A 144,179-nucleotide genomic window follows, 5' to 3' on the forward strand; every position below is an offset into this window, starting at 1 on the left:
CAGCCGAAACCAATAGTATACTGTATGTTAACTAGCTTGAATTTGAATAAGTAATTTTTTAAAAAAAGAAACAGACTTATAAATACAGAGACAAATTGGTGATTGCCAGAGACAAATTGGTGATAGTCAGAAGGGGGAGAGGTGGGCAAAATATGTGAAAAGGATTAGGAGGTACAAAATTCCAGTTATAAAATAAATAAAACATGGAGATGAAAAGTACCGCATAGAGAATATGGTCAATAATATCATAATCATGTTGTATAATGACTACACTTACTGTGGTGAGCACTGAGTAATTGTCAAATCACTACAGGTACACCCCAAAATAATATAACACTGTCAACTATACTTTAATAATAATAACAATAATAATAATACACCTGGCTGAAATGTGGGTGATTCTTAGACAAAATGGAAAAAAGAATACGTAGCATATAATTCCATTTATGCAAAGTTATGTAAGCAGCCAAACTAACCTATAGTGTTTAGAAGTCAGATCATTGGTTGCCTGGAGCACAGAGGGGACATGAGGAACTTGATGGGATGATGGAAATGTTCTATGTCTTGACTGAGATGAGGATGACATGGGTGTATACATCAGTCAAAATTCATTGACCTCTACATTTTATATGGGTAAATTTTACTGTATATATATAAAATGTAACAAATTTGATTTAAAAAAAAAACCAGTAGGATGACACCCACCCACCTCTAGGCTTCACTCCATTAAGCATATATGAGCCTGGGTTGAAGTTAGTTCTTTATAAGCTTGTTTCCTCTGCAAGACTTCAAGATTCTTATAATTAACACCTTTTGGAGTACTAGGAACCATTCTCTAGGAACTGGTGGCCCTCCAGCCATGTTTGGTTTATTTCTTTTTAATTTATTTAAAAATTTTTTTAAGAGAGATATAGCATGAGCTGGGAGGGTCAGAGAGAGAGGGAGACACAGAATCGGAAACAGGCTCTAGGCTCTGAGCTGTCAGCACAGAGCCCGACGCTTGGTTTGAACCCACAAACCGTGAGATCATGACCTGAGCCAAAGTCGGACACTTAACCGACTGAGCCACCCAGGCGCCTCCCTCCAGCCATGTTTGTACCCCATGTGCCATCTGTCCCCCAATCCCCAATCAGATGTCAGCAAAGGTAGACACAGGATGATTCTTTAAGCTTTGGACTTCTGAACTGAAGTTCATACCTTACGGCCCCAAGGATGGAGCATCATGAAAGAGGCCAGACCGGGACACAGAAAATGACAGAGAATGGTCTTGGACACCGCAAGGCAATGAGGTCCATGACATTTATTCAAGACTGCACTGATTCAAGTCAATCCACCTTCATCATTTGTCTTGCAGCTCAGTGGGAACCATATACTGCAGAGCCTAGGCTTTGAAAGCCCAAAAAAACTGGAATGACATATTGGCAAATTAGATCTTAAAAGCATTATTTATTTACAGAACTTAGAATGCATCTCAGCCAGCATCCTTTTCACCCTGTGTTAAGCCTTCAATCTCCCTCTGGAAGGCCCATCTTCAAAAGAGAGACCGGCAATTTTCGACCAAGCCAAGCAGCCAAATGACCAATCCATCAAGTGGCCAATCTGCAGACTAATGGATTTTCTGAATGAACACTTTTATTAACATTACCAATGTCTAAGATTTACAGCAATTTCTATTAGATGGAATAGTTTCACAAGCTTTTAAAGATTTATGTGACGCAGTAGTTGACTGGTTTTCACGTGATCTTAAGAAAATCATTTGAAGGAATTTCTACTTATCAAAAGCTAAGGATGGTTTATTTTTCCTTTGAATATATTTAACTTATGAATACATTAATGAAGAATGTTTTTGAATGTAGATTTTTCTTGAGTGCATGAATATTATGCCATTTGGTTTATGCTCCTTCTGTCCCCCACTTTCTACTTCTCCTTTTCTGTCTTCCCACCTTCCTCAGCTTCTTTCTGTGCCTCAGTTTGCCTCGTTGTAAAAACACAGAAGTCTCCCCCCTGAGATCCGAATAAAGGTTAAATTAGATAATGGTGGTAACGCATGGGGCCTGGCATATGGTATGCACAGTATGTTTTAAAACTACATACGAGTCCCCATCAGGTACCCGACACTCTGCATGCACCATAAACCCTGTAAAGCATGGGCCTCAAAATGGGGGCTCTGACAATTTATATGGACCATCTCTTGTTCTTATCAGCCTCAGATCCAGGTCTCTTTGACCCAAAGTCAGAGCTCATAACCACTTCTCTTCACTAGTTGCCTCAACCATTCAACAACATGAATAACGGGCACTTAGCCATTTGTCTGTGTGAGGTGATCTTTTTCATGCTCCTTCATCATGAGGGATCTTGGGGAGCAAGTCTTCCCTAGGTCTTCTGGGAAATGCTTTTTGACCTAGAAATGGACCAGCTGCAGCTTTTAAAACCAGGAGAAAATGTCTTGTTAGCTCTCCCAGTTTTGACCAAGAAGCGCTTTGGGGGATGCCAAGCAGAGAGTGAAGCTTCTTACAAGAAGTAAGTTCTTTTTTAAAGAAATTCACACGTGTGACCAGAAACCAAAGAGAAATCCTATATCAGATCTGGTAATACTCGACAGTACATTTTGATACATCTGCTCAGCCCAAGGGACTCAGAAAGGTAGAGGAAATAAACCGCACTCTAACAATATAGGTTCAAATATCATATTTTAGATAGGTAAAAATCTGTCATTTTTAACAGATCATGCGAAGAGGAACACAGAACACAAACTACCAGTTTTCCACGCACTCCATTTTGCTACATACATTACAGTTTAGCATTTAGTACAATATAAATCACTACCAGACTGCAACGTAAACACCAAGGAAAACTGTATGTTCCCATATGCTAGTTTTCACTGAAGAGGTGTGAGTATAAAAGAACATGATGACTCTTTTTCAACAAATACAGCAGAACTCACAAATAAAAATGCACACAGTCCCTTCAAAGGATCCCCTTCTGCAGCCTCAGGAATATTTTGTGTCAGCTTTTCCTTCTCTCAACATATCCTCTTGAGAATTGCCACCACTCTCAGGAATGGGGTGTGTGTGTCTGTGCGTGTGTGTGTGTGTGTGTCTGTGTGTGTGCACACACTTAACAGGACACATTTTTGCCTTTCAGAGAAAACATGTTACAACGAGCCGGAACCCCACCGGATTCTCATTTGAGCTCTCTCACCTACTAGCTGTGTGATGTTGGGTACTTTATGTCACCTTGCTACGCCACAATGTGCTCTCGTATTAACACTATCCCTCTGCTGTGTGTCATGGAGCTAAAGGAGATAAACCTGGCCCAGCCCTCAAGAGATAGGGTTTTCTCCTCCCCATTCCCTTTTTTTATGCTTTTGTTGTGCAATCATTAAAAACACCCCTTTTCTCTTTCTTTTGAGGGCAGCCCTTTATCATTATTTTGTTAATAGCCAAAAGGAATTTGGAGTTGAAAACAATGAAATGTACAAGCTGCAAAATTCCCTATCAGCTCTAAGATGTGCATGAGTGAGAAATAATAAGGCAGAATTTCCAAGGTGGTTCAGACATCGGTTCTGGAGAAAGCTGTAGGAGAGGCTCAGAGGAGAGGTGTTCTGAGAAGTGACAGTCACAATGGAATAGCTATCACGCCTATCAAGGTGATCCCTGGAAGGGGACAGCATCTATCTGCATATGTGAGGTCTCTGCACAGTCATGTGACTCCATTCCAGGAAGGCTTGAGAGTTCGAATTCTCCAGTAAGACTCTATCTACATGTCCCTTCAGTTTCCAATTAATTCAAGTCGGAAAGCTTGAATTGCAGTGAGAGTCTGAGGCTCCCACATTTCCTGAGGAGTGGGAGAACTCATCCAGATATGATTCTCTTGGAAATATCCTGCTCTCTACTCAGAGTACAATCCCTCTGCTGACCGCCGCCATCTGCTATTCTGCCAATGGTGCCTAAGACCCTTCTGAGCTACCTAGTCATTAAGACTATTCTTTTGACTCCGGAAAGCCCAGGTGCCTGAACTCACAGGCCTTGTCCTCCATTTCCTTCAGAGGCATCCTCAGTGTCACTTTGGTTGCAACCCCTCGTGGCCTTCCCTTAGGAGCGAATGTGGAGAATTTTCTTGAATGTCTTCTTGAAGTTTTCATTGCACAAGGGGTAAATGAGGGGGTTGAGCGTGGAGTTGATATAGCCAAGCCAGATGGTGAACATGTGCACATGCTCATTGCAACAGCTCTTGCAGAAGGCAATGACCATGAAGAAGATGAAGTAGGGAATCCAGCAAAGGATGAAGGCCGCCATGATAAAACCCAATTGTTTGGCAGCCTTCCGTTCTCGGTTCATGTGCAACCCAGACACATACTGCCTCGAATGGGAGCGGAGCCTCTTCCAAGTGTACTTGATGTAATCCAGCCCTGTGCTAGACCCGCTTCTAGGTTTGCTTTTCCCTGAGGCCGACTCTGGGGGCGTGTCTGAGTCTGTCCGAGAAAAGGACTGGCTGTCACCTGGGATCTGGTCCTCTGATATCTCATTGGCCACATGGATGCTCAGGCTCTGTTCATCCATCTCCGGCTGGTCGTGGCTCTGGTTGATAGCGACGTAACTCCCGCCGCTCCCCTCTGCCTCCGTCTGCATCTGCGCGATGTTAAGTGGAAAGCAGGGGAGTCTGTCCATTTCTCTGTCCTCCTCCCGGCTGAAGACACCTGGGCACTTCATCTCCTCTGAGTCTTGGGATGGTGGCTTCACGACAGGCTCACCACTGGCGTCTTTTGGCTTCCTTTTGAGAACCTCGCAGGGAGACTCCTTCCCTAGTTTCTTGGCCCCCGCCTTGGGGTTCTCTGGCTTCAGTTTAATTTCAGAGAAGGAAGGGAGGGATCCATTGATGAGCTCTCGGTGCTGACAGTGCTGCCGAACAGCCTTGTAGATCTTGGCATAGAACCAGAGCATGAGCAAGGTGGGCAGGTAGAAGTTGATGATGGCGGTCATGATCTTGAACCAGGTGACATCATAGAAGTCTGTCTCGCACTTGTCTTCCCGGTGTCCCGAGGCCGGTGACATAAAGTGATGCCATCCCAGAATTGGAATAACCCACAGAAAGGAGAGAAACCAGGCCCCCAAGATGGTGGCCGACGCTCGGGTCTTGGTACGATACTTCAGGTATCTGAGGGGCTGCTGGACAGAGCGATAGCGATCGATGCACAAGATGAAGACACTGAAAATTGATGCTGTGCTGGCCACGTAGTCCATGGAAAGCCAAAAGAGGCAGAGAGGGTGGCCCAGGGACCACCTGGACATGAGGAGGTAGAGGATGTTCATGGGCATGACGACAGCCCCCACGATCAGGTCTGCCACGGAGAGGCTGACGATGTACAGGTTCCCCACCGTGTGGAGCTTCCGCTCACTCCGCACGGCATACAGGACTAGCAGATTGAGTCCCACTGTGACCAAAGAGATGGCGCTCAGGAACACCACCAGGGGCATCAGTTGGGGGCTGGCTATGGTGGTCTTGTTCCCCTCGCACATCTTGTCTTCTAAGATGCAGGAGGAATTGGGAAGGGTCATTGGCATGAAAGCAGCCTCCAGCTGTGGCTCCCACCCTAGGAAGAAAGACACAAGGGTTAAGGTCAGAGCCTTGGAGATCACTAGTCACTTGGTACCATTAAGTGGATCTATACTGAGGTTGTACGCTGTTGGGGGCAGTGGATACCGCCTACAATCCAAATCCCCTTCTTCCTTAGTCATTCATTTCTTCACTCATTCAATCACTATTTAGTGAACTCCTGGCATTGTTCTGGGTGTTGGGAATATAGCAGTGAACAAAACAAAAACCTCTGCCTCCGAAGGGTTTACATTCTAGTGAGGGAGTTGGCCAAAAGCAAGGCAAGGCTTGTGTGAGTCCCATGTGATATGTGTTCTGGGAAGGTGGGCGGCAGTATGACTGGTCTGAGCTGGGCACGGCACTTTAGTTCCTCTTTGCCAGTGGCTGGTCTAGGAGTGGCACAAGACACAACTGTGGCCAAGGAAGTAGATGGGAAGTCTCATGGCAGAGCCAGGGTTCTGGAAATTTCTTTCTCTCTGACCAATGATCAAAACGATGAAAAGTGTTGCTTCTCCTTGCCCCCTTCTTGACAGGAGGTGATGCTTGGGGCTATGGAAGCCACTTTGGGGCTATGAGGGAAACACCAAGAAAACCACTGTGATGCCAACCCAGAGTCCTATTATCACTGAGCTGCTGGACTAACCCTGGAATCTTCTTCCTCCATACTGGCTATTAGTGGGAAATAACAAAGTGTCTTCTTTGCTTAAGTTACCGTTGTGGGAGTCTTTACTTCCAGCTCAAAGCATCTCTAACTGAGACGGGGGAGGTTACAAGGGTACACAAAGCATGAAATAAATCTAGCACATCTCTTTAGACTAACAGTTCTCAAATGGAAAGGGAGTCATATTGTTTGAGGAAGCTTATTTATATTTGAAAAACATTTCATTGTATAAACTATGCAAAGTAATATGTAACAAAACTTCCTGTGCTAGTGAGGCTATACTGAAAACACATTGTATCCTGTTATTGGTGATCCTCAGTCTACCTATTGGGAGGTAGAAGTAGGTATTAAATCTTCTGGAAGAGGTTGTGAGATTTTGGTATTCATCAAAAAGTAGTATGATTTTGAAGAAAACTTAGAAACCCTAACAGAGTGTAAATCTCTCTCAATAACTTAGCAAGACAAACTAACATTAAGACAAAGCCAGATAAATTCTTGAGAAGAAAGCTAAGTTTGTATGATTTTTTAAAAATAAAAAGCAAGACCCTAAGGCATTTGATCCTTGTGGAAGGAACCCTTGAGTTATTCCATTGGAAAAGCACTGATTTTGCCCCAGCTCTGCCACTAATATTCAAATTGGTATCTCAGCCTGGATTTTCTCACGGGTCAAATGTGAAAGGTGGTGTGGCTGATTGCTAACGGCTTTTCCAAGTATCCTGTTTAGAGGCTTTTGGGTATTTTTCTATATTCTCTGAACCACCCATCAGAGCAACCCTCCACCGTCTCCGAACGTGCCTCCTCTGAACAGCATCACTTTCTCCGATTGTGCCTCAGTCCTGTTCTCTGCTCCTGTCGCTGTCAGCCTGAGAGCCTTCGCCACTCAACCCCGTCCACCCCAGCCACCAGCTCTGTGAGGATGGTGACTCCCAGATCTACAGCGTCAGCCTGTATCTCTCTCCCCTTGTACATCCCAGGCCCAGGGCCTTGCAGCTTCACCCTCAGCCCTGACCACGTTCACACCCCCGGAGTAGCCCGCAGCCACCTCAGGAAGGAGGAAGGAGGCTCAGGAAGTTCCTCTCAGATTTTCAGTTTTGATTTTGGTTGGGAGGAAGCAGGAAGCAGTTCCCTAAAGCATTCCCACAGCGGGGTATTCTCAAGGTAGCTCCAAACCCCTCTCTTACAGGGGGTCTTGTCTCTCTCTTCTCCTCGTTACCTGGAGGAAAGTTCTCTCTTATTTCTCCCTTTGACTCATTGCACACAGAGGAGGACCAAGAATTCCCTTTCACTATGCGTACACTATTTGGCATTCAATTATTGTATCTGACAGAAAATGATTTGTTTTTATATAAAATCATTACTTTTTTAACTTTTTGACTAAAAAAGGAAAGTGGTTTTTCTTTTTCTTTTCTTTTCTTTCTTTTTTTTTTTTTTTTTTTTTGAGAGAGAGAGAGAGAGCACGCACAGGGGAGGAGTTGAGGAAGAGGGAGAGAGAATCCCAAGAAGGCTCCATGTTCAGCATGGAGCCTAATGCGGGGCTCGGTCCCACAACCCTGGGAACATGACCTAAGCCAAAATCAAAAGTCGGCCACTTAACTGACTGAGCCACCCAGGCGCCCCAAAAAGAAATTCATGTTGCATATTAAGTGTTCAGGGGTGAAATCTCCTGAGGTCTGCAGCTTACTTTGAAATGAATCAGAAAAACAACTGGGATGGATAGTTGGTTAGAAGGGACAAATAACAGACATGTAATAAAGCAAAAAGAGCATAATGTTAATTTATAACCTGGGTGGTAGATATATAGGTGTTCACTGTACAGCAAGCACTTCCAACATCTTTATTCTATCAATATTTTGCATAGGAAAATGCTGGGGAAAATTAATATCACATATATATATTTATACTCCTATCTCAGTGTGTGCAATTATTTACCACATGTTCCCCTTTGTGGCTTGGACATGTTATTTTGCTTAGACATAAAAGCCAAAGACAAATGCATATTTGTTAAAGGGATGAGTAAGTGATTGAGGGGCAGGGTGCTACGAAGCATTCAACAGACACTGACTGGCGAAAAGTTCCTTTCCGCTCAGGCATCTGTTTCAGAAGCAAGAAAATCCACTTTGTCCTCTGAAACCACGGAATTGAGCAGGATTCCCGGAAAGGCGAACAGAGCGCCCACCTGCTGCATACATGCACCTCCCCAGAGGAATGCGGCGTGGGGGTGGGGGTGTCAGGGAAAGAGGAGGAAGCCTGAGGCGACCCTGAGAGAGGGGTCCCACAGGGTGGGCACCCAGAGGGCAGAAGGAGCAGCCACATCAACGCTGACCTCCTGTCTCACTCAGGACCGGCTATATATCTTGCGGGGCTCAGTGCAAGATTACAAATTAAACAATTGTTAAGGATTTCAAGACGGTAATGGCAGAACATGGAACCGAGAGGGGGGCCCTCCTGAGCACAAGGCCTGGGTGGGTGCCCGGGTCACGGGCCCATATGCCGTTCTTGGTCTCCATTCGTCTTACCCAATCCCTGGACGTGCCCTACTAGGTGAGATAACTAATGTAAGGCGCTTTCCCCTCCCTCGGAGACCTGCATTTTGAAAGACAGATCGTTGAATGGTTTTCTGTCTATAAATGCCAAAGGGGCATCAGGCTGATTGTGGGAAGCGTGTGGGGACAGGGGTCCTCATGGCATCTAATGCTACACAGGAGGCCACCCATGCTCCGTCCAGACTGCCCAGACCCCATCGGGTTCTGTGGTGCCCCTCTCTGGGATCGAGGCCAAGCCTACAGAGATGGCACAGGTGAGACGGTGCACCCTGGGGAGACGGAATGGACGCTGGAGGAGGGACTGCGCGCAGGGCAACTGGGGACGAAAGGTGGGCTCCTGTAGCTTCCTAAGAGCACTATGTCCCCTGAGAGGCAGGCGATAGAAGGAGGAAGTTCTCACCCAGGCTCAGCCACTTGACAGGCTGTTGGAGCTTGGGTAAACTGCCAAGTCTCCGATGTCCTTACCTGTAAAGGAGGGGGAACATCATTACCTCCCTGGGCTGTGGGGAGGCTCCCTGAGACAGTGCGGTGGGAAAGCTCTGCTAATCCCCAGCTGATGAGGACCTGGTGACGAGCAGAAATGAGTCTCTTTTCTCTAAGAGGCTCGTGTGCACGAGCAAGGCATCAATTTTAAATGAAGGGAATGGCTCCGTTCCAAAACCATTAGCTGCACTGGGACTTTTTCCAGAGTGATTACAAACACTCTAATCTAATCAGGCCCATGTGCCAGCAAATAAACAAAGGTAGTCGACGTTCCTTCCACATCCTGGGAATGCGGACCAGAGCCGCTACACCAGTAAGGAGCCGAGCTCTAGGCTTTTCAGATATCACTTATCAAATGCCTGCCATAGCACATAGGGAGGTCTTGTGATGATTGCCAAGGCAGACACGACAAAACAGCTCAGTTCAGAGACGTCAAGCAACCAACTCAGGGTCACATAGCTAGGAAGAGACTGCCGATGTCAAGACTCAAACCTTAGTCTGTTTCTCAACATTCATCCTGTTGACATTTTGAGCTGGATAAGTCTTTGTTGTGAAGGGCTGTCCTGTGCTGTGTTGGACGTTTAGCAGCATCCCTGGGCTCTACTCGCTAGAGGCCAGTAGTGCCCTCTCACCCACTCCCAGTCATGACAACCCAAAATATCCCTAGACACTGCCAGATACCCACTGGGAGGCAAAACGATCCTTAGTTGAGAACTACTAGTCTAACTGAAGAATAAGCACCTTGAACTGCCAACGAATTGCCTTGATAAATAGTAAGCTCCCCATCATAGGAGGTGTGCAAGAAGAGATGGCCTGGACCTGACTCCAAATTAGAAATGCTCCTTTCTCAGTGGCAGTTATTTACCTAAGTAGAACTTGGAGATGTTGGTTTTAGATCAAAGAAACCAATAGGTAGGGATCTCTGCTAATCATTGGGAGGGGAAGGCAAAGAGGAATTGGTGGGTTTGGAGGGATGCTACACATTAAATGAGGCTCCCAGTGACCTCACCTTCCCACTTGCCTTCCCATTTCAGCAATGCTGTTCCACAGAAGGCTTGGGGCTCACTTGGATGGAAGAATTGGGCGCTGGTTAAGAACCCAAGCTTTGTAAATCAGCTAATCTCTGCTCTAATTCCATTTCTGCCCTAATTAGTTGGGCAAGGTATTTCGCTCCGGCAAGTCTTGGAGTGAAAAAGCGGGGGGTGGAAGCACCTAGTACAGTGCCTGGTATATAGGACGTATTCAACTAACAGCAGCTGTTGTGTTTTCTTCCATTTGTGGGTAAGGCAGTGATCCCAGACCTGGCCCAGTCTGACTCAGAGGAATCATCTTATACCTCGTTCTTCACTCTGGCAAAAACTGCTAATAGTCTTCCACAATTAGTTGTCCTCTATTTACGAACAGACTTTTTTTTTAGCTGAATACACAGTTGCCTGGAGTACATTTTCCAGAGTCCTTTGTAGCTAGGTACGGTCCTGTGACTAAGTTCCAGTGAAATGGACACAAAAGTGTAGGTTGCAACCTACAGAAGGCAGCTCTAAAGGGAGGATGTATTCTTTTCTTTGGCCCCTTTGGCTAGAATGTTGACAGGATGAATGGGGCTTCAGCAGCCTTCCTGGGACCACGAGGAGGCGGCACAGAACGAGAACACTGAAGCAGCCTTGTGGACGGAGCTGAGATCTCTGATGAGTACAGGGCCGCCAAGCCAGTCAGGGCTCTCCGCCTCTGGGTCAGCATAGGTTTTCTATCACACACAGGCAAACCGAATCCTAACTGACACACTGCCCCTGACTTCAAGGAGTTTGTCAATTACCATGAGAACAAAGACGAAGGATAAATGAGCAGTATCAAAACATTTTTTTAAATTTTAAAACATTAAAAATTCTAGAACGTAACTGGGACAAAAATGATGACTGAGGTAAGATCAAAGCAGGTGACAGGAGAGAGGAAGGAGAAACAGCCACTCTCGAGGTGGAGTATGGACGCCAAGAAGAGCACTGGAGAAGGAGTGATGTGTGAGCTGGGCTTTGAAGGATGAGTAGAAGTTCACCAGGAGGAAGGAGGAAGAATTTAAGGATAAAGAAAAGAAAGAATAAAAGTACAGAGCTGAATTCGAGGAATTGGGAGGGAATCGTAGGAAGGGTGCGTCTTTATCTCCCTATGCCTTTGCTTGTGCTGTTTCCCCCCTCTGGGGCACCATTTGCCTTGAAGCTCTCGGTTACGCCCCCTTCTGTGTCCCCACAATGCTTCTAACTCTTCCCATTACATCACCTAACTTACTAGTCTTCCCGTAGCTGTTTCTCCCTCACTAAACAGAGGGCACCTCTACAACATGGCAAGTGTCCACTATTGCTGTTTCTTTTTTCTTTTTTTGTTTTGGTAGATTACACTTATTTATTTTATTTATTTTTTTTTTTACAAATAGTTTATTGTGAAGTTGGTTTCCATATAACACCCAGTGCTCATCCCCACAAGTGCCCTCCTCCATGCCCATCTCCCCTCTCCCCCCCACACCCATCAGCCCTCAGTTTGTTCTCAGCATTCAAGAGTCTCTCATGGTTTGCCTCTCTCCCTCTCCCCCACGATGTCCCCCCTTCTTCTCCCCCACGGTCCTCCGTTAAGTTCCTCCTAATCCTCCTATACGTGCAAACATATGGTATTTGTCCTTCTCTGCCTGACTTATTTCGCTCAGCATAACACCCTCAAGGTCCATCCATGATGCTACACATGGACAGAATACATTATTTCTCATTGCCATGTAGTATTCCATAGTATAGATAAACCACATCTTCTTGATCCATTCATCTGTTGATGGACACTTAGGCTCTTTCCACGTTTTAGCTATTGTGGAGAGTGCTGCTATGAACATTGGGGTCCATGTGCCCCTATGCATCAGCACTCCTGGATCCCTTGGGTACATTCCTAGCAGTGCTATTGCTGGGTCCTAGGGGAGTTCTATTGTTAATTTTTTTGAGGAACCTCCACACTGTTTTCCAGAGGGGCTGCTTCTAAAGTGAGATGCCCATGACCATCAAGGGCACACCCCTCCTCCGTGGCAGGGGCCACACTTTTTCCTTCACTGCCATTCTCCCGTGCCAGCACCAGGCTGGCACACAACAGAACTCAGCGGAAGTTTACTGGATGGGCTCTGGGAAAGCACACGGATGAAGAGCATCAGGAGACATGGGAAGAAGGATCTAACCACAGAAGGGCGTATTTTTCACGAGGATGTCTAGATCAACAAAAACTTGAGATCAGATGTATGCTAACTGGTGAGTATCGATGCCTTTCATTTAACTCTTCTACTTCTTCCTGGAAACTTTACTGTTAAGAAACTTCTCTCGCAGTAATCCAAACCATGAGTACAGACTTACGCACAAGGATGCTTACTGTGTCATTTAGGATAGCCAACATGGGGCTATCTAACATGATAACAAATCTAACATCTAATAAACCTAACATTTGGAAATGAAATCTAACATGGGATAGCTACAGAATAGAATATCATGCAGTCATTGATAATCACATTTATGGAGCACCATTAGTTACGCAGAAAAATGCTTAAAATGAAATTAAATCTATAACAGATGTTATTTGTGCAGGATGATTCTATTATCAGGTTTAGCATGAGGGTGAGTCTCTATTACGTTATGTTAACGATTGTTTCCTCCAGGTGGTAGGTGATGTTTATTACCCTGGGCAGGTCCCCAGATATCAACGAGAGCATCTTAGTTTTATAACAGGGAACAAGTAAGAAACAATTGCTTTTTTTTTTCAAAACAAAATAAAATAGATGGATTCCATTGGGAAAAAACATTTGCAAAGAAAAGTCTTCCACATTCCTCATGCAGATTTTTTTTTTTTTTTTTTTTTTTTTTTTTTTTTTTTTTTTTTTTTTATTTTTTTTTTTTTTTTTTTTTTTTTTTTTTTTTTTTTGCGAAAAGGGGGAGTTTGGGATTCCTTTCTTGACGCATTCTAAACTGCCTCACCTACCACTCCCAACTCCCGACTGCTCTACCCACTGGGAATCCTTTGTGCTGGATGCTTATTTTAGTCAAGTAAGTCTGAACATTAATTTCTTTCTCTAATTCCACCAGAGAGGGGCCATGCATGAAGTACCCCAAGGGCTGCAGATTCTCAGTGAGTCTGGCCAAGGCGAAATTTCCAACACTAGAGGTACAAACCATGCAGAGAAAAATTGCTAAGTTAGACTTTGTCAAAATTTAAAACTCTTACGTTTCAAAAGGCACCACTAAGAAAGGAAAAACCTACAGAAGGGGAGAAAATATTACATCATATATCTGATGGATTGTACGTCTGATGTATCCAGAATGTTTAAAGAATCTTTCCAACTCAATAGTAGTAAGACAACCCAATTTAAAAATGGGCAAAGGATCTGAATCGACAGTTCACCAAGGAAGGTATAGGAGTGGCTCAGAAGCTCATGAAAAGGTGCTCCACATCCCTGGTCATCAGGGAAATGCAAATCAAAACCACAATGAAACACCACTTCATGTCCACTGGATGACTATACTTCTAAAAGAAACACAATAATGATAAGAAATGTGGAGAAATGAGGAGCCTCATATACCACTGGTGGGAATGTAAAATGGCGCAGCCACTGTGGAAAAGTCTGGTAGTTTCTCACACAGTTAAACATAGTTACCATAATATAACCAGAGACCCACACAGATTTGGATGTGACTATTTCTAGCATTATTAATAATAGCCAAATAGTGAAAACAACCCAGATATTCATCAACTGGTGAAGGGATAGTCCAAAGACAGTATATCCGTGCAATAGAATGTTAGTTGTCAATTAAAAAAAAAACCCAAGTACTGATGCATGCTATCACGTGGGCGGACTGCAAAAACAAAATGCTAAGTCTTAAGCCAGACATGAAAGGCAACACATTGTATGATTCCGCTCACGTAAAAAGCCCACAATAGGATATCCATAGAGACAGAAAATAGATTAGTGATTGCCTGAGACTGGAGGTGGAAACAGGAAGGAATCTTTGAGAGTCATGGCAATACCCTAAAATTGAATTCGGATGATGATAATATAACTCTGGACATTTACTAACAATAATTGAATTGTACGATTTACTTAGAAAGGGTGAATTTCATGGTATGTAAATTATATCTCAAAAAAGATGATTAAAAAAAATTCAGTAGTTCAAGCAAGAGGCTGTCTAGGTTTCCAAATCTCTGTCTGTCTTAAAAACCTATCTTAGAGGAGCCTGGGTGGCTCAGTCGGGTAAGCGTCCGACTTCGGCTCAGGTCATCATCTCACAGTACGTGAGTTCAAGCCCCACGTTGGGCTCCATGCTGACAGCTCAGAGTCTGGAGCCTGCTTCGGATTCTGTGTCTCCCTCTCTCTCTGACCCTCCCCACCCAAGCTGTCTCTCTCTGTCTCAAAAATAAATAAAAACGTTAAAAAAAATTTTAAACCTATCTTAGTACACTAGTACTGCTCCCTAAAATACCTATGAGGCACTAGGATTTTTTTTTAAGGGAACTAAAGATGGGTTAGGTAAATATGGATGAAACTAAGCGTGGACCCTAACGACCACTACTGAATTGGGCCACAGTTTTGACCCTGAGCTTCTGAGGAGCCAAAACAAATAAGAAAACAGAATCGATCACAAGATTCTAGTGTCATTTGAACGAAAGCAAACTAGTTGCTTAACAGGAAGACAACGTTAGCTGGAACTGAGTTTTAGGTTAGGTTTATCTCGTGGTTTCTTGTGGAAGGGGCACAATGAGATGTCACACATAACTTCTAATCCTCAGAAGTGGAAGTATGGACACGACTTAGCGACATCACCCCTTTCCTCTTGTGCCTCTGTGAGCTTCTCTCATTTTACAGTTTAGCTTAAGAGCTTGGGGGTGGAACTGGTCTGTCTCCGCTTCCCATGCCCTACCCCTGGTGGGACAGGCTGGGATTTTGAAATGAGGCCAGAGATGGGATGCTGAAGGATAATTATCACTAAATGGCAAACAGAAGGAGTATAAAAACCTCAGCTCCATTCTCTCTTACCCTCTGGCCTTGAAAAGCAATGAATGAAAAGAAAAGGAAGATTTCAAAGGCTTCCTAGGAGGGTTTCCATGTTGCTTCACTGAATCCTCACACTGCTGGTGACTTTATGATAAAGGAATCTTTTTTTTTTTTTTTTTGGCCCCTATTTTAATAGTGTGGAAGCAGAGGTTTCTGGAGTTTATGGAGCTTGGTGCCCTGAACTAAGATCCAAAAATAACTGAAAAACAAGCTCCCTAAAAGCCCAAGCGACACCCACCTTCTAGGATATTTGACTGGGCTTCAGATCTCCTACCCTAGCTCAGCCACCTTTTCACTCTAGTAAGAAAGAGAGAAGTGAATAGACACTTTAAATAAAGAGTTCATGGATCAGAACTACGAACATCTGTGCTAATATTAGGCAAGGACACTGCACACAACACCGGGCCCAGTATACACACACCTATCATTTCAGGACACGATGAATACTGTTTCATTTTTGTTCCAAATCCCTGGAGATTAAGCCTTGAAAAGGCAGTTTCAAAGACCAAAGTTATCCGGTCTGTTCTCTTCTTGAGAGAGAGAAGAAAAGAATTATGATATTGAGGTAAATAAAAGAGCTGTCAGAAGAGAAAGGAAAGGCAGATGATATGTTTATAAGAGAGTGCTCCTAGGTAACTGGGAATTCTTTAACGTCAGTCTCCTTCAGTCTAGTGACTGGTGCCGGACCACAGCATCCAACCCAGGACCGAACATGGGGCTCCTCAGCGCCACCTGCTGGCCAAGCCCCCTATTGGCCCTGGGCCCAGGCTTGTCTCTAGACTCCAGGTATGTGTGTATGCGGGCACAAGTGAGACTGAATCATTCTGGCTGCTGGTTCCATTCTCCTATGCATTCATTTATCCATCCATCCATCCTCCCTTCCTCCCACTGATCCATCCATCCAAAAAATCCTTATTGAGGCATCAGGTGCAGAAGCTATTATAGGTCCAGAATAGACACAACTCCAACCCTCATGAAGCTTCTGACCTATATCAGTGGTTCTCAACCGCGGGTACCTGGAGACCTCTTAACACATACTGACATCTGTTTCAGGGAAGATTGAGTACAGGTACTTTCCCCTGTTTTTCTGCTACGTACAGCTAAAAACCATGAACAATATATTTAAAACAAACACAAGGCAACTCTAAAAGGTGGAGAGGAAAAGGCAGACCAGCTGGGAACCCCAGGGCCCAAGAACGACACAGTGATGAGTTCCCTGGGCTCTCGTTTGGCCCTACACAGACGAGACTTTGCGCTAAGAAGACTGGCAGCTCAGAAACACCAATGGGGACAGACCGAAAGATCCCCCAACAAAAGCCTTCTGTGAGTAGCCAAAGGACCAGGAATGGGGCAACCTAGCAAAACAGAAAACTTCTAGACAAAAACTGCTCTACTTGAAGCCAAACGGCACAGAAAATACCGGAGCCACGTTCCTGTCCTGGCTAGCAGAGGCTGGATGGAGCCAAGGTTCCCGCCCTTGGCAGGCGACAAGGTGACCTGACCGCCCTGCCAGAGTGGTGGTCCTACAGTCCCTCAGGGACCTTCACCCGCAGCAGGTGGCGACAAGCCCTGCACCCCACCCCTAGAGTCAGTAAGGAGGCACCTCTACCCACCCCAGCCGGGGAGTCATTCCTGGAGGCCTGGCAGAGAGCCAGAACTCCAGCCACCTCATAAGTAATGAAGACCCCTCCCCCTTCAGGTGTCACAGAAGCTGAGCAGGGAACCTGGACTTCTACCCCCAGCTGGAAGGAATGAGGCAGCGCACCCTCCTCCCACTGCCCCCTGCTTCTCCTGCCAGAGACGTGTCTCATAAAACCAGATAAAACCAAAGACTTAAATATGATCCAGAGTCTCAAATGCTGCCCCCCCCAAAATGCCTACATTTTAGTTGAAAATCACTTCTCATATGAAAACCTGGCAAGAGCTCGTATGGAATTTTTTGAAGCAATCAATAGATTCCACTGCCAAGATGATAGGGATGCTCGGATGAGCCGACCAACATTTTAAAGTAACCATCATATACATACTTCAGCGTGCAAGTGGGACCATGCTGGAAGCAAATGAAAAAAATAGAAAATCTGGGCAAAGACTCAGAAGAAGAAAAGAAGAACCAAATGGAAATTTTAGAACTGAAAAATCTGGTAACTGACATAAAAACTCAATGGTTGGGCTCTATATCAAGATGGAGGAAACAGAGAAAAGAATCAGTAGCTAGAAGACATGGCGATAGAAATTACCCAATCTGAACATCAGAAGGAAAAGAGTCTAGAAGAAAAAAAAATGATGAATCTATGGGACTGTATAACAAAAGACCTAACATTCATGTTGGCATAGGCCAGGAGGTTGACAAGGAAAGGGATGGGGAAGAAAAGGTACCTGAAGAAACGATGGCTGAAAACTCTCTACTTTTGGTAAGAGACATAATAAACCTACGGAATCAAAAAGCTGGGTTAGCCTCAAAGAGGATAACCCCCTCTCAAAACCCACATGAGGACACGTAATAATTAAACTTTGTAAAACTAAAAAGTCTTAAAAGCAGCCAGAGAAAAACAACTTACCATAATGAGAAAGACAGTAGATTTCTCATCAGAAAATATGGAGCTGCAAAGGAAGTGACGCAATATTTCCAAAGGAATAGAAATGTCAACTCAGAATCTCACACTCGGCGACAATATCCTTACGGAACGAAGGGAAATCAATACATTCTCAGAAGAAGAACTTGTATAAGACATGCAGGATGAAAACTACAGAATGCTGACCGAAGAAATAAAGGATCTAAATAAATGGGGAAATACGCAGTGTTCACGGATTAGACGATTCAGCAGAGTAAATGTGTCAACTCTCCCCAAATCAATGTACAGGTTTAGTGGCATTCCTATCCAAATCTCAGCAAGATGTCTTATTGATACAGAGAAGATCATTCTAAAATTCATAGGGAAAGACAAAGGAACTGGAATAGTTAAACTATTTTTTAAAAGAGGAATAAAATGGGAGCAATCAGGCTACCTGATTGTACGATGTATTATATAGCTACAGTAATGGAAGACGATAGCCTTGGCAGAGGGCTGGACACGGACCAATGGAACAGAATCGAGGACCAAGAAAACAGACCTGCACAGATATGCCCAGGAGATTTTTGACACAGGTGCAAAATCAATTTAACTGGAGAAAGGGCATTTTTGACAGATGGAGCAGGGCCAGTTGGATATCTATGGCAAAAAATGGACCCTCACTCGGAACCCCATACTTCATAAGAAAATTAACTCAAAGTGGTTCACAGACTTAAATGTAAAACAAGGAACCATAAAACTTTTAGAAAAATTGATTAGAGGAAATCTTCAGGGTCCAGGGCGAAGCAATGAGTTCTTAGACTAGACCCCAAAAGCATGACCCATAAAAAGCAAAACTGATGAACTGGATCCCTCCCACAGTGAATCACCTACTCCCATTACTATCTTTGCTGCATCTCTGTGTTTCTTGGACCATCATTTACTTGATGTATATTTTTAACAGATCCACTTTTTTTAAGCTCAAGTTTATTTTACTTCCACATATGAAAAGCCAGTCTTTTTTTTTTTTTTGTCATTTACTAGAAGCTTTCTATAAAAATAAATAGGATGACAACAAAACAATGTGGTTCAGTTCTACCCAGATATTTTGAGGAAGGCTCTTCATTAAAAAAAAAGAAAGAAAAGATGAGCACTTAAAATATAGGTATTATCAGCACTAAATTGAGACCCTCCTGCAGGGAATCAGAAGAAATGAAAGCCAACGTGAGTCAATATTAACCAATGCCATGACTGTATGTAATTTATAGTCACTTCAGGTACCATCTAAAATGTGGTGAACACTGTTTTAAAGCTCATCACACCATCATTAGGCTCCTAAATCCCTTTAAGGAAAAGTCCAAATCCCTGAGGCTGCTGGCAAGGTATTGTATTTCCTTCATGTCTGATCCACAGTACTCTAGGAATAATGAAATCACTGTCCCCAGGTACCTTAGGCTCTTTCAGCCTTTGAGCTCTACATATGTTATTCCCTCCTCATGGGATGTGCCTTCAGAGTGGGGACCTCATTTTTGTACACTAGTCTCTCCTTCTGGGCCTACTTCAGAGCGTGCCTATAACAACCAGGTGAGGAGGATGAGGAGACAGAGAGGGATAGAAAGATTGATAAAGAAAATGGGAAGAAAAGAAAAGGGAGGAAGACAAGAAGGAAGAAAAGGATGGAGGAAGCAAAGAAGATGATGAACTCTTTTTAAAGTCTGTTTGTTTGTTTATGTAATCTCTACATCCAATGTGGGGCTCGAGCTCATGACCCTGAGATCGAGAGTCATACTCTCTTCTGACTGAACCAACCCGGCACCACTGAACTTCCATTTATCACACAAAACTCAACTTAAAAGTTCCTTCCTCTCGGGGCGCCTGGGTGGCTTAGTCGGTTGAGCGTCCGACTTTCGCTCAGGTCATGATCTCGCGGTTCGTGGGTTCGAGCCCTGCGTCGGGCTCTGTGCTGACTGCCAGCTCAGAGCCTGGAGCCTGTTTCAGTCTGTGACTCCCTCTCTCTCTGACCCTCCCCTGCTCACGCTGTCTCTCTCTCTCTCTCCTAGAAATAAATAAAACATTTAAAAAAAAAAAAAAAAGTTCCTTCCTCTCTGAAGCTTTCCTATATCCTTCACCACATCTAAGCATTTCTTCCTGTGGATTCCCACAGTATTGTTTCCTTATCTTTATTAAGGCATTTAATGTTCTGTATGCTAATGGATGGATGGAAGGATGGATGGATGGATGGATGGATGGATGGATGGGTGGGTGGTTGGATGGGTGGGTGGGTGGATGGATGGATGGGTGGGTGGATGGATGGATGGGTGTGTGGATGGGTGGGTGGGTGGTTGGATGGATGGATGGGTGGGTGGATGGTTGGTTGGTTGGATGGATGGGTGGGTGGATGGTTGGTTGGTTGGATAGATGGGTAAGTGAGTAAGTGAGTGAATGAGTGAGTGGATGAATGAATGAATGAATGAATTCAGGTATCCTTCACTTAGACTTTGATCCTTATAAGGGCAGAGGCAATATGATACTACCTAGTATTCCAGTACCTAGTCCATTGGTTCTTAACTGTGGCTTCACACTGGAACCCACAGGAAGCTATGACAATCCAAAACTCACTAATGTCTGCTTCCCAGCCTCACCCGATTCTGATTTTGTTTGGCATGTGGTCCGAGCATCAGGATTTTTGAAAACTCTGGATGCAGCCAAGACTGTGAGTCATTGCCTAACCCAAAGCTGAACGGCAAGAAGAGTTCACTGAACGGTGAATGAGTGAGTGGGTGAATTCCTGTTTAACACATCACAATCCTGACCTAACGTGACCATTTTCGGAGCTTCATATTATGCTAATTCATTAATATATTCAGGAACTATTAATTAAGCAATGATGCCGTCCCAGGTGTCATGCTAGGCGAGCTGCCGGAGATGAGTAAGACTCCCCCTTCTCCCCCTGTTCCCATGCACCTTTGGGAAGCCTGGGGCTGTGTCCTTGTTCCTCCAAGAACTTTCTGTCCTGCTGGTTAATTGGCCAGTACCAACAGCAGTCATCTCCCCAGTGACTGACAGCAAACCTTACTTGTGGCCGCTTCCTTCTGCAAATGTAAGGACAGACCCTATAAGTCCCCAGAGAGAAAGTTCCTGGAGGGGATGTGTGAGTCAGCAGACCAGAAGGAAAGTGGTCCTGTCTAGAAGTCTCCAGGCACTGCAGAGGTGACAGGTGAGCCCTGTGTCACTCAAGTGAACTTCCTTCTGGGCGTGTATTGACACAAAGAAAACCCAAGGCCCTGGGGTAGGGTATTACAAATCTGAACTGCCCCATAGCTATAGGGAATTTTCTTCCCAACTGCCGGGCCTCTCATACTTAGAGCTGCTTTAAGATTTGCACCGCAGATTGCTGAAAAGCAGAGATAATGGCCATTGGGGCCAGTGCTGGTCTGGTTCAGCCTTGGATAGTGTCTCTGCTCAACTGTTGAACAGCTTCCTAAATAGTCATCGTGATTCCAGTCTCAGCCCCCTCAGCCCATCCTGCACGCAGAAGCCAGATAATCTTTCTGAAAGCCACACATCTAATCACCTCTTCCTACTAATGAAACTCTAATGGCTTGTGATGGCCATGAGGCCACAACAGGACACGCAGGAATAACCACCCCCCCCCATGTCTCAACCAAGGGTAACCCAAATGAAACTGGCTGCCTTGTGTGCAGTCCAACCCTGGTACCACACTCGGAAGAAATTCAAGTCCAACATCCAGGAAGAAAACAACTCGAAAATAACTTAAACATTTACCAAAGACTCTCAGAGAGGCAAAAAACAAAAACCCAGCAAAACAACAAACTCCCAAAGCACCGCTTCTCCCATCCACTGCCCTACTATGCAACTTCCTGTGTCAGCTGCCTGCCATCAGACCTCGCTTTCTCCCCTCAAAAACTGTAGCTTGCATTTGTTTCCTCTTTGCGTTTTTCCTATCACCCACACACCGAGCTTCTGACCACTCAAGGGCACCTTGCACTTCTAATATAAATCCACTTCGCTTTCTTGGTGCCTCCTCTTCTTTGCCTATCACCCCAGTCAGCACCAGAGAAGCCCAAAACATAAGCATTCAAAAACATGTTCTTCTCTGGAAACGGAGGGGGAGGGCCAGGCAGCGTGGCTCGTTGCAGGTGAAAACCTTTGACCTCACGCAAGAGCCTTTTCCCCCTGGACCCAATCTCCCGCTTCTGATACTCCACTTCGCCTCCATGGGCCTGGCTCTCGCACACCCCCATACCTTTGCAAATGCTGTTCTCTCTGCCTGGGCTGCCTGTTCCTTTCCTCTCCGCCTGACAATATGCTCAATTAATTCTTTACAACCAGCTCTGATGTCACTTCCTTGAAGGCTGAGTTCCACCAGACGGGGCTCATTGGCTTCCTTCTCTAGGTTTTTCCTGAACTTTGTACAGACCTCTGTTACAGCCCTTGTCAAGCCAGGCTGTAATTCCTTAATTACTGACCCAGACTTTTTCATTAAACCGTAGGTGCCAAATTTAAGTCTGAGTCATCTCTGTGCCCTCAGCCCCAAGAACCAGGGAGCTGCTCAAGAAACAGCTGCTGAATGTTCTAGAAATATGCTCCAGCCAGCAGTGCTGCAGAAAAGCATTTCCCTGTTCTCCCCTCTGCTCATTAGCCTGCGAACACTTGTCACAGGGAGGATTGAGAGACCTCCCCTGGCACTCCCGTGGCGACGCCTGCGTACCCTCCCTGGTCCGGCCGGCCCTCCAAAGGGTAGTCCGTCCCTCTCTCTGACCCCGCCAGGCCTGGTTCTCGCCAAGTCAAAAATAAGAGGAGGAGCTAAAGGCGGTCCAGCAATTAGGCATGAGAATGAAATAAAGGCATCCAGACCTGAAAGGAAGAAATAAAACCTCTATTTGCAGACGACAGGATCTTATATATATTCAAAATCCTAAGGACTCTATAAGAAAACAATCAAAGCTAAGAAATGGTTCCTGGGGGCCTAGGTCCTCAGTCTGGGATGGGAAGGGACCTGATGCCACTGGACCCACCTTCCCGTGTCATTTGCCACCGCGCCTTCCTTTCCACTGCTCTGAGCACCAGCACATGGAGTGTCCCGTTCATGGCCACCTGCTTTCCCTCAGGGCACTGTGTCTGGGCAGTGCCCCGCCTGCAGTGTTTCTCTCCCACCGTTGCCGTATCTGTAAACCCTAGAAATAAGAGCTACATCTATGGAGGTTAAGTGTTCCCCACGCATAATCTCATAGCAACGCCATCAGGAAGGAACTGTTATTATCCCCCTCATTTTTCATAGGAGGCTCTGTGCCTGTCCCTTGCCCAAACTCCACAGCTGCGTGGCCCCGCTGGGCTTTGAAGCAAGGGCTCCCAGACTCCAACATCAAGTTTGGAACTAAAGATCCGGGAAGATAAGAGCGGCCGCGCTCCAGCGCCCCTTCCCCTGGACAGATGTGTCTCTTCCCTCCCTAATGCCGAGGCCGCCGTTTAGTGCTGACTCTGTAGCATAGCCATTTGTCCAGAGTTTTTCTTTTTCCTGTGAGGCAGGAGGTTCCTTGGCAACAGGAGCCATGTCCTCGTCAGCTTTACAGCCTCCTCTGCCAGCACTGCTCAGCACACAGTAGGTACGCATATTGCCAGGCATCAGCACGGATGGAACGATACAGTGGGGGAACAATACGCTAAAGAGAACACATGTCTGTTTCTTTCTGCACGTACAGGAGAGATGACATCACTCATACGTGGGCCATGAGGATCATCTGGCAGGCACACACTGTTGGGGGGGGAAGGTGTCCCCTTCCCTGCTGACAGCCCCTTACGCATCCAGTCCCCTCCCCTGCAAATCTGCAGAGGACCCTCCCGAAAGAGAAGATCCCATTCTTCGTGGCATGGATTTGTCCATTATCTCTGTTTACTGTACATCTGGTTCAGAGTAAGTGCTTCGTTCATCTGTTGAACGAATTTGCTGTGTGACCTTGAACTCTTCTCTCAACTTCTCTGGAACTCCGCTGTCAAACAAGGGGGCTGCACTAGCTCAGAAGCTTTCAAACCCCCCCCCTCCACTTTTCTTGGTAGTTCGTACTGGTTCTTATATAAGTTTACAAGCAGATAAAAGCAGGTTGCTCTGATTGGAGGGGGAAGGGTGGGGAGCCCAGAGCTCCATCTGCTTGACTTCTCCTCCCTCTTGGTCCCAGGATGCCCAGAAAGTCCTCAGAGTGCAGTTCGATAACGGCTGAACGAGATGGACCCTAAAAGTCCTCTGGCTATAAAATTCAGAGCATCTGGATTTTGAGAGAATGGCTCTGAAAATGGAAACCCCTTTCTGACACATTTGGACAACGATTATTGCATGTCTAATGGACTTGAATGATGGAATGGGAGGTGACTGGAAGGGAGAGGTAGAGCTGTCTCAGGCTGGAGGATGGAGATGCTTCCCAGTGCCTCAACACCACAGCAGTAGAGAGGACCACTTGCTCTGCCTGGACATGTATGTAATTTGGCCCTGGCCACATAGTGTGTCAGCAGTCAGCAACCTGAACCACTGTACTTTCCTGTCAGCCTGCCATTTTTTCGTAAATGGGAATCTGCTTCCACCTTACTGTTCTCCGCCAATGTTTCCCGCTCTTTCTGTTTGCCAGAATCCACTAAAAGCTCCGCTGATTATAACAATTTAAATAGAGCAGTAAACTCAGAGGAAGTTGAACAAATGGATGACTGACAGGCAAATAGCCTTAGATTCTGGTATTTCACTTAAAATTCCACACAACGCTTGGGTTTTATAATAACATAGGAACCACTTAGCCTCTTCTGAAAACAATCACAGAGACTAGGACATAATCACAGTCTTCAGAGACGGTTGCCGGGAAAACCTTCCCGATCCAGGGAAGTTACAGCTGTGAATATACAGCATGTTTTGGTTCCTTGTCCTGGCCCAACCCCGGCTGCCCCTCGCCCCCACCCTGACTTCTGTCTCCTGCTGCTTTTCTATGTCCTCGGTTCCTGAGCCCAGGGTGTAGGTGTTTAAAAGAGGTGTCAGCTGTCATAAGAACAACCGCACAATAATTAGAATAAAGGATTAACGGACAATTTGAAGGAGAAACTGATATAACAGTGGTCACAGTGGCTTCACTCAAAGAGTGGAAGCGATCCATCAACAGATGCACAAGTAAACACAATGTGGTCTGTGCACATAATGGAATATCATTCAGCCTCAAAAAGGAATGAAATTCTGACACACATACTACAACCTAGACGAGCCTAGAGGACACTGTACTAAGTGAACCAGCCAGTCACAAAAGACCAGTGTTGCACGATTCCATCCTTAGAGCAACTCTGTGGAGACAGAAAGTCCAGTGATGGTCACCGAGGGCTAGGGAAAGGGGGAGGGGAAGGGAGTGTTTGATGGGCACAGAGGTTTAGTTCTGTAAGACGAGAAAGGTTCTAGAGACGGATGGTGGTGAGGGCTGCACGGAAATGGGAATGCACTTAACGTTGCTGAACTATGCACGTAAAAGTGGTGAAAATGTAAGTTCGATGTTATGTACATTTTTCCACAATAAGAAAGAAAGAGAGAAAGAGAGAAAGAGAGAGAGAGAGAGAGAGAGAGAAAAAGAAAGAAAGAAAGAAAGAAAGAAAGAAAGAAAGAAAGAAAGAAAGAAAGAAAGAAAGAAAGAAGGAAGGAAGGAAAAGAGGAGGGGGAAGGGAAGGGAATTGAAGTGAAGGGAAGGGAATTGAAGGGAATTGAAGGGAAGGGAAGGGGAGGGGAGGGGAGGGGAGGGGAGGGGAGGGAGAGAAACAGGTCTAACTACTCCTTACAGCATTCTCACATTCTCGCATTTCTGGGAGGGGAGGTGCCTAACATTAAAGGATTTGCCAGTTGAAGGGGATCCTTAGAAAGAATCTTCCTGGGACTTCAAGGTAGACTGAATGTGAATGTGTCGTAGATGCCAGTGCATTGACTGAATCCTTCTACTTGACATTTACTCACAAACTCCCTTTCCCACGTCCAGATACTTCAGGGAGCAGCCACCCCGGGGACTCCCCCATCTGACCTGGTCTCTCCGCTCAGTACAGTCAGAGACTCAAGGGTAGGCTGTCGCTTTCCCGCTCCTGCGAGGACGCTGGCGAGGAAGAGTGACTCTCTGAGAGGAAGGGACCCCTTCCCAGGTAACTACCGTCCGCCCGTCTGTCCCTTAAGCTCACACCAGCCGGCAAAGGCGGGAGAAAGGCGGCAGAGGCAAACAAGGCTTCCCGGAGGCAGCCCACACCCAGAAGGGTAAAAAGCAGCACTGTGTTCCCGACATATGACAGCAGAAAGCAATTTACTGTCTCCGGCGCATTTTCACCTGCCAGGGGTGCGCACGGGAGGCACGGGGGACCCCACGCCCCTCACTGCCTGCGGCGTCCTGGGGCCGCGGGAGTCTCTGCTCCTAGTGGAGGGAACACAAGCATGAGCAGGTGCAGCCCCGAGCACACGGGTCCCAGGCAGCAGCCCACCCCCCTCAGTGGCAGTTCCTATAGAGGCCACTTTCCGGAGATTCAGGAGGGACCGGACCTCAGAGAAGCGACTTTGCCAAGATCACACGGCAAGTCAGGGGTAGAGGTGAAGACGGCACTCGGGGCTCCTTCCACCCAGAGCTGCTTCCTCCCAGGACCACCAACTCCCACTTACAGCTCTTACTAGAATGCGGGTGTGGTGCTAGGGGATTACATGCACGGTCTTATTAAATGGCCAGTGCAATGCTACTTACAATTAAAGTTTCTTTGCCAGATAAGGAAACCAAGGCTTAGAGGGGTTAAGTCACAGTCACAGGTCACAGAGCTGACAGGAGGCAGAACCTGCATTTTTATCTGATTGTATCCAATACCTCCTCCCTTTTTACTTTAAAAGTGTTGGGGGTTTTTTTTTGCACACAAAAAAAGCGAGCCTGACCAGCCCTTGAACTCTCTGCCTCCTGCCTCTTTGCTCACGTGGTTTCTTTTCTGGCACCACCAATTCTATAAAACGGACTGACCTCCCGACCAGCTGAGATCCTGCCCAACCCAGAGGCCAGCTCAAGTGCTACCCCTACTGAGATGCTTTCCGGATTCCTACCACCCGACCCGGTCAGAACCTCTGTCATCTCTCAGCATGACAGCCTTTTGCACACTTCTTCCCTTTCCTTTAGAACATTCTATCTTAATTTGTTGGTCTAGGTAATCAAAGTCTAAGGTCGGTCATCACCAGTGACAACCCGTATTGTGCTGGTCACCATGTAAAGGACTTACATGCCGTGTCTCATTTAACACATAAGCCTCTGGAACCATGTCCATTTTATAGACTTGGAAACTGCTAAGAAGCTCAAGGTCACACGGTTAGCAAGAAACAAAGCTAGGCATCCATTCAATCAATTCATCAATCAATATTAAGGGTCTATAATACACTAGACATATACTAGGTGTTGGGAAAATAGCGGTAGTAAGTCAGGCAAAGTTCCCATCCATTCTAGTGGGGAGAGCCAGTTTATATATATATATTTAAAAAGTAAATAAATACTACATTAGGCAGTGATAAATGCTTTGAGAAAACAGGGAGTTATTACAGCTGGGGCCAGTGTGCTAATATTGTAGGAAGGATGGTCAGGGTGATGTGGTGGCATTTGAGCAGAGGCCTAAAGGAAGTGAGGGAATGAGTTATGCAAAGATCTGGAAGAAAGAGCATCACAGGAGGCAGGAGTAGCCTGTGCAAAGGCCCTGGGGTGGACACGTCCTTGACATGTTTGATAAACAGCAAGGATATCAGTATGGCTGGAGCTGAGTGACGGAGGGAGGCAGAGGAATGGCAGAGATTCGTTCACATGGGGCCTTGCAGACGTGGTAGGTACTTTGGTTTTGACTTTGAGTGAGATGAGAAGCTGCTGGAAGACAGTTCCCAGAGCCCATGCTCTTCATTACTATGCCGTACAGTCTGACTGTTATTTGAGTGAATGCCAGAAAGTACTTGGGGACACTTTCTCATGAAAACCAGCGGGATGGCAGCCAGACAGTCTGAAAACAACCCTGAGCTAATAGGGATGGCATGACTGTCCCTTTGGTTGTCAGGAGACTCTATGGCCCCCACAGCACAGGACTGGCTGGGGTCCTGTGATGGCCTCAGCGGGTCCTCTAACTGGACTCGGCCAAGTGTCAACTCCCCAGGCCCATCCCCGGGGTGGCTTCAGCCCCTCCGTGAAATGTGTCCTTTGCTTGAAAGAAGCAGAGAGAAAAAGGCAACTCCTGTGATGATTCACCAGAGAGAAATGAAAATTGTGTCCAGGCTGGAAAACAATCCATTGGAAAGTCACACGTTTGCCTCCAGAATATATATATATATATATAAAGCCTTTCCTGTCTCCTCCTTAGAAGTATGGCAGAGGCTTCTCGCACAGCCTGCCTCCCTGACACCATGACAGAAACCAACTCCTGAAATTCCTGCCTTTATTCTCAGGCTAAATTCGGGTCCTGGGGGTGTGGCCAGGCCCCTCCCCCTGAGCCTGATGGGGAATTGCCCTCTAACAGCAGCAGATGCGCACTCTGGTGGTCCGAGGACTGTTCCGGTTGCAAATGTTCCCCTGAAGGGCACCCCTTTCCTGACCAACCTCTCCCCAACTTTGGAGGCCACAGGAACCACTCAGGGGCCCGTTAAAAGGCAGGTTCCAGGGAAATGGACCCAGGAGGTCTGGCGTGAGGCCGAGAAGCTGCACTTTTAATAAGGAGTCCCGGATGATTCTGATCCGAAACACTGCCCCAAACCATCGGACCCGTGCCAAGAGCTGCATGCATCCAAGCTCACAGGAAGTGGCCTCAGATCTTTTCTCAAGAAGCATGTTTTGGCTCCCGGCAGGGGTGGGGACTCTCCTGGGCAAATCCCAGCAGCGCAGAATCCTGAAATCCCATTCCCTGCGGACGCTCACCCCAGCGCTCTGCATTTATTATCCTGACCTGAGCTGCCAACCGTACCAGGCTCTGCTCTCTGGGTCCGGACCCAGGAAGGCCAGCTCTGGTGTGAAAGGTGAAACAGGGTCTGATCCTCATTATGAAACAGTGTTTTCGTTTCTCAACTGTGCTGAAGTGACATATCGGCAATGCTACTCCCCTAGCAGCTGGAAACAAAAGAGCTCAATGGGCAGCGTCTATTACTTTTACTATCCCTGGAAGAGGGGGCCAGGAGTCTAGCGCCCGGCTGGCACCCCCTTCCTCAGCATTTACAATGCTGGTCCGAGAGTTCTGTTAGCTGCTTGCTTTAGGCACCAAATTTGCTAATTAAGAGTTTCCCATGGTGCATTCATTTTTATCTCTGCCCGGATATCACCTTCCTTGTCCATGTGGTCTAAGGAATTCTCCTCCCCAAGCCTTCTCTTTTGTTATTTCTAATCTCTTTGCTTGCTTGCTTGATTTTTTTCTCTTATCCTGCTTTCTTTTTCTCCTCATAGCATCCAGCACTGCTGGAATAGATTCATTTGCTTGCTACTTTATCTTCCTCTCAATCCCTCTAGCAGGTAAGCTCTTTGGGAGCTGACCTTTTATCATGTTCATCGCTGGATTTTGATGCCTGGCACATAGCAGGTACTGCATCAGTATTTGCTGAGTGAGTGAATGATATTATTATACTCTGAGAGTTCACGGAACCATCTCTAACTCTATGGTGCTCCCCTCATTGGATCCAGGTCTTTGGGGGTACTAAATGACTATACCAAAAATAGTAAGTTTATTCAGTGGTTACTATGTGTCAGATGCATACGTTATTTGGTTTTATCCTCAGAGCAGTGTTGCAAAGTAGACATGATGAACCCCATTTAAGAGATGTAAAGCCAAAGCCAAAGCCCCAGGGCTGGTAAGGGACAGAGGGGGGATTCAAACCCAAGTCATCTAATGCTAAGGTCTTCACTCCACCTACGAAGAGCTGGACTTGATTCTAAATACCTTGTGTTGGCATTGGGGCAGGATCCAGAGGCAAGCAAGACACACCCCTACCCGCCACGAGTTGTGTCCACAGTCTACCTGGACAGGTAGCAGAGAGACGATGAGGGTCAGGGCATTGGCGTTACCCTCCCAATCAGAGCTCCATCTCTTCCTAGCTGAGACTCAGGATCCTCCTCGGTAAAATGGAATTAATAACTATTTCCTTGCAGGGATGCTCCCTGAGACAGTACATAAAGAGAGTGTACTGAACAGAGCGGGGCATGTAATAAAGACTCAATAGACCACTGGGCTGATTGGCCACCACTGGAGAGAGAAAACTCACATGAAAAGTGCTCACCTAGCCCACTGGTTCCCAAGCTTGTCTTCAGGGAAGACGCCGCAGACTGAATGCTTGCGTCCCCTCCATTTGTATGTTGAAGCCCTAACTCCAATGTGCTGATATTTGGAGGTGGAGCTTTTAGGAGGTAATTAGGGTTAGGGGAGGTTGTGACAGTAGAGTCCCCATGATGGGATTAGAGCCTTTAGAAGGTAAGGAAAAGACACTGGAGGGCCCTCTCTTCGCCCCGAGAGGACACAGTGAGAAGCTTGCTGTCTGCAAGCCAGGAAAAGAGCCCTTGCCAAGAGCCTAGCCATCCCGACGCTCTGGTCCTGGGCTTCCCATTCTCCAGAACTGTGAGAAATCAACGTCTGTTGTCTACGCACCCCCGGTCGAGGGTACTTTGTTGCGGCAGCCTGAGCTAAGGCAGAAGTGCTTCTGGAAGTCACAGGGCTACTAGGCAAGCACTGTAAATTACTGATAGATTTCATTCTGCCATACAGACCAGAAGCAGTTTTATTATCAGATCGGATGTGCCAAGAAAAGAACAAAGCCTCTACACAAAAATTACCATCATGGGGCACCTCTGTGATCAGTTGGTTGAGCGTCCAACTCGGTTTTGGCTCAGGTCATGATCCCAGGGTCGTGGGATCAAGCTCCGCATTGGGCTCTACACTGAGTGTGGAGCCTGTTTAAGATTCTCTCTCTCTCTCTCTCTCTCTCTCTCTCTCTCTCTCCCCGCCTCTGCCTCTCTCCCTTGCTCGTGCTCTCTGTCAAAAAAAATTACCATCACCAATAAATAATTTCCAAATTTCTTTGTTAAGTACAGTTGACCCTTGAACAACATGGGGGTCAGGGGGACCAAACTTTGACTCACCCCAAACTTAACTATTACTAGCCTACTATTAGCCAAAGCCTTACTGATAACATAGCCTTGGTCCATCAACACACATTTTATGTACGTATTATATACTGCATTCTTACAGTAAGCTGGAGAAAAGAAAACATTAAGAAAACCATATGGAAGAGAAAATACATTTACAGTCCTGTACTGTAAAAAAAATCCATATGTGGGTGGACCGTGCAGTCCAAACCTGTGCTGTTCAAGGGTCAAATGTATTTCCTAATTGGGGCTTTTTATTTTTGTATCGACATGAACAATACAAGGCAGATGAGTGTGCAGGAAGCCGGCATCCCACAGCTGGGGGGGCGTAAATTAGGGCTCTCTTCCAGGAGTACAGTCTGGTAATTTTTTTTTTTTTGTATTCAAAGTCTTTAAAAATATACATCCTTTTCCTCAGCAATCCTACTTCTGAGAATCTGTCATCTCACAGCACACAAAGAAGGGTTCCCCATAGTTGTTCTATTATTGGAAAACCAGAAACTATATAACAACAATCATTACGGGATTGGTTAAACATTGGCTCGTACGAACACTAACAATGTATGCCTCTGTTAATAACGATGTGGGGCTTTCTCTGTTGATGTGGGAATATGTTCATGGCTGTTGAATTAAGAAAAGGGCACAAAATAATGTGTAATGGTATTATGCAAAATTGGATGAATGTGTATCTTGGAGAAAGCTTCCTGAAAATCCACCGTTAGTTTTACTTTGGTAGAAAGATTTTACGTGACTCTTTTAAAGCTTTTGATTTATTAGAGAGTATTGTGTCCGGACAAAGTTAAACAAAGAAAAAAAATGCCTATATAAAATTCATTTAAGGAAAAGTGTTAAGGGAAGAACAGGTACAGCAAGAAACAGAGATGCAAAAAGATTGTGAACGTTCGTAGTATACAGTTTTGTGTTATTTTGTTCTTTTTAATATTTTAAAGTATATTTATTTATTTTGAGAGAGAGAGAGAGAGAGCCTGCAAGCACACAGGGAAGGGGCAGAGAGAGAGAGAGGGAGAGAGAGAGAATCTCAGGCAGGCTCCGCTCCATCAGCACGGAGCCCAGCAGTCCCGACCCATGGTGAGTGGGTTGGCTTGAGCCCACTCACCGTGAGATCGTGACCTGAGCCGAAGTTGGACGCTTAATCCCCCGAGCCACCCAGGCGCCCCTGAAACACACAGTTTTCAGTTCTTCTTTGCCTCGTACACACTGCACAATGTGGAAAGACTGTTCTCACCTTAAACAATAAACTTCTGAATGAGGAACCCTCCCTTTTTCTTTACCCACTGACCTAGTTTTGCTGGTACACGGCACCCATCCCTCGTGAGAGCTGTCAGGGCGCAGGCTAGACAGGCCCACTGGACATGCGGATGGCCGTGCCTCTCCACTGTCTCTTGCAGCCTCTCCCTGTTTGCCAGGCCCCAAACGAGGGGAACAGTGTGTGTGCATATGGAAGGTTCCCTTTGCAAAGACTGTGCTAATCTTTTGTGCATCTTCCTACAAGCACTCTGGAAGGGAGGCCTTTTGCTTACCACCCCCTCCATTCTAGAGACCAAGAAACCAAGGCTCAGAGAGGTGAAGAGTCTTGTCTAAGGTCACAGAGCCAGTGAGCAGAAAAGCTCAGACTCAAGCCAGGTCTGTCTGAGTCTTTTTTTTTTTTTTTTTATGTTTTTTATTTATTTCTGAGAAAGACAGAGACAGCATGAGCAGGGGAGGGTCAGAGAGAGAGGGAGACACAGAATCCAAAGACAGGCTCCAGGCTCTGAGCTGGCTGTCAGCACAGAGGCCGACACGGGGCTCGAACCCACGAACTGTGAGATCATGACCTGAGCCGAAGTCAGATATTTAACCAACTGAGCCACCCAGGTGCCCCCAGGTCTGTCTGAGTCTTGACCACACCACTCTAAACCTCTGCTAAGTTCTGACTTGGCCTGGCCTTTGAGGGTCAGCATGATCTGCCTTCTACCTGCCGTTCCTGGTTCCCCCTCCCTGACCACCATCAACCCCCAGCCCCCAAACTTCAAGACACCCAAGTATCTCACACCTCCATGCCACTGCTCCTGCCGGTGCCCACCTCCAGCAATGCCCCTTCCACTGCACATCTCCAGAGACTTCCACCCGTCCTTCAATTGCCAGCCAAATGCTCCCCACTCAGTGCTCCCCGGGTTCCCTCTGCCACAACACTTCCACCCTGCTGTCACTGTCTGCCCTCCTGTCCGTTCTTTCCTACAAGTCTGAGCACCTCTCAAGGTTACAGTGTTTTCTGCCCCAGGCGCCAGGCACAGGGTCTCGCACACGCAGGCACCTGGGAATTGTAGAGTAGCTTGACAAAGGGCCTAAAAAAAATCAGGTCAAGAGCCAGACAGACAGAGTTTGAGCTCCATTCCACACCATACCTGTGTGTCTGGCTGTGTGACCCTGGACAAGTCACTCTACCTCTCTGAGCCTCAGCTTCTGCATCTGTAAGTCGCTATGAGGACAAAATAACCTAATTGTAGGCAAAGAGCTTGACACAGTGAACATTCCGCAAATATCAGCCATAATCACGACGATTTCCCTGGAGCAGTGTATTTATAAACGTATCTGGCCACAGGGCCAGGGGAGCCAGGCGGTAGGAGGAAGTGGGATCAGGTCCTGAAAGAAGGTCCGGGTCAGCAGGCCAGTTCTGGTATCCAAGGATACCAGAGGCGCCGACAAGTGGCAATCCATGTCAAAGGTCAGTGGCTGGGTGGACCCCAGCTTCGCGGCCGGCTGGACCACAGGGACAGGGCATCCCGGACCCGAGGAAAGTCCAGCCCCAGGACAAGAGACTCTGACAGCAGCAAAAAGAAGTCTGTGAGCCTAGGATTGGGGGGCAGAACTCCTACCCACGTGGAGTGTGAGGAAGTGGAGGAGCTACTGACAGTGGCCAACATTCAAGGCCAAGGGCTTGCGAAGCGCTTTCCACACATCATCTGACTTCACCTTCACACCAAACCTATTTGTGTCCCACTTCATAGAGGAGGAAACTGAGGCCCAGACAGGTTAAGAAGCTTGCCCAGAGACACAGCTGGTGAGGGTGGAATCGGGATTTGAGCCCAGGCAGTCTGGTTCCAGGACATGCCTTCAGGCCCTCCTCCCCACATAAAGGGACCTGGGCAGGGCAGAGCCTGTGGGGGGGGTCCGAGGGCCAGAACGAGGCGATCCCCGCATGGGGGGTTACATTCCACCCGGGCTGGCTGCTCCTTCTGCAGCAGAAAGGACTCATCCCCGGAGAGCGGCCGGGTGCACCGTGGTGGGTGGCAGGGCGCACGTCCCCAAGTCCTCAGACCCGCCTACTGTGCGGAGAGGCACCGAGCAGAGTCCTGGGTCACCAGCGAAATTGCCTCCAAATTGCCTTCTTCATTAACTGCACACATTTGCATCTTAATTAGGCTTAATGGAATATAATTACCAGACCCCAAGTTCCTCTCTCTGATTCCCAGCGAGGATGCCACAGAGGCAGCCAGAGGCCAAAACCACGGGGCCGGGAGCGCGCACCCGGGCTTTCCCCGTGGGAAATTTTGCACCTGGAAGAGAAGGGTTGTGGCAGCGGGTTGGGGGGTGGGGGGGGGTGGCAGCTGTTGTGTCCAGAGAGGCCGCGGGGGCCCTGAGCTTTGGAACTGGATGATGTAGGAGGCCGGCGCCACCTCTGACCAGCTGTGGGACTGCACTTTGCTTTCTCTGAGCCTCAGTTGTCTCCTGCATACAATGGGTGGAAACATCTACCTCTGGGTGGCTTCCAGGATCAAATGAGGTAGGACAGCTCCTGGCTCAGAACCTGGTAGCTACTTTGCTCTCTCTCTCATGCCCGCTCTTTCCACAATCAGGACTCAGGAGGTCATGTGGAGCGGATCCCCGCCCACGCCGCCCAGGGTGCAGTGACTCTCACCTTCTATGACCCCTCCGTGCTCTGGGCACACACACCTCTGAGCCCTTGGCAGGCTCTAAGCTCCTTCCTGCCTCAAGGGCTTTGCAAGTGCTCTTCCCCCTGCCTGACACCGGGCTCCCGACTCTCTGCTTCGTTCATATTACTTATGCTTCCAATGTGAACTCAAGGGTCATCTCCTCCAGGAAGCCTTCCCTAGCCCAGACTCCACTCTCCTAACAGCATTCATGTGTGGGATTAGTTCACCAGGGTCCCTCTCTCCTCTACTAGACAATAAGCACATTGTGTTCTCTGTTGTTTCTCTGGATCCTGGCTAAGGGTTTATCACACAGCGCCTACATTCATATTTGATGTGCACATCTCCCTAAGCCTCAGTGAGTGCATCTGCCAAATGAGAATCATAACCCCCCCTCCATGTCATGTTGTTATGAAATGATTAAACAGTTGTGGGGGGCACCTGGGTGGCTCAGTCTGTTGAGCATCCGACTTTGTCTCAGGGCAAGATCCCCTGGTTTGTGGGCTCGCTGCTGTCAGCGGCAGAGCCGGATTCAGATCCTCTGCCCCCTTCTCTGTCTGTCCCTCCCCCGCTCATTCTTGCGCTCTCTCTCTCTCAAAAATTTAAAAAAAAAGAACCTTTAAAAAATCCCACAAGTTTTGGTATGCAACAGGTCTCGATGGACCATCATCTCCCACCCCCATTCCTTTCGATTAAGGAGCAGCCAGAACATCTGTACAGCAATCGCTCAAAAAGCAGCCCGGCTCGGGGACAGAGGGCAGGGAGCCTAGAGGCTGTCACCGCGTAGGTCTGGGCGTTAAGCCTGGAAGGAGGCTTCGAGAGGGTCTAGTTAATCTGTTCCCGAACAAAGGTTCCCTTTCATCTCTCCAGCGTGAAAGAGCTTCATCCACCGCCCCGCTACCCCCTGGAAACACCCGGGATCTCGGCTCTGGAGGCTGGAGGCAGCCGCTCTCTCCGCCGGGTGCCTGCCCCGGTGACAGGAGCCACGTGGAGACACCTTGCCGTGGCAGTTCCGGTTCTGGCAAAAAGGCAGGCCCGCGGGGGCCGGGGCAGCGGGGAAATGACCTCCTTTGACTTCCCCAGATTTTAACAACAGCCCCTGGGGGCCGGTGCGGGGCCAGAGTTAAGAGTCGCCGTGGGACCCCGCGAAGGGAAAAGCTCCCTGCCTGTATTTTTCCAAGCTGGGCCCGCTTCCTGTTTGCAGGGCAGCAGGCCCGTGGCTGATGAGGCCCCCGGTAGGGAGGCCTTCTGCCTGGAAGGTCCCCTCTGGGGGGCAGCAGTGACAGCATTGGAAACACCTTGAATTTACAGACAGCCCTTGTCCCACAGAATCTGTGGTTGTGTGGACTTTTCGGCCCGTTTCTTGGAAGGCCCACGTCTGACCTTGGGTCCTCATGAACCTCCGTGAGACTTCCTGCCCTGATCCCCACTCCTGCGGCACGCCCGAAGTATCCAGGACTCGGCCACCTCCCCTTGGCTCCTCTCCCGCTGGCCATTCTCTGTCCCTTCTGCGCCCCCCCCCCTCCCCGCCGCCACCTCCCCGTTTTCATCTCTGCTTTGTTCTAGCCGCACAGTTACTCAGTGACCATAAACCAGGAGCCCCTCACCCCCCCCCCCGTGTGCCTTGCCGGCTACCCTGCCTGCAAGAGGCCCCCTGCGTTGAGAACCGGCGGACTCCTAACAAGCAGCAGGCCTTTCCCTGCCTTCGCCGGCAGCTCCGCGTCACCGGGGTCCGCGTGTTTCCGCGCCTCTCCAACTGGAGACAAGTGGCTTGTCTGCACGTCTGCCTCCCCTTCGGCACTGAAGGCTCCTCTGGGGAACACGGGATGCTTCTGTGCCCCCCGGCTCCAGCTTGGGCAGGGCTGGAAGGCAGGGGTGAGCCCCTGGAGGCTTTCCTCCAGCCCAATGGACTCCCCAAAACTGCCCGCAGATAGAGTGCGGGAGCGTCACCCTGTGGAGGGCCCATCGAAGGGATCTAGTCCCCCAGCAAAGGTACAGAGTCTCCACCCTTGACCCTGAGTCTCTCGATGGAAGGAAAACTGTCCAATTCTTATCTGTATTGCAGAGCCCCGGACGGAGCAGACCCTTCACACAAAATGCTACCGAGTCATGCGGGTTTTGGAGGGAGAGATTTATTAATCTGACCTTCTCATTTTACAGATGGACAAGCAGAGCCCCAGAGCAGGGAACTGAGTTACTCATCAACAGCTGGCTGGAAGGCTTCGGGGAAACGCCTTCCCTCTTATGAGTTAGAAGCAGTAATATTAATATGAATTTACTTGTCCTTCCATTTAGTCCCCAATCGTTTTTCAAGCACCTACTATGTGCAGAGTATAACTGGGGGGGGGGATACAGACATGACCACCACACAGCCCTTTTCGCGGAGGGCTTACAAGCAGCTGGGAGAAAAGATATGGGCGTGGTTTATCAAGATACGCAGACGGGAAAGAGTCTAGAGGAGCGAGGCATGGCTTCCTGGTGGCTGCTGGGGGGGAGGGGGAAGGCTCTGTGCAGAAGCGGCATCCAATCTGCGTACAAAAGGTAACGCAGGCCCCTCAATGCTGGAACCAGAGCCCAAGTCCCCTGTCCCTGCTCTATTCCCCACTCGGTCTGAACAGCTTCACCCACAATATAGGGGTAATAATATATGTCTAACAGGGTATGTGGCTGAAATAAGGTCAAGTCCGTAAAGCTCTCACTGCAGTGTAATTCTCAATTATCATAATTATTGTATTACGATGATCATGATCGGAATCTACAATGAAGAGAGGCTCCGAGAGAGATGGGTGGGGCCAAACTGGCTCCTCCCTGTGGTTCTTGAAGGCAGACAGGCTGGACTCAGGCCACCCAGGAAGTGGCCACAGCCACATGTGACTCGTGAGTGCTTGACTTGACTGAGGGGGGTTCGAACTGAGATTCACCGTGACTGTAAAACACACACAGGTTTGAAGACTTAGCCCCACACCCCCGAATGTAAAATATCTGATTCACAATTGTTTACATTGGTTGAAATGATAGTATTTGCATATAATGGGTGAGATAAAATACACTACGGAAATGAATTGCACCTGTCTCTTTTTACCTGTCTCTTTTAAAACCGTGGCTACGAGGATATTTGCAATTACACTTGCAGCCGGCACCCTATTTCTACTAGACGGTGCTGAGAGAAGGCATATCACCCCGCTGCGAAGGGCAAGGAAAAGAAACACGAACCCGTTCCATGCTGGCTGTGTTCTGCGGCTCAAGAGGGCACAGTGAGGACCGAGGACACGGCATCAACCCCTCGGCCAGCACTCCTTCCACTCACTCTCCGCTCAATTAGTCACTCCGCTCGCTGATGTGCTCGCGGTGGCACTCCTCACCACGCCCCAGCTCTTATTTTTCAGCCTGTCGTTTGTTCTCAGATGAGCCTGGCTTCTCCAGGTCCCCAGCTTCCTCTCGGCCTAATGAGCCCCACTTCTTGGAACCAGTGACAAGTGGAATTCTTGAGCCACAGAGAGGGAGGGAGGGATGTACTAGCAGTTGATGACTGTTCTGCCGAGAAGTGAACTGAGCTCTAAAGTACGGGCTCTGCGGCCAGCCCCGGGGGTGGGAGAGGAGTTCGTCCGAGGGGGCCAACCACACCACTGATATTTACAGGCTCTAAACAAATGCACAGACCCACCACCCTTCCAGGTCACAGTGTCAGGAATCCTTGATGGCTACTGCAGTGTCACCATCTTCTGTTTGGGGACATCTCCACCTAGAAGTCTCAGATATCTGAGACGCAACCCATCTGAGCTGTCATGACGTAGCAAACGTCTTTGGTGTCCTGCCCATACCTCCTTGGTCTACTCTGAGACGGCTGTCTACACCACCAGGGCAAGTGCTCTCTCCGTCCCCAACAAGGAACAGGATGGAAGTGCTGAAGAGTTAACACCCCAGGAGCAACGCTCAACCAGCTACCGGACACACTGTCAGGCGTGGTCCAGAGTCCGTCATCGGTTCCCAGGCGGGCCGGGGCACGGCTGCCCGCAGCAGCGACCCGTGCACCAGCACGCTTTCATCAGCGCACCTCCTTGCCCTGGCTCACTTCCCACTCACGCCTGGAACACCTCCCTAATAAACGGCTTACCCGAACCCTTGCCTCAAGCTCTGCTTTGAGGAGAACCCATACCAAGCCATGGATGGCACTGCTCTCCTCTCGGATGCTGTGGCTGGGAAAGGGGAGCCGCCTCTGACTTTCACCTCCAGCTCACCTCTGGCACTCCAGCCGTCTCTAAGTGCTGCCCGCACCGCCTCCTACATGCTTCTCAATTCCACCCACTTCTCTGGGTCATTTTGCCACCGTTTCCAGGCCGGGCCACCCTTGTCTCTCATCTGGACAGCAGCTCTAGGCTTCTGTATCCCTGCCTTCACCTTTGATCCTGCTGGATCCTAAATCTGCCCAGATCTGCTGAGCCCCGCCCATATATTTAAATATCTCCTGGACCATTTCTCTCAGAGGTGCACCTCCACCTTGGCATTTCCAAACCTTTCCTGGCACGCCCACCTCAGTGACTGCTACCCCCCCATCAGCCACCCACCTGGAGAGCAGGAAGTTACCTTCAGTAACGTTCTTTTCCTCGCCACCCGGTTTTGCTTTGGAAACTTCTTATACATCCACCCTCCTCACCTTTTGTTTTCGTATCACTGCTTCAGGTCCGGTGGCCCATGTCTCCTAACTGGTCTGTCTGCCTCCAGCCTTGCCCTCCCTGATCCCTTCTCTGTGTTGTTATTAGAGGGATTTTCCTAAGAAGTCACTCAGACCATGCCAGGATCCTGACTCTTCACTGGCTCCCCATGTCCGGAAGGATGAAGTCCGTAAAGGTCCCTTATACGGTGGGTCCAAACAACCTTCACTCCAACCCTCTGCCACAAAACCCATGGCTGCAGCCACCCCCAGACTATTTGTGCTCTTTCTTGCTATAAGGGTGGGCCCAGGGATGCAGATCTCCCTGTTCAGCTCAGCCAGACATTTAGCTGGATTTCCACTCTCCTCTTCTCCATCCCAGAGGATGGGACCACCATCCACCTGCACCCAACCCAGAAGCCACTGCGGCAGTTACGATAACAGTAAGAGATGCATCTCTCTGTCATTCATAGGCTCTTGTCGCTTAGTCCCTTCGTAAAATCCTGGCAGCAGGAATGGGAATTGGATGAGAGGGAGTGAATGTTTGGAGCATGAGGAATTGGAATGTGAGGGGGGAACAAATGTGGCTTCCGGCGGGACTCTGTAGGGAGGGGCAGAGAACAAGCACAGGGAGGGAGGGCGTGCCAGGTGGAGGGGAGTGCAAGCACAGAGTGGGAATGCCAGGTGGAGGGGTGTGCAAGCAGAGGGCGGGAGAGAGTACCAGGTAGAGGGGTGTGCAAGCAGAGGGCGGGAGGGCGTGCCAGGTGGAGGGGTGTGCAAGCACAGAAAGCATGACGACACACAGGACCAGCCACAGCCCTCAGGGCCTCACAGCTTTGCGGAAGGCTGAGCCCAGGGCCGCCACGGCTGCTGTGCTACAGGCAGCGGAGGCTCCGGGAGTGCAGGGGGCACAAGACCGAGGGCACGGAGGGCAGGTGAGGGCCCAGCAGAGAGCTGGACAGCCGGCCCCCAGCCGGTTCGTGGAATACACGATGCCAAAAGGCAAGCAGAGTTGGAGAAGAGCATCCCCATTTCCCAGGTCAGGAAGTAAAACTGATCACCTGCAAGGTGGCAAAAGGCAAGGCAGGACTTTCTAGTCGCGACCCGCCCAATGTGGCCCTTCTTCCTTAGTCCCTAAGGGCTAAGGCTGTAGCTTGAGCAGCTTCCCTTGGGAGGGAAGTCTGCAGTGAGCTGTCTGTTGTTGTTGTTGCTTTAAAGCACTCAGTAGACATATGTCACGACCGTACAACAGAACGACATTCCGCAATACTTTTTAAGACAGTCTCCAAAAGGCACAGAGACAGCTAGCGATTACAACCGTGAACTCTTACTTTCCAGAAACGATGACTAAATTGGGCTGCATTTCCTTACTCATTGTTCACTGAATCCACCGAGTGACCTCTGTAAACATCCAAACCAGCACTGAGGTCATTTTCAACATTAATATGCCTCTCCCAGTCAGTACTTCTTGTTCAAAACAAAATATAGAGTATTCTAGAATATGAAAGATGTCATGGGGACCCTTTTCTGGGAAGATAATTTCAGGGGGAAAACCCATCCTTGACTGGCTATGCCAGCCCGTGCCCCAGGCACTGATGTCCTCAGAAGGAAGGCTCCCAGGCTGGAAGTCCCACACTAAGTCAGCACTTACAAATGCAAGGAAATCAAGGCAGGTTATAGGAGCATATAAAAGGATGTCCTACCCCAGCGCCCTCAAACATTAATGTGCACATGAAATACACTTGTTAAAATACAGATTCCTGGGGCGCCTGGGGGGCTCAGTCGGTTAAGCATCCGACTTCAGCTCAGGTCATGATCTCACGGTTTGTGGGTTCGAGCCCCGCGTCGGGCTCTGTGCTGACAGCTCAGAGCCTGTAGCCTGTTTCGGATTCTGTGTCTCCCTCTCTCTCTGCCCCTGCCCCGCTCATGATCTGTTATTCTCTGTCTCAATAATAAATACACATAAAAATTTAAAGAAAATACAGATTCCTACTGAGTAGGGCTGGGGTTGGGTCTGAAATTCTGCATTTTTAACAAGCTCCCCAGAAATGCTGACACTGCTGGTCCATGGACCACAATTTGAGGAGCTGAATAGCTGCCTATGATGTGGGACATAATTTCCTATGATGGCATCGTACAAGTCCCCAAAAGAGCAGCCTCTCAAATGTTTTATGTGGGCTCGAAACTCGGCTGCTCGGAAAGGCTGAGGAACGACTAGGTGAGAGGCTGCAGCACAGACACTGCACCCTGTCCCGGGGAGCACCGACCGCGCGCTGTCCCGGGGAGCACCCACCGCGCGCTGTCCCCGGGAGCACCCGCTAGCGCTAGGGGCAGCATCGGGCCCATCCCTAGCCTGGTGGAGTGAGCGGTTGAACGGGAGTAGACAAATAAACAGCCCCAAACCCACAATACAGACAAATGCAGGGTGGGGAGGAGGACCGGATTACATTTGGAAAAGATCACTGGCTGCAGGGAGGAGAAGAGACTGGAAGGCCGGATGGTACAGTTCCTTCCCTGGGGGAGTGGAATTAGACCTGACCGAGCACTTCAGTCTCCCTCTGGGTGGCTGTGGATGACCACGTCCTGCTGGAAGGGTGGCCAAGGATGCTGGAAGCAGGGACAGACGATGCGCCCCCGACGGAGCATTAACGGGACACACCTTGCGGGGGGGGGGGGGCTCTGATGTACTGTGGCTCCTGGTTCCCGTCCCTCCTGAGCTCCCTTCTTCAGCCCTGCCCTGGTTTCCTTGGGGTGCCTCTGGATCCTGATGCAGAGCTCCTCGGTCGAGGTGGCTTCCGTGTCTTGCAGCACCCTGAACGGGCCCGGACACCCCGTAATTTAAGGCACATTCCTTGGCTCCAGTGAATACATGCAGATGCCCGAGCTCTGAGGGGGCCCCCACCCCGTGCCCTCCGTGGCCGTGGAGGGATTGCTAACTAACCCAGGAGTGTGAAGGTAGGCTGGGGGCCGGGCCAGGGGAAACTGTTGAGGAATCTCACGGCAGACATGCCTAAATATGGGCTGGCTGGAAGCACAAACTGGCTTCGAAGGCCCACTGCTGGCACAGTCCGGTCAGCCCTGCTCACAGTTGTTTATGTTTTCCACTCACACTGGAGGGTTAGGTCTGATTTACAAGGGACTGAGATGAATGTGGATCTTTTCAAAAGGAAAACAGGCTTTCAGAAAGCTGCGTGTTCCAGGGAGCACTCCCTACCATGTGCGGCCCTCTTTGGTTAACAGGCAAGAAGAAGATTGCGGGTCTGAAAGGTTCTTCTTAAAAAGAAAATACCTGGGGGCGCCCGGGTGGCTCAGCCAGTTAAGCGTCTGACTTCCACTCAGGTCACCATCTCCTAGTTCGTGAGTTCGAGCCCCGCATACAGTTCTGCGGGCTCTGCTGGCACAGTGTGGAGCCTGCTTGGGATTCTGTCTCTCTCTCCCTCTCTCTTTGACCTCCCCCTCCCCCGCCACTTGCACTCTCTTTCTCTGCCTCAGAATAATAAACTCAAAAAAAGAAAATGTCTTGGAAGGAATGTCAAACTGACCTCTCAAAGGTACTGATTGGATCTGTGCCGTGGAGCAGGAAATCCATCTCTTTATCTCGAAAAAGGAAGTAGTTGTCCTCTTCACAGGACGGCTTGGGAATTAAATCTGGACATTTGGGTGTCCCCAAGTGTGGCGTGCATACCAATGTTGCTGCGCACACTGATTCTTTTCTTCTTCCTTTTTTTTTGTTCTCACACAAAGAAAATTGTTGTTTTAATAGTGATGCGTATGTTTTAGGGCATGTTAGACAAAAAAGATCATCAAACCTGTAATTTCATGGCTACTATTGCTCAGGACAAGGCTTAACTTAAAAAGTGAGTTGACTTAGAAAGTTATTAGGTAAATACTAGTCTGTTGGTATAGCAACAGTTGTGAAATTTGCAGAATACCAGGGCGAGGGGTGGGTGAGCATAAGGTAGGAGCCCCAACGTGAGGGCCACCGCTGAGGAGGAGCCCATATCACCCATGACCCTTATAGCAAGCAGAGTAGGGAATACCGTTCCTATTTTACCTTGATAAAGCTGAGACTTGGCGAAATGAGATCACTTGGCCAAAGGCACAGTATTCTACCGTGCTAACATCAGGATCTGGACGATGGGAATATGGGGTCCAGCTCCCGTATTCTCTGACTGCACTGTACCACCCTGGACAATATATGACTCTCTATCGCTTCTAGGGAAAACAAGCGTCCTTCATACAAACCCCTCATAAACACTGTAACTTGGGGCATGGCCAATTTTACTCCAACGCACGAATGTGGGCCACCTGTCTGTTTGCATTTGTGCTTGGACAACCCAGTATCAAACCAACAAACTGGATGACTAGCTCTTCTTCCAGCCCACTGCCCTGTCCTCAGGAGCCCTGAGGTGAGCGGCCTGGGGCAGCCTGACCTTGGGACAGCGTGGGAGATGACTGGGTCTCTTCCCGTTACTGTGGTGGTTGGTGTTGGGGCTTGAGTGAGGGCCAGGGAAGGGGCCCCTCCAGTCTGGTCTGGTCACGCTCACTCGGAGGCCAGGTGGGTTCCTGGAGCCGGAGTTGCAGACTGACACTTTGCTCCGTGTCCTCTGGGTATTTACACCCCTGTCCCACTTGGGACTTGCAAGGCAGGACTGGGTGTTCCAGGCCCCTGGCTCAACACCATTTGGATGACACCCTTCTGCCAACATCCATGCGGTTCCCAGAAGCCTCCTGTGCTGCTCCAGAAAGGCCCCTGGCTCTCTGCCTACACACAGTCATTCTTGAGACACAGGCTTCCTGCCTGTCTCTCCCCCAATTACCTAGATTTACACTGCTGTCACTCCCTGAGTGGTCATTTTCACATAAAATAGTATGTGTGCCTGTTTTAAGACGATCATCGTAATATCATTCCATGTGAGTAGTTAACTCCTGTCTCAGCAAAACAACAAATTTTGTACATCATGGACCGCTAAGTTCCCTTGAGAACTGCCAAACTGCCCATCCATCGATGCCAAGTGTCTCATTAGTGTCCTGGCTAACATCCGCTGAGCGCTAACTGTGTCTCAAGAATTATGCTGAGAGTTTTGTACGTATTGTTTATTGAATTCGTCTCAAGGCAGATAGGGACTATTAGCCTCCTCATTGTACAGGTGAAGAAAGTGAGTCACAGAAGGCTGCAATAACTGGGTTATGAATGCAAAGCCATGCCCTTAATCATCGGGCTGGTCTACAACATGAGCTCGAGGGTGTCCCCCAGATCCAGAAGGACAGCGGGTGTTTTGAGAGTAAAGAATCTGGGCTGTAATGGGGCGCCTGGGTGGCTTAGTCGGTTAAGCGTCTGAATTTCGCTTGGGTCATGATCTCGCGGTTCGTGGGTTCGAGCCCCGCGTCGGGCTCTGTGCTGACAGCCAGCTCAGAGCCTGGAGCCTATTTCAGAGTCTGTGTCTCCCTCTCTCTCTCTGACCATCCCCTGCTCATGCTGTCTCTCTCTCTCTCTCTCTCCTAGAAATAAATTAAAAAAAAAAAAAAAGAATCTGGGCTGTAGTTACGCATGAGCCGTGTGACCTTGGACAAAATGCGGCACCTCACTGAGACCTCTGTGCGTCTATACGACGGGGACAGGCCCTGTCTGCTCACCCAAGGGGTTTCTGTAAGCATCAGAAGGGATCGCTGATGTGCGAATACTTAGTTTCCAGCGAGTGTATGCATGAAGGGGCAGAGACAAGTAGACAAGTCCAAGGCCACCCCTGCCTTCAGGATCTTATAGCAGAGGAAAGGCAGAGCAAATGCACATTTTCTTCTGTGAACCTCTGCAAAGGCTCAGGCGAAATGTTAGGAGGCACTGCCGGGACCAGGAACGCACTGTGTGATCTGAAATGGGGGACAGCTCATTTCTGGGCTTCACCCTTCTTAACCTTCAAATGAGGGCACCTCAGAGGAGATCCCTTACTGTTCGAATGTCTTATGACTTTCATCTTGTTTCTGGGTTACCGTTGTCGTGGAACAACAGACACCTCGCATTAGGGATTCTCACTGGTGGGAGCAATGATGTGTCAGGTATGAATGGGCACTTTACACGCAACACCAAGGGGTGGTCACTCCCAAAGTCATATTTAAAGATGCATTTTTGTCTCTCCATAAATACTGCATTCTAACGCGAGATCTTGAGCCCGGATGTTCCTCCTCATCCTCAACTGAGTACTTCCTTCCCTTTTGTCCTGCCTCCCTAGCCTCCAATATTCACCTTGCAGAACATGTCTTCTTTAAAAATGTTTTTAGGGGCGCCTGGGTGGCTTAGTCGGTTAAGCGTCCGACTTTCGCTTAGGTCATGATCTCGCGGTTCGTGGGTTCGAGCCCCGCGTCGGGCTCTGTGCTGACAGAGCCTGGAGCCTATTTCAGAGTCTGTGTCTCCCTCTCTCTGTGACCCTCCCCTGCTCACGCTGTCTCTCTCTCTCTCCTAGAAATAAATAAAAATTTTAAAAAAATAAAAAAAATGTTTTTAATGTTTGTTTTATTTATTTTGAGAAAGAGGGAGAGTGTGAGCAGGGCAGGAGCAGAGACAGAGGGGGAGAGAGAGAGACTCCGAAGCAGGCTCCATACCATAAGCACGGAAACTAATGCGGGGCTCAAACTCACGAACTATGAGATCACGACCTGAGCTGAAGTCAAGAGTCGGACGCTTAACCCACTGAGGCAGCCAGGTGGCCCCCAGATTATATTTTCTTGTCTAAGCTCCCTTGAATTTGACACTAGCTTAGGAGACAAACATTGGGGGCACCTGGTTCACACTTGGAAGAGGAAGAAAGAGAAGAGGGGACAGGACTGCCCAGGACAAGATGAGATGTCAGCCCTTCTCCAGCCCTTCCTCTGCGCCCTTTGGTCACCTGGGGGTAGGTGGCTGGATCGTAGCTGCGGAAATCAACGCGGGGAGGCAGCACGGCTTGCCCATGGACCCAAAACAAGCCAACAGCCGACCAATGTTCCTCCACAGTTGCCCCTTCTTCCGGAACCCTGGCACTCTGCAAAGTCCTCCTTCTTGCCCAACATTCACAGGAACTATTGTGGGACACAATACGTCAGAACATCGATTCCAGAGAATTCCTGAGAGCTGCTGCTGATCCATTTACCCCATGTGGCAAAAGGGGGCTCGAGAAAGATCCTTCCACACAGGGAGAAATCACCTATCACCCCGTTCTCCTGTGGCTCACAGCTGGGCTCTGGTCCTGACTCACCACCCTGCCGCTGGCTGACTTTGGCTAATGCACCGCCCTTCCCCGGGCACCACTTTACTCATCTGTAAAGTCAACAAGCACGCAGCGCGGGCTGACAGAAGGGCTGGGAATGTGCAGCTGACGAAGCCAAGAATCTTACTTTCAAGCAGAGGAATAGTGGGGGACCCCCAAGTGGGGGTCACAAGGCAGGCATAAACACCAGGGATGGGGAAACAGGTAAGCTGGTGGGGCCTCTGGAGGCCTGGAACCTGCATGTTGCCAGCTGCACACACACACACACACACATACGCACACACACACACACACACACACACACACACTTTGAAGATACATTTTCAGTTGACTTTCCAAACAGCTTATTTCAGTTTCTTAGGAGCTTCTTGCGTTTGTGTCACAGGAGATGGAAAACTTTGGGTTCGCGAAGATCATTCTTTTGCCACAAGAAGAAGATATCTTTGTCCTCAGTGGCAAGCAGGGCTCACCGTCATGACCGTGAGGCTGATCTGTTCTAGGCCTTTGGGTTCCTCCTATCTCCCCTACACTGAGGTTTGGGAAGAAGGCAGGTCTGGAATTGCATGACCCTGAGGGTGAATCAAAGGCTAAGTGCATGATCTTTAGTCAACTGAGCAGGAGAGGAAATAGGATGGCTCTTGCTGGAACAAACAGAAGAAGTCTTCTAGACCTACAGGGTCAGCAATCCCCCAACATGAGCTCTGGATGGGCCTACTTCCCAGATGAAAATATTGAGGCCCAGAGAGGGAGAGTTTCAGTCACTAGGACAAACAGGCTGGGCCCTATTTGGTGCCACATGTGGGATCCCCTTCAAGTCCTTAACCTGCAATGATAGTATTACTACTGACAGTCTACATTAGTAGACCAGTAGGCCCCTTTCAAAGCATGCTCTTCTTTGATGCTTCCATTTGCTGCTCACAATGACCCAGAGAGAATGGCAGTGCTGGAATTCTGCATTCCAGTGTAGCAGAAGGGGAAACAGGTTCAGTGAGGGGGAAGGAAACTGATATATTAAGCACCCCCTATCTGCCAGATGTTTTTGCACTGTTGTGTTTCTTTGTTTATTTAGATGTATATATAAATACATCTGTGCCCCGAGTTAGAAAAAAATGATACTGAAGAAAATAGAGTACAAAATTAAACTACTGGGACTACACCAAAGTAAGAAGCTCATCAACAGGGGCGCCTGGGTGGCTTAGTCGGTTAAGCATCCGACTTTCGCTTAGGTCATGATCTCGCGGTTCATGGGTTCAAGCCCCGCGTCGGGCTCTGTGCTGACTGCCAGCTCAGAGCCTGGAGCCTGTTTCGGAGTCTGTGACTCCTTCTCTCTCTGACCCTCTCCTGCTCACGCTGTCTCTCTCTCTCTCTCTCTCTCTCTCTCCTAGAAATAAATAAAACATTAAAAATTAAAAAAAAAAAAAAAGAAGCTCATCAACAAAACAAAACACCAACCTAATGGGTGGGAGAAAATATCTACAATTGATATTTCTGAGAAGAGGTCAGTGTCCGAAATGTATAGCTTATCCAACTCAATATTAAAAAAAGAAAAACTCTGATTAAAAATGGGCAAAAGTCATGAACAGACATTTCTCCAAAGAAGACATCCAGATGGCCAACATATGAAAAGAGGTTCAGCATCACTCCTCATCAGAGAAATGCAAATTAAAACCACAATGAGGTGTCACTTTACACCTGTTAGAACGGCTAAAGTCAAAAACTCAAGAAACAACAAGCATTGGTGAGGCTGTGGAGAAAGGGGAACCTCTTGCACTGTTGGTGGGAGTGCAAACTGGTGCAGCCACTGTGGAAAACAGTATGGAGGCTCCTCAAAAAGTTAAAAATAGAACTACCCTATGGTCCAGCAGTTCCACTACTGGGTATTCACACAAAGAAAACAAAATCACTAATTCAAAGGGATGCACGTACCCCCTATGTTCATTGCAGCATTATTTACAATGGCCAACAGAGGGAAGCAACCCCAATGTCCATGGATAGATGAATGAATAAAGAAGATGTGAGAGACACACACACTCAACAGAGCATTACACAGCCACAAACAAGAACGAAATCTTGTCCTCAGCCACACCACGGATGGACCTAGAGAATGTAATGCTAAGTGAAATAACTCAGGCAGAGAAAGACAAATACCAAATGATTTCACTCACGTGTAGAATTTAAGAGCCAAAACAAAGAAAAAAAGACCAAAAAACTCCCCAGAAAACAGACTCTTAAACACAGAGAACAAACTGATGGTTACCAGAGAGGAGATGGGTGGGAGGAGGGATAAAATAGGTGAAGGGGATTAAGGGTACACTTATCTTGATAAGCACTGAGAAATGTATAGAACTGCTGAATCCTTACACCTGCAATTGTTATATCACTGTGTTAATTATACTTCAATAAAAAAGAGAAAGAAAAAAGAAAGGAAAAAACCAAGCCCATTCTCCCAGCCACTGAGATGTTATTCCCAGAAGCACTTTTGTTACGAACATCCTGTGTCCCCTTCTGGACCAGACTATGTGCACAGAAGTATATGTGCTGACATAAATTCTTTGCTCCTTCCTTTCTCCTCCCTCCCTTCCTTTCTTTCTTTCTTTTAAACAAATGGCCTCTGAAAAGCATTCTATGTCATTTCTTATCAATTGGAGTCACTCTTTCTCACAGTTGCCGAGTAAGACGTATATGGCTAGAGGATCACTTATTTAACCAGTATCTTCTGGGGGGTGTTTGTGGTTATTCCCATGCTTTTGCCATTTCAGACTGTCCTCGTACAATTCCTGAGTCACACAGGTGCACACAGGTGCACGTCTTCTGTAGGATGGACCTCTGGGAGTGGAACTGCCCGGTGGAAGGATTTGTGCACTTACAATCTTGTCAACCCAAAGGGCTCTCCATCGGCTGTGTCATTTGTGCAGCACTAGCAATTTCTGAGCATGTCTGCTTTTGCACAGCCTTGGTAACAGGATGTCTTGTCTAACTTTTAAATCTTTGCCAGTCTGATAAGTTGAAGTGATATGATTGTAGTTTAATTCAAACTTCTTATAATAAGGGAAGTGGAGCATCATTTTACATGATTAAGTGCCTTTTGTACCCCCTTTTCCGTTCCTGTTCTTTGACTATTTTTTTCTGTGCGGTTGACCTTTTTCTTATCGGTTGTACGGACTCCCTATATATGAAGAAAATCAGCTCATGTGTGGGGTATATGTTTACAAATATTTTTTCCAGGTGACTGATTTGTCTTTTGGCTTTGCTGATAGTATCATAATGAAGACACTTAAAATTTTTAGGTGTTGGGATGTATCAAACATTTCTGGTGCATCTTCGTACATTATACTTAGAAAGGCCATCTCCACTCACTCTAAGCTTATTTTTAAAATCTCTTATCTTCTTCAAATATTGTGTTTTATCTTTTTTTTTAAAGTTTTTGATCAATCTGGAATTGACTCTGGTGAAATGAGGGAGTTGAGGTCCTACTTAATATTTCCCAGGAGAGTCTCCAATTGTCCCAACACCATTTACTGAGGATCTATCTTTTCCCCAGTCATGCGCACCTTTAATACGGATTAAGTGCTCGTGAGTATTTGGGTCTACTTCCTGTGGTGCAGGAAAGGCGAGAACCGGATCTTCTAGGCTGTGATACTTTATTTCCTGTAACCGATGGTCATGCTCTCCCGACCCAGGGGGTGGGGGGGAACAGAGAGGCCCCAGGGGCTTGTCCTGCAAGACAGGGAGACATCCCAGGCATAAAAGTCAGCCTCTTCTTCCCTCCATTCCCTGCAAGGCAGCGCATGGCACAGGCCAGCTCGAGCTGGAGTCCAGCTTTCTCAAGAGTGAAGCAGTTTGCCCTTGGGTCAGTTAGCTCTCCTCTTGGAGCCTCGGTTTTCTTTTCTGCAAAAATGGTAATAACACTAATGTCTACGTCACGTTTCCAGGATTCAGGCATCTAATGACAGACAAAGGGCAATAGTAAGAGCCATAGTTTGGATGACTACGGGTGCCACCATCATGGCGAGCTGCTGTACCTCGTTCTCAGGCCAGTAGTGTCCATCACTTTGATTTATCGGGGCCAAGCAGTGCAGCTTTCTGACAGCTGGTTAATAAATCTGAAGTTCTGGCTGTGCACACCCCAAGGGTATAGAGCTCCCAAGGGAAAGTTCCTTGGAAGATGAAAGGACCTTCCTGACCTTTGGAAGGCTAAGTCGGACCTTAGAGTCGCAGCACAAAAAAGAACTTAACGTAAAGCCTGATCCTGCTTGGCAGGGGCCTCGGGGCCCCTCAGGAGCCCCGCAAGGTGGGTAGAAAGAGCAAGAAGAGTGGGAAGGTGGTGGGAGGTCAGTGATTCCACGTAACATCGAACAACCCAGCGACATTGCTTTCTGGAGGTCCCACGTGCTCATATCTGGAACTTCCATCTGCCTCCCCTGAGTGCTGTGAACTCAGGGAAGTCAGGCTCAGAGCCCAGAAGTCGCTGTACGCAGCACATCTCAAAACGCTCGCGTTCCAGAACAAGAAGGACCCCCTCTTCGTCCTTCACGCCACGCAGCACGGCACCTCGGGTTTACAGACCGCCATCACACTGTTTCCTGGAGCGTCTGAGCTCCCCGAGAGCAGAGCACTAATATTGCTCCCATTTTCCAGATGAGCAAACTAAGACTCACATTGAGCACGAGTAGCCCGAAGTCAAGATGACAGGAAGTCACACGGTTACAACTCAGGTCGTTTCAGTCTGTAGGCCAGGCCACAAGGAACTAGACAGGGGCCAAAGCGCCCTGTCTGCTTAGTCACCTGTTTGTTCAAAAAACATGCATCCAGGGGCGCCTGGGGGACTCAGACCGTTGAGCATCCAACTCTTGATTTCAGCTCAGGTTGTGCTCTCACGGTTTGTGGGTTTGAACCCCGCATTGGGCTCGGTGCTGACAGTGTGGAGGCTGCTTGGGATTCTCTCTCTCTCTCTCTCTCTCTCTCTCTGTCTCCTCCCCGCCATGCGTGTATGCACACTATGGCGCTCTTTCTCTATATATAAAAAATAAACATTTTTAAATGTTTATTGATTTTTTTGAGAGACAGAGACAGAGAGCAAGTGGGGGAGGGGCAGAGAGAGGGCGTACGAGGCAGGATCCGGATTCCAGGCTGGCAGCACAGAACCGAACCCGAGCCCGACATGGGGCTCGAACCCACGAACCGTGAGATCATGACCTGAGCCGAAGTCAGACGCCCAACCGACTGAGTCACCCAGACGCTCAATAAATAAACATTTTTTAAAAATGTGCATCTGGCACCAACTTCATATCTAGCACTGGAGTCAGTGTTGGATGTGCAGAGGCTGATAAGACACAGTTCTCACTCAAAAGGGCCAAATAAACAAACAACTACTCCATGATATCCACTGTCATGGGTATACCAAATGCTGCGCGGGGCTCAGGGAAGGAGCAATTAGCTTCTATGAATCAGGAGAGGCTTCCTGGAGGAGGCAATTGTGAGACAAAACTTGAATGATGCTTTCATCATCAATGATAAGCAGGAGTTGATTTCTTCCTCAGTGACTGAAAATGCAGGTTCCTGATCCCCATGCAATGCTCTGGGCTCCTGCCCTCTCTGGCTATAAAAATATCCATTCTTAAGCCTCACTCCACACCCCCTGAATCTGAATTTTTAGTGCTAGTACCCAGAGGCCCTTGAATTTTCTCACAATCCCCCAGGTTTTTGTCTGGGGGTGTGTGACTGGGGCCTGCTATCCAGTGAGCAGCTATCAGTAGTTTTTCCTCATGAGCACTATTTGTTTTAAGAACAGCTAAACACAGGGGCGCCTGGGTGGCTCAGTCGGTTGGGCGTCCAACTTAGCCTCAGGTCATGATCTCATGGTTTGTGGGTTCAAGCCCCGCATCAGGCTCTGTGCTGACAGCTAGCTCAGAGACTGGAGCCTGCTTCAGATTCTATACCTCCCTCTCTCTCTGACCCTCCCCTGCTCACACTGTCTTTCTCTCTCAGAAATAAAACATAAAAACATTGAAAAAAAAAAAAAAAGAATAGCTAAACACAGTAGAAAAATAAAGCCAGAAATCCCAGGGATAAGCCCCATGCCCACTTACCCTACCACAATTAGTCTGATTCTCTCATTTGTGCTTCAAAAACATTATCTGGGTACGTTAGGAAAGTGCTTCCTCCACTCCCATTAGTAATGCCCAACACTGTTCGAAAAGCTTTGAGCTCTGGGAACTTCTTAGATCCGGATGGGAGAAACTGGGCCCCAGGAACAGGAGACGGGGAGGGCAAGCTGGGCTCTGCTGGCAGCTTTTAAGAAAGGAAGCAAAACATGGGGCGCCTGGGTGGCTCAGTCAGTTAAGCGTCTGACTTCAGCTCAGGTCATGATCTCACGGTTCATGGGTTGGAGCCCTGAGTTGGGCTCTGTGCTGACAGCTCAGGGCCTGGAGCCTGCTTCTGATTCTGTGTCTCCCTCTCTCTCTGCCCCTCCCCTGCTCATGCTCTCTCTATATATCAAAAAAATAAAATAAAATAAAATAAAATAAAATAAAATAAAATAAAATAAAACAACCAAAAATTTAAAAAAAAAAAAGGGAGCAAAACAGCCAGTAATGAAGAACATGGAGCTAGACCACCTGTGTTCAGATCTGCCTCTGTGACTCCTGAGCTGTGTGACTGCAAACAAGTTTCTTGCCCTCTCTGTCTCAGCTTCTTCATCCATCAAGTAGGAATAAGAGCAGTGTCTCTGTCATAGGTTGTGTGAGGATTAGCTGAGTTCACATATGTAAAGGACTCAGAATTGTGCCTGTCGGATACAATACATTTTACCCAGCTAGTTGCTACCATCATGTTAACCTGTGACTTGGGAGGTGGGAGGCTGCCCATGGCTAAGACCGTGCACCGCCGACAGAGCAATGAATGAATGAGCCACGGCGCCAGCTTTCACGAAATCAGAGAGCAAACCGTTTCCTCGTCTGCCTCTCTGAGCGGCGGGACCTGCCCCTCCCGGCGGGGAGCGGGACCCTGGGTGCTTGAGGACAACACAGCCAGCCTCCCTGCTGCCCGGCTTCATCACAAGTTTATCCGCAGTGTCCCGCCCAGAACCCAGGAGGCGCGGCAGGAAAAGACAGGGTCCCCAGGAATCTAGTAGAGAAGCTCTTCCCTAGCAGCAGGGTCGCACGCGCACACGCACGTGCCCAAGCCCCTCGTGGGCCCCTGGGGAAAGCAGGTCCGTTCCTGCAGCTGTATTCGCCTGAAGAGAATTTCTCAGCCTCTGCACTCCTGACACCTTAGGGAGAGGAGAATTCGGGGGGGCGGGGGCTGCCCAGGCACTGTCGCACGGTTAGCAGCATCCCTGGCCTCTACCCTCTAAAGGTCAGTGGCGCCTCTTTCCAACCCCCTCCCCCCAGGTCACAACAACCAAAAATGCCTGCAGGAAAAAACCCAGTGGGGGCAAAACCACGCTTGGCTAAGAACACCTGCTTTAGAATCTGAGCTCCCCGGCCCAAGAGACCCCCCCCACACACACACACACACAGACACACACACCCGGTGAGAACGCAGATTTGCCCGACTTCTGGCTTTTGGGATCTTTAGCTCCCAAAGCCAGCACAGTCTAGGCTAGGGTTGGCCTTGGGTATGGTTAAACTTCTGAAGTTCCTCAGGCTTCAGGTGGGTCTTGGCCGGGCCCGACTACATTCAAAACCTTGCAAGTCTCAAGGTGACAAAAGCATCAGACAGGATCAGAGAGGGAGTGCATTTTCCTTTTTTCCTCAGGTTTCCTCTGTGGCTATTGGAAAGTTTCTGATATAATCACAACCAATACTAGAAAAGAAAACAAGGGGCACCTGGGTGGCTTAGTCGGTTAAGCGTCCGACTTTTGCTTAGGTCATGATCTCTCGGTTCGTGGGTTCGAGCCCCGCATCGGGCTCTGTGCTGACTGCCAGCTCAGAGCCTGGGGCCTGTTTCAGTCTGTGACTCCCTCTCTCTCTGACCCTCCCCTGCTCACACTGTCTCTCTCTCCTAGAAATAAATAAAACATTTAAAAAAAAAAAAAAGGAAAAAAAAAAAAAGAAAAGAAAACAAGGAAAAAGTCCCTTGCGGGGGTGACCCAGGAGATGGGGTGCCCTGGGACATGTGGTGCGGCAGCCAAAGGGAAGACAGGCATTGGGGTTAGGAAATCCCGAGGCTGTCACTTCCCAGCCGTGAGCCCTTCACCGCTCTGAGTACCCGTTTCCAGATGAGAAACGGGCAGGTAGGAACATGAATGACTTGGGAAAGTTGGGAGGAGTAGGCAAGATGATGGTCCCGGAAGCATCTGAGACGACGCTTGTCACGTAGGGGTTGCTCAGAGCAGGCTAGCTTCTGCTTTGGGCCATTTCTGAAGCCAAGAGCAGGAAGGAACTCTCCTTCTCTGGCCTGACTTGCTTCACCTGTGAAACTGACAGACAGAAGGGAGGGACAGATTGGATAATCTCAGGAGGCCCATGTGGCCCCGGAAACTGAGATGCCACCCCACACCCGTCTACCTTGGCTAAAATGGCTAACACAAACAGCTCAGGAAACAACAGACGCTGGTGAGGATGTGGAGAAAGGGGATCCCTCTTGCACAGCTGGTGGGAGTGCAAACTGGTGCAGCCGCTCTGGAAAAGAGTACGGAGGTTCCTCAAAAATTAAAAATAGAGTTACCCTATGACTTAGCAGTTGTACTACTAGGTGTTTGCCCAAAGGATGCAAAAATGCTGTTTCAAAGGGGCATCTGCACCCCAGTGTTCAGAGCAACGCTGTCAGCAATAGCCAGATTGTGGAAAGAGCCCAAATGTCCATCGACTGACGAATGGATAAAGAAGGCATGGTGTATACATACACAATGGAATACTACTCAGCGATGAAAAAGAATGAAATCTTGCCACTCGCAAGCACATGGGTGGAACTGGCGGGTATTATGCTAAGCGAAATAAGGCAGAGAAAGACAGACATCATACGATTTCACTCATTTGTGCAATGTGAGAAACTCAACAGATGAACACAGGGGAAGGGAAGGAAAAATAAGATAAAAACAGAGAGGGAGACAAACCATGAGAGACTCTTAAATACAGAGAACAAACTGAGGGTTGCTGGGGGAGGGAAGAGGGGGATGGGTGAAATCGGTGACAGGAATTAAGGAGGGCACTTTTCGGGATGAGCACTGGGTGTCCTGTAAGAGATGAATCACTGTGTTCTACTCCTGAAGCCAAGACCACACTGTATGTTAACTAATTTGAATATAAATTAAAAAAATAAAACAGTGTTCTAGTAATGATAACAACTAACAGCTACCCGTATTTGTCAAGCACTTTACATACTTTGTATCATAATCTGGGAACAGCAAGTTACAGATCAGGGAACTGAGGCCTCATATATCTGATAAGGAACTAATAATGTAGAAAATACAAAGAACTCTAACCAATCAACAGTAAAAACACAAATAACCCAATTAAAAAATACGCCAAGACTCTGAATGGACCTTTCTCCAAAGATCTATAAGTGGCCAATAAGGACATGAAAAGACACTAGAAATCATTAGCCACCAGAGAAATGCAAATCAAAACCACAATGAAGTATCACTTCACAGTCACTAGCAAGGTGAACATAAAAAAGACAAGTAGGTGTTGTGGACAATGTGGAGAAATTAGGATCTTCATACATTTCAATGAGACTGTAAAACAGGACCACCGCGGGGCACCTGGGTGGCTCAGTCGGTTAAGCGTCCATCTTCACCTCAGGTCATGATCTTGCAGTCTGTGAGTTCAAGCCCTGCATCGGGCTCTGAGCTGTCAGCACAGAGCCTGCTTCGGATTCTGGGTCTCCCTCTCTCTCTGCCCCTCCCCCGTTCAAGCTCTGTCCCTCTCTGTCTCAAAAATACATAAACACTCAAAAAAAAAGTTTAAAAACATAGGACCACCTCTTTGAAAAATAGGCAATTCCTCAAAAAGTTAAATACACAGTAACCATATGACAGAAATTCCACTCCTAAATATATGTATCTAGGAGTGGGATTTGCGTGTATGCGTGTGTGTGTGTGTGTGTGAGTGTGTGTGTGTACAGCTGAGAGAACGAAAATCACGTAGCCACACAAAAACTTGTTCATAGCAGCATTATTCATAACAGCTCAACTGTGGCCACAACTCCAATGTCCATCCAATGATGAATGGAAACACAAAGTGGGGTCCCTCCATGCAGTGGAATATCAGCCGCGACACGGAATGGTCATCACACACGCCACAACATGAATGGACCTTGAAAACATGATGCTCACGAAAGAAGCCAGAGACCACCAGAGCCTGCAGCTTACCAGACTCCACTTGCAGGCAATGTCCAGAAGAGGCAAATCCACAGAGACAGAAAGCGGACTGGCGTTTGCCAGGGGCTGGGGGGTGGGCCTGGATGAGGCAGGAAACGGGGAGTAACTAATGGGTCTGAGCTTTCTGGCGGGGTGATAAAAATGTTTTACAATTAGATCCAGGGGACGGTTGCGCAGCTCTGTAAACATACAGACTGGGCGGACTGTATGGTATGTGAATTCTATCTTAATAAAGCTGTTAAAAAAGAAAATAAACTGAGGTCTAAGGGAGGCAGAGACTCCCTGAAACTCAATCAGCAAGTTTCAAACACAGTCAGGGATTCCACTCTCCAGACCAATGCTCTCCGGATGACTTTCTGAAAAGAGGGCTCGTTAAAAGGAACTACGCGTGGCCTTCCCTCGAGCCGTGGGCCAGGCACCTTGCGCGCACTAGTTTATTCCATCCCGCCACCAGCTGCGAGGCACAGGCACTGCCAGCCTCAAGTTTCAGATGAGAACACTGAGGCTCAGAAGTGTGGAGTGACCCACCCACGGCGCTGTCTTAATCCAGGTTCCCCAGAAACGGAGCCAGAGAGGAGGGTTCATGAGTGAGAGATGTATCAAGGGAAGGGGCCGGGAAGAAGGCGGCAAAAGGGGTGAGTGAGAGGGAGCTGAGCCGGTATGTGACATCAAGCAGACTGCCGCTGCCTGTGCGCGGGAGTTCTGAAGCGTGTGACACAGCCCAGCGGCGGGCCAGCCGACGCACCGGAGATGGGCTTTCAGAGTCCCGCACCCAACAGCCTCTGGTCCAGGGCCGAGGGATGGCAGTGGAGGTCTAAATTCTTGGACTCTTCTGGATCTCTGCACTTGGGGACAAAATGGCTGGTGGCCCAACAGCAGCCCTCCGGAGAAGGGTCAAGGCCAAAGCACCGTGAGTTGGAGGAAGGACGCACAGAAACCATACAGGGGACACGACAGGGCACCAAGGCTGCCCACTGCAGGCACCTGGCTCGGACATTAAGGACCTGGGATCTGAAACCGGGTCTCTTCCCAAAGCCCGTGGTCTTGGCAACCTTCTTGAAGAAGGGCCCCCAGACTAGGCGGGGGAATAGACCAAACGTATGGCCCACCGGTGCGAGGAGGATAAGCCGGGTCCTGAAGGAAAGGAGGGCGGTGCCCGGAGGTCACAGTCCAGGGAGGACACGAACCGGGGCCGGGGGGAGACGGGAGGAACTGAGTGTGCATGAGGTGGAGGGCTGCGCGCTGCAGAATGACGGCCGGGGCAGGCGCACAGCATCTCCTCCCTCCAAGGCCTGGATCTCGGGGCAAGCCCGCCCCCTCCTCCCGGCTGCTGGGAGCTCTGGTGTGGGGGTCGAGGGGCCCAGACAGCAGAGATGCCTGCAGGAAGCAGATGTGTCTGAGAGAGCCCCCGCAGAGAGAACTCTCTGGAAGAAACCTCTTCAGAGGGAGGCTGAATTGCTGCAGGGACAGGCTGACTCTTGTCTCTATCTGTGCCAACTGAGAAGCTGCTGTGTTTAAAGAGAAGCCACAGACAGCTCATAAATCCCAGGTGACTATGACCTGCCCCACTTACTCCCCCAGCTTGAAGGGTCTGCTCTGTAAGCAACTTAGCAGACAACGTGAATTGATTCAATCAAACGCAGATTCTGTACTGCTTCATGCCTGGGACGGATCTGGAGGCACTGTGCTGGGCACTGGGCATGGACAGAAAGGGGTGGAGGTGTTAAAAATGAATCAGACAAGGTCTCTGCCCTGAAGGAGCTCATCCTTCACCAAGTAGAAGAGACGGACACGGCAGGAATCACCACACAGGGTGTAAGTGCCGTGATGAGAGTTAATGAGGGGAGCACAGAGCCCAAAGGAGGGACTACTCCCTCATCCTGGAGTTGAGTAGCCCCTCATCCTGGGGCTAACTCACAGATGAGGTGATGCTGGACCTGGGCTTTGAAGGATGAGTAGGAGTTCACCAGGAAAAAAATGAGGGACGTGCCATTTCGAAGTTACTCCGCTGCTGGAGAGCAGGACTGGGTTTGTACTTGACCCCATGCTGTCGTCTGCAGTATATGACACTACCTCAACACCGCCATTGCATTCTTCTCCCAAATTACAACCTCGATTTTCCAAAAGCACCATAGAGATTCTCCCCTTTGGAGTCAGTCCTGGCTGAATCTTGGCTTTAGCCCTCATTGACAGTATGACCTTGGGGCTAGCTAACAGCAAACATCGATCCTCATTCACGTCTTTTCTCCCTTTCCTATTTGGTTATAGAGAGAGGCTTATCCTGCCCAGCCCCTGAGCCACCTTGAGACATCAGACACCTTCAGGTCCACTAGCAGGTGACACATAGAACTGAAGCCAGGACGCAGGCCAGCACGGTGGGGAGGGAATCATGATGCCCACGTACCTCTCTAAACCTTAGACCCCATCACCCCACCGTGCTAGCCCGGGACACGGCTTTCAACAGGCGGCAGTGGTGCGTGAAAGTTTCACCTGTGAGCACCTGGAAATCGAGGGGGCGTTCTGAGCCGCCACCGAGCTTTGGGGGGCACGACTGCATTCAGCGGGCAGCGAGGTCTCACGCAGCAAGCACTGTCCTTTGTCCTGCCCACCGTCCAAATGTTCCCGGGACTCTGCGTACGCTTATAATTATCCAAGTCCAGAACCGCTGCTTCTATTTACATAACAAGCACAAGGATTCTTGCGTGGTTTTCATCTGCTCTGAATCGTCCAGTACCGGCCTGCTCCGGGAACTCGGGGGAAGGTGATGCCTTGTTTTGTTTGGAGCTTTACCACGGACTGAATCGCTGGGTGGCGTGTGACTTGCCGACCCAACGTACCTACACCCGCCGGCATTTGCAGCCGCGCCTTTTCCTGATCCTAGATCCCCAAGGCATGCGTCTCCTTCAGAAAGTCTTCGAGGGTGCCTGTGCCCAGGCAGTTATGGCATGAACACGTGTTATTATTGCAGGATAAATGCCTTTCCTCTTATTTCTCCTTTACCGCAAGGTTAGCATCTGACTACTGTCACTACTGCAATTTTTAATATTTGTAGGTAGATTGCTTGCTCTCTGTATGAACTGCGTTTCTAGATGGGGAAGAGGGCATCGCCAACTACTGGCCATAAAAGGGAGCGCTGGGTCTGAGGGGGGCAGACCCGCTGGTCTAGCCCATACCACCGGGAATCTTTCCGATTTCCTTGGGACAACAGACACTATAGCCTAAGATAGGAGCCAGGTTTTGCGAACAGAAAGGCGTAATTTGGAACCCAGCTTTTCTACTCACAAGTTATATGACCTGGGGGAATTTGTATAATCCCGCTGACCCTTAGTTTCCCTATCTGCAAAATGGGGGCAAAACAGCCTCGTCCACGGGATGTAGCGGGGGTTAAGTGGGGCTGACCGTAGCAGGGCACAAATTAAGTGCTCAGTAACAACAGAAGCTGATGTATCATGATGTCATTGTTGTTTCTCTACAGAGTCCTCCCCAGCTGGAAGCCTGAGATGTGACCGGGTCTTGGTGTCTCAGCCACACCTGTAGCCCGATACCTCCAGTCACCAAGGGAGATCTGCGTGCACCGTGACACCAATCCAGCCCTGGTGGGACCGTGTTCGATCTAGGCCTGAGTCAGGCCTCATGTTCTACTGAATGGTTGCCCTGGAGGATGGGGGGGGGGGGGCGTTCTAGTGCCCAAAACTCCTACCGCCTCCATGCTGGCTTTGAGCTCACTTCCCCTCCTGTCTCACCATCACTGAAGCCCGAGCCTGCCCTGAGCTGAGTCCGCGGGCTATGGGGACCGGCCAGGAGCTGCCTCCCAGGTCCCGGCTCTGATGTCGGAGCACCCGGGGTCAGCCGGGGCCCCGGGCCCTGGGCCCACGCCAGCCTCAGTGTGCTGGAGACAGCCGTGTCCTCCCAAGGTCAGGCATCCTCAGAGCCCCCACCTACCTCTACGCAAGCCAACTCTACAGTTCACAGCATCCAGACTCGGGCCCTGGGAGTAGCCTTCTTATCACCACTCCTTTGTGGGTGTCTCTTTCACTGCCCTTTTCTCTCCTCTTTATTCCTTACAGTAACCCCAGTTTGCTTCCTCGCCTCTGTTCTCAGGGACCCGGGCAGGTCTTGAACCGTGCACATGGCCACCAGAGGGAAATGATTCCTTCCCCCAAGGCAATGGCAACCAACAGAGTTGCTGGAGTGAAGATGTCCTCTCCCGGCCGCGGAAGACCCAAAGCTCTCTCTTCACTCCTCCTCTGTCGGGCTGAGTCATAAGGAATTCCGAGAAGATGACAAATGAAATCCAGCCTCAATCGAGTGGTGTCTGAGATTACTGAGATAACACATGCATGGATGCCAGCCCTGAAGTTCATGGTCTAGCTGGGAGGAGACAGTTATGTAACAGATAACTCTAGTTCAATGTGGTCCATGTTGAGTGTGACATTTGCTGCAGAGGCCATGGGCCTGCTCAAGTGGGAAGAGCCAAGCGATTTTGCCTGGGCACGGTGGGAAGTCTTCTGAGAAAAGTTAACACTGGGGCGGGGTACTGAAGGATAAGTAGGAGTTTTCTGAGGCCTGGGCCAGACTCTCAAGGCTCCCCCCACAATGCTAGTCTTGTAGCTCTGGCCTGGTTAGCTCATGCCTTTCTTCCTGAGTGACAATTTTAGAGGAAGGGGAGATAGAGAAGGAACTGAGAATGAAACACAACTCTTTATGCCCAGAAGCTTCCATATTTAGACTGGATCCTGGTTCAGAGACACTGGCTTCTCCAGACTGTTCCCTAAACACAAAAATCAGCATTTCCCAGAGTCTCACGGAGCAGGAATTCCTTAGAAAGTCCCCTATGTGACGTGAAAGAGGAGACTCTGAGATCAAATAAAGTTCGGAAACATTAGGTTACCAGAAGTCAAGCAGATTATACTGTAGGATTTCTCAGAGCCTTTAAAGGTAAAATGCTAAGTCAGTGATAATTGATATATTCAAAATATATTTTTATAAGTAATAATTTAATAATATTAAAAATATAATAATTTAACAGCTTCTCTTTAAGTGTTTCCTAATGTACAAGGCAGGTGCCACCCACCACCTCACAAACAGTCATGATAACTTTAGGTCTCTGGTTACTGCTGTAATTCCCATTTTGCGGACGAGACTGAATCAACTCAAGAAGTGGTGGGAATGAGATTCAAAGCCAGGTTCTGTCTGACCTAAAGCCCTCACCCTTTCCCGGGCATTGTGAGTCCCTGAGAAGGGGGTGTCATATGCAGTATTCCCAAACTTATTCAACCATAGAGCCTCCTTGTACTCAGAGTTCCGCAGAGCAGCTTTGGGAAACATTGAGATTCGCCGAAGGCAACAGAAGGATTTCGACGCTGTGTTTCTCTCTCTTCCTCCCCGCTTCTCGGCTGGGCCCGGGGGTCCTGAGTCCTCAGCAGGCGCCTCCATGGCCACGCCAGGGGCTGGTGTGAGAATTCGGAGGAATTCCCAGGGGAAGTCGAGAGTCCAGCCAGCAGTTCCTAAACTGTCCAGATCCAAATAGATGACCTCACTGGCCACGTATGACCTGCAGAAGGTTCCAAATTTTATTCTCAGCTAGTTCTAAGTGACTGCTTCAAACTTAGCAGCTGCTTCTGTCTCCAGGAGACTAGATGGGTAATGAACTCAGAATTCTTGTGACATTAGCCCTGAGCAAGACAAAGTGGGGGCTGGTGCAGCGTGACCCAACAGGGCCCCGGGGCCAGGCCTCATCTTTCTCACTTGGACTCTGACATTAACCTCTGCACCGATGTCTCCAAACCCTTCTTGCGGGTCTCTCAGCAGCGTTCATCTTGTCACTCCCTTCCTGGGAACTCCTCAATGGCTCCCTCATGCTCTGGTACAAGTCCCAGTCACTCGGTCTGATTCTCAAGGTCCTGGGAGATGCAAGGGACTTTGGAGTCACTGTCCCCTTCTCAAGAGAACACACGAATGAACAAAGAGGCAATAAGAGTGACACGGACAGGTCTAAGGGCCCTGTCCCTGAAGATAAGGCACTTCCAGGAGCGGCCAAGTAAGTAGCACCTGCCACGTCTCCTGCCCAAATACCTTTTCTTTTGGAGACTGTTGTTAACAAGGTGCAGAGAAAAGCTTTCCCCTTGCCGAATAAGCAAGAAAGTCGTATCAGAAGGCCCACTCGATCCCGCTTGAGACCAGCCAAGAGACCCCAGGGAGGTGGTAAAAGGGGTTCAGACACGTCCCCGTTCAGGGCGGTCCCAACCTCGGCGCAATGCCCTGTGGGTCCTCATCTAAGACCAAGGACACGTGATTATTCGGGGTCCTGCGTGGCTTGAAGAGCCCTGAGGCCACGTTCGCCAGGAAGCTGGGAGCAGAGCAGGTGACGTCGGGTGCTTAGCGGCTCTGCGTCACCTCGTCCTGGAAGGGGCTCATGTGCCGCCTTGCTGAAATGCAGAGCCTGGTTCCGCATTTCTAACAAACTCCCAACTTACGTGGTCACTGCCCATCCCGGGACCACACCGCGAGGTGCAAGTTTCCGGAAAATACAAATGGGCAATGAAAACCCTTCCACTCACCCACTCACTGCGATGAAAGATTCTAGGTTAGACCAAGGGAGGCAATCCCTAATGACCCTGCTTAACTCGCTAGGTGTGTCCGTCGCTGGATGGACCCTCTGCCTGTAAGACCCAGCTCCTTCTGGTTTCCCGAGCACGCCACGCGCTTTGGATGGGATGCTATTTCCCTCTGCGGAGGCTGTACCTTCTGCCTGTGGGCTCCTGTCATCTGCTAAATTACATCCTACTCATCTCTGAAAACGACGCTGGCGCATCCTTAGGCTGAGATAAGTACCGCCCCCGCCCTCCGAAACCCCACGGACATCCTGCGGCTCCAATCCTCACGTCCGTTTAGACCTCAGCGCGTACCTTCTCCCATGGAGACTGACCGTACACGGGTCTGCCTCCCCCACCACGCTGCAGGTTCCAAAGCTCCGATCAGGCCTTGTCCCCCGTTATCTCCGCGGCGCCTGGCACAGAGCCAGGCACATAGTAGGTATGCAATAAACATCTGGCGCACTGACCCAAAGGAGCAAACCTCTCCTCCAGGGAAAGCGGTTAGCAGGTCCTATCTTAAAGAGAAAGGGCTCAATTTTATAAACAGTGTGTCTAGGGGTTGTTTTTTCCTGCTTCCTTCCTTGCTTCTGAGTTTAAAGAAAGGTGTCAAGTGTGGTCAAGTCACCGAATCCCGTGAGGCAGACCCTACCCTCAAATCCCCGTGAACAGGTAAGAAAACTGGGACTCCTGGGGGTCACTGGCCTGTCACGCGGTGTGTAAGCGGCAGAGCAAGTGGGGATCCCAATGCAGCTCTGTGCAGCGACTCCAAGCCCTGGGGTCCCCCTGAGTCCCTTCGAAGCTGCAGAGCTCCAAGTGCACGCTCGGCGGGGGGGGGGGGGGGGGGGGGGGGGGGGGGGGGGGCGGCTAACAGCTTCCACATGCTGGGGAAGGCGAGGCAGGAAGAGCTGTGGGAAGCAGTTCCAGAGGGCTGGGCTATGGAGAAGGGGGAAGGGGACCCTTTCCTCCAGACACGGTGTCAAAAGGGATCTAATTATCGAAGGACACCTGGATGGGGAGCACTCGGTCTCCATATGGAGCTATTCTTGCCGTAAGACAGCGAGGAGCTCATTTTGTGAGATCAGTTCAGAGAAACAGCCAGAAGGGTTGTCGGCTTTGACTTGACAGAGACGCTGTGAGGAGCCTGTTTCAAAGGGCAACACGATGAATGTACTGCCTCTTGAAGGGAGCGGAGAGAGCGGCAGGTAGACAAGGGATTCCAGAATGAGTCACGTCCGGGCTGCAGCCTGCGCAAGCCTCGGGGGTCGGGGAGGTGGCTGCGAGCGGCCCCAAAGGAGGTGCCCGGGGTCCCACACCCCCACAGGAACAAAGCCTCCAGGGGAGCCGTCGTCTCCTGCATCACAGCCTGGCTTCCCGCCCCGACTCGTTCCTCTGAGCCATCACTGCCGTAATGAGCTGGCTGAGGTGGGCCAGAGGGGTGAGCGAGGGAATGCTGTCCCCCCCCCCCGACCTCCTCGAGGCCTCCCCTACTCCCCCATCTCTCGGTTTCCATGACAGCGTCTGGCAACGAGGCGTCTACTTCAAAATGCTGGCAGGGATACGCAGAGACACAGGCCTGGGGGCGACAGAGGAGAGGTCTTAGCTGTTGAAGGCCTGCTCTGTGTGGGTCCCGTTTAAGACCTGACATCCAGCACCTCCCGTACGCCTCGCCCCAACCAAGCAAGGAACCGAGTGTTGTCCCACTGGACAGCTAAGGAAGCTGAGGCACAGAGAGGGGACGGGACATGCTCAGGATCATCCAGAGCAGAGCCAGACTTCTGTGGGCCCACCAGCCCCGGCCTTTCATCACTCGACCACCCTGTCTCTCGGCCGGGGGTCAGTTGCTCAGGCCTGAACCCCACCGCTTGCGACAGGCCCTCGGGTGAACCCCTTCACCTGTCCAAGACTCTGCAGCCTGGGGCTGGCGAGGTGCGTTGCCCGGAGGGGCTGTGAGGACTGAAACAAGTCAGGGAAGGCCCCGGGCTCCTACTTGGATTTCAGTAAAGGGGTCCGTCCCTCTACTTCCAACTCGAGAGGTCCCTATCCCGGGGCGCCCGCCGGAGCAGGGCCAGGGCTGCCCAAAGGCACCAGGAGAAGCCCAACCCAGAGGGGGCCTGCCTCCCGCGTCCCTGACACTAATGGCCCTTTCCAGGCACCCATTTTGCATCAGGGCCCTGTAGGGCCCTGCGTGCTCACAGCGACCCCAGGAGGGGCATGATTACCAGTCCGTTACAGATCAGCAAGCTCACCAGCAGCACACACGGCACGCACCTCCAGAGCAGACAGGAGGCAGCCTTGCACGCACCTGGGTGACCCGGGGGGCCTGTGCCTGGGGGACATCGTTACGCTCAGTGCTGCCTTCAAAGGAGACCCGGGAGCCCTTCACTTCTCGTTGTGTGCACGCTGCACCCTGGGCTGGGCCACTGCTGCCCCCACCTGCGTGACAGCCTCAGCCTCCGAGGAGTTGCTCTGCCACCACGCTTCCCTTCCTCGGGGCATCATCCTCGCAGCAGCCAGGGGCTGCTTTTTACTGCACATTAGACCATATCATTGGAGGCTCCCAGGGCCTCCCGGACAAAAGCCAGTCCTCACGACGGCCAACAGAGCCTTGCATGTCTGGTCTCGTGACTCTGACTCAATCCCCTACGCCTGCCCTCGCACAGTCTGCTCTAGCTACTCAGGCCTCCTCCCTCTTTCTAGAACATTCCAAACATGTCTAGAACATTCTAGAACATTCCACTTCCAGCCCGAGGCCTTCCTGTTTCCTCCGCCCCTAATGCTTTTCCTTCAGACATAAGCATGCTTCAGGTCCTCACTTGATTCAAACGCCGCCCCTCCTACCGATGTACATGGACACCCCTCCATCTGTCACCCTGCTCAGCACTTACTGCTCGTCAGCACTGCATTTTACATCCACTTGTTGATTTATTTCTTGCCTGTCCGTCCTGTAGAGCGTTAAGTGATAAGAAGGCCAGTCCCTTCATCTCATTCCTCCCTGTACCTTAGCGCCCAGAACAGTCCCTGACCGTCAATCACAGGTTATCTGTGGGGTGGCCCGGAGTGAAGTTTCTGGACAACCAGGGACTGGCTAATGGGACTAGAAGATTGTCTCTTAAAACGCAGGATGGGGGGCGCCTGGGTGGCGCAGTCGGTTAAGCATCCACCTTCAGCTCAGGTCATGATCTCACGGTTTGTGGGTTCGAGCCCCGCGTCGGGCTTTGTGCCGACAGCTCAGAGCCTGGAGCCTGTTTCAGATTCTGTGTCTCCCTCTCTCTCTGACCCTCCCCTGCTCACACTGTCTCTCTCTCAGAAATAAATAAAACATAAAAAAAAAATTTTTTTTTAAATGCAGGATGGGAAACGTACAGAGCAGCTGCAGCCGGTAGAAATCAGGGACGAACACCAAAAGCTATGAGGTCACAGATAATGCAACAGAGGCCACGTCACAGGCCAGCAGAAGCCAGGGGATGACAGACATCACGGGCCCCACAATCCAGGCGTCTTCGTCTACGGCACATCCCAAGTGCCTAGAGGAGGGCCTGGTACACAGTAAGTGCCCAATAGATGTTTACTGAATGAATGAAAGGTACAGTGGAGCAAAAGAAGAGTGAGTAGGAAGAGCCGAAGCCAAGGGGCGAGGAGCTCAGACCCCTCATTGTCCCCATCCGAGAAGAGGGAGCAGGGTAAGGGGCAGGACAGGCCGAGTCTCCCGTGGATCCAAATGACACTCCATTCTCTGTGGGGCCTGGCAGTGTGGCGCCGGCCCTGTGTCTGGTCTTTCTCACATCCCACTGTATACAGACAATAAACCCCATTAACTGAGGTTAAACAAGGGGCCTCTGTGGTCCCCAGCACCCCAAACAACCTGCTAAGAGGGAAGCCTTCCTGGAGGAGGGACCATGAAACCCGCATTCCCAACTCCGCTCCTCTCTTTCCTTTTCTAAACAGCTGCATGGAGACATCGTTCCCATTCCGGAAGATTCACTCGCTCTGCGGTGTCTATTTTATCCCAGTAAAAAAATCCCCAGAATGAAACTCACTTGCTTTAAGTGTACAGTTCGGCGGGAACTTAGGGCTTAGTGGGCAGGGGAAGTGGGAGGTCTGGGGGGCCAGCGTGCCCCCCGGTGACGAGGAGGGATGAGGCGCATCCAGGGAGGGGCACATCGTCCAGCGTGGATGGGGCCGGTGAGCAAAACGCCCGTGGACAGAACCCTGGCCTGGAGTCTGCAATCGACGTGGGAAGCCTCAGAAGAGAAGGGCCTGCCCAAAGCCAGCGGTGGTGCCCACGGAGGTCAGAAGACCTGGGATCTAGGGCCACCTCTGTCGTGGCCCTGGGCTCGCTCTGAATGCCAGCTCCTCCACTCTTTGGCTGTGGGAGCCTGGGCTCCGCATCAGTGACACGGGAGCAACAGCCGTCTTGACCTCGCGAGGCTACTCCGAGGCCCAAATGAGGTGACACAGAGGAAGCGCTCGGCACATCATCCAACGCACAGCAGAAGCTCAGGTGGCCGGGGCGCGTGTCAGGTGAGGGCAACGAGACGCAGGAGGGACTGTGACAAAAGCAGCAGCAGAGCAGGGGACACCCACTCCCGACGGCAGTATTTTCAACATTTCGTGCACAAACACAGAGCTCTGTGTCCGGGATGAAAGGGAGTAAGACGCATTGACAGGAAGATGCGTGGACCCCCCCTTGCCCCCGGGGACGCAGAGAAAGCCCTCGGGGTTCAGGACTGCGTGGTGCGCTCGCCCTTGCCGAACTCGGCGCTGGCGGAGCGACCTGGGTGTCTGGCCCGTGGGCGTCCCAAGTCCCTGTGCCTCACTCGACCTCTCCGCTCAATCCCTGGAGCCCAGCATCCCCTTGAGTTTTCTTCCCTACTTGTCTGTGTGTTTTTCCTGCTTGTGACAGAACGAAAAGAGTGAAAATTCTGGGCACGAGCGAGCACTCAACACAGGAAGCCCAGGGTTTAGCTTTGCAGCTTATTCCTGCTACCTTGCCCGGAACTCACCCCCAGAAAGATCCACTTTCTCTTTTTACAGATGATACGAACGGCAGAATGCATCCTGAGGTACCAAGGGAAGAACCAGGATTGCCTTACGCTGAGCAGTTTCTTAAAGTGTTTCAGGCAATGACCTCGAGGGGGTTCGCAGCATTAAGGAAAGAGGTCAGAGGATCTCAGTTCAAATGCCAGCTTGGCTAACCTGGCTGTGCAACCTTGGGTGAGTCACTTGGCCTCTCTGAGCCTCCCTGAGCATTATGCTTTCCCATCTGAGAACTTCACATCCCGTTTCACTGTGACTCGTCCAGCATCTGTCTTCTCCGCCACCCCTTAAAGGCAGTGGGTATGTCTGTCTGTCCACTGCAGCGTCCCCAGCACACAGTAGGGCCACAATTCCCCCAACAGACTCCAACTCCCGCTCTTCTCTTCCCATATCTTTGCTCTGGCTGAGGCAGCGCTTCCTGTTTGGGTTTGGCAAGGATCCCCTGTAGCCCCAAGAAGAGAAGTGAGAACTTTTCTGCAGGCCTCTGCTCCAGAGGCTGACGCCTGCATTCTGACCGAGGCATGAACTGCAAGGCTGTTCCTGTTTCTGGCTTGATACGAGGATTCCACGAAAGAAGCAGAGTCAGGAATGGTTCGATTAAGGGGAGAAGCGATAAACCCTCTCCTCCCGCACAACCTGGAGTGGTTCGTACTGGGATGCAGACACCGAAACGCACCACGCGTGCTACCGGAACGCACCCCCGCATGGCAGAGGAAAGCAGGTGCTGGGGGGGAGAACACAGCCGATCTTCGGGGGCAAGAAGAGTTTCAGAAAAAAGAGAGAGAAACACACATTTCCATCTCTGAGGAGGGCGCAGTCTGGAGGTGGGAAGCGACAGGTGAACCAGGTATTTATTTTACAGGACGCAGAATCCACGGCGTCACAGGGGCACCTGAGCCAGTCTGGAGGGTCGGGGTGTAAATGGCGGAAGAACATGACAGTCCATGACCTCCCCATGTGATGGGACCAGAAGGCTCTGTGCTGACAGCCCAGAGCTCGCTTCGGGTCCTCTCGCCCCCTCTCTCTCTGCCCCTTCCCCCTCGCGCTCTCCCTCCCCTTCTCTCAAAAATAAATAAACACTAAAAAAAAATTTTTTTAAAAGACGATGCTCCTGGTCACAGAGCTACCAAGGGGCAGAGCTGGGGGTCAAAGCCAGTGTGACCCCAAGCCCATGCTTCTGCCACCACCCAGTGCCACCCGAGGCCATCAGAGCTATTCTGCCACCCTTTCCGCTGGGTGGTGCATTTCCCGCGGACCCTCGCAAGCTGCGATGCTTGTGTTTCATTCTACTTAATGGCTCCAGGGGACGTCACTGGATTTCGAGCAGGGAAGTGACATGATCAGATTTGTGCCTGGCAAAGAGTCTTGGGGGCCCAGCAGGACGCTGTCCGGGGGCAGGAAAGCTGTGTCAGGGGTCCTGGGGAGGGAGGGCAAGGCTTAAGCCCAGGCTGGACCTCCTGGAGCATGACAGCGCAGTGGGGGAGGGGGGGGGAGGGGGCGGGGCCGTCGGACCCACTTTCCTCTGCCTCTTACAGACCCAAGCGTCTCCTCCCCGGCCCCCAACCTCCTCTCCCAGCAGGCCCGGCGGCACTCCCAATTAAGAGTGAGGGATCATCAGTTTCAGTTCCGCTGAGATGTGCTGATGTGGTGCCTGTGGAATTCCTAATTCTCTGAAGAATCTTTGCCCAGGATGATCACAGCCACCCTATCCCCAAGCGCAAGAAAACGAGCAGAGAAACCCACGAGTTTACCCAACGGCGGTGCTTTAACGCTGACCTCAAGCAGGGCCCCGGCCGGACTCCTGTTTGTCCTAATCCATCTGCTCTGATGTGTCCCCCAGTGTCCCCACCTCCCCACGGCCACCGCCCTCTGGTCCAAGTGACCATCTGTCTCACCTGGACAACGGCAGTAGCCTCCTGACCGGTCTCCCTAGTTGCACTCTGGCATAAGTTAGTCAACGTCTCAGACCTCAATTGTTTTTATCTATAAAATGGGCACACTAATTCTTTTTTTTAAAATAGTTTATTGTCGAGTTGGTTTCCATATAACACCCAGTGCTCATCCCCACAAGCGCCCCCTCCTGGGCGTGGAGGTGGGCACACTAATTCTTATCTCGCAGGACTGCTGAGAGAACAGAGAACGGGCGACAGAACGAATGGGCTTTCCCTCCCTCTCTGGAGCCCACTCCCCGCTCCGGGGCTTCTTGACCTACATCCTTCCTCACGGCTCCTTCCAGGCAATGGGAGCTTCACTAGCTGCATCGCCCTGGCGGCTCTCCACCTCCTCATCTTCTCATGCCCTGGGTCTGGGCTTGGGCCACATGTTTATGAGTGAGTTTGGGAGATGAAATAAGGCACGTGAGACTCATGGCCGTCTCCGCTTCCCTTAGGAGCCGGCCCACCTGCAGGGAGCAAGTCTTCGACTCCGCTCCGCGCCAGGAGGGAGAAGGACCCCTCTGCAGGGCCCAGCACTGCCTGCACCCAGGCCCACAGGGACACCCGCCCAATTCTGGCGTCACCATTAGCCCAGCCACCTGCTCCACGGTCACTCCCATCAGTGCCAGCGGTGACATGCTGTCCTCCGGCCACCACCTCTCAGTCGGGCCACAAGTCGGGCCAGACAAAGGCGTGCTGTGCATCGGCCCCTTCCAGCCCCAACAGGACAGAACCGCTGCCTCCGGTCCTAACTTGTCAACAGGGCTTCTCACGGCCTCGGGGGGGCGCTGGGTGCAGTGAGAATCCATCAATAAACGACTGACAAATATTGACTGTGCTCCTGCTACAGCCGTGAAGAGAGCCCGTCTTTGTCCAGTGTTTCTTACTACGCTTGAAATGCCCCAAAAGCCATTTTGGGTGTGGGACTGCCACGAAGTACCAGGGTCATTCGCTGTCCCTGTGGAGTTCACCGCCACCTGCGTGATGGGGGAGTGTCCCTGTCTTGCTTTCTTCATCTAATACGGGTTTCAGTGCACGCCTGCTGGGTGCCTGTGCTCATCAATGGAGTCGCTGTAGGACAGGCAGAGGGCATCCCGACATCCGGGGCCTGGCAGTGTGCCGGGGGCTTGGAGAAAATCAGTGGTGAGGGACTGGATCGGGGTGGCGGGGGTGGTCAGGGAAGGATATGTCAGGGAGGGATATGTGAGCCCTCAGTGATGAGAAGGCATAATCACTGCAAGTTTGGGAGAAGAGACTCTCAATAATGCTGTCACAATTATTATTATTATTATGACTACTACTACTACTATTACTCCCCTTTTACAGATAAGAAAACTGAGGCCAGGGGGGTTAAAATGCCTCCTACGAGGTCAGAGAGGTAACTATTATTGGTCGCATTAGGATGTGAAACCCTAACTATCGACACTAAACCCACTGCCACTGAGTTCTAGCACCTTTTATTTTTTATTTTTAATGTTTATTTTTTTGATGGGGGAGGGGCAGACAGAGAGGGAGACACAGAGTCTGAAACAGTCCCCAGGCTCTGAGCTATCAGCACGGAGCCCAACGTGGGGCTCGAACCCACGAACCGTGAGATCATGACCTGAGCTGAAGTCGGACGCTCAGCGGACTGAGCCAGCCAGGCGCCCCCTAGCACTTTCTTATTTTTTATTTTTATTTTTTAAACACAATTTATTGTCAAGTTGGCTAACATACAGTGTATACAGTGTGTTCTTGGCTTCAGAAGCAGATTCGCAAAGCACCCTCAGGGAGATGCCAGTCTAACCTGAGAGCCTATCTTCACACAGAAAGCACTAATCACAGAAGGAGGGTCAGAAGTTGCTGTGTAGGGTTAACACAAACTCAACTTTTAAAACCCAGTGTTGGGGCGCCTGGGTGGCTCAGTCGGTTAAGCGTCCAGCTTCAGCTCAGGTCATGATCTCACGGTTCGTGGGTTCGAGGCCCGCGTCGGGCTCTGTGCTGACAGCTAGCTCAGAGTGTGGAGTCTGTTTCAGATTCTGTATCTCCCTCTCTCTCTGACCCTCCCCTGCTCATGCTCTCTCTCTCTCTCTCTCTCTCTCTCTCTCTCAAAAACAAATAAAACATTAAAAAATTTTTAAAAATTAAATTATTTTAAAACCCCCCCAAAAAACCCAGTGGGGTCTGTTTTGGAACATGACAAAATGATTCCCAATTTCTTGGGGGAAAAGAAATCCATATAATATTTTATTTGTTAACTGGTTCACTTTGTAGACATTTATGAGTTGCCAGAGTGTGGTAAATCCGTTCATTCTTTCGGACTTCATGATTTACTTATCACTCACAGTGATGCTGTAGGTTAATATGGACACTAACCCCACCGTATAGTTGAGGGGATGGAGGGAAAGACGAGGGGGTATGATTTGCCCCAGACACACTCTGGAACATGGTGGAGCCGGAATCGAACCTACATCGTCTGGTCCCGGAATCTTTGATCTTCCCCTACGCTGAGTTCCTATTCATTTATAGGACTGAATTCACATAGACAGCCACATTTTATCTCTTTCTGTAACACATGAACTGGTTTCCAAGAGATTGTGATGATCTGATTTAAATGCAGAGTTCAGGTGAATTCAGGTTTCCCCCCAGTTTGTTCTGGGGGGCTCGTGGGAGGTGCCTCAAAGAGCTAAGACCATCCTTCCCCAGGGAGGCGGAAACTGGGTCCGCCACAGGCCCACGTCAGGCCCACTGGTGTGGATCCACTGCTCAGGCAGTCAGGTGCCGCAGACGGAGGAAAGAAAACAAGGCTCGTGCATGGGCTCGGGGCCAACAGTCGCATGGGCAGATGTCCCAGGCCACACGTGTGGGCTGGCGAGGGACGGTGTTTCACGTAGGGCAGGGAGAGCAACGGTACGGACGTATTTAACGACGGTTTTCTCCAGGAACACAGAAAAGCCAGCTAGTAAATAAACGAAGTTCTCAGAAAGGATAAGCCGAGCAAAAATTGCCTAGAAAAGTTTAAAAGAGAAAAAGAAAAAGAAAAGGGAGGCAGGGGAAAACAGACAACTTTACCAGCTATTAAGACGTTCAGGACACAGGTACTCATCAGAGCGGCTCGGTACCAGCTTGCCCGCTCTCCCCCACGTGCCGGGTGCCCGGCTGGCGTGTGCCCACCATTTCCTGCCATGATCCTGTCTGATGTTGGCCGCTAGAATCAGCAGAAAGTCTAACACCAGAACAGAGCTGATGCCCCACATAGGAAACCGCGTGCAGGGCGTCCCTGGGAGGTGCCCGAGGCTGCGGCTCTGCCTCTGACCAAACAGGGTGCTTTGGTATCTGACAGAGGTGGCACACAGGTGGGGAAAGGAAGACAGGTGGAGTAAACAGGATGGGGGCAGCCGGGGAAACGTGGGAAAGGGAAGTTAAGTCAGACCTTTATCTCACCCTCCAACTCAAAGAGCTTAGGGAAGGATGGTTTGGCGTGAAATATGAAACCATTCAAATAATGACAACCAAAACTCTTGTTTTCCTAAGGCGGATAATGGAGAGAATAGTAAGGATCTCATAGCATTGTTACGGGGATTAAGAGAAATGATTCAAATTAGGGCAGCGCCTGGCACTTCCGTAAGAGAGGAGTGAGGGACGAGTGGGTAGAGAAGTTTGCCCGAATCTGGCTACCCGCAGTGGGACGGGGGAGGGGTGCATCAGCAGGTGGGGTGTGGCCCCAGGTTCTAATTTGGGGATTCCAAGTAAATGGGCATCCCAGAGAGGGAAAGCCTCTCCCACCAGCTGGGCGATAAATGGTCCGTGGAGGCAGGACCCTCATCTGCGGGCCCCAGGGAATAATAATTCATGGCGAACACACTGTCTGAAGCCATGGCAATTTTAGCAGCAGGAGGAACTCCAAGAGCTCCCAGGCATCAGACCCTTGCCCGAGGCTGGGCTCCGTCCATCCAGGACCCCGGTTGCAAGAACCCTACCCAGTGTCCAAGGCTAGGCGTCCCCGCAGGACTCAGGACAGCTGGCTTCACGGCCTCGGAACCCCTACCCGAGGCAGCCTGAACCCCCCCTCCCGCTGCAGGAAAGTCCCACGCCAGACAGAGGTGACATCGGCTGTCCTCCCCACCCCTTCTCCTCAGCTTCCACCCTCTGGGTCCTCACTGGTGAGTTCACCAGACTCTTCACAAGAACACCACCCAGCTTGCGCAATCTCTTCCAGAGAAGTGAACCGGTGCAAACACTGCCCACCTCGGTTCATGAGGCCCATGTAAGCTTGATACCAAAGCCTGACAAGTAAGCACCAGAAAGGAAAATCACAAGTGGATCTCACACATGAAAACACGATGCTAAAGTCCTCAATAACAAAAAGGGGAGAGGGAATAATCCAGCAACAAAAATACTATAAGACGACCCAAGTTGGGTTTACTCCAGAAATACAAAAACCACGGGGATTACCATGTTAACAGGCTGAAAGGAAAATCGTGTGACTATCTGAGCAGATGTGGAAAAAAACATCTGTCAAAAACTCTGCTTCCATTTATGACCAAAGAAGAAGAAGACAAAGCCAAAGAAAAGAAAAGAAAAAAAACACATGTGGCAAAGTAGGGACAGAAAGGAGCTTCTTTCATCCGATAAAAATTATCTACCAAAACCCTAGACTAAATGTTATCTCTAATTGTCAGATGTGGACGGCTCTTCCATATGAGTTAAAAGAGGCAAGATGCCCAGTATCCTCTCTTTAATTCATTCTTATACTGAAGTCTTAAGAGCTGGAAGGCAAGGAGAGAAGAAAAAGAAAAAAGAAAAGGCCCTGGAAGGATTGGAAAGGAAGAGAAACTGTTATCTGCACCCCCTACAATTCTATACACCCTTTTCCCCAAAGAGTCGACACATACATCTTTTTAATTAGTACGAGAGTGTAGCAAGATTTCTAGATGCAAAACCAGTTGATACAAGATGCAAACATATTTTTCCAAAATGTAACCAAGAGAATATTAATTTAAAAAATATGCATATATGTAATTTATAATAGCGTGCAAGACCACCAAGGGACAGTTAAGAAACTATACTGTAAGGAATTAAAGCTAACCTACATAATGAAGAGAGATACCATGTTCATGGAAGACTAAGACCTTCCCACCCCCCATGGAGCAAAGAGAGCTCAGCAGTAATAGGTAGCAGGCGAGACTGAACGGGGCTTCTTTTCCACTTCCGAGTTATTAAGGGGGTCAATGGATATAGAAGCACTTTACAGAGTGATATACAAAATACAGGGATTCTTATGACTAACATTATTGCCTCTTATTCGTCTGAGTGTGGAGGAAAAGCTCTCCCTCCCAGATAAGGGCAGCCTCTGCTCATCGATTTGTCATTAAGGGCATTGCTGAGTGCTTACTCTGTTACATTTCCTCATTCAGTCCTCACAGCAACCTACGAGGTGGGGGCTATATTAACTCCATTTTACAGATGAGAAAGCTGAGGCTCAATCAAGCAACCTGTCATTCATATATCCATTTATTCATTCACTGGATACTCACAAACCCCTTCTATGCACCAGGAGCTGTGAGTTCCATGGTGAATAACACAGACACGGTCCCTGCTCTATCACAACGGACAGCAGGGAGACAGCCAAAAGCCATACCGCAACTAACGAGCTGGCAGAACCAAGATTCAAACTCAGGTATGCTGAACACCAGAGTCCGTGCTTGTAACCACTCCCTGGAGATGCCTTCCCCAATCTCCTCTTCTCTCTGTGGTGATGTAACGATTTCTAACATCCACTCTGCTGTCAGAGGCAAGTTTCAATGGGCCTTGCTATGCAAGCTGCTACACAAATTGAGAGCTGTCAGCTTCGATCCCCGCTCACGTGACCCTCCTGCATTATCACTGCAGAATTACAGCAGGGAAGATGAATGCATAAAAGAGGAGAGGCATCCTGGCCCTCCACCCCCCGCCCCCCCCCCCCCCCCCCCCCCCCCCCCCCACGGCATCAGTGCGCTGAGTCCTCTGCCACCATTAACGGCAGGAGTGAGTTACTTATAAATAAGGTACGGGAGCTTTATTATCATTATATCTCGAGACTCAGAAATGCTCAGCGTCACTGTGAAAGGGAGGGCGGCAGGTGACGGGGGCTTGAATGGTTCTCTGCCAGGTACATCTTTCAGATAAAACGTCTTGGATCAGGAGCAATTACAGCTAATGCTTGGCCTGAATGCTAATGAGAATTACTGACAATTGTGCGTAATCCTTTGCCATTTACACTATCTGCTTTTTTCCTTCCTTTCTCCGCTTTTCCATCTTGGCATTAATCCTGAGAACCAGACACTGGGAAATAGGATTAAAGGCCATTTTGCAGATGAAAAGATTGATGCTCAAGGTCACTCAGCTCAAAGGTCCAGGGCTGGAGCTCTAACCCTGAGGTTTGTTTTGTTTTTGTTTTTGTTTTTGTTTTGCCTCACCTTTCTATCTTTAAGGGGGAAAATGTGGGGGACTCTGGATGTGTCCACCCCACTTACCTGGAAGATACACAAAACATCCCAAGGCAGGAGGACAAGCTTGAATGGTGTGTTCTGTTGAGGCCTTTGCCTTGGTGAGGACAGTAGGGGGGAGACCTTATGAAGTGAACTTCAAACCTACCCTCTGCCATCCCATAATCACCAAGAGGCTCACGGTTGGGCCTGAGAAGTACTGTGCAGAGAGAATTTAAGACAGGAAAAGACAGGAAGGATAGGAAGAACTTTTGTCCCACCCACACACACACCAGAAAACTGCCCCAAACGCACGGCCCACAGAATGAAGCCAGAGCATGAAGTTCAAGCTACTGCTAGAAGTGCATTTCACCCTAACAGTGATAATCACGGGGACACTCAGCATGTGCCGAGTCCCTAGCAGAGTGCCGGAAGTTTCAATAAGTGTGTCCCGAGACATGTGGAGGCCACACTTCTGGCACAACACACTTACATCTCGCACTTGACAGACGAGAAAGCAAGAGGCGTGCACCGGTGAGGCAGCTTGCGGACAGCAGAGCCAGGACCCAGAGCCGGGCCTGTTTGACTCGAATACTAACACTCACGACAACCAACGTTTAAGCAGCACGTTTATGTACTACGTGGCACCACTTAAGTGCTTCGTGCATATGAACACAATTCTTTCAGCAACCCAGTGAGGAAGGTGCTGTGAATATTCCTATTCTAGAAATGGGGAAACTGAGGAACACAGCGGCGGAGCAACTGGCCCAAGGCCACAGGGCTCATAAACAGCGCTGGAATTTAAGCCAGCCCTAGGAGCCACACATCTACTCTGTTTGCTACGCCTCCTCTTTGTTCTGCAAAGGCCACTCCATTTCCACCAGGCACAGCTCCTCCGTGAAAAGGAAAGTGCAACCATGAAATTCTGAGAGACCTCAAGGGCAGGAGGTTCACATACAAGTTCTTCCTTCCTTGGACACTTGAGGGCCAGGAGGGCGCACTCGCAGCCCAGGACCGCCCAAACCCCTCCAGGCTGCAGGCTCCTTTGCGGGCTGCTGCAGTCTCCACCCAGCTCTGAAATCACAGCCTGGGAGTGCTGGGAAGTGCCTCAGAAGGATGCTGCATGACACTGGAAAATGGTACCAGGCTTTCCCTGCCCTCGCCACAGATGCCCCCTCCACCAGGGGAAATACCGCTTGACAGAGCCAGGTAGCCTCAGGTGGCCTCCGGCTTACAGGAGGGTCCAGCAAGTCCTGAATCGCCTTCGTGTATTTAGATGGGCTTGGCAGGCATTTCTGTGAATCATAACCCACTCAGTAGCAGGCCTCCTCCGGGACACCCATCAGAAACAAAGGAGAATGGTGTACAGGCATTGAGGACCCCGTTCTTCACCTCTGCTGCTGCCAGCCATGAGAAGGAGGGACCTAAAGGTCCTATCTGCAGCCTGAGTTTCACTGATAACCTGGAAGGAGTCAGGTAAGACTTGCGTTCAAATCCCAGCTCTGCCATGGACGAGCTGGGCAACCTCAGGCAAGTTACTCAACCTCTCGGAGGTCAACAGAGTGTCTGCTCAGTGAGGCTGGTAGTAATCGTAGCCACCTTGTAAGGATGCACTGAACCAAACGGGATAATGCATAATGACAGTTGGCGCTCTCTCTCCTCCTCTCTCAGTCCATGCTCGTTCCTGACTGCTAAGAATGGGGATGCATCAGGCCCCCACCTCCCCTCTCTTTCCTGTTCTGGAAGTACACTCCGGCTGTGCTCCGCTCACAGTGGCCCACCCCTCATCAAAGGAGTTCCCCAGCACCTGCCAGCCAGCCCGGGAAAAGCTCTGTGCTTTTCAGAGCTGAGGAGGGAGCCCCCTGCTGGAGGACAGCGACCCTGCCTGGCGCATCTCTGCACTACCAGCCGCCAGGCGGAGCAGACACCTTAAAGAGATCAAGGGATTGGAAGGGGGGTCTTCTGAGCGGCGTGGGGGGTGGGTCTGAGGGGGGTCACCACCTAGGGGCAGAAAGCGACATCCGTAAAGAACTGCTGCTCTCCAGTTCCTGCTGCTGACTTCCCTGGCTCCTTCCAGAAAAATCTAGAGCAACTTCCAGAATTTGGTCCCCTCTCATTCTTGCGCTGAAAGGGCAGCCCCTCGGCGCTTCGGCCACCAAGATGCAGTAATGGCCACCCATTTTGCCAAAGAGCCTCCGCTCGGTACAACGAGGAGGTGGTCCGTCCCTCCTGGGCTTGCAGCCTAGCTTCAGAACGCCTCCGGCCGTGGTCTCCATGCTTCCCATACCGGCCCCTGATGACGCTGAACCAGGGGCTTGCCCGCGTGTGGTTAAGCGGTTTGGGTCAGGCCTACCGGGGCTCCAAACCTTTGGCTCTGTCGCCCTCCTTGGCACAACTTTCCCTCGCTAAGCCTCAGTTTTCTCCCCTGTAGAATGGGTGCAATAACACCCGGTTCCCGGCGTTTCAGGGAGAATCCCAACAGGTAACGGATACCCAGCGCCCGGCACAGATAACGTCCTCAGCAGATGGGCTGGGACTGCAGCTAGCATCGAACTCGGCGCTAGGGGCAGCTCCGGAAAAGCCGGGGTCTCGCCCTCTGCGCCCCGGCACCCGGCGGGGGACGCTCGGGCGCGCACCCTGGCGAACCCCGGGGAAGCCACAGGTGTCTGCGCGTCGGGGCGCGGCGCTAGAACGGAGTACGCGCGAGGGTGTGCCGCGCAGCGAGCCGCGCCGCGGGACCCGCCCCGAGCCGCCGGGGTCCCCGGGGCCCCCAAGCGCGCCCGCCCCGCGCCCGCCGGCTCCCGGGGTCCCTGCTGCCCCGCAGGGACGCCCGGACCCCCGCGGCCAGCGCACAGCCTGGCCCCGCCGCTGCGGCCCCGCCGCGGCCCCTGCCCGCGCTCCGCTCTGACTCACCGGCGCCGGCTCCGGGGAAAGTTTGGTGGCGCGGCGGGCGCGGCGGCCAGGCTGCTCGGCGCTCTGCGGCGGCGGCGGCGGCGGGGGCGCGGACTGCGGAGGCGGGGCTCCGGGGGCGGAGCCGCGCCGAGGGGGGCCGGCCGCGGAGGGAGGCGGGGACCCGGGCCCGCCGGCCTGCAGCGCCCCCGCCTCCGGCTCCGCGCTCCCGGGGCCGCCCCCTCCCCGGGAGGGGGCGCGAGGGGCCGCCGGGGCCTCGGCGCGGACGCCCTCTCGCACCCCCTGCCGCGCACCCCAGCCCCGGGCTCCGCGCAGCGTGACGGCCCCTCCTGGGGTTTGGAGAGAAAGGTGACGGGAGGGTCAGCACCCCGGCGAGAGCGCCCCGCCGCCCACACTCACCTGAGGGCGCGCGGGCGGGAATGGGTAAGTCCAGATAAAGCGGCGGAGCTAGAAAGTCAGAGACGAGATGATGTTTGGCAAAGTCAACGACGGACTGAACGATAGACGTCTAGTGATGCCCCCACCTCCACGTAACCCTGCAGGAGAGGCCCGCGTGGAAACAGGGCAGAGCCAGGCAGATGGAGAAACTCTTAAGATTGACAGGGACGCTACCCTAGAGGTTTCACCGGGAACTAGAGACCCCCCCGCCCCCGCCCCCAGGTCTAGAACGCCACACCCCTCGTCTATTTCTCCCTACCCCCTCCAGATGAGCTCAAGTTTCAAAATTAAGATGTGTTTCCGGTAGTATCCTGTGCTAGAGTGAACCTCGAGTTGGGACCAGGGGAGACTGCCAGGGAGGGGGTGCAGGGTGATTTTCCTGCAGGGCCCCCCGGAGGCTCTGCCCAGTGACTCTGGGAGCTCGAGAATTCCCACCGGCTGCCCTCAGGTCCAGAGCTGGGGAAGAGAGTTGCCGTTTTCTTTTCCTCAGTACCGGGGAAACTCCACTTGAACCTCTAAGCAGCTGTGGCCTCATATCTTATCTCAGCACGTTAGAAGAGACACCCAAGTTCAGAGGGAGAGAAGGAAAGAATTGTGTTGGGGGGGGGGCGGATAGGATGTGGCTTGGGGGCATGGTGGGGTTTTAGCTTCCTCTGAGTAGAAGGTAATTCCACGCAGAGGCTGTGGGATCACATAAAGCAAGTTGGAGACCCAGCTCCACAAGCGGAATGTGGCATGTGAATGATCCCTCTTCCTGGCCTCAGGGTCCATATGTGCAAAATGAGGGTTAATAAAAACAGCTGTCATAGCGCCACTACCCTTCTAAATGCTACAGGCGGCTCATTTAATCCTCACGGCACTCTGAATAAGTAGGAGCCATTATTAGTCCTATTTCACAGAGGAGGAAACTGAGGTACAGAGAGGTCAAGTAACATCCTCAAGGCTGCACAGCTAGTGTGGAATCCACTCTATGCAACCTGGTTACCAGCGCCAGGGTCATAGTTACTGGACTGTAATCTTCATCTCCCTGGGGCTTCTGGGAATTCCTATGGAGTCATTTACATAAAGGACTTAGCAAGTCCTCCATACATGGTAGCTCATAGACCACGGAGCCTGTCTGCAAGTAGGGATTAAAGCGTTGATGGTGATGCCCAGAGACAGGAGACTGGGTTCGAGAGAGCTGACAAGCCATGTTACCGTCCTGGGTACCAGTTCTGACCTTCATGAATCAGAGAGGCAAGGGAATCCCCATTTGTTCCTCTGATGAGACTTCTGTTCATTAGCTTACCCCTCAACTAGGACTCACTCTGAATCCACAGTAAGCCCCCTCCCATTCCCCGGTGGGTCTCCAGGGCTGGCATATTTTACACTTTACCAGACTCATGCCCCTTTCGGAACTGGGTCAGCACTTGGGGTGGCGACTGTTACAAACTCTAAGGGAAATGCAATCCACCCCCTGCAGCTGTGGGGCTGACAGAAGTAATGTCTTCTGGAAATGTTTGGGTCCACTTCCATCCCCTCTCCTTTCTGCAATTCAGCAAGAGCCGGATTATTTGGAATTCCTCTCCAGAGTTTCACTTCCTGGGCTGGTGTTAGGCCTACTGAGCCCATAGTGATCACCACTTTTAGAAACATCAGCATTTTAGAAAGAGTATGTCAGACATTATTTGAAGCCCCTGGTGAGCAGGGTGTGTGTTGCTTGTTTTGATGTGGCGTTTGGAACTGATAGGTCATAACTCAGGCCACATCCTGGGTGTGTGAGACAAAGGCGGGTAACCAACTTACTAATAACATACAGGCAGCAGAAGAAAAGGAATAGTAAGCTCTTTGTCATGCTTACCATGTGCCAGGCTCTAAGATCGTTAGACATAATCTAATATGCCTACTCCTCACAACAATTCTGTTAGGAAGATACTGTTAACTTCCTATTGTGCAGATGAGAAAACTGAGGCACAAATTGGGGAAGAGACTAGTTCAGCGTAAACAGCTAGTAAGTCATTCCAAGATCAGACTGTTAGGAAGAAGCTGACCTGGTCTGGAACCTAGATGGGTCTGGCTCCACCAGCCTGTTCCTCTTCTGTGCTTTGTGGAAGAAATCTGGAAAAGGGGAACTCGATGAGCCCCTGAGCAGAGATTAGAGGCGTGGATTAAGAAGGGGTAGATGAGGGGCGCCTGGGTGGCTCAGTCAGTTAAGCGTCCGACTTCGGCTCAGGTCATGATCTCAGGGTTCGTGGGTTCGAGCCCCATGTCAGGCCCTGTGCTGCCAGCTCAGAGCCTGGAGCCTGTTTCGGATTCTGTGTCTCCCTCTCTCTCTGACCCTCCCCTGTTCACGCTGTCTCTCTCTCTCTCAGGAATAAATAAAACATTTAAAAAAAAGGGGGGTAGATGAAAAATATCTGTTCTACCACTTATTAGTTCATTGCATACGTTGCTTCTCCGAGCCTCAATGACCTCATCTGTTAGGTGAGAATAACGATAGCCGGGTCATATCCAGGATTTTAATGATGGTTTTTTTGGTTACCGGTAACACCAGGTTCAGCCAAAAAGAGTTCTGAACTGAACATTTTAAGAAGACATTTTGGAGTCAGACATAGTTATGCCAGAAGCATAAAGGAAGTTGTCATGAATCTGTTTCTTGACTGTTTTCTTTTGTGTCTGTTTTATTAGCAGGCTGAGTCTTTCCACAGGGAAGCAGAAATGGCCAATTAAGCCACCTCAAGGCAGAGAGATCCCTACCTTAAAACTTGCAGCAAAAATCCCAGGGCTGAACCCCATTGGCCTGGATTGGGTCACATGTCCAGCCCTGAACCTATCACAACTGCTCTGATTGGCTAAGCCTGAGTTGCACTTCGATAGCTAGAGTCAGGAAGTGGGGTCAGCCCCTCCTGAGTGACAAGAACGAGGATTGTGGGGGGGATGGTTCCCTACGAGCAAATCGGGGTGCTCTTAGCAGAATAACGGGCCATTGGTGGTGGGCAGGCACAGAACACGCTCACAGAACCCATGTCCCTTGAACTGAAGCAAATCCCCATCAAAGTCACGGCTGAGAAATGTTAGACCTCTCACTAACCAAAGGAGCTTTCTTTGCATTTGCACAGGGGACAGTAGAAATCACAAAGCCTTTAAGGCTCAGAGGAAATGAACGCCACTTATGCTGGGCTCCCAGTCTGTGCAACAAGCTATGGGCTGGGAGGCCTGGGAAGAATGCCCGGTCCAGCTCTCCACACCCACCACGTTATGAACTCAGCTATTTCCTCTGGGGACTCTGCACTCTGGGTGCTGAGAGCTGAATGTGGTGATTTTTCAGATAGCTGCCCAAAGAAGGCAAGATGGCCCTTCTCCTGTTATATTTCCTGCTCAGTTTGTGAGAACAGATGTTAGCTCTTCAGGGCCAAAGCGGGCCACATAGCAACATGTTATTTAGAGTTCTCGAAATTGACCCTTTCAACTTGGCCCTGATGCAGTTCCAGAGTTTCTGACCTTGGGCAGTTACTGTGACTTCTCCACTCTAAATGGCGTTAGACTGGCATGCCACGAAGCTTATCTAGTTAAAGGAAAGTAAGCAAGAGTGGCAGATGTCAAGCTGGAATACGACCTACCCCATCCTTCCCCACGTACGTGAAGCACGTGGTTAGGAGTCCACACTGCTGGTGGAGAGTGAACTGATACAGGCTTCCTGGAGGGCACTTTGGAACCAAACGTTGAGGACTTAAAAAAACGTTCGGTCAAGGGACGCCTGGGTGGCTCGGTTGAGGGTCTGACTCTTGATTTCCACTCAGGTCATGAGCTCACAATTCGTGAGTCTGAGCCACACGCCAGGCACTGTGCTGACGGTGTAAGAGCTTGGGTGGGATTCTGTACCCCCCCACCTCTGCCTCTCTCTCTGTCTCTCAAAATAAATAAACATTTAAAAAAAGTTCAGTCTATGCGTGAAATAAGTCAGTCAGACAAGGATAGATATCATATGTTTTCACTCATACATGGATCTTGAGAAACTTAACACAAGACCATGGGGGAAGGGATGGGGGGAAACAGTTACTGAGAGGGAGGGAGGCAAACCATAGGAGACTCTTAAATACAGAGAAGAAACTGAGGGTGGACGGGGTGGGGGTGGGGAAGAGGGAAAATGGGTGATGCGCATCGATGAGGGCATTTGTTGGGATGAGCACTGGGTGTTGTATGCAGGCCAATTTGACAATAAATTACATTAATAAATAGATAGATAGATAAAAATAAATAAATAATAAAATTTGAAAGTTCAGTCTATTTTCCCAGACCCCGTTTTTCCCGAGAAAATAATCATTTGTATGTCACCAAGATATATATAAAGATGTTCAGTGCAGTGTTGCATATAATAGGAAAAGATTGAAAATAATCCGAGGAAGTGCTAACTGAAGGGAACTGGTTAGATAAATTATGGTATTATATCGAAAGAATGGACTCTTCTACAACTGTTAAGGTAATAATAGAGACTATGGAATTATGTGAAAATGGGTTATGATTTGAATGTTAAGTTACAAGGGCAAGTTACAAAGGACTCGGTGTGCATAAACTCATTTTGCGAAAAAAATATACCTATTTGTGTAAAAAAAAAAAAAAACCCTAACGTAGTTGCATTAGGCATTGTGGGAAAGAGAGGGAAATTTATAGGTGTTTTTGGTGTTTATTTATCTGTATTACCTAATATTTCTTTAGTAAATTTGTATTACTTTGGTAATTAGGGAAAATGCCCAAATAACTGTTATTATAAAAGGATTTGTGTTTGGTTTCCTTTTAGAAAAGCACTTTCATTTATTAAAAGATCACAAACCAGAGGTGAGATTAAATTGACCTATCTCCCTTTCTCTCTGTCTCTCTGTCTCTCTGGCTAGGACGTGCGGAGACGAATGGGGAGCTCAAGCCTGGCCGTGGCAGCAAAGCTGCAGAGAGGGCAGTGCACAGACCGAGAACTCTATGCACGGAAAATGTCTGAGCTCCGATGAATGTCCATTATGCTCCAGGACACGTATGGCCTAGAAATGAGTCCAGCATAACCTCTTTTTGCCCTCGAGTCCTGTACGACTGCTTCTGCTTCTCCATCTAGTTACCTAGGAATTGGCTAGGAATTACCTAGCCCTGGGGGAAATCACACGGCAGGCGGGGCTCCCCTCCATGTGTTTCTCTTCACTCTGGGATCTTGATCCTTGAGGTCTTGGCTTCCTGGAGTGCTCTCTGATGCCTCCTAACAGGTTTTCATGTTCTTTTTAACAGTTCTAGCCAGGATTTCTAGTTGTTTATTGAGAGGATTGCTCTCCACAAGCTAGTTTGTGTTGAGCAGAAGCAGAAGTTGGGTCATATGTTATTTAAGTGAAAATGGCTGGTTGTGCAATGTATGCACAGTGGGATTCTATTCATATGCAGAACATGCATATGTGTTTATGCAGAAGAAATAGTGAAAGATGGAAAGCTACATACAGCAACCATCTCGAGCTGGGTCTTCATTTTTTAATGTTTAGCTGGTATTTTTCACATTTTATACAGCGGACTCTGACAATGTCTAATCTGGGAGTGACTTTTGAGGTCGTTTATACCCGTTTTAAAAATGTGGAAACTAGGTCAAGAATATTTAAATGCATTTCAATTGAACAATTATTGGAGGCTTGCTGCGAGCAGAGAACCATGTTAGGGGCCCCTGGGGCATCCAAAGAAACGTAACACCTTAGTCACATATTTCTCCATCTCAAATGTCTCCACATGTACTTGACTTTGGGCTGTGAGGGTGAAGACGACAAGAATCTGCCCTCAAGATAATCCAGCTGTGCAGAAAGATGGCCAAAGAAACCATCCTAGGTGTGATGTGGTAAACGCTAAAGCAGTGATGTCTCAGAGACTGTGCTTTGCCTCTCAACAACCTTTCTTTCAATATCAGACTAAAAGATTAGATTTCCCAGCCTCCCTTGCAGCAAGGTGTGGTCATGTAACTAAATTTTGGCTAATGATATGTAAGAGGAAATGTTGCGGGGATTACTGGGAAGTCTTCTTAAAAGGAACAAGCAAATCATCCTTTCCTTTTTTTCTGCTACTTGGAATGTAGATGCAATGCCTGGAGCTTCAGCAGCCATTTTGACCTATAACGTCACCTTGGGAAGGGAGTTCCATACTCAGATGGTGGAGCAGATAAAATAGCCTCAGTCACTGCCACCGTGGAGCTGCTATATCAGCTCAGCATTATTTGTCTCCATACTTCTTTCACATGAAAAAGAAACATTTTGCCTATCACCCCATTATTTTGGATCTTCTCTTTCATACAGATAAACTAATCCTAACACACAAATCCTAAAAATAAAGTGCAATGGGAGTAAAGGAAAGGAGGAATGTATAATTATACTTTTGAGCATCAAGGCAGTCAGAGGATGTGTAAAGGGTATGAAGAGTTCACCAGTGGGATGGGCAGGGATTAAGAAGGAAGAGAGTTTCAGGCAGACCATGCAGGGAGCATGGGCACCGGGCTGGAAATGGGCAATGGAACGGGCTGGAGATGGGCACATATGGGTTGGAATCAATCAGCCTGGACTGAAATCTGTCACAATCTTTAGCAAGTCACCTCATTGCTCTATGCCTCAGTTTCCCCATCTATAAGATGAGAGTAATAGTAGTATTAACCTCAGTGGGTTGTAGTGAGGATAACGTGAGTTAATACATGAAAACTGCTAAGAACAGTGCTCAGTAAATGTTATCTGTAAAATGAGGTGATCATAGTCTAACCTCATAGGGGGACCAATGTGTATGACATGGCGGAGGGCTTTGTACAGAGGATGGGCACAACTACGTAGCTGTCTTCCTCTTCCCTTCCCTCAAGAAGCTTACAATCAGCATTTAACAAATCTTCACTGAGTCCCTACTCTGTGCTGGGCCCTGGCACAGGTTGTTGCTGATTCCAGGACAAATCAGACCTTATTCCTGACCTCCAGCTGCTTAGTCTCAAGAAGATGAAAGGAAAATAAAGACACAAACATAATACAGTGGGAAGAGTACAGCAGTGGTCCAATTTCCGTTCACGAACTCAGGTGAGCAAGAAAGGTAACTTTAGTTTTTACTCAGTGAGCTCAGTCTCTGCTCTGATCTCCCATTTTGGGTAGAAATCCTTAATCTCAGGTAAATTGTTTTTTTTCTATTTGTCTGGGGGTAGTAGGTCAGTTCGAGAGCTGCTACGGGAACCCCCAGGGCGCATCATCACTTATCCAGTCTGGCGTCTGTTAAGACGTTGTTGTTCTGGGGAGCCTGGGGGGCTCAGCCGGTTAAGCATCCAACTTCGGCTCAGGTCATGATCTTGCAGTCCGTGAGTTCAAGCCCCATGTCGGGCTCTGTGCTGACAGCTCAGAGCCTGAAGCCTCCTGATTCTGTGTCTCCCTCCTCTCTGCCCCTCCCCCATTCATTCTCTGTCTCTCTCTGTCTCAAAAGTAAATAAACATTTAAAAAATTTTTTTTAAAAAGACATCGTTGTTCCTGTTTGAGGAGAGGTCACCACCTGCACAGGGCGCTGCTAAGTTATCTCTCTTCCTACATCTCATTTCCTCTCTCAGCTGCTCCCGGGGTCCTTCCACGAGCCCAGGACCCATCGCTCGGCTTCCAGGGCCCCTGGGGTGCAGAGAACTCTGCTAGACATTTGAGATTCTTCTGCCGGCCAAACACAGCCACTTGTCTGTGAGCACAGGCTTTTCTACATTCAGTTTCTTTGAAGGTATCTGGAGATTCTAGGGCCTTACTCCAAGCCGGGGCACGTCCAGAGAAGGGGCCAGTTCCAGTGTCCCTGCCCCAGGACCTTGGACCATCCACCTCCCCCTTTGCTGCTCCTCCAGCTCTCTCTCCTCCCCTTGTCTGTGTCCACCTTTTAGGAGAAAAAGGTAAGTGATTCGGCCAGAAAAATCCAGTTTATTAGAAAGAGCAGAAGAACTGCAGTTCAGGACAAGCAAGCTATAACGGACCATAAGCAAATCCCCAGAACAAAGGAGGAGAGTGTTCTTTATAGAGGAAAAAATGGAGCTGGGTGGGGTGGTTTTGAACCAAAGTTCATTGGAGGGAAATGAGAGTTTGAAGCAGGGAGGGGTGGGGGGCTTCTCGTAGGCTGCGGGCGAGGGCAGCTTGCCTTTGTCCACCCAGAGGAAAGCTTTCTTCTCCCTGCCAGGCTACGCAAGCTTCAACCATGGCTTCCCTACTTCAATTCTTAGTTAGCTTTCCATAACACATTTTCACATCTGGAAACTCTTATCTAGTTTCAGGGAGGGGGAGCCTTGTTCCTAAATGTCCTTCATTTTCCCATATTCATCATGTCATCGGTATACAACAACCTTTTCCTGTTGGCTCTCGAGACCTGAGAATTTAGAAACTCAAAAGCTAAGAAAAGATTGTTTTGTTTTGTTTTGTTTCAGCAGGGCCAGAAAAGGAAAGTAGCCTTGAGACAATATCTTAAGATAAGATTTCCAGGTAAAAGAAATTAGCAAGAATAAAAAACAACCCAAGGAGCTTTCCCCACCATCAGAACAGCTGAAATTAAGACAAGTGACAACATCAAGTGTTGGCCAGGATGTGGAGCCCCTGGAACTCTCATACGTGCCTGGTGGAGATGCAAAATGGGACAGGTACTTTGAAAAACTGCTTGGCAACTTTAATAAACATAGATCTGCCTTATGATCCAGAAATTCTACTCATAGGTGTGTCTCCATACCTACGGAGAAATGACATGTCCACAAAAATCGTATGTAAATCTTAACAGCTTTGTTCATAATAGTCCAAACTGGGTGACCACCTATCTACTCAAAAAAGAGCTTGAATAAACAGTGTGGTAAATTCATAGTATGAGATACCACATGACAATCAAAGTGGATGAATGATGGCCGCAGAGGACAAAAGTGATCATGTTGAATAAGAGACCAAATGCAAAAAAAAAAAAAAAAGGTGAATATTATATAATTCTACTTATATGAAAGTCAGTAACTGGCAGAACTCGTCTATGATTTTAGAAGTGGTTACCTCTCATGGGGCGCCTGGGTGGCTTAGTCGGTTAAGCGTCCGACTTTCGCTTAGGTCATGATCTCGCGGTTCGTGGGTTCGAGCCCCGCGTCGGGCTCTGTGCTTACTGCCAGCTCAGAGCCTAGAGCCAATTTCAGAGTCTGAATCTCCCTCTCTCTCTGACCCTCCCCTGCTCACGCTGTCTCTCTCTCTCTCCTAGAAATAAAATTTTAAAATATTAAAAAAAAAAAAGTGGTTACCTCTGGGGAGAGATGGGGAGCTGTTATTGACCTAGAAGGGGCACTGGAAGCAGGTGCTAGAACAATTCTACACTTTGTTCTTTGGGATGTGACACAGGTGTATACATAGGTAAAATTTTTAAATTCTTTTTAATGCTTATTTATTTTTGATAGAGAGCGCAAGCATGAATGAAGGAAGGACAGAGAGAGAGAGAGAGAGAAACACAGAATCCGAAGCAGCTCCAGGCTCTGAGCGTCAGCATAGAGCCCGATTCAGGGCTCGAACCTGTGAACTGCAAGATCATGACCTGAGCCAGAGTCAGATCCTTAACCAGTTGAGCCGCTCAGGAGCCCCATTTTTTTAAAAAATTTTTTAATGTTTATTTTTGAGAAAGAGTGCACAAGCAAGGGTATGGGTAAAAAGTTTAATATTTGTGCATTTTACTATATGTAAATTATACCTGTTTTTAAATCTCATTTTGTTTTTTTTTGAAGGGAGTAAGATAATAAGTTGTGGTTTTTGTTTTTTTTTTTTTTTACAAATAGTTTATTGTCAGGTTAGTTTCCATATAACACCCAGTGCTCATCCCCACAAGTGCCCCCCTCCATGCCCATTAAAATCTCATTTTAATTAAGAAACACACAGGCTAATATTTCAAAAGTAATATGGTACCCTCGGTGCTATGAAGAGGTAAGCACATAGCAGTCTGTGAGAGCCCAGGAAGGGCATTAACCGCACTGTGTGCGGGGTGGGTGTGGGGATGGAGAAGGCCCCAAGGAAGGCTTCTGGGACAAGTGATGGCTCAATTGAACTTCAAAAGATTGGAACTGAAGGTTAAGCAGAAGATGTCAATAAGGGCATTCCAGGCGCAAGGAACAGCGTGCAAAGGCACTGTGAGTTCCAAGAGAATTTGGCGGGGGCAGCGGTGGGGGAGGTGAGGCTGCAGGTGGATGCAGCAGTCGGATCTGGCTGAGCCTTATAAGCCGGAGGGGAGCTCAGAAGAGAGGTCCTGACACGCTGTGGTCAGATTTGGACTTTAGAAGAGCTCTTGTAGGAGGAAGGAAGGACAGTGGTAGAGAGGGGGTTGCAATAAGTCAAGAGCTGGGGGTATGTGGTCTGAGCTCTGGCAAGGGAAACGGGGGTTGGGGTTCAGAGAAGAGCTTCCAGGGGTTGAGAAGGAAGGCTTTGGCCACTGGTAATGCTGGGGGGGAGGGGAAATCGTTCTGGAGACTGTCAGGATCTCGCCTTTCACAGGGTGGAGCCACGTGCTGAGAAAAAGGTGGGAGGAGCTAACGTGTTGAGTGGTTGGCGTGGCCAGCTCCTGTTTCCCCCTTTCTCTTGCGACAGAACCCCGCTTTTCCTGCAGAGACCGAGTTCCCTCCTAACCTCTGGCCGTGCACCTAAAGTGGGGGGGGAGGGGGAGGCTCCACCTCTCGGCTGTAGGACATGTGACCCTGGCCAATCAGCATGTCCCGGCTCTCTGGTGGAATGCAGTGATTGGCTCAGGGATTGGCACGTGACCAAGATTGATCCAATGAGAGTTAGCCCTGGAAATTCTGCTGGAATTCTCGCAAATAATCCTGTCTTCTCTTCTGGGGTTGCTGAGCTGGTGAGACAGAAGTGCCGGCGGTGTGGACGGCAATCCTTGCCACCAAGGAGGGGAAAGGCTGCCTGAGAATAAAGCCAGCCCTTGAGTAAACAGAGCCAAAAGCAAGAGAGCCCTTTTCCTGATGATATTGCTTGGGCTCCTAGATTCAGCCATGTCTGAAGACTAACCTATACTTTTCACTTTTGTGAAACAGTGGCTTCTCTTCTTGGGGTAATTCTACTTGAGTTGGGCTTTTGGTCACTTTTAGCTGAAATATTTCACATGACTATAGGCTCTCCTGAAAAGCTTGATATAGGTGTAGAGCTTCTGTTACGGATGACGGAAACGTTCTAGAAATGGGTAGTGGTGATGTTTGCACAACACTCTACATGTGCTTAATGCCACCGAACTGTACACTTAAAAATGATTAAAATGGTAAATTTTAGGTAGTGTGTATTTCACCACCATAAAAAAAGTTAATAAAAACTTTTTAAAGACTATATTAGAGAGACAAGGAACCCTCTCCCCACACAATAGGTAGAGCGCCCTTTTGATAGACATTAGATCATTCTTATTGAAAATCATCCAAAGGCTTCCTACCTCACTTAAAATTCAGCACACACATCTCTCTGAGGTCTGCAAGTGTCCCCATCATCTGCTCTTGCGCCCCTCTGTCCTCATCAGCTGCCCTCCTCTCTGGGCTCACCGTTCTCCAGCCACTGTAGTCCTTGATGCAGGCAAACACGGCCATCTCTTGTCTTGGGGCCTCTGTACTTGATGGTCCCTCTGCCTGGGACCCTCATCCTCTCCCCCAAGCCCCACAATCTTTCCATGGTCACCTCACCATCGTTCAGTCTATACTCAGTTCCCGTCCTTTGGAGAAGCCTCCCTTGGATGAAGTAGCCCCCCCCCACCCCCCACCCCCGGCCTATCACTTCACCCTTCATGGTCCTCATGGCTTTCCCAAGTGGTTTTCTCTTTGTTGGTTTGTTTATTGTCTCTCAGCCTGCATTTCAATGTGAGGAGCTGGAGGGTAGGAACTCTATCTTGTTCCTCACTGTGTCCCCAGCACTTAGACCAGTATATGGTCCATAGTATGTGCTTGATAAATAGCACTGAATGAACTATTTGCACAGGTAAGTTCCCTACAGGCAATTCTGGAATGGAGCTTAGAGAGGAGGAAGGGACTTATCAAAAAGGCTGACAAATCACTGACAAATCAGTGTCAAAGACCCAGACCCAGGACTCCTGGTTTCACATTCAGTTCATTTTCTAGAATTCTCCACCGCTTCTTTCTGCCAAAAGAGTTGTGAGGCTTCAGTGATTTTCCCTTCTGATGCAAGTATCCCAGGACAGAAAGAACCATGAATGAGAAGCCAGAGGACTTGGGAGCTAGATCTAGCTCTGCCATCCACACGCCCTCTAGACTGGGTCTCCTCAAGGACAGGGGCACTGCCGGCATCTAGTGCACTCATAGTATGTGGGTGCTGAGATGACGTTTGCTAACCGAGTACGTGATTGTTTGCATGAAGAAAATGGACGTCAACCAAGGGTAGTGGTCAAGATCTTGTAGTCTGAGCTAGACAGACTTGAATTCAAGTCCTGGCTAAGCCAGTTTCTAGTTGTTGGGCACCTGATCTCACATGAAGAATATCTTCTGAGTCTCCAAGATGGGTCCCAATAACACTCACCTCCTAGTATTTATGTTTGTCTGTAGCCCATATTAAATAAGGGTTGGCCTTCATTGACCCATAGAATCTGCCAGAGTGCCAGTGTGTGACTTCTGAATCTAGATCATAAAAGGTATTGTAGCTTCCTCCTTTGACTCTTGGATGGTTCACCAGGTAAGCCAGCTACCATGTTGTGAGGACGCTCAAGGAATCCTGTGGGAAGGCCCATTTGGAGATGAACCAAGGCCCCCACCCACCCACCCCAACAGCCAGCACCAATTTTGGGGGCATGTGAGTGAGCCACTAGGAACTATATCCTTAAGCCCAGTCAACGTTGCAGATGATTAAAGCCTCAGCCTCATAAGAAACCTTGGGATAGAATTGCCCATCCAAGGCACTCCTGAATTCTTCATCCACTAAAACCACGAGCGAGAACACATGATTATTGATGTTTTGAGTCACTAAGTGTCGGGGTGATTTATTACACAGGAGTCGGTAACCAATACATTATATTTATCTTTATCACTGACATTTATTGAGAGCTTACCATGTGGTTTTTCATTTAACTCTCCCAGGAATGCTAGGAGATAGGTATTCTTATCCTTGTTTTACAGACAAGAAAACCGAGGTGTAGGGTAGTGAAGGGTCTCCCTGTAGAGCACTTAAGGACCGTATGGTCAGGCCTGAGAGTCAGAAACTCAAATATGTATGCCCCAAGGGCAATGGGGCTCTAAGATCCCTGGAGGGAGAGAGGAATTTTGGATTCTGGTTCCTGGTAGTTTCTCATAGTTTGAGAGAACATTCAAGAGCAGCAGACACATCGTCTGCCCTTGAGCACCAGACCGGAGGTTATATGCTTATGAACAATGTATGGTATTCCCTTGCCAAGAAACACACACATGCTTATACAGGATTGATGAAAAATAATAACCCTTCATAAAGGCCTGGCACATTGCATATAAAGCCTTAAACCTTCAGAATATCATGGACTCTCACCTGGCAAATAAGCACGGATTTATGCATTGAGTGTTTGTGTCTCCCCTCTCTTGACCGAATTTGTGTGTTGAAGCCCTAGCCTCTTAGAGGTGGGGCTTTTGTGAGGTCATTTGGGTTAGATGAGGTCTTGGCCATGGAGCCTCATGAGGGGATTCGTAGCCTTGTAAGAAGAGACCCCAAGGAGAATTTTGTCTCTCTCTTCTCTCCCTCCCTCCCTCCTTTCTCCTTCTCCTCTTCATCAACTTCTTCTTCCTCTGCCTCCTCCTTTTCTCTCTCTTTCTTTCTATGCACAAACCCAGAGAAAAGGTCATGTGAGGAGAGCAGGAAGATGGCTTATCTATACACCAGGAAGAGAGCTCTCACCAGAACCCGACCACACTGGCACCCTGAGCTCAGCCTTCCAGCCTCCAGAATGGTGAGAAAATAAATTTATGTTGTTTAAGCCATACTGTTCAGGGTATTTCATGGCAGCCTGAGCACTCTAAGACACATGGCAATGTACATTTTACAGATGGGAACACTGAGGCCAGGAGAAGGTTAAATGATTCTCGACGAGTCACATAGGTTTTCAACGGCAGAGCCCGGGTTAAGACCTGGCAATTGGGTGTCTTTATAAGTGCAAAGGGCTGATGGGAGGTCAGTGGGGGGGACTCTCTAGGGGAGGTTCCAGGAAGCGGTGAACAGGGAGCAGGGTTCTGAAGTGGGAAGGTGGCCTGGTGGAGAGGAGGGCCTGAAGGTGCAGGGGGAGCCCCTGGGAGGCTCCTGTGAAGGCAAAAAGGGAGCATAACTGGAATGGAAAGATTGAGCAAGTCTGGGTGTGTGGCAGAGGCTTGGCTGAAGAATTTGAGTGTTAGATAAAATTGCAGCCATCGGGTTGTGCAGAGTGAAAGATCTTGGAGGTGGGGCCAAGGTCAACCGCAGTGCCTACAGCGGGAAGAAGGGTGTATTTTGCTTCTTGGGTGGTTTTAGTATATTCACACTATTTTGCAACCACCGCCAACACCTACCATTACCCCAAAACACAACCCCACATCTCCCAATTCCCCCTTCCCCTATTCCTTGGCAACCGCTAATCCGCTTTCTGTCTCTATAGATTTCTGCACTTTCGTATACATGGAATCAACCCTACCACACATTGTCTAACGTGACCACCTTCTTTCACTTAGCATGACGCCTTCAAGGTTTATCTCTGCTGCAGCGGTACTTCTTTCCTTTTCATGGCTGAATGACATTCTACTGGATGGATATTCCACACTTTTCTGTATCCATTCATAAGTCGGTGGATACTGGGTTGTTGCTTCTTTGGGGGCTGTTACGAATAATGCTGCAATGAACATTCTTGTGGAAGTTTCTGTGTGATTATATGTGTTTTGTTCTCTTGCGTACGCTTCTGGAAATGGAGCTGCTGGGTCATAGAGTAAGGCTATGCCTAACTTCCGGGGAGCCACCCAATGGCTTTCCAGAGCAGCTGCGCCATTTTCCACTCCCATCAGCGATGTTCCAAAATCTCCATATCCTTGCCAACACTTGTTGTCTTGTTTTTTATACAGCCATCCTAGTGGGTGTGAAATGATACCTCATTGTGATTTTGATTTGCATTTCCCTCATGACTAATGGTATGAAGCATCTTTTCATATGCTTATTAGCCATTTGTATAGCTTCTGTGGAAAAACGTCTATTCAGATCCCTTGTCCGTGTTTCAGTTGAGTTGTTTGCTTTTTAGTAGTGATCTGTGAGAATTCTATATGGAATCTAGATCCTAGATCCATATCAGATATATATGATTTGAAAATGTTTCTTCCCGTCCTCTGGTGGGGACCTTAACCCTGGTGCCAGAGCACCAGACACTCTTCCACCGTGGAAGACACGTTAGCACCTCAGTACCTTTCCAGAGTCCCATGTGCCCGGTGCTCAGGGCATAAACCAGCCAGACTCTCCCGCCGAAACCTAGCTTCCCCTCAGGCCAATGTTCCCCCATAGCGCTCACCTCCCGTCCTCTCTGCTCCTCCCACAGCCCGGTCTAGGCCAGGGTTACCTGAAGGATTTCAATATTTCCATAGTTGTCCGTAGACCTCCTGGCTTGCTTCTCCCAGTACATTCTCCCTTCCATCAGCACAGGAGCAGAGTGAGTTTTCTTAACGGAGAATCCCATCATGGAGCTCCCCTCGCCAACCATTCGCAACGTCAAGATGGAAGAGGTAGGCGGAAGCAATGGCACTTGGCTCAGGCTGCTCTCTCCGCCCTCCTTCTTGAAGTGACTCAGCCAGACTGAACCTTTTCCCAATCTTCCAACTCACCTTGCCTCCACGCTGGGCAGAAATCACTCACTCCGACATAGGAAAGAGTAAAGAAGACAGCAGTGGAGAGTTCCAAAATATGTCATGGGTTGGGCAGCGACAGGTCAGGGGGGAGCTGGGGGCAGGGGGCTTATGTGAGGAAGGGGAAGAGTGGGAGCGGGGAGAGAACCTCACTTACGCATGTGCAGTGACATGCTTGCACTTGGTGCACCAGCCCCGCCTGATACTCATGGGACTCACCTGAATCTCTGGGGTGTGTGAGAGCCTGAGTCAGCCCTAGGTGCTGGGAGGCATATTCCACTGGCCCACCCAGACCCTCCCAGATTCCTCAAACCCAAGCACTGAGAAAGCCCTTAGAGATTCCGTGGCCCACCCCTCATCCCTTTGCCTCTATTAAATCCCCTTCTTCCCACCTCAACACCGGAGATAATGACGCCCTCTGGGCTGTTGTGGAATTGAAAGCTCCTGTGTGCCTGGAAAGGGCCTCTAGACTCTTCAGTTAGCTTTTATAACAGATGGGGAAACTGAGGCCCAAAGAGACCGATGGTAGTTTTCAACCTTGACTGTACTTAGGATCACTAAGAGAACTTGTGGGAAATAAGTAAGGATCCCTGGATCTTACTGCCGGTTTCTGGTAGGGGCCCTGTCATCTGCAGTTTTTGTTTTTTTTTTAATTTATATTTTTTTATTTATTTCTAGGAGAGAGAGAGACAGCGTGAGCAGGGGAGGGTCAGAGAGAGAGGGAGTCACAGACTGAAACAGGCTCCAGGCTCCGAGCTGGCAGTCAGCACAGAGCCCGACGCGGGGCCCGAACCCACGAACCGCGAGATCATGACCTAAGCGAAAGTCGGACGCTTAACCGACTAAGCCACCCAGGCGCCCCTGTCATCTGTAGTTTTTTAACAAGTGATGCTGAGAAGCAGGAGAGCAGCTGACCGCTCTGAGGATTCACAGAAAGCTGTGGGAGAGCGAGGGGGACCCATCTTCTGGTGAGGTCTGGTTCTCCTCCCAGATTTCTGAGGTGTGCCTCTGGCGAGAGGTCACTGAAGTCCAGGCTGTGTGTGGCCAGCTCAGGCTCCTGGCACCTCCCCAGCCCCCTGCTTGACCTTCCCATCCAAATGTGTTCCCTACCGGACCTGACCCTCATCCACACTCAGGTGCAGTTGCCTAACAATCTAAAACATGATCATTCTACTTCTTTCCTTTCTCTCTCTCTTTCCTCCCTCCCCCACGCCTTCATGCTCTGGCTTTCTAATTTCGCCCCCCGGTCTTGAGCTTCTAATCTGAATTGCTTTCCCCACCAAATTGCTTTTCTTCATTTATTCTTTGTGTTTTCCATCCTCGCTTGGCAAAGCTACAACTCTGGTCATGTCCACTGTCAGCTGACGCTGTGTCCACCCCCACGCAGCTGCAGCTGAACCGCCGCTCTGACTGTGCTCACTTCAAAATTCGTGACCTTGAACATCAAGAGAGCCCTTGCTACTGCCTGGCAATTAGGCTGTACCTATCTCCCCATTGGCTCTCCAGCTCCGTTAGTCTACTCTTTCACTCCCCCGCTCCCCTAAACCCTTAATGCTCCCCCCGGGCCCCCACCACCCACACACTCGACTTCCTTTCCCTGACGAAATCGAAGCAGTCGGAATGTTCACACACCCACCATGCACTGAGCCCCCTACCGACATCTCCACCCACCTACTCAGGCTTCCTACTTGCTGCCACAGGTGAGCTGCCCATGAGCTCCTGTACCTGTTCTTGTGTGCTGGACCCCATCCCCCCTTCACCTGGCCTCTTTTCCCACAGCATCATTTTTAACCTCTTCGGGATCATTCTCATCAGCATATACACATGCCACTATTTCTCCCTTCTTTAAAACAGCAGAAATCTGGGCAGCTACATGCAAAAGAGTGAAACTGAACCACTATCTTACAGCATCTATAAAAATAAACTCAAAATGGACTAAGGACTTGAGCACTTCGGTGGCTCAGTTGGTTAAGCAGCCGACTTCGGCTCAGGTCGTGATCTCACAGTTCGTGGGTTCGAGCCCCGCATAGGGCTCTGTGCTGACAGCTCGGAGCCTGGAGCCTGCTTCAGATTCTGTATCTCCCTCTCTCTCTGCCCCTCCCCTGCTCATGCTCTGTCTCTCTCTCAAAACTAAATAAACATTAAAATAAATTTTTTAAATGGACTCAGGACTTAAATGTAACAGCCAAAACCATAAAATTCCTACAAGAAAACAAAAGCAGGAATCTCTTTGACATCAGCCTGAGCAACATTCTGTGGATCTGTCTCCACACATAAGAGAAACAAAAGCAAAAATAAACGAGGGGGACTGTACTCAGTGAAGTAAGTCAGACGGTGAAAGACAAATACGGTACCATTTCACTTGTATGTAGAATCTAAGAAAGAGAACAAGCAAACACAACAAAACAAAACAGGAAGAGACTCATAGGTACAGAGAACAAACTGGTGGTGGCCAGAGGGGCTGGGGCGGAAAGATGGGTGAAATGGGTGAAGGGGATTAGAGGCATAAAATTCTACTTATTAAATAAATAAGTCCCAGGGATGTCATGTGCAGCATAGGGAAATAGTCAATAATACCGCAACGACTTTGTATGGTGACAGATGGCAGCTAGGCCTGTGTTGGTGATCATTTTGTCATGCATAAAAATATCAAATCACAATGGGGCAACTGGGTGGCTCAGTCGGTTGAGCGTCCGACTTGGGCTCAGGTCATGATCTCACAGTTCGTAGGTTCGAGCCCCGTGTTAGGCTCTGTGCTGACAGCTCAGAGCCTGGACCCTGCTTCAGATTCTATGTCTCCCTCTCTCTCTGACCCTCGCCTGCTCATGATCTGTCTGTCTGTCTCTCTCTCTCTCAGAAATAAATAAAACATTTAAAAAAATCAAATCACTATCTCATACACTTGAAATGAATATGATACTGTATGTCAGTTATAATTCAATAAAACGATAGTGATGCCATCACTATTAAGAAAAAGCCTTGATTCCTCTTGCCCCTCTAATGACCCCTACATGTCTCCCCATTTGGGTTCTTGCTGTGTTGCCATGCACCCCGAACTTCATGGCTTTAGAACAACAACCATTATTTTATTATCTCCGTGCTGTGGGTTGACAGGGCTCTGCTGGGGGCTCTCCTGGTACATGTGGTATCCGCTGGGGCCATAGCCTTCTGGAAGCTCCACTGGGCTAAGATCTTAGAAGGCCCGTGGTTGGTGCTGGCCACTGGCTGGAGCTTGGCGTGGCCTTTTGAGCACAGGGCTTCCATTCTCTCCTGCACGTGGCCTGTTGTGTGGCTCGGGCTTCGCACACCACGCTGCCTGGGGTCCGGCAGAGCAGAAGTGTCCAGGCCATCTTAAGGCTTAGGCATGGGACAGGCGCAGCGTGGCTTCTGCCACATTTTGTTGGGTAAAGTCACAGGGACAGACTAGATCCAAGGGAAGGGATCTGGCCCTGCCTCACTGGTCTCCCCTTCTTCACTGCTTCTCTTCTCTCTGCAGCCTCTTGACGCCAGGATGCCCCGGGGCTCAGTTCTGCAGCCTCTTCTGTATCCCTGTGTTGAGAACCTCACCCAGTGTCAGCGCTTTAAATACTACTGGCGTGTGTGTGTGTGTGTGTGTGTGTGTGTGTGTGTGTGTGTGTGTGAGATACTCCAAGTTTATGTCTCCAGCCCAGACGCCTCTTGAATTCCGACAATAACGACTGCCTGTTTGACCTCTGCCCTGGATGCCCAGTGCACATCAGAACCCTGCATGTCTAAAACTAAGCTCCTGACTGTGCCCCCCCACAAACCCTGGCCTGACCCCAGCTTTCCCCATTTAGATGGGGAAAGAAACTCCTTTCTTGCCATGACTCAGGCCCAAACCCCCAGCATCAAAGCTGTTTCCTCTCTTCCTCTCACACCTGTCCCCAATCCACCACGAACGCCTACTAAATCCAGCTTCAGAAGATACCCAGACTCTGACCACCTCTCATCGCTTCTACTGCCCCCACTCCGGTGTGAGTCACCATGCCCTCTTAGCTGGCTGGCTTCTCACTGCTCTTTCTGCTTTGATTCCAACCTCCTGTGCTCTACTGATTTACAAGACTGGCCCAAGGGATCCTTTTAATTTTTTTTTTTTTTAATTTCTAGGAGAGAGAGAGAGAGAGACAGCGTGAGCAGGGGAGGGCCAGAGAGAGAGGGAGTCACAGACTGAAACAGGCTCCAGGCTCTGAGCTGGCAGTCAGCACAGAGCCCGACGCGGGGCTCGAACCCACGAACCGCGAGATCATGACCTAAGCGAAAGCCGGACGCTTAACCGACTAAGCCACCCAGGCGCCCCCCTTTTAAAATCTAAGCCAGGTCCTATTCCTCCTCTGCCCAACACCTTCCTGCGGCTTCCACGTCACTCAGCAAAAACACCAAAGTTCTCCCCGTCACCCACAAGGCCTTATGTGACCTGGCCACCCTGTGACCTCTGACCCCTGGCTCTCCCCTGCACTCACTTCGCTCCAGGTGCTTGGCCTTGGATGTTATCCCTCAAGAGGAAAGGCACACTCCCACCCAAAACCTTGCACCTTTGCAGGCCCTCTCCCCCACCTGGGATGCTCTCCCCCTAGATCGCTGCAGGGCTCCCTTCCTCCCCTCATTCAGGTCTTTGCTCAGAGCTCACCTTCTCCATGAGTCCTTCCCTCACCTCCCTGGTTAGAATGGCGTCCCATCCCCACCTCTTTGGCTTTTCTAGTCTCAATGTCCCTGCTCTCTTCTCTCATCAATAGCGCTAAGCCTTCTAACATACTCTGCATAATTTACTCATTTGTTATGTTTACTGTTCATTGTCTGTTTCATGTTGCTAAGATGTAAGGGTCATAAGGGGAAAAATCTTTGTGTCTTATTCACAGATGTATTCTAATGCCTAGAGGGAAGCCAGGTACAGAGGCTATGCTAAAATTCTACTTTTTAGTTCTACATATCTTGAGTCTTTTTGAGCATCTCAAATCCTTTGTGACACAAGGCAGGGGATAGACAAATTTATTGTTCCATTCACCTACCCATCTAATCATCTGTCCATCCATCCAATCTACTGCCCATCCATTCATTCAAATCCACTTACTTGCTTATCCCGATCCATTCATGTCTGTCCATCTGTCTGTCTGTCTACCCATTCATCTCATTCAACATATGTCCAAATAATCTTTCAACAAATATTTTTAAAGCATTAACTTTCGGCCAAGCACGGTGCTGAGCTCTATAGTCAAATCCATGACAATAAGACTCTGACCCCTGAGGTGGCTGAGATCTGATAAATAGCTGTTACAGGATGTTTGCATAAGAAAAACTCCTATAACAACAGGGCCTCCAGTCTTACAGTAGAGAATGACACCATAAATGATCCCTGGTGAATTGCTTGGGTGGAGACAGACTGGGGGAAGGAAAGAGGGAGGTTGCTGGCTCTCCTCCTGTCTCCATCCGATGCCGCCCCCTGCTTGGTAGCAGGCACACACCAGAGCCTTTGGATTCTCCTTCCTTCCAAGTCCCTGAACCCAAGTGTCCTCACCTGCGAAATGAGACGGCAGCAGACACCTGAAGGAACTAACTAACACACACAGGAAACTTCCTCTATCAATGGTACCTAACCCCAGCTGCACAATCTGATCCCTCAGGAAGCTGAGGCCCAGGCTCTACCTCTGAACAACGAAATCTGAACCTTCTAGAGTAGGGCCCAGGCATCAGCATCCTTTGGCAGCGGGGTCTGGGCATTGCTGTTTCTCAGAAGCTTGGGGATTCTAAAGCGCAGCCAAGCCTGTGTACTGCTAGAGCCAGAGCCATTTAATCAATGCCCCTTATCTGTTTAATTGATCTTGAATATTGCAGCTGGAGAAAAGCAGATTTAATTAGAGGAGACGAGACATTTGTGAAGATGCTGATGACAGTGTCTGGACACTTTCAAGGGCCTCACAAGTTGTCCATTTCTTATCTTACTCTTACTTGTTTGGATTTGGCTTATGTCATGTGAGAAACTCACGTGCATAAAGCTCATGTTTGGAAAAGGGAGTTAAAGAAAGTAAGAGTTGGAGAGAAACTCTCAAAGGTTGAGACCCAGAGAGAAAGAGAGGGAGAGAGAGAGAGGAGGGGAGAGAGAAGGCCAGAGAGGGATGGAGACATTTTCTTGAGCTAACTGGCCACGAGTAGGTAGAGAAATGGCAAAGGCAAATATGTGGAGGCAGAGAGCCCCAGCCAGAGATGGTCTTCCCCAGTGCCGATCAGGAGCCGTGAGGCAGTGGGCTGGGCAGCGGCTCCTCTCCTTCTGGAGGAAGGGGAGGGTCTAGTGGGAAGAAGAGAATTGGACCCAGGTTCCCAGCTCATGGTCTTGTGGTGACGCAACACTAGCCCAGGTGCTCTGAGAAGCAGACCCCAAGACAAGAGACGTGCAAAGGACTTTGGGGGGGCTGCTTGGGAGGAATTATAAAGGGGAGGAGGGGCAGAAGGAGACAGGAGAGCCTCAGATCCAAGTGTAATTCAGACACCCGTGAAAGTTGACTCTTAGTGGCACCGAGAAAGCCAGGCTGATGGACAGCCCCGGGGCAAAGACTTGCGGACAGTAGGGTCTCCACTGGGAGAGAAGATCAAGCTCTGGCACCACCACCATCCCAGTCATTGGGGGTCACCTGGAGCAGCCGCTGGAGGCAGCCAGCCAACTACACTCTTCCCAGCAGGGAGTCTTTTTTATTTTTTTTTAAAGCTTTTTTTTAAGTTTCTGTATTTATTTTGAGAGAGAGAAGGAGGGAGAGAGAGAATCCCCAGCAGGCTCTGCATTGTCAGTGCAGAGCCTGATGCAGGACTCGAACTCACCAACTGTTAAATCGTGACCTGAGTCGAAACCAAGAGTCAGATGCTCAACTGACTGAGCCACGTGGCGGGGGGGGGGGGGGGGTGCTGCTCAGCAGGGAGTCCTTACTGGGCAGCTCCATGGCCACCTGGCCTCTGGGAACTTTGATGCCACAGCTGGGGAGACAACATTACACAATGAACTAGTCACATTAAGAGATGCTAGAAGGATCTGTAATGGTGGGTGACCCTTCGATTTGCCATCCAAAGCTGGACCCTTCTGTAGGCGAAAGTGTGTGCTGTTAGTAATTATGCCTTGACAGCTGTCATGAACTGGGACTATCTTGGGCAAACTGGGACTATCTGGGATATGGCAGTGATCTTGACATAGAGAAGCACCATCTAGTCCAGGGAATCCGGGAAGACTTCTTTGAAAAGGGGACATTGGACCTAAGATCTGAGGATATGTAGGCATTAACCAGTTGCTTGGGCTTCCATTATATGTTGCCAGAGCCTGGTGACCCCTCCTGAATGGCTGGCACACAGGTGTTGATTGGTCATTTGATGGTTGATTTCTCACTGTCTGACTCCCATGTTGGGGATGTCACCACTGTCTGGAAGAGCACTTCCTGGGATTCTTTTGATGGTATTTTAACGGAAACGTAGGGCACCTAGAAGAATCTGTGAATAACTTTCCCTCTGCCTTTCCTTGTGTCATTCTGGTCAGAGAATGAGGGAATCTGTTGACATCTGATTATAACCCACATTTACGTTTTTTGAAACATCATTGAATATGCTTTCTTCTAATCTTTTTTAAAATTGTTGTAAAATATATAACATCAAACTCTCCACTGCAACCATTTGTATGTCTACATTTCAGTGGCGCTGAGTACGTTCACATTGTTGTGCAGCCATCACCACTACCCATCTCCAGAACTCTTCCATCTCCCCAACCTGAAACTCTGTCCCCATTAAACACAAGCTCCCCATGCCCCAATCCCCTACCCCTGACACCCACCGTTCTACTTGCTGTCTCTATGAACTTGACTCCTTCCTCTAGGGCCTCACAGAGGTGGAGTCATAAAATATCTGTCCTTTTGTGATTGGCTTATCTCACTTACCACAATGTCCTCAAGGTCCATCCATGTTGTGGCATGTGTTAGCATGTCCTTCCTTTTTAAGGCTGAATAATATTCCATTGTATGAATTTACCACATTTTATGTATCCATTCAATGGACATATATTGTTTTTACCTTTTGGCTTTTGTGAATAATGCTACCATGAACATGTGTATAGAAGCATTGCTTCAAATCCTTACTTTTGATTCATTTGGGTATATCCCCCAAAGCGGAGTTGCTAGATCATATTCCCTGTTTAATTTTTTGAGGAATTGCCTTACTGTTTTCCACAGCATCTGCACTATTTCATATCCCTATTAACAACCCACAAGCATTCAAATTTCTCCACAACCCTTCCAACACTTGTTAATTTCTCCTCTAATCTTTTATATGGACTTTAAAATTTTTTGAGATAATTATAGATTTACATGCAGCTTTAAAAAAAATCTCTTCCCCTGATTTCCCCCAACGGGAACACCTTTCACAAGTATAGCCTAATATTGATATTGACAGGATATTGACATTGATACAATCTCCTGACTTTTCAGTTTTATATGCATTTGTGTGCGTGTGTGTGTGTGTGTGTGTGTGTGTGTGTGTGGTGTGTAGAACTGGCAAATTTACCCCCCGTGTAGATTCATATGACTCTGCCCCCACCATAGTCAAGATACAGACCAGTTCCATCACAAGGATCCACAATACAGATCTTAAAAATCCTTTCATTTTGGAAAAATAAAAACTACACAAAAGTAGACAGCATAGTGTAATTGACCCCACATGCCATCAGCCAATTTCAATAATTCCCAATTTATGGCCAACTCATTTCCTCCGTAGCCTGGCTCACTCCCATATTATGAGGCAGCAAATCACCTGCAAGCATGTCAGAATATAACTCTACGAGACAAAGACATCACTTCTAAGCAGAATCACAACACTACCCTGAATGCTCTCTCCCCTGCCCCTAACCAACAGAAACCCCCAGAAGGGCCTCACAGGGGATGTGTAGATACTGCAGCTTCTCCTTCCCCAAGCTACATCTTAGGAAAAGCACACATCAGCCGTGAATAAGTTGCTGAAGGATAACAGACAAGAGTAATAAGTTCTCTGGCTCCCAGACCCCAAAACCAATCCATCAGAAAAGCCTGTCGCTCTACCTTCAAAATAGAATCAACATCCAACCGCATGTCACCACCTCTGCTCCTGTCACTCTGTCCCAGCCTCCACCGTCTCTCACCTGGGCTGCTGCAGAGCCTCCTCTCTGCTCCTCCGCCTCCACCTCTGCCCTGCTACGCCTCATCTCTGCACTGAGCTGGAAGAATCTGTCAAGACAGAAGCGAGAGAGCGCCCCTCCTCTGCCCGGCACCCTCCAAGGGCTTCTCATCTCACTCACCTGCACAATCGCCTCCACCCAGCGTCCTGTTACCTTCTGATTTCATCCGCTCCCCTCACTCTGCTCCAGCCAGAGGCCAGTCTGCTGTGGCATAGACGCCCCAGGCACCCTTCCACCCCAGGACCTTTGCTCATGCTCTTCCTTCGGACTGGAATACTCTTTCCCAGATGTCCACTGGAACTTATCCTCTTCCGGGCTCGGCTCTAATGTCATTGTGTAGCTGCTGTTTGCCTGCCTGGACCCACTGTACACCCTGCTCCCACCCTGTCCGTCTCCTGGGTGCTGATTACAGGGACTAGATCAACAAAACCTGCACCTGCTGGCTTCCGCTGGGTTTGGCTTACCGAGGGCACCATAGGAAGGAGCAAGGTCAGGGGTTTATTCCCTGCACCCCCACCCCCCCAGATGACTGGTGGAGACTGGACTCCCTATAGAGTCTGTGTCTTCTGTCACGTGTCCCCCACCCCCTCCTGCCTCCGGATCAGAGTGGCTTCGCTCAGCTGTTCCTGCTTTCTCCCCGCCCTGCTCCCATCATGGGAAACCGTCCCTCTGCTAACTCTCCTCCCGTGACCCACCGCGGCATGATGCTGACGGATGCAGTGATCTTCTCGGTGAGCTTGTCCCTGGCGGTGCCTAAAATCGCACCCTCCCACATGCCCGCGCCCTCTCTGTATTCTCTGCTTCATGCTCCTCAGCATCTTCCACCGTGGACTGGTACACATACTGTACTCCGGGTGTCGTTTATTATGTTTCCCCCACCTGGGACAGCTGTGGCCTGTGGTACAAGGTGTGCACTGCACAGTTCCAGAAGTCACTGTTCACACAGACTGCAGTGTGATAGGACAGTGGTACCGCCCAGAGTTGTGCAGCAGGGTGGCGCTGTCCCCCATCAGAAGAGAAGCCCTGCCTTCCCCCCCACACTATCCTTTTCTTTAATTTTTAAAAAATATTTTATTTATTTTTAAGAGAGAGAGAGACAGAGTGCAAGCAGGGGAGGGGCAGAGAGAGAGAGAGAGAGAGAGGGAGAGGGAGAGAGAGAGACAGGATCCGAAGACAGGCTCCAGGCTCCGAGCTGCCAGCACAGAGCCCGACGTGGGGCTCAAACCCATGAACCCTGAGATCATGACCTGAGCCGAAGTCGGACGCTTAACCAACTGAGCGCCCCCCACCCCGGGCCCCCCTCCGCTATTCCATCTCAAGGGCTTAGAACAGTGCTCGGCACTTAGTAGTTCTCACAAAATTGTCATTAATGACTGTTCATGCCTTCTGCTCCCCATGAGAAGCCTGAGTGCAAGTATCCTTACAGGGTGGTGTCCCCAGGTCTTAGGGAGCGCTTGATACAACTGCCCCTTCAGTTGCAAGGCCCTGGAAGTAGGCGCCACATGTTTACCTCCCGTACCACCTACTGTAGGGTGTCCCTTTGGTGGCCTCCCAGCTCTCCTGAGAACCGTCCTCAGCCAGATGGGAGCCCCCTTGCTTGATCCTGCCTTCCGCCCCGGGAGGGTCGTTGGTCCATGACTGACGCGGGTCCAAAATCCCGCCCCCGCCTCGAGGTGGGACCGGCTCAGCTCTGCACCCCCGCAGGGCCAGAAGAAGGCCAGCCTCCCTGGAAAGGTGGCATCCTCTCCTAGTTACCCTCCACCCCCACCCCCCACCCCCGCCACGTGTACGTTCGCATCCTCCCTGGGAACCTGCAAGTTCCCATGGGAACTCTCCATGCAAGGCACCCACCCAGCGCCCAGCAGGTGCCCCTCACTGCTGTCAGTGAGCAAAGAGATCACTGGGGCTGGCTTCCCACCCACGCCACTCACTACCCGTATAACCTTGGCCAAGGCAGTCCCGATCTGGAGCCTCAGTTTCCCCAGAGGCCGGGTGGGGTAACCCCACTCAGGGAGATGACTGACCCCGCACGCTGTGAGGCACAAACGCGGGGTGGGCGTGGCACACCGGCCCCTCCCTGACTGTTACATCTTGTCTGGCCGGCTTACTTGTTAGCTCCTGGTGGGGTGGCTTTCCGTTTCCTGGTCTCTTTCCTCCAGGGGCCGGGGCTCGGAGGCACTCTGTGGATGCTCTCTGCTTGATTGAAAGTGCTCTGGGAAACAGGAGGGACTTGGGGAAAGACGGCGAATAGAAGAGACCATTAGGTATTAATGCCACCCACCATCAGTGCGGCGGCCAGACTGGCCTCCTTCGGGTCTGCTGGGCTGGAGTTAATTAGCTTCTGGATTTCTTAGCTGTGGGGTGTCGCCTTAATCATCTGCCACCTGGCCCCAGCTCAGCCCTGGTGGGAGAGAGGCCTCTAGAAGCACGAGCTGAGAGGAGGCCGGCCTTGCAGAATGAGAGCCCCTCAGGGCTGAAACTGTGCTCCCGCGACTGGCCTGCCCACCTGCTTGCCCCGTTGGAGGGAATCCAGGCCCGAAGAGGCTGGGACCCACCCTCAGCGCGCGGCAGAGCTGGGATTCAAGCTCCGTTTCCTGTGTTACGGTTTGGGGCTTTGTCCATTTCAGCAGCCCTCCCTTCATTCCACAGATCCTTCTCTGGCACCTCCTCCAGGGGGGTCATTGGGATTTCACGGATGAGGATACCAGAGCTGGTCGTTTCCCTCCCAGGGCTTTTTACTCTGGTAGCAGCCATCACTGGGCAAGCAAGCAGATACAGTGATAATGGCACATGGTGAGAAGGGCCATGAAGGAGATAAATAGGGCAAGGAAAAGGTTTCCATGAATTCTCCTACACAGGGATGTCAGGGGAAACCTCTCTGAAGAGCTGACTTAAATTCCCTAAGATGACGAGAAGTTTCCCTCTCTCTCTTATATATAAAATATACATATATTTAAATGTTTATTTACTTATATTTGAGAGGGGAAGGAGGGTCAGAGAGAGAGGAGACAGAATCCCAAGCAGGCTCTGAGCCGTCAGCACAGAGCCCAATATGGGGCTTGAACTCATGAACTGTGAGATCATGACCTGACCACAACCAGGAGTAGGACGCTTAACCGACTATACCCCCAGGCACCCCAAAAAGTTTCTCTTTATAGGATGGCAGCTAATATATAAAGGTGAAATAACAGCATGAGATCTCATCGTTTTGCAAACCCTAGCAGATTAATGGACCGGGCTCTGGGCATCAGTGGCCACAAGCATCACAAAAAGGGAGGCCAGCAGTCACTAAGTGCCTCTAGATGGAAGAACACAGCCTTGCCCTGAAATTGCCGGAAAAACTGAACCTAAATCTAATCAAGCCCTTAGCTCAGGACTATCCAGTGAAATACACCAAATGCAAGTCACACAGGTCACATATGTAATTTTAAGGTTTCTAGAAGGCATGCTGAAAAAGAGTAAAAAGACAGAGGTGGAATTAATTTTAGTAAGAGATCTTATTTAACCCAACATATCATTTCAACATGCAATCGATCCAAAAAATGATCCACGAACTCTTTTCCGTCCTTGTTTACACATACAGCACATCTCCACTGGACAAGCCACGTTCAAGTGCCAGCAGCCACGTGTGGCTGGCGGCTACTGTGCTGGGCACCACAGCTCTGATCAACTCCCAGTTTCTAGGAAATTCAGAAGACAGAGCAATGAGTGAACACCAGCGCCCTGATGCAGTCCGCGAAATCCACAAACTGATTTTCTGGAGAACTCTACAGAAAAAGCAATCGAGCTTTTTTTTTTTTTAGAAAAATACATTTTAAAGGGGAAAATTAATAGAGAGAAAAACCCATAAATGAATAGAGTCTTCAGAAACATACATATCAGCCCATCGCAGTGTGTGAATTTTATTTGATGCTGGTTGAAGCAAGCAATCCGTAAACAATCTGTAAAACATTTTATAGTGATTATGAAATAATTGGATATCTGAACACTGAAGATTTGATGCTAGTGGCAGCTATTTGTTCTATGTGTGATCATGGTACTGTGGTTATTTATTCTTTTAGAGAGTTATTATCTTTTTGGGAGACATACTGAAATATTTATGAAGGCACTTTGAAATAATATGGAGTCTGGAATTTGCCTCAGCATAATACGGGAGGGGACAGAGTGAAGGGGGTGAGGTGGAATAAAACAGGACTGATAATGGGGGTGCTGGGTGAAGGAGACATGGGTCCCATTATGCTAGTCTGCCTACTCTTGTACATGTTTAACATTTTCCAGAAGTAAAAAAAATTTTTTTTAATGTTTTTAATGTTTTTATTTATTTTTGAGAGAGGGAGAGAGAGAGAGAGAGAGGCAGAGCATGAGCAGGGGAGGGGCAGAGAGAGAGGGAGACACAGAATCCGAAGCAGGCTCCAGGCTCCAAGGCATCAGTACAGAGCCCTGTGCGGGACTGGAACACATTAACCACAAGATCATGACCTGAGCTGAAGTTGGACGCTCAACTCGACTGAGCCACCCAGGCGCCCCAATTTACTCTATCTTTTTTTTTTTTTTTTACTCTATCTTTAATCATAATTCTTCCCTGTGTGGTTATATTAGCAAAGGCTTTTTTTTTTAAGTTGATTTATTTGAGAGAGAGAGACCAAGTGGGGGAGGGGCAGAGAGACAGGGAGAGAGAGAATCTCAACCTTCACTCCAATCTCTCCCCACCTCCCGCATCTCCGTCTATGGCATCACCAGAACAAGGGCTGTGATGTCCCCCGTAGCCCAGCCTTGTTAGCTATTTAGAGGAGAGACCTTTGAGGCTGAGGTATTTTTTGCTGTGTTGAGTCCTCTTGACCCTACCCCTGGCTGGCTGATTGAAATGCCTGGATGAGCAAGGCCAGGCGTAGGGTAATATGGGGCCGCAGGCACTGGAGAGAAACTTGGGGGGCTCTGCTGCTATGTCCCAGCAAGTCCCACCACGAAGCTCAGGGACCAGATCCCCTTATTTTTCATGAGAACCCCATGTTTTCATGGGGTTAAGAATTTCATGTTAAGTGCTCTTATTTTCAAAATACTCTAAAATCAGATCAATGGGATGAATTCATCCCATAGGCCATCAGCTGGGAATACCTGCTCGGCCACCTACACTGCGTGTCTGCTCTCTGCGTGGCCATCATCTGCCTGTCTGTCTGCCTCTTCCCTAAGATTATGAGTTGTAAGAAGGCCAAGATCATGAATCTCTTGTTTACAGCTGAATCCCACATGCCCCGCTCACTCCCTGGCATGCGGCAGAGTTCAGTACCTGTGTGGGTGGACAGACGGATGGATGGAGGGACCGACAGATGGGACGGAGGTCACACCATTCGTGGAGGATGACAGTGCAAAGATAGGAATCAGCACCACACCAGGCAGAGGGAGGGAGAGAGGGAAGAGAGGTGATTTGGCTTCCCGGCTTGGATGTGGCCGCCCCATTAGGCATTAGCAAGCTCTTCTGCCCACGTCCACGAGGGCCAGACCAGTCCCCTGCCAGAGCTGCCAGATTCTATTCTTAGAATAGTGCTTCCAGAACACTCACTCCACCCCGGGTGAGGGACCTGCTCCACAAAGCTTACTGCCTGTGGTTACTCAGAGCTGAGGGCCTGAAGGCTACAGCTCCCATGCTTTCCCCTGTGCCCGGCTTCCGGACACCTCTGTGCTCCCGGCCCCGGCAGGAGAGCAGCCTGCCTGGCACCCTGCTAACCTCAGGGCGTAGGAGTCATGGCTTCCAGGCCAGGAGGGGGCAAGGAGGGGGGACTTCCCTTGGCCTGCCCCTCCCTTTGCTCCCTCGCTGGCTTCCTATCTGGAGCTTCTCCTCCCCTGCTCCACCGCCCGCTTGGCCGTGAGGACACAGAAAGACTCATCAGTTGCTATAACAACACCTACCACCTTTCTCTGTGCTTAACTAGGCTATTCAGTCCCTGTCGGGTAATGGATCTGCCTGTACAGTGCCCAGTCCCCCTTGAACTGGCCAGCACTAGCCCAGCCTTTGGCCTCAGGGTTGCGTCTGAGGGAATTACGACTGTCGCTATCAACAGTGAGCGGTGGTGTTCCTGGTCCCCAATTATGGAGCGCTCGCTGTGTGCCGTTGTTATGATGAAGCCTGTACAAGCACTGTCTCACTTAATCTCTCAGTGACACTATGAGATGGAGAACACGGCTTTCAACCTGTAGCTGAAGAGAAGCCCCCATGGTCTAAGAAGAGCGGGGACCCTGCAACCAGACCGCCTAGGTTCGAATCCCGGCCGCCAGATGCTACCTGCGTGGGCAAACCACTCCTCTGTGATTCCGTGTCCCCATCGGTAAAACAGAGAAATTAATACTGCCTGGAATAGTGTCTGTCATGTGGCAGGTGCTTGTCTTGATTGCCACGGAAGGAGACCCTGAGGTGAGGCACCAGCAGAAATAGTTTGTTTGGCAAGATCTGAGGTAGGGAGTGAGCTGAAAAAGGAGGCACCTGGGAAAGTGTGCTCTGTTAAGTCACCAGTAAGGACAGCTGGAGATGAAGCCTGTTTGGAGCTCTCAGTTTGGAGCCAGTGTAGACACACTACCACCACACCCCCGAGGTATCCCATCTGAAGAGCGATGGAGTTGGGGTTTATCCACTAATTCCACCAGCCGTAGGTTGAGGGTGCTCCTGGGTGGGCGTGAGCTCCCCAGCACGGCTGACCTACGCTACGGGCTATGGGAAGTCACACTAGCATCTGGAAAGAGCTAGCAGCCGGCTGACGCGGGTGCCGGCGGTGGGGAGCTGGGCTGGCCATGCGCTGGCAGCCCCCGACAGGAGCTGCTACAAAGCTAATAAATACTTGTGGAATGAAGGAACAAGGGAACCGTGGAAGGCAGGCCCCCAGAGACGTCAGTGGCCTGATCCCAAGGACACGTGAATATGCTAAGTTACACGGCAAAAGGACTTTGCAGAGCTCGTTGAACTTACAGATCTTAAAATAGGGAGATTATCTGGTGGGCCCAATCTAATTACATGAGCTATTGAAACCAGAGAACTTTCTAGAGCTGGAGTAAGAAGGAAGAAGCAGAAGGAGCCGCTGGGGAGCTCCAAAGCATGGGAGAGACTGGACCAACCTGAAAGGAGAGCTGGCAGCCCTTGTGAGCAGAGGCTGGGTCCCAGATGGCAGCTGGCAGGGTCACAGGGACCTCAGTCCCACAGCCACACGATCTGGATCCTCCTACCACCCGCCTCCGCTCCGAAGTGGGTTCTCCCGCAGAGCCTCCAGGTAAGGGCCCGGGCTGGCCAGCACCTCTGCTGTAACCTTGTGAGGCTCCAAACACAGTGCCCGCTTGAGCTCCTTGGACTTCTGCGCTACAGACTGTGAGATAATAATTTTGTGTTGTTTTGAGCCACTGAGCTGTGGTAATTCATTATATCAGCGCTGGGAAATGAATATAGAAACCGAGGCTCAGAAAGGGCCAGAAATTTGCTCAATGCCACACAGAGCCAGAAAATGATAGAGCTAAAGGCGAACACAGGTCCCTGTGTATCTTCAACACCCAGGTCCCTGACCTCTAGGTAAGGCTGCCTCCCGCTTCTTGGGGTGCAGGAGAAGAGAGGGAATCCCTGAGAAGGGCTGTGGAGAGGGGGAGAGTAAGAGCACAGAGTTTCATTTGGACCTGTTTGGGTTGAAGTCTGCTCTGTATCTAATTAGCTGGCTCAAGGCAAAATCACATTAGTTCTCTAAGCCTTGGCTTCCTCATCTGTAAAATGTAGGGGATAATAGCGCCTCCCCAGGAATTACATGAGATTGTGCTTATGAAGGGTTATTTGTGATGCCAGGCACATGTCAAGTGCTCGGGAAAACTTGCCTATCACGGTCATGTATTCAGCATCCATTCTGCATCCAGTGCCATGGTGGTACCCAAAGCACACAACCACTCCTCGAGGTAAGTACCACCGTGCCCTTTTTTGCAGATGAGGCAACAAGGCTTATGGAGATGAAGGGACTTGTCCAAAGTCACACAGATGGTGTGAGCGCTGGACTTAAGCCCAGCTCGGCCAGAGTTCTGGGCCCTGTGTCTCTGTCCAGCCCTCCCCAGCAGTCCCGAAGTTTGTGCTGAGGACTCTTACCAGTGAGCCTGAGGAATTCATCAGAGTCTTCCTCTCTCTGCCCTGAAGGCAGTCACGCCAATTCCAGATGCTCAAAGAAAGCTTTCTCCTTCGGGTTTCATTTTGGTCTACTGTGTCATGCCTGCTGCATACCTGGTGCCAGAAAGGGACCCCCTCCCCCAGGCTTTATTAAACAAACACTGACACACCTGGCTGTGTCAGACCCTGTCTTAGGCACTGGGACATGTAGCTCAAACAGCCCTGAGCCCGGCCCTCGAAGAACACCTGATGAGGAAGACAGACGTGTGAATAACTACGGCACAGCATCCCCAGGTTATAAACCAGTTCTGAACAGGATGATGATGATGGCAATAATAATACACGATATGGAGATTGTTTTCGCATTAGGCTGGTGGGAAGATAACAGACCTTCAAAGAGGAACAAGGTGATTTCAGGGCATTGCATGCTGGTGAGATGTGACAAAGGGAAAAATAACAAGGGAAGGAAGACAGGAATGGTGAGGGAGTGGTGTTAAAATGTAGACTGTTTCTTTAGAAGGCCTCACACAGAAGGTGTGTGAATGAGGTCCTGAAAGAAGGGACACAAGTAGCTAAAAAGATACCTGAAGAAGAGTTGCCCAAGCAGAGCCAACAGCCAGAGAAAAGGCTCAAGATTGGCTGGGTGAGTGGAAGAGTACTTGGTATGTTCCAGAAACGGGAGGCCAGAGTGGCTGGAACAAAGTAAGGGGAAGAGAATAAATGCGGTCAGCTCATGTGGGGCCCTAATGGCCATCAAGGACTTCAGTATTTCCTCTGTGATGGGGAGCGAGTAGAGGGTTCTGAGCAGAAGAGAGTTAGCAGGACCCCCAGTGCTGTGGTGAAGACGGCCTGGGAATGGGACACAATATCAAAAGCAAGAAAACCTGTTAGGATGTCACTGCAGAGTACTCCAGAGGAGAGGCGATGGTGCTTGAGCCACATGGGAGTGTCGGCAAGTGGTTGGACGCTGGAGTCAGTGCGGAGGGATCTCAGACATCTGTTGCTAGACAGACAAATCAAACTGTAACATACAGTGTCATGGGTCACATTTCCCCAGAAGCAGACCTTGAGACAGAGAAGTGGATGTAAATAGTTTATCCCAGGAAGCACTGGCAGGGGAGAGGGAAGTGAGATGAGAAAAGGGAAGAAGCCAACAAAGGGTGTGCTACTGAGCAAATTAATTACTGGCTCAGTCAGCTGAGCGTCCGTCCGACTTCAGCTCAGGTCATGATCTCACCACTCATGGGTTTCATGAGTGGCGAGACCATGAAATTCAGTAACAGAGCCTCAATCCCTCTGGGCAGCTCTGGGAGACAGGGTTGAACGCACCTCAGTGATCCCAAAAGAGAGGTGAGAAGATGGCACGTTTATATGCGGACTCCTGCTAGTCATTGGTTGAGGTCAGTCCTTGGAGGGGTTAAGTTCCTGGTGCTACAGTCCTTTGCCCTGGCGCTGGCTAGAGGACTCCTGCGATGAAAAGAAACCTGGAGGCAAGAAAACTCAGGTGCTTGGAGTTGGAAGCAGAGTCAATGTGAACAGCAAGTACGCAGCATATGGGTAGGACATCAGCAGTGCCTGGCAGACCGGGATCATGATACACTGTAATTCCTGCTTTTAAGAAGGGACCTCTATAGAATAGCTCTGAAAGGATAGTAAGTTGCTGGTGACTTTGGTTGCCTCTGGGGAGGGAAACTGAGATATTTAGAGTCTAGATGATGGAGATACTTACTCTTTACCATTTAGCTTCCTGTATGTTTTTAATTTTTTACTGTGTTCATTTTAACTTATGAAATTTAAAAACGTAATAATGAGAATTTCACTTTCATCCATGAAAAAGGCATCAGCCAGAGGGAAAGAAGGGACACAGAGAAGTGAAGCATCATGTTCACCCTGATGTTCAGCCTGGAGGCACTTTCCAGATCACAGTGTAGGATGGTGGCAGAGAGCAGAGTTTGAGTCTGCTGAAGTTGTTGATATCAGCAGGGCAAAGTACCAGAGGGAAGGGAGTTATGCAGGGGAGGATGACAGGGGGAGAAGAAGTCCATGTGGGAGTTTCTGATAGGTTCTTGGCCAAGGGCTGGAGCACACATGTACAGGGAGACTCTGCAAGGCCCAGCAGAGAGTGAATGCTGTCACTGAAGGCTGAATGAAGACACTGGTGGTCACCTGAATGGAATTCCATAGCAGTGACAACAGATAGACCTCACCGAGCATCTTGGTCATTCAGCTGACAGCTCAGAAAGGCCACACCTTAAGAGTAAAGAACAAGCATGGGGCGCCCAGGTGGCTCAGTCAGTTGAGCGTCCGACTTCACAGCTCAGGTCATGATCTCACCACTCATGGGTTCGAGCCCCGCGTCAGGCTCTGTGCTGACAGCTTAGAGCCGGGAGCCTGCTTCGGATTCTGAGTCTTCCCCTCTCTCTGTGCCTCTCAAGCTCTCTGTTTCTCAATAATAAATAAAGGTCAAAAAAACTTTTTAAAAAAAGAGTAAAGATCAAGCATTAGGGCTGTGTCCTAGTACAAAAGACAGAAAAAGATATCCACACAAAAGGTAAGCAAAAGAAAGCTGGTGTTATTATGTAAATATCAGACAAAACTGACTTTAAGACAAGGAGAACTATCAGAGATACAGACAACCTTTTCATAAGGCTAAGAGAGTCAGTTCAGTCCTAAATGTATATACGCCTAATAACAGAATTTCATAATAAAGAAAGAAAAACCCCATAGCTTAAGGAAAAATAGACAATTCTACCATCATGTTTGGTAATATAATACCTCACAGTAACTGAAAAAAAAGGAGACAAAATCAGTAAACCTATAGAAACTTTGAACGCTATCAACCACCTTGATCTAATAAACATTTTAAGAGAAATACCCCCCAAATAACTGCAGAATACCTTTATTTCAGGTACATGAAGTGGGCACTAAAATGGACCATAAACTGGGCCATGAGATTAGTCTCCGTAAAATCCAAAACTTGATAAATTTTAAAAGCCTGAAATCATATAAAGTGTATTTGTTCTCTGCCCACGCTAGAATGAAATTAGAAAATCACCATAGCTGTATATGCCTATAAAAAAGGAGAAAGGGGACAGCTGGGTGGCTCAGTCAGTTAAGTATCCAACTCTTGGGTTCAGCTCAGGTCATGATTTCATAGTTCATGATACGGAGCCCTAAATCTGACTCCACACTGACAGCACACAGCCTGCTTGGGATTCTCTCTCTCCCTTGCTCTCTGCCCTTCCCCCACTGGTGTTCTCCCTCTCTCTCTCTCAAAATAAATAAATAAACCTTTTTTTAAAAGAAAACTGTCAAATTAATAACCTAACTTTAATTAATAACCCTAAGAAACTAGAGAAGTAGGAGCAAACTGAACTAAAAGTGAGCAAAAGGAAAGAAATAAAAAAGAGTATGGTGGAAATGAATGAAAGAGTACAGAAAAACAAGAGAGAAAATGAATACAATCAAAAGTTGTTTGTTTGAAAAGATAAACAAAATTGACAAAATTTGACTAGATCATTAGGAACAGAAGCGAGAAGATTCAAATTACTAAAATCAAGAATAAAAGAGGGGACATTACTACCAACCTTACAGAAATAAAATTTATAAAGGGCCAGTGTTACCTTGATACCTAAAACAGGGTCAATGCTTAACATGGCGGAGAAGTAGGGAGCTCCGTACATTTCGCTCGCCCCCATCTCTCAAACAGAGAAGGCTTGAAGGCATAGGGCACTAAACCGCAGGAATCTGGGAGGAAAAGAGACAGAGTCCACTAAGAAGACAACTTCATAGGTACATGGGTGCGAACAGGGGAAGATAAAAACAGGCCGGAACCTGGAGACAGAGAGGGAAGGGAGCCTCCCTCTCTGCGGGGAAGAGAAAGAGTGGCTGAAACTGCTCATAAGACTCTCCCTGGAGAGGAGAAAAGCCTCGGCCGGGGGTGGAGAGGGTCCTAACATCCCATCCCTAGCCACAGAGCGTTCAGAGAGTGGCCCTATTTCTAGCTGTGGTGCTGACTTTGGGCTGGGTGCCCCGGTCCCAGGACGCACCAGGAGAAGCTGCTCCGTCGCTCTCCCAGCTCCGTGCTTGGCTGGGAAGGACCCAGCCTGCGGGATTACATTTCGGGTGGTATCAATAAAGCACGCAGACTAAGACCTGGAAACGAGGCGGGGCTTGGGACGGAGACCACAGCCCACCTTAGTTGCACCCTCGGCACAGGGAGATCGGACCCAAAAGAGTGATTTGCAACACTTGGTTCAAGGAGGGACTGGGGCGCTGCCATTTTTCTCCCCACAACCTCCGGGGCGGGACCTCAGGGAGCGGCCCACCAGCCACAGTGGAGGCTAAGACCTGCCTACACCAAACCACACTCATCCCCGCTAGAGAGCTGCCTGTTTTTCTTTTCTTTTTTTTTTTACCCAAGCCTGGGGCAAGACCAACATGGATGCACCGCTGTGATTAATTCTAGATCAATTCTTTCTATTCAGATATATTTTCCCTTGCCTCATTCATATCCCTCCCCTCTGCTGGACTGGGCACTCTGGTCATTGGTTTGCTTAAACAATCACATTTAATCCATTCGTTAGATGAAATTCTACCCCTCCATCATTACCTTCCTTTTTCTCTCTCTCTCTGTAGTAATCAGACTATATAGTTTCTTTGGGTAACATTATCTTTGTTTCTTTCTCCTCACTTCCTACCATATTCTCCTCTTTCTCTCTCTGAATTAAGCCTCTTAGTCTCTGCCTGGTCATTGTCCAATTTTGGTTTCTCCCTACCCCTGTCATTTCTCTTTGTATATGCTTTTCTATCAGCACTACATATACCCGGCTCTTTATTTGTAGCTGGGAATTCTGGTTTTATGCTTTTAGACTATCCTTTGTCTTTTGGTTTTCTTTCTCTTTTTCCCTTTCAGTTTCCTTGTTTGTTGGATTTGTCTGTGTGTTTTTATGCCTTTGTTCCCTGTGTGTTTGTCTGTCTGTTTTCCTTTTCAGGGCTACTTCAAGAAACAAGCCAAAGCACACATGGTGGAGAGTCCCAAATACCACTACAAGTAGGGAAATAAAATAACCAAAGTCTCAACAAGAGAGACCAAGAGACACGATTAAAAGAACACTTCCTGAATGGACAGGCCCTGGATGGTCAATGAGGCTTCTTTAATACAGCAGTACTTGCAGGTGCATAGCATATAGCAAGCTTTGAAAACGGACAAGAGACAGGCAGCTACCCAAAATGATGCAATGGAAGAACTCTCCTCTAAAGAAATTCCAGGAAGAAGTGACAGCTAAAGAACTGCTCAAAACAGATAGAAGCAACATAACTGAACAAGAATTTAGAACAATAGTCATAAAATTAATTGCTGGGCTTGAAAAAGATATGGAAGACATCAGAGAAGCTATTGCTACAATGACTATAGAGCTTAAAAATAGTTGTGATGAATTTTTTAAAAAATGCTATAAATGAGGTGCATAATAAAATGGAGGCAGCCAATGCACGGATTGAAGAGATAGAGAGAATAGGTGAATTAGAAGACACAATTATAGAAAAAGAGGAAGCCAAGAAAAGGAGAGATAAACTAATCCAGGAACACGAAAGGAGAGTTTGAGAGCTGAGTGATACAATCAAACAGAATAATATCCGTATCATAAGAATTCCAGAAGAGGAAGAGAGAGGGAAAGACACTGAAGGAGTCCTTGAACAAACTATAGCTGAGAATTTCCCCAATCTGGGGAAGGAAGCAGACATTGAAGTCCAAGAGGTACAGAGAACTCCCCTCAGATGTAACTTGAACCGATCTTCTGCACGACATATCATAGTGAAGCTGGCAAAATATGAGGACAAAGAGAGAATTCTGAAAGCAGCTAGGGAGGAAAGGGCCCTAACATACAAAGGGAAACATACCAGAGTGGTTATAGACCTATCTACTGAAATTTGGCAGGCCAGAAAGGAATGGCAGGAAATTTTCAATGTGATGAACAGAAAATATATGCAACCAAGAATCTTCTACCCAGCAAGCCTGTCAGTCAGAATAGAAGGAGAGATAAAGGTCTTCCCACATAAACAAAAATTGAAAGAATTCGTCACCACTATGCAGGCCCTACAAGAAATCCTGAGGGGGACTCTCTGAGGGAAACGTTGCAAGGAACGCAAGGTACCAGAGACACCACTACAAGCGTGAATCCTACAGAGAACACAATGACTCTAAACCCATATTTTTCAATGATACCTAAAACAGGAGAAAGACAAGAAAACCAGACGAGCACGCTTTGTTATATATAGACAATATCCTTTGTGAATATAGATGCAAAGTCCTCAACAAAATACTAGGAAACTGAATCCACCAACCTATAGGAAGGATTATACATTATGACAAAATCAGATTTATCCCATAAAGGCAAGATTAGTTCACCATCCAAAATTCGAGTAATCATATCAATAGAACCATAAACAAAAATCACATGGTCATCTCAATACTTATAGAAAAAAGCATGTGACAAAACCCAATACCTTTACACAATAAAAAATCTCAACCCACTAGGAATAGAAATATATAATAGAACACTCTCAACTTGATCAAATACTTCTATGAAAAAAGCTACTGCTACTTATTGGTGAAAGACTGAAATCTTTCCCTCGAAGATAATGAATGAGACAAGGGTATCTGCTCTCATCACTTATATTCACTATTATAATATAGGTTATAGCCAGGAAAATTAGTCAAGAAAAAGAAAAGTCTCCACATTGGAGAGAGAAAGAAACTCTATTTATAGAAGACATAATCATGAATATGGAAAATCCTGAGGAATGAACACCAGAAAGAAGAAGGAGGAGAAAGACAAGAAAGACAATAAGAGGAAGAGGAGAAAGAAGAAGAAATCACAAATAAAGAAGGGAGGAAGGAAAGAAAGAAGAAAGGAACTATTGGGCTAATAACTGAGTACAGGAAGGTTGCAGAACACAAGAAAAATGTACAAAAATCAACTCTATTTCTATGTACTAACAAATGCATAACCCAAAAAATGAGATTAAAAAAACAATCCCGGGGAAGGGGCTAAGATGGCAAAACAGCATGGAATTTTTTGTGTGTGTCTCTCGACCCTGAAATGCAGCCAGATCAACTCTAAACCATCCTGCATGCCTAGAAAACTGATTAGCGGACAATCTGCACAACCTGAACCACAGAACTCAACAGGTAGGCAGCACAGACAAGTGACCTGGGAGAGAGATAAGCCATGGAGGGCAGGGAGCGGTTTTTGCTTGTGGAGAGAGGATGGAGATGGGGAGGGACTATTGGAAAGGCTGTACTGTGGTGGGAAGGAAGATTCCCCAGGAGCAGAGAACGAGGTCCTTGGGGTCAGCTGGCCACACGGAGAGAGGGGTTTCCCCTGCTGGGAGCACATTTGGTAGGGGCTATGCAGCCACCCCACAAGCAAAGGTCCCAGTGGACCCTGGAGAACAGCCACATTCACTGATGCTGGAAGAAGGACGTTAAGGGTGAAGCCTGGAACCAGATGTGTGTTGTGATTTTCCACAATCCCTGAAACTCTGCTGCTACATGATCGTGGGAACTTTTTCTGGGGCAGGCTGGCACCCAGCTGCAGGCTCTGGGCAGCTGCAGCAGCATGGTCTCCTGAATGTTCCTGGGTGTGGGCCAACACCTGGCCAGTACTCGGCAGGACCCTCTTCCAGAAGGTCTTAATGGGTCAAAGCCATGGTCCCTCAGAAGTGAGGAGTTGGAAACAGCCCCATTTGAGATAAAACTCAGCAGGGAGGTGCCGCCTGTCAGCCTGAAGGCTGGTCACAGACCGTGTAGAAGCGGGAGTTGATGAAAGCCGGAGACAAAGGAGGGGTGCTTGATTTCTGGTCATGGAGAGCAGAGTTCTGATACTAGAAACCAGGTAGCTGGGTGATGCCATCTTCACCCCTCCCGTGCATGCACATACACGCCGACATGCACCACAGCAATCCACCCCATTAAGCTAAGCAGTGCCATCTAGTGGAGAACAGAGCCATTACATTAAACCCCACCCAAATGGGCCAACAGCGCTCTTGAGCAACACAAGTCTCTCCACCTGCTTAGTTTATGCTTAGTTTATGGACTATAAAGTGCTTAGTTTATGGACTATAAAGTGCTTCATAGCCTGACTTCTATGGGAAACCAGATGTAATTTCAATCATACTTCATTCTGTTCACTGGTCCTTTTATTCATTTCTTTTTCTTTTCTTTTCTTGATTACAGAAAGAGAAAAAAAACTATTTTCATTTTCCTGTTTTATTAAAAAATTTTTCTTTAATTTTTTCTACTGTATTTTTACTTTTGTAATTTTTAAAAATTCTATTTTACTTTCATTTCATTTTATTCTATTTTAATGTATTCATTTTTCAAATTTTCAAATGTTTTCCTTTTTTTCTTTTATTTTTCATTATTATCTTTCCCTTTTTTCTCTAATCTATCAAGCTTCTTTCAACAACCAGACCAAACACACGTAGGATCTAGCATCCCTTATCTGATTTCTTTGTGTTGTCTTCAACTTTTTACTTTTAATTTTTTTACTTTATTAATTCCTATTCTTCCTCCAAAAAGATGAAATGAAGGAATTCACCGCAAAAGAAAGTACAGGAACAAATGACAGCCAGGGAGTTAATCAACACAAATACAAGCAAGATGTCTGAACCAGAATTTAGAGTCACAATAATAAGAATATCTGAGATTTAAAATAGATTAGAATCCCTTTCTGTGGAGATAAAAGAAGTAAAAGCTAGTAGGATGAAATTAAAAATTCTTTACCTGAGCTGCAATCGCGAATGGTTGCCACGGGAATAAGGATGGATGAGGCAGAGCAGTGAATCAGTGATATAGAGGACAAATTTATGGAGAATAATGAAGTAGAAAAAAAGAGAGAGACTAAGGCAAAAGAGCACAAAATACGAATTAGAGAACTCAGTGACTCGTTAAAAAGGAATATCAGAATCAGAGAGGTTCCAGAAGATGAAGAGAGAGTAAAAGGGGTAGAAAATTTATGTGAGCAAATCATAGCAGAAAACTTTCCTATCCTGGAGAAAGACACAGACATCAAAAGTCAGGAAGCACAGAAGACTCCCAATAGATTCAACAAAAACCAACCATCAAAAAGGCATATATTCAAATTCACAAAATATTCAGGCAAGGAAAGAATCATGAAAGCAGCAAGGGACAAAAAGTCCTTAACCTACAAGGGAAGATGGATCAGGTTTGCAGCAGAACTAGCCACAGAAACTTGGCAGGCCAGAAAGGAGTGGCAGGATATATTCAATGTGCTGAACCGGAAAAATATGCAACCAAGCATTCTTTGTCCAGCAAGGCTGTCATTCAAAATAGAAGGAGAGATTTTTTTAAAAATTCCCAAACAAAAATTAAAGGAGCTCATGACCACTAAACCAGGCTTGCAAGAAATTTTAAGGGAGACTCTCTGAGGGGAGAAAAGATGGAAAAACAATAACAACAATAACAACAACAAAAGACCAAAAGCGACAAAGACTAGAAAGGACCAGAGAACACCACCAGAAACCCCAACTCTACAGGCAATGTAATGGCAATAAATTTATATATTTCAGTACTCACTCTAAACATCAATAGTTTAAGTGCTCCAATCAAAAGACATAAGGAATAGAATGGATAAGAAAACGAGATCCATCTATGTACAAGAGACCCACTTTAGACCTAAAGACACCTTCAGATTGAAAATAAGGGGATGGAGAACCATCTTTCATGCTAATGGTCAACAAAAGAAAGCCAGAGTAGCCACACTTATATGAGACAATCCAGATTTTAAAATAAAGACTGTAACGAGAGATGAAGAAGGGCATTATATCATAATTAAGGGGTCTATCCACCAAAAAGACCTAACAATTGTAAATGTTTATGCTCCAAACGTGACAGAACTGAAATACAGGAATCAATTAATCACAAACATAAACTCATTGATAGTAATACCATCATAATAGGGGACTGCAATACCCCACTTGCAGCAATGGACAGATCATCAAAACAGAAAATCAACAAAGAAACAATGGCTTTGAATGATGCACTGGACCAGATGGTCTTAACAGATATATTCAGAACATTTCATCCTAAAGCAGCAGAATACACATTCTTCCCCAGTGGACGTGGAACATTCTCCAGAATAGATCACATATTGGGACACAAATCAGCCCTCAACAAGTACAAAAAGATGGAGAACATACCATGCGTATTTTCAGACCAAAATGCTATGAAACTCAAAGTCAACCACAAGAAAAAATTTGGAAAGATAACAAATACTTGGAGACTAAAGAACATCCTACTAAAGAATGAATGGGCTAACCAAGAAATTAACCAAGTACATGGAAGCCAATGAAAATAATGACACCACAGCCCAAAATCTCTGGGATGCAGCAAATGTGGTCATAAAAGGGAAGTGTATAGTAATCCAGGCCTTCCTAAAGAAGGAAGAAAAGTCTCAGATATACAACCTAACCTTACAACTCAAAGGGCTGGAAAAAGAACAGCAAATAAAATCCAAAGTCAGCAGAAGACAGGAAATAATAAAGATTAGAGCAGAAATTAATGTTATGGAAACAACAACAACACAAACCCAGTAGAACAGATCAATGAAACCAGAAGCTGGTTCTTTGAAAGAATTAACAAAATTGATAACCCCCTAGACAGTATGATCAAAAAGAAAAAGGAAAGGACCCAAATAAATAAAATCCAGATTGAAAGAGTAGAGGTCACAACCAACACAGCAGAAATACAAACAATAATAAGAGAAGAGAATATTACGCCAATACACCAATAAAATGGGCAGTCTGGAAGAAATGGACAAATACCTAGAAACACATAAACTACCAAAACTGAAAGAGGAATAAACAGAAAATTTGAACAGACCCATAACCAGTAAAGAAATTGAACTAGTAATCAAAAATATCCCAAAAAAGAAGAGTTCAAGGCTGGATGGCTTTCCAGGGGAATTCTACCAAACATTTAAAGAAGAGTTAACATCTATTCTCTCGAAGCTGTTCCAAAAAATAGAAATGGAAATAAAACTTCTAAACTCTACGAAGCCAGCATTGCCTTGATTCCATAACCAGACAAAGATCCGACTAAAAAGGAGAACTATAGACCAATTGCCTTAATGAACATGGATGCAAAAATCCTCAACAAGATACTAGGCAACCAGATCCAACAATACATTAAAGAAATTACTCATCACGACCAAGTGGGATTTATACCTGGGATGCAGGGCTGGTTCAATATCTGCAAAACAATCAGTGTGATACATCATATCAATAAAAGAGAGGACAAGAACCGCATGATCCTCTCAATAGATGCAGAGAATGCATTTGACAAAATACAGCATCCTTTCTTGATAAAAACATTCAAGAAAGTAGGGGTTGAAGGATCATATCTCAAGATCATAAAAGCCACACACAAAAGACCCACCACTAATATCATCCTCAATGCGGAAAAACTGAGAGCTTTCTCCCTAAGGTCAGGAACACGACAGGGATGTCCACCTTTAATACTGTTATTCAACATAGTATTGGAAGCCTTAGCCTCAGCAATCAGACAACACAAAAGAATAAAAGGCATCCAAATCAGCCAGGAAGAAGCCAAACTTTCACTCTTCACAGATGACATGATACTCTATATGGAAAAACCAAAATATTCCACCAAAAAACTGCTAGAATTGATCCGCAAATTTAGCAAAGTCTCAGGATATAAAATCAATACACAGAAATCGGTTGCATTCCTATACACCAATAATGAAACAGCACAAAGAGAAATCAAGGAATCAATTCCATTTACAATTGCACCAAAACCCATAAAATACCTAGGAATTAATCTAACCAAAGAGGTGAAAAATCTATACGCTGAACACTATAGAAAGCTTATGAAAGAAATTGAAGAAGACACACAAAATAGGAAAAATATTCCATGCTCCTGGATTGGAAGAACAAACATTGTTAAAATGTTGATACTGCCCAAAGCAATCTACATATTCAATGCAATATATATCAAAATAACACCAGCACTCTTCACAGGGCTAGAACAAACAATCCTAAAATTTGTATGGAACCAGAAAAAAACCCAGATGGCCAATGAAATCTTGAAAAATAAAACCAAAGCTGGAGGCACCACAATCCCAGACTTCAAGCTGTATTACAAAGCTGTAAGCATCAAGACAGTATGGCACTGGCACAAAAACAGACACTCAGATCAATGGAACAGAATAGAGAACCCAGAAATGGACCCACAAACATATGGCCAACTAATCTTTGACAAAGCAGGAAAGAATATCCAATGGAATAAAGACAGTCTCTTCAGCAAATGGTGCCGGGAAAACTGGACAGCGACATGCAGAACAATGAACCTGGTCCATTGTCTTATACCCTACACAAAAATAAACTCAAAACGGATGAAAGACCTAAATGTAAGACAGGAAGTCATCAAAATCCTCAAGGAGAAAGCAGGCAGAAAACTCTTTGACCTTGGCTGCAGCCACGTCTTACTCAACACATCTCTGGAGGCAAGGGAAGCAAAAGCAAAAATGAGCTATTGGGATGTCATCAAAATAAAAAGCTTCTGCACAGTGAAGGAAACAATCACCAAAATTAAAAAGCAACTGACGGAATGGGAGAATATTCACAAATGACATATCTGATAAAGGGTTAGTATCCAAAATCTATAGAGAATTTATCAAACTCAACACCCCCCCAAAAAAACCAAATAATCCAGTGAAGAAACGGGCAAACGTCATGAATAGACACTTCTCCAAAGAAGACATCTAGATGGCGGACACATGAAAAAATGCTCAACACCACTCATCATCAGAGAAATACAAATCAAAACCACAATGAGATACCACGTCACACCTGTCAGAAAGGCTAACATTAACAATTCAGGCAACAACAGATGTTGGCGAGGATATGGAAAAAGAGGAACCATTTTGCACTGCTGGTGGGAATGAAAACTGGTGCAGCCACTCTGGTAAACAGTATGAAGCTTTCTCAAAAATTTAAAAATAGAACTACCCTATAACCCAGAAATTGCACTACTAGGTATTTCCCCAAGGAATACAGGGGTGCTGCTTCGAAGGCGCACATGCACCCCAATGTTTATAGCAACGTTATCGACAATAGCCAGAGTAGGGGAGAGCCCAGATGTCTATCAATGGGTGAACAGATAAAGAAGATGTGGTACATATACATACAATGGAGTATTACTCAGCAATCAAAAAGAATGAAATCTTGCCATTTGCAACTACATAGATGGAATTGGAGGGTATTATGCTAAGCAAAATTAATCAGAGAAAGGTAAATATCATATGAGGACTTTAAGATAAAAAACAGATGAACATAAGGGAAGGGAACCAAAAATAATATGAAAACAGGGAGGGGAACAAAACATAAAAGACTCCTAAATATGGAGAACAAACAGAGGGTTGCTGGAGAGGTTGTGGGAGGGGGGACGGGCTAAATGGGTAAAGGGCATTAAGGAATCTACTCCTGAAATCATCGTTGCGCCATATGCTAACTAACTTGGACGAAAATTAAACAGTAAATAAATTTAAAAACAAAACAACAACAACAAAAACACCAATGCCATTTACAATGAAAAGATCAAAATTCTTAGGGATTCTTAGTAATAAATTTAAACAAAAGAGGTGAGAGACTTTTACACTGAAAACTACAAAGCACTTTGAAAGTAACTAAAAAAAAAGACCTAACTGAATGGAGGGACATGTGTGTTGAGGCACCTGAGTGGTGCCTAAAAACCTAACTCTTTTTTTTTTTTTAATGTTTTATTTATTTCTAGGAGAGGGAGAGAGAGAGAGAGAGAGAGAGAGAGAGAGACAGCGTGAGCAGGGGAGAGTCAGAGAGAGAGGGAGTCACAGACTCCGAAACAGGCTCCAGGCTCTAAGCTGGCAGTCAGCACAGAGCCCGACGCGGGGCTTGAACCCACAAACCGCGAGATCATGACCTAAGTGAAAGTCGGACACTTAACAGACTAAGCCACCCAGGCGCCCCTAAGCACCTAACTCTTGATCTTGGCTCAGGTCATGATCTCACAGTTCATAAATTCAAGCCCCGCATCAGGCTCTGCACTGACAGCACGGAGCCTGCTTAGGATTCTGTTTCTCCCTCTCTCTGTCCCTTCCCCACTTTCTCTCTTTCTCTCTCTCTAAATAAATAAATAAACTTAAAAAGAATAGTCATTTGTGTTCATGCGTAAGAATATTGCTAAGATGGTAATATTGTCCACTTTTATTTACAGGTTCAATACATTCTCTATTAAAATAGTTGTCAATTTTTCTGCAGAAATTGATAAGCAAATCCTTTTTTTGATAAGCTGATCCTAAAATGCATATGGAAATGCAAGAGAGCCAGAATACCTAAAACAATCTTTAAAATTAACAACAGAGGTGGAGAAATCATACTTCCTAATTTCAAAACTTACTTGAAACCTACAGGAATGAAGACTGTTACTATCATGAGAACAGTGAGATATATATATATATCTGGAATAGAATGGAGAGTCCAGAAGGAAGCCCCTGCATTTATGAGTGGGCTCCTGACAGACTGACATGACAGAATATTCTTTGCAACAAAAGGTTCTAGGAGAACTGGATGTCCACATTCAAATGGAGTCAGAGATCATAGTGTAAGAGCCAAGGCTGCAGAAATCTTGGAGGAAACATAGGTGTTCATTTTCGTTGGATTAGGCAATGGTTTCTTAGCGGCCCTGGCTGCCTCAGTCCGTTAAGCGTCTGACTCTTGATTTCAGCTCAGGTCATGATCTCATGGCTCCTGAGATCCTGTCCCACACTGGGCTCTGGGCTGTTAGTGCTGTTAGAATCCCTACTTGGGCTTCTCTCTCTCCCTCTCTCTCTCTGCCCCTCACTCACTCACTTGCAGTCAGTCTCTCTCACAATAAATAAGTAAGTGTTAAAAAAACAAAAAAGAAGAAGATCGTTTCTTAGACATGAAAAACACAAGCAACAAAATCAAATTGGACTTCATCAAAATTAAACACTTTTGGGCGTTAGAGGACACCACCAATGAAGTGAAAAAGACAACTCACAGAATGGAAGAAAATATTTGCAAATCGTATCTCTGACAAAGATCTAATGTTCAGAACATGTAAAGAATACCTATAACTCAACAACAAAAAGACAACCCAATTTAAAAACAAAGGATTAGAATAGACCGTTCTCCAAAGAAGATGTACAAGGGCCAATAAGCACGTGAAACTCAGTATCACTAGTCATTTGGGAAATGCGAATCAAAATCACAGTGAGGTGCCACTTCACATCTACTACGATGACTAGAATAAAAGAAAAAAAAACCAACAATAACAAGTGTTCGCAAGGATGTAAAGACCCTGGAACCCTTATGTATTGCTAGTGGGAATGTAAGATGGCATAAGCTCCTTAGAAAACAGGTTGGCAGTTCCTCCAAAAGTTAAACATAGAGTTATCATATGGCCCAATGATATCACTACTAGGTATATGCCCGAGAGAACTAGAAACATGTTCCCACCAAAAAACTGTGCACAAATATTCATAGCAGCATTATCCATAAGAGCCAAAGTGTGGAAACAACCCAAACACCCACCAACTGGTGAATGGATAAACAAATGTGGTCTAGCCACACAATGGAATATTATTCAGCCATAAAAAGGAATGAAGACATAAACATGGATGAATCTTGAAAACATTATGCCAAGTGAAAGAAGCCAAACTTAATAAGATGGATGATATGTATGATAATCATACATAATATATATATAGTTTCCAGAATGGGTAAATTCATAGAGTCAGATTGCAAGTAGGTTAAGGGTTGCCAGGTGCTGCTGGGGGAGGGGCATTGGGAGTGGCTGCTAATAGGTACAGGGTTCCCTTCTGGGTGATGAAAATGTTCTGGAATTCAATAGTGGAGGTGGTTGTACAACCTTATGAATATACTGAAAACACTGAACTATAACAGTTTAGTAAAATAATTAAAATAAAGAGCAAACACACAGCATTTGTGTTAGGCGGCTTTTAGCTGCAGGTATCATAGATACAACCTCCACTAGTTTAATCAGTAACAAAATGTATTGGTTCAGGAAGCAAGCAGTCCAGAGGCAGAAGGCACCCTGTAGACTGATTGATTCAGTGGCTGAATGTTGGTGTCAAGGACTCCTATTTTTGCACACCTCTCTTCTTGGTAGTCCTTGGTGTCGGATTATTTTTTCAGATTGGTAGTAAGCTGTTTCAAGTGATCCCAGGCATCACATCTAGACAAAGCAAGGCCCCAAGGCAGAAAAGAGAGCTCATCTCCTCGAGGTTTTTCTCTTAAGAAAGAGGGAACTTTTTCCAAAAGCCCTCAACAGACATGCCCTTACATCGCATGGCCAGAAGTAGCTCCTGAGCCCATCCTAAGCCACTTACCACAATCAGGAGTAGCATTACTTTCAAACCACTGAGGCCCAGCCTGGATCTTGGGGTGCTGTCAACCTTCCCTGCAGCAACTGGCTGATGGAGAAGGAATGGATACCAAACACAGTAAACACCAGGAAGGAAGGGGGAAATAGATGCTGGATGGGAAGCCAATAGTTAAGTTACCTCAATAGACGATGATTGATTCAACTTTTATAAATTGGATTACCAAGTATTAAAATATTCGGTCAACGAGCTGGGAAGAAGTACATGGACAATGTGAAAGCCAGTGCTCTCCATGGAGAGTTAACAGGTAATAGTGCCAACCAGGGATTCATCGGGACCCCCAACCTCACTGCCACAGGTTCTTCAGAGAGGTCCTATCTTCTAATAACAGAACACTCCCTAGAAGACACCTTAGCTACAGAATAAACAGAACCCCACCTGGGAACAGGTTATGTGTATCACAGCACCAGTGAATCAATTATTTCCAAGCCAGGATGAGTCTTAGTGTATTTCTTTTCTATTTATAAATGAAAATGAATAATAAAAGCCTTTTTAAAAATAGGCAAAAGACTTGAACAGATTCTTCACAGAATACAATATCCCATTGGCGAATGAGCCCGTGAAAAGGTGCTCAACTTCGTAAGTCATCAGGGAAATGCCACTTCTAAAATTATCGGCGCTGAAACACCAAGTGTTTGTGAGGACACAAAGCAGCCCGAGATGTCGGACACTGCCAGTGGGAGTGTAAAATGGTACACCCACTTTGGAGAACAGTTTGTTAGTTTCTTACAAAGTTAAACAATACTTCTTCTGCCCCGCAACCCACCCACCCACTCCTAGTAATTATTCCATGAGAAATAAAAACAAACGCCTACAGAAAGCCTTGTTCGAGAATATTCATAGCAGTCTATTCATAAGCCAAAAAGTAGAAACAACCCAAATGGCCATCAAGAGGAGAACAGATAAGCAAACTGTGGTGTATTCCTACAGGGGAATGCCACTTAGAAACGGAAAGGAATACACAACTGCCCAACATGGATGAATTCCCCAGCCATGATGTTGCATGAAAGAAGCCAGACCCCCAAATGTACGTACTGTGTGATTCCATAGATATGATTCCACTGATATGATTCCATTTATATTCCATTTATATGATTTTTCAAGAACAGGTACATCTAATTCATGGTGATAGTAATCAGAACAGTGATTGCCTATGGGGGTTAATTGGAAAGGAACACGAAAACACTTTCTGGGGTGATGGGAATATTCTATATTCTGAGAATCATGCTGATTACACAGATACATACATTTACCCAAATCTGCTTATTGGTAATACCCAAGATCTGTGCATTTCAGTGTATGTAAGTTTACATTCAATTAAAAGCAATAAAAAAAGAGGCAGGAAGGGAGGTGTCTGGAGCCTAACTGGAAGAGGTGGGAATCTGAGGGTAAAGTTTGCCTCTGCTCCGGGCCCCGGGGCGCTGGGAGGTGCTACGCGGGGGTGTGTGGCCCGGCCTTCGCGGCGTCCCCGGGAACGTCCGCCTCCTGATACCCGGCTGCACGGCTTTGGCGCTGAGTCAGCTGAGCTCCTGGGATCTGGGCTTTGCCATGTACCCCATCCTTCCTGCAACACCGTGGAGAGCTTGTCCCTGAGCAGGGGCTCCCCTGGAGGCAGAGCAGCCCCTGGGCCTCCCGCGTCCAGCCCTAGCTGAGCCAGGGGTGCAGAGGAGCCCCCCCCCCCCACCCCACCCGGGGCCTCCGCAACCCCAGCTCTCCGAGCTGAGCAGGACGAGGCTTCTGAGAAATCACTTGAAGTGCTAGCCGCCCTCTCAGTCCTGCTCTAGGATTCATCTCCGCTCTGCACGGCGATGACTCAGAGCGGGGGAGGGGCGGGAGCCAGCCAGAGCCGCTGGGGGGGGGGGGGGCGAGGGAGGAAAAGCTGCCCACCCCTGTGGGGACTTGGGGTTTCTGTTTCCACCCCTGACCTGTCTGCTGTCCGGTTCTGTCCAGGCAGGATGAAAGGAGCAGAAGGGGCTTGGACTGTGGGGACAGACCGAGTTGGGGTCACCCTATGTAAGCTTGGTTTCTTGGTCTATACCACAAGCAGGGGCTGGGGTGTTTTAGGGCTTTTGGTGCATGGGATTTATTGAGGGAACTGAGGAAAAAAACCTGTACCAGGTGAGGGAGACAGGATGGGCAAGGGCGGAGGAGCCAAGGGGGAACGGGACCCCAGGGAAGGTCCAGCCTCAGCCAGGCCCACTGGGGGCCGTGGGGTCAGTCACACTCCAAAGTTGTTCATAGCCCCGGAGGAGATGGGGAGCCAGCGTTCGCACCCGCTTGTTGGCACTGACCGTACAATGCTCTTGGAGGGTTATAACCAACTGGAGAGGCTCCCTTCAACCAAGGGCAATTCTCCAGAGATGGGGGGCAGCCGCGAGCTCTTGGCGGCCAACACCGGAGGGTAGGCTTGCTGGCCTGGCTGTGGACACCTGACTGGGGCCCCAGCAGCACCTATTGAAGGGGTAACACACCTACTGCCCAGGGCCTCTGTGAGTTCACACCATAGGCTGTGAACCGGCGCCTGGTACTATACGTGCGTGTGCCCTTCCTACTGTGAATTCAACACTTTTGGGGACCAGGGTAGGGTGAGACCCCGAAGCCTATGCGCTTAAGCAAGAGCAATATCAAAAATAGTTAATAGCCAGGAAGTCACTGGCAGAGCTCCTGGGTCCCCGAGGCCTCCTTTAGTTTCTGGATCACAGGGAAGTTTGGGGTTCCTGAGGACAGCGGCTGGGGGAGTGGCTACCAATCATGCGGTCTACCCAGCTTGCCGCATCATTCTCGCCCGCACCTGGATGACCTTTACGCACGCCTCCTGTCCCCCGTCCCCACTCCGCCCACTGACATTTCTCTGTTATGTGCTTCTAAGAAGTTGAGAACTGATCACTGAGCACCATCTGGTCTGTTCAACCCAGGACCCTGCTTTTGACGAGGCTTTCAAGAAACAGTGAGTTTAAAATGTTCTTGGGAGGTATCCATTTTCTCTAATAACCTCCTGTATGTACATCAAGGGAGGGAAAAACATGGACTTCGGAATCAGAGAGACCTGGTTTTGAATCCGGCCCTGCCCTTTCTTGGCTGTGTGCTCCGGAGCGACTTGCCTTACCTCTCTGAGCCTCAGCGTTCCCGTCTGTGGGAAAAAAGAAAAAAAGCTAAATTCATTAGCCTGGGAGGAGTGAGCCTCACCGTGTGATGTGCTTAGCACACAGTAGGCCCTTGATAAATGTTTGTGTTTGCACAGATCCTCTTCTGAAACGACGTATTTTCCTTTCTGTCATCCCTGGGGGTGGGGGGGAGGGGGAACAGCTTTCCTAGATTCACCACATGCACTAGGGGTTCCGCTCAGCCTTTGAGCTGAGACTAATGAACTTCTTTACCCTCTGGGAGGGGACCCTTGTCCTTTCGGTCTCTGGCCCCGGTTTCAGGAACCGGCCCACAAAGGCCCGGTTATTTCCCTCCAGCTATTTCTTACACCTCCCAGAAGAGCCGTTTCTCTTATGGGCACCCGCATTGTCCCCTCCATCCGGCTTCTTTGGAAAGATGATTTGGGCCGAGATGGAGACTCTGCCAGGAGTCCTGTGTGAAGACCCACGTGGACTCTGCCATCACAGATGACTTCAAAGCGGCCGGTGGCCACTGCCCACTTCCCCCCTTTCTCTGAGGAGCTTTCTCAGAAGAGGAGGTATTTACCGGTCATAAAAGTCAGGGCCCAGACAGCACGATCCCAGCCTGACCTTGAGGTCCAGGAAGGTAGCTCACAAGTGAAGTGTGTCTCTGCATATAGTCTGGGAGCTCAGACACCGTGGGAGTGATCCAAGGGCGCAGGTGCCCTGGCCTGAGTTCTAGAACTACCACCCACGGCGGGGGAGGGGACCTGGGCTTCAGCCCGGGCATGGCCCCTTACCAGCTATGAGATCTAGGGCACTTCACCAGACCACCTGGTGCCTCAGTTGCTACTCTCATAAAAGGGATGTGATAATAATCAGCATTTTTCCCCCTAAGAGTGAGGGTCTTCCTCCTTTACACACAGGCGTTGTGTTGTCCATCTGATAGTAGCACCTGCTTCTCCTGGGGAAGGGCTCCGGCACACCCAGGGCCTTCAAACGGGGCATGTATCTCAGCCCTGGACAGTAAGCTCATTCCATCCTCATGTCCTCCCTGATTGTGCAGAGATGGACGCTGGACCCCTGAAGGCTCAATGAAACCCAAGTCCAGGACTTCTGTTGGAAGTGTTGGGAAACAAGTCTCTTTCCACGGCAGTTTCAGAGATCTCTCCGGGGAGGGTTTGTACTCAGGGCTGCTCATGGTCATTTTGCTCCTGTGAAATGAGAACCTGACTGAGAAAAGAGACAACACAAAGCCACAGGATGGAGTGGAGGATTCTTGAGAACATCCTTTGAACACCTGGATCCAGCTGGACCTGAACCTATCCTCAGAGTTTTTAATCACTGTTTTTTGTTTTGTTTTTGTTTTTCTAAAGCCAGTTTGTGTTGGGCTTTCTGTCCTTTGCAATTGAAGATTCCTTCTTTTGTATCATATATACAACAATAACACACTCCCCTTTGGTTGTTTGAAGACAAGCCATGAGAGGCTCTTAGCACAGAGCCGGACACACAGTAGGCACTCAATTAATGCCCCTTTCTCCAGGGCCCATTTTCTCATGTGTCCCAATGCTTCTTAGCAGAGGTGGGGACCATTGGGGAAGTCTGGACAGTCTGTTAGAGTCAGAGAGGAGCGTTGGGTTGGCAACAAAAATGTGTCTCCTTCCCAAAATCTTCACGTTCGAATCCCTGGAGCCTGTGAATGAGTTACACTATATGGTAAAAGAATTTTAGCAGATGAGATTAAATTAAGGATTTTGAGATTCTCCTAGAATATATAGATAGGTCCACCCTAACCACGCAAGTCCTTAAAAAGAACGCGAGAATCAGATCAGAGATGCAATGTTGTTGGCTTTGAAGATGGAGAAAGGGGGCCGTAAGCCAAGGAATGTGGCAGCTTCTAAGAAGCTGGAAAAGGTAAAGAAATGGGTTCTCCCTAGATCCTACAGAAAGGAACACAGCCTTGCTCACACTTCGATTTTAGCCCAGGGAGAGCCCTGCCAAGTCTCCTAACCCCCAGAACTGTAAGGTAATAAATTTATCTTGCTTTAAGCCACTGAATTCGTGGTAATTTGTTACCAGCAGTGACAGAAACTCATCCAAGCATTCACACACTTACTTATTCTTTTCATTCATTCATCATTCAGCAACTAGGTATCAGGCCCTGTTAGTAAAATCGATTTCATCCCTGCTTATAATCTACTTGAGGGCACAGAAAATAATACTCAGTTTGAAAAGCTCTGTAATGGGAACATGAAAGCTCGACAATGGGGAATGTATATGTTGCTATGGGAACGCCCAAGAGGCACCTAACGCAGCTTGGGGGCGAGACTGATGGTGCCCAGGGGAGACTTCCTATAGGAAGTGCCATCTAAGCAGAGACTAGGAAAGATGAGAAGAATTAACCAGAATGTGAGTAGTCTTCCTGGGGTGAGCTACACAGTGCACGGTAGTATCTTAGTCAGACTTTGCAGAGAAACAGAACCAACGGAATGTGTAAATATGTACCTAGAGATGTATGTTAAGGAATTGGCTCACACAGCTGTGGAAGTGTGGTAAACCCAAAATCTGCAGAGTAAACCAGTAGGCTGGACACCCAGGGAAGAGTTGCAGTTTGAGTCCAAAGACCACCTGTGGGCAGAATTTCTTCCTGCTCCGGGAAAGTCAGTCTTTAGTCCATTAAAGCCTTCAACTGCTTAGATGAGGCCCACCCCCTGTGGTGGAGGGCATTCTGCTTTGCTCAGAGTCCACCCATTTCAATGTTGATCTCAGCCAAAACATACCTTCACAGAAACTTCCAGAACAATGTCTGACCAAATGTCTGGACACTGTGGTTCAGCTAAACTGACACACAAAACTGACCATTCCAGGTGAGTACCAGTGTACTTCACAACACACCGACACATGGAAAACCACATTATTTTGCCTCAGTCACTTAAGAGTGTCCCTCTATCCACACTCACCAGATTTGCAAGCACTTCTGGCTCAGCTACGTTTTTGCAGGCGACCCCTTTTTAGGCTTCAACAAGAATCAAGGGTGAGGGCATTTGGGGATGTTCTGCAGTGCACGTGAGGGCTGCTGTGGCCATTTCTCCCTCTGCTTCCCATGGCAGCTGTCTGGCCCACTTCTGCGCTCCATCGGCCCCTGCTGGCTCCCAAGTTCCCCTTCCCCACCAGCCACATGCCTGGCTATGGTCAGAGTTCACTCATGATCTCAGGGCTGCTTTCCCGGGCATTCTGCTCTGCAAGGACACCACCTCTCTTCCCTCCTTACGAGAACAACCGCCCTAAGAACCCGGCCATTTCCTGTCCTGCCTCTCCCTCCCAGGTCAGAGCTCAGCCCCCACTCCAGGCTCCGTCCCTCCCTAGCTGAAGTCTGGCGCAGGTGAGGGCCCTCCAGAGGCCTGGCAAGTTCTGTTTGAGGCTCTGGAACACAAAAGCTCCTGGCAACATCAGACTCCACACTCAGAATTATAAAGGGATTTGAGGGAGAAAGAGGGGCTGATAAAGGCCTGTAACTTGTCTGAATCATCTGCAGGAGTAAGAATAAGTCAGAGATGAGTTCTTCAATGAGTGACTTTGCCACACACACGTTAGACAGAAGCGCCTGCTATGCAAAGGCCCTGGGGCAGGAGGGGACCCGCAAAGAGGCAGGGGTAGGCAGAGAGAGCAGGTTGGGATGGTGGGCAGGGGCCAGACCACCGGGCGGCCTTGGGCCAGATGAGAGGCTTGAAAAGTATCCCGAGGCTGACGGGGAGGCATGAAACACCTTGAGTGGGAGGCAACCCAACCCCATTGGTGTTTTAGAAAGCCCCCTTCGGCAACTTGGCAGAAAGTGTCCCCGAAGGGTATTATGGGCTGCCTCATGCCCCACTCCCAAATTCATGTGCTAAAGTTGGAACCCCTAGAAATTCAGCATGTGGCTGCTTTTGGAGACAGGGCCTTTCAAAAGGTGAATAAATAAATAAATAAGAGCTAAGTACGGTAAAATAAGGTCACGTCGTTGGGCCCTGACGCAAGACGTCCAGTGTTTTTATAAAAAGCTGAAAGGGACACAAGACACAGACAGCCGGGGACCCTGTGAAGAGACACAGCAGGAAGATGGCCCGCTGCACACCACGGAGAGGGGCCTCAGAAGAAACCGACCCCGCTGACACCTTGATCTCGGGCGTCCAGCCTCCACACCCGTGGGAAGACACGTTTCTGGCATTTTAAGCCAGCCGGTCCAGACCGCAGCCCTGGCAGCTGCGTGCGACAAGGTCAAGGCAGCTGCTGTGACTTTTCAGGCGAGAACTCGGGCTGGGGGTGATGGGCAGATGCCGCCCCCCCACCCCCCCACCGCCAAGGGGCTCAAAGTCCACCAGCTGGGTGAGGCCTGAGACCAGACACGTCGGCGTCCCGGACATCTCTCGCTGTCCCGAGAAGGGCAGGGCTCGGTGGTGACTCTGCCACATCTGGAAAACTGCCCCAGGAGCACCTGGCACTGACTTGGCTGCCCGGGGCCTCAGACAGACTTCCTCACACCCGAAGTCTTTCCTTTTCTTCCTCCACATCTTGGACACAGCGGCATTTTCCAAAGCTTGGTCACACCGAGAGATTTTTATCAAGCGGGATCAGATCATTTTTCTTCCTCTGAGGACATGATCACACCCACGGGGATACTTTGCCAATTGTTTTGTGAAAACTTGGCCTTTGGACGCTTCTAGCGGTTTTTATTTTGAATAGTGCTGGAAGCAACACACTCCGACTTTTTGTATTTTTATATATAGCTGTTTATATAACTGCAGTTTATGTAATTATGTAGGTTGAGTTATTATTAAAGCACAGGAAAACACACACATCCCAGGTACAGAGCTTGATAATTTGTACGCTTTTCGGTTGCTGTAATTCCTGCCCAGGTCAAGGTATGCAATGCGTCACCTCCCCGTGTTCCTTTGTCTTCAGTAACCACGCTCCCCACCCGCTATGTAGCGGACATCACCCAAGTGTTGTCTGTTTTTGAACTTTGTATAATAAGCTCATGTAATCCATAGTCCTCCGTGCTGGGTTTCTCTGTGCTGAGATTCATCAGTGTTGCTGCGTTGATTTGTAGCCCTTCTTTTTTATTGTTGTTGCCGAATAGTGTTCCACAGTATCACTATACATCCGTGTATCCGGTGTCCGGCAGATGGACGACCACCGACTTATTTTAAGCAAAGCCGACAAGGACATATCGATTCTCAGTGAACAGCGAATGTCAGGGCTGAACGGAAGGGACCTTGAGATCACCTGTCTCAACTAGCTTTTCACATGAGGCTGAGACAGGAAGTGAGTACCCCAAGGTCCCAACCAGAACTAAGATCCAAACCAAACCTTCCACTTCTCCAGCCAGTCAGAGCTCTTTATTCCTTTCCACATCTTACCAGACATTTTAGACAAGTGTGGAAAAATCAGCCCTTTCCTTCCTAAAAGGACACATTCTTTGAGGCATGTAAGTGGCAGGGAAGTGGGAATTTGGTCTGGAGCGTGTGAGAGACCACTTTCTCTTTATAAAGGGTGACATTTTCCTTGGCAAGAGCTGAAAGATTTCCGAGCCTCTGGCACCTGACCTTGTCTATCTGCTTTGCTCTCTCTCCAGGGTCGCATCTTAGAGAGGGAGGCCAGGGGAAGGGCAAGGCTTGTGTAATCTGGAGGGCACTGGGTTGGGCAAAGGCAGCCTTGGTGTGGAGCCCCAGCCTGGCACTGAGCCTGCGGAGGGCTGAGCAGCAAGGCAAGAAGAAAAGAAGGGCCCCAAGTAGGCAACTCTGACTTTTTCCCCCAAGTTTTGAGGGCCTTGAATAGGGTTAGCCTCAAGAATTGGGATATCTGGAGCAGAGGAGGAAGCCTGGCTTGCTGGACACGCTGTGTTGGGGTCCCGGCTAGGGAAGCTGCGTGGCTCTGGGTGAGTCATTTTCCCCTCTGCGGGCCTCAGTTTCTTCATCTGTGAGATGGGAGACATTCCATCCGGAAGGTCAGGAGAATCCAAGCACCTGCGAACAGGAGAAAGCTGACGGGTCAGGTTGAATTCCTTTGTCTTTTCCTACTTGACGGAAGATAAGTCTCCAGGCCACACCCACTAGCTGAACTGTGAGGTTACTGATGGCGCCCCCCCTCCCCCACCCCATCCCAGATCCGAGGTCGGCCAGGCGATGTCACTACAGTTCACATCCGCCCGCCCGGCTCCTGGACAAAGAGACAAGCCCAGCACCCATGATGGACGGACATGGCTGTCATGCTTCATGGGATGCAAAGGTGGGTCTTTCTTGGGGTTTTGTTGACGGGCAGATTCTACTTGCCATGGGACTTCCTCTCCCCCCAGTTTCTGCTGCTTTCACTCCAAAATAAGATTAAGTAACTGCCCTGATATTGCAAGATCATCATGAGGATTAAGTGAAGCAATGATTGCAAAGCACTTAACTCAGAGAGAGCCAGGGTATGTACAGTGGGTAAAAGAATGGGGGTGTGGATCAGCCTGGGTTTGGACCCTGTCTCCACCACTTCCTAGCTGTGTAAGCCTTGAAAAACCTGCTTGAGCCCTTTGGGCATCCATTTCCTCATCTGTAAATTGGGGGGATGACTAGAGCCCATTTTACACAGTGGTTGAGCAGCACCAATAAGTCACAGATGTGAAAAAAGTACAATGATTTGGAGCTGACTAAAGTTCTTGGACAGACACCATCTGGTTGGGCAACGATGGTTAAGGATTCATTATTGCTTAATCTCCCTGTCTATCAATCACAGCAATATGATTGAGTTGTAATCAGTTATCACAATATAATTCACTGAATTCTGTACTACTATGGCAGCCCTTTTTTTAATTTTCAAGATTATTCTCTCTTCTAGAGGGCGGAGACAAATAGGCCCAAAAGGGAGTCACTTGTGCTGAACCTCGCTTCATTAAACCACGACATAACAACTAACCTAACTGCTGTTTAAACACCCACCCTCCCACTCCCACAAATGTAACCTTTAAGCAGTCAACATGGGCAATGTACACTCCAGCCACCATTCCCAAGCCAGCAGCCAGCCCAAGGACATAGGCTTGAGAGAGTAAAGGGTTGTGGAGACCCTCTACAGAATATACATGAATGAATACTAAATCCTCTATATAAACCGCTCTCTGCGCCCTTGGTGTACTGAGGCTGGTTTCCAAACCAAGACTCCCCAGGACTTTGAGGGCTACCTCAAGAAACAAGCCAAAGTGCACATGGTGGAGAGTCCCAAATACCAATACGAGTAGGGGAAAAAAATAATCAAAGTCTCAACAAGAGAAACCAAGAGACACCATTGAAAGAACACTTCCTTAACACTTCCCTGGACAGTCAAAGAGCCTTCTTTTAATACAGCAGTACTCTAAGGTGCAGTGTGCATAACAAGCTTTTAAAACTAACAAGAGCCAGAAAGCTAACCAAAATGATGAAACGGAAGAACTCTCCTCCAAAGAAATTCCAGGAAGAAATGACAGTTAAAGAACTCAAAACAGATAGAAGCAACATAACTCAACAAGAATTTAGAACAATAGTCATAAAATTAATCACTGGGCTTGAAAAAGGCATGGAAGACATCAGAGAAGCTATTGCTACGACGGCTATGGAGCTTAAAAATAGTGATGGATTTTAAAAATGCTATAAATGAGGTGCACGATAAAATGGAGGTGTCCAGTGCATGGATTGAAGAGGCAGAGAGGAAAATAGGTGAGTTAGAAGGCACAAATTATAGAAAAGGAGGAAGCCAAGAAAAGGAGAGATTAACTAATCCAGGAACACGAAAGGAGACTTGGAGAATTGAGTGATACAATCAAACGGAACAATATCTGTATCATAGGAATTCCAGAAGAGGAGGAAAGAGGGAAAGGCGCTGAAGGAGTACTTGAACAAATTATAGCAGACATCCCCAATCTGGGGAAGGAGACAGACATTGAAATCCAAGAGGCACAGAGAACTCCCCTCAGACATAACTTGAATCGATCTTCTGCACAATATATCATAATGAAACTGGAAAAATATGAGGACAAGGAGAGAATTCTGAAAGCAGCTCCCTAGCTGAAAAGGGTCCCCAAAGGGAAACCTATCAGAGTGGTGACAGACTTATCTACTGAATAAAGGTCCCCAAAGGGAAACCTATCAGAGTGGTGACAGACTTATCTACTGAAACTTGGCAGGCCAGAAAGGAATGGCAGTAAATCTCCAATGTGATGAACAGAAAAAATATGCAGCCAAGAATCCTCTATCCAGCAAGCCTGTCATTTAGGATAGAAGGAGAGATAAAGGTCTTTCCAAATAAACAAAAATTGAAAGAATTGTCACCACTAAACCAGCCCTACAAGAAATCCTGAGGGGGACTCTCTGAGGGAAATGTTAAGGAACGCAAGGTACCAGAGACACCACTACAAGCATGAATCCTACAGAGAACACAATGACTCTAAACCCATATTTTTCGATAATAACACTGATTGTAAATGGACTAAATGCTCCAATCAAAAGACATAGGGCAGGAGAATGGATTAAAAAAAAAAATCCATCTATTTGCTGTCTACAAGAAACTCATTTTAGACCTGAGGACACCTTCAGATTGAAAGTAAGGGTATGGAGAAATATATATCACGCTACTGGAAGTCAAAAGAAAGCTGGAGTAGTTATACTTATGTTAGACAAAGTGGACTTTAAAGTAAATTCACTAACAAAGTATGAAGAAGGGCATTATGTAATAATTACAAGGCCTACCCATCAAGAAGAGCTAACAATTATAAATGTCTACGCACCAAATACGAGAGCACCCAAATACATAAAACAATTAATCACAAACAGAAACAATCTTATGGACAAGAATGTGCTAATAGTAGGGAACTTTAATAATCCACTTACAACAATGGCTAGATCAACTAGACAGAAAATCACTAAAGAAACAATGGACTTGAATGACACATTGGACCAGATGGATCTGACAGATATATTTAGAACTCTACATCCTGAGGCCATGGAATTCACTTTCTTCTCAAGTGCACATGGCACATTCTCCAAGATAGATCACATACTGGGACATAAAGCAGCCCTCAATAAATATAAAAGAATTGAGATCATACCATGCACACTTTCAGATCACAATGCTATGAAACTTGAAATCAACCACAGTAAAAAGTCTGAAAAACCTCCAAAAACATGGAGGTTAAAGAACACCCTACTAAAGAACAAATGGGCCAATCAGGCAATTAGAGAAGAAATTTTTAAAAATATGGAAACAAATGATAATGTAAATACAACAATCCCAACTCTATGGGATGCGGCAAAGGCAGTCCTAAGAGGAAAGTACATTGCACTCCAGGCTTATTTCAAGAAATTAGAAAAAGCGCAAGTACAAAAGCTAACAGTGCACCTAAAGGAACTAGAAGGAGAGCAACAAGAGCACCCCAAACCCAGTAGGAGCAGAGAAATAATAAAAATCAGGGAAGAAATAAGCAATACAGAATCTAAAAAAAAACCCAAAACAAAACAGTTGAACAGATCAATGAAACCAAGAGTTGGTTTTTGGAAAAAATAAACAAAATTGACAAACTTCTAGCCCGTCTTCTCAAAAAGAAAAGAGAGAGTTCCCAAATAGACAAAATCATGAATGAAAATGGACTTATAACAACCAATCCCTCAGAAATACAAGCAATTGTCAAGGAATGCTATGAAAAATTATATGCCAACAAACTAGACAACTTAGAAGAAATGTACAAATTCCCAAACACACACTCACTCCCAAAATTCACAAAGGAAGAGATAGAAAATCAGAACAGACCCATAACTAGTGAAGAAATTGAATCAGTTATCAAAAATCTCCCAACAAATAAGAGTTCTGGGCCAGATGGCTTCCCTGGGGAATTCTACTAGACATTTAAATCAGAGTTAATACTCATTCTTCTCAAGCTATTCCAAAAAACAGAAATCGAAGGAAAACTTCCAGACTCATTTTATAAAGTCAGCATCACTTTGATTCCCAAGCCAGACAGAGACCCAGCAAAAAAAGAGAACTACAGGCCAAATCCTTGATGAATACGGATGCAAAAATCCTCAACAAGATACTTGCAAATCGAATTCAACAGCACATAAAAAGAATTATCCACCATGATCAAGTGGGATTCATTTCTGAGTTACAGGGCTGGCTCAATATTCGCAAATCAATCAATGTGATACATCACATTAACAAAAGAAAAGATAAAAACCGTATGATCCTGTCGATAGATGCAGAACAAGCATTTGACCAAATATAGCATCCCTTCTTAATAAAGAACCTCGAAAAAGTCAGGATAGAAGGAACTTACCTAAACATCATAAAAGCCATCTATGAGAAGTCCTCAGCTAACATCATCCTCAACTGGGAAAAACTGAGAGCTTTCTGCCTGAAATCAGGAGCACGGCAGGGATGTCCACTCTCACCACTGTTGCTTAACATAGTGCTAGAAGGCCTAGCATCAGCCATCAGACAATAAAAGGAAATAAAAGGCATCAGAATTGGCAAAGAAGTAGTCAAACTTTCACTTTTCGCAGACAACATGATACTCTACATAGAAAACCCGACAGACTCCACCAGAAGCCTACTAGAACTGATCCATGAATTAAGCAAAGTCGCCGAGTACAAAATCAATGTACAGAAATCAGTTGCATTTTTATACACCAGTAATGAAGCAACAGAAAGAGAAATCAAGAAACTGATCCTATTCATAATTGCACACGAAAAAACAAACAAACATAAAATACCTAGGAGTAAAACTAACCAAAGATATAGGAGATCTGTATGATGAAAACTATAGAAAACTTATGAAGGAAATTGAAGAAGACACAAAGAAATGGAAAAACATTCCATGCTCATGGGTCGGAAGAATAAATATTGTTAAAATGTCATTACTACC

At 48.4% G+C, this 144,179-nt stretch overlaps 1 protein-coding gene and 1 long non-coding RNA gene across 3 annotated transcripts; one reads left to right on the plus strand and one right to left on the minus strand.

Annotated features, from left to right (window-relative positions):
• Positions 1-1,285: 1,285 nt before the first annotated feature.
• HRH1 (histamine receptor H1) lies at positions 1,286-80,173 on the minus strand. The gene is made up of 2 exons (XM_039231275.1): positions 80,112-80,173; positions 1,286-5,593 (listed from the first exon to the last, which is right to left on the minus strand). Exon 2 carries the CDS (start codon positions 5,562-5,564, stop codon positions 4,095-4,097), a length of 1,470 nt encoding a protein of 489 aa, XP_039087206.1. The 5' UTR covers positions 5,565-5,593; positions 80,112-80,173; the 3' UTR covers positions 1,286-4,094.
• An 8,793-nt stretch (positions 80,174-88,966) lies between these two features.
• On the plus strand, positions 88,967-95,366 carry LOC120231333. 2 transcript variants are annotated; one of them, XR_005528306.1, is made up of 3 exons: positions 88,967-89,164; positions 94,328-94,443; positions 95,122-95,366. It is a non-coding gene; the product is annotated as an uncharacterized LOC120231333 (long non-coding RNA). The 2 variants fall into 2 exon arrangements; XR_005528305.1 differs by lacking the exon at positions 88,967-89,164 and adding an exon at positions 91,381-91,593.
• The last annotated feature ends 48,813 nt before the right edge of the window (positions 95,367-144,179 follow it).

The sequence above is a fragment of the Hyaena hyaena genome, unplaced genomic scaffold (assembly GCF_003009895.1).
Source record: "Hyaena hyaena isolate Hyena2069 unplaced genomic scaffold, ASM300989v1 scaffold_56, whole genome shotgun sequence".
Taxonomy (NCBI): Eukaryota; Metazoa; Chordata; class Mammalia; order Carnivora; family Hyaenidae; genus Hyaena; species Hyaena hyaena.

Bases quoted from the DNA above. Each gene is read 5' to 3' on its own strand.
- HRH1 (XM_039231275.1), bottom strand. From the start codon at position 5,564: ATGCCAATGACCCTTCCCAATTCCTCCTGCATCTTAGAAGACAAGATG.